Source organism: Dipodomys merriami, unplaced genomic scaffold (assembly GCF_024711535.1).
Source record: "Dipodomys merriami isolate MVZ:Mamm:240054 unplaced genomic scaffold, mDipMer1.0.p SCAF_90, whole genome shotgun sequence".
NCBI lineage: Eukaryota > Metazoa > Chordata > Mammalia > Rodentia > Heteromyidae > Dipodomys > Dipodomys merriami.
The window spans coordinates 844388-988566 of NW_027206513.1; the positions used below are offsets into that span (position 1 = coordinate 844388).

The 144179-nt window shown below is 43.0% G+C and overlaps 3 protein-coding genes, 1 non-coding gene and 1 pseudogene across 11 annotated transcripts in view; 2 read left to right on the forward strand and 3 right to left on the reverse strand.

The window, feature by feature from the left end:
* Positions 1-14431: 14431 nt before the first annotated feature.
* On the reverse strand, positions 14432-14538 carry LOC138821241 (U6 spliceosomal RNA). Its single transcript, XR_011370099.1, has one exon. It is a non-coding gene; the product is annotated as a U6 spliceosomal RNA (small nuclear RNA).
* An 11028-nt stretch (positions 14539-25566) lies between these two features.
* On the reverse strand, positions 25567-64148 carry LOC138821212 (zinc finger protein 892-like). 8 transcript variants are annotated; one of them, XM_070013321.1, is made up of 7 exons: positions 64091-64100; positions 61553-61751; positions 54179-54245; positions 52578-52704; positions 49477-49590; positions 47792-48752; positions 25567-26555 (listed from the first exon to the last, which is right to left on the reverse strand). In XM_070013321.1, the coding sequence occupies exons 2-7, from the start codon at positions 61711-61713 to the stop codon at positions 25625-25627; spliced, it is 2361 nt and encodes a 786-aa protein (XP_069869422.1). In that variant the 5' UTR covers positions 61714-61751; positions 64091-64100; the 3' UTR covers positions 25567-25624. The 8 variants fall into 8 exon arrangements, with proteins under 8 accessions (XP_069869422.1, XP_069869415.1, XP_069869420.1 ...); XM_070013319.1 differs by lacking the exon at positions 25567-26555 and having other exon boundaries at positions 47459-48752; positions 61553-61632; positions 64091-64148; XM_070013316.1 differs by lacking the exon at positions 25567-26555 and having other exon boundaries at positions 47459-48752; positions 61553-61729; positions 64091-64139.
* A 12434-nt stretch (positions 64149-76582) lies between these two features.
* Positions 76583-110887, forward strand: Mrps5 (mitochondrial ribosomal protein S5). Its single transcript, XM_070013247.1, has 12 exons — positions 76583-76679; positions 80318-80398; positions 83461-83598; positions 87535-87660; positions 90251-90484; positions 91308-91342; positions 93401-93491; positions 96492-96538; positions 98351-98408; positions 98698-98760; positions 100495-100631; positions 110536-110887. The coding sequence occupies exons 1-12, from the start codon at positions 76622-76624 to the stop codon at positions 110758-110760; spliced, it is 1293 nt and encodes a 430-aa protein (XP_069869348.1). The 5' UTR covers positions 76583-76621; the 3' UTR covers positions 110761-110887.
* On the forward strand, positions 84868-85566 carry LOC138821172 (multifunctional methyltransferase subunit TRM112-like protein pseudogene; annotated as a pseudogene).
* A 24693-nt stretch (positions 110888-135580) lies between the features above and the next one.
* Mal (mal, T cell differentiation protein) overlaps positions 135581-144179 on the reverse strand; it is a 26731-nt gene continuing 18132 nt past the window's right edge. The window contains exons 2-4 of the mRNA XM_070013371.1: positions 141792-141959; positions 140661-140786; positions 135581-137356 (exon numbers count right to left, since the gene is read on the reverse strand). Coding sequence (XP_069869472.1) covers positions 137282-137356; positions 140661-140786; positions 141792-141959 — 369 coding nt within the window. The 3' untranslated portion in view covers positions 135581-137281. The remainder of the gene's footprint in view (positions 137357-140660; positions 140787-141791; positions 141960-144179) is intronic.

Here is a 144179-nt window from a genome sequence, read left to right on the forward strand (position 1 = left end):
AGTACCTAGAAACTATCTCTTCAAAATGGCTGACTACATTGAACCATGGGGAAGGGTGCACAACCTGCCCTGCCGACAGAATAGGATCCAAAGGATCCTGGCTGACTGCAATGGTGGCCTCAAACCCACAGGCCAGCATGGAGGCTGAGAATTGTAATGGTTCACCCACAGGTTCCTAGATTGCTGTTTGTGGAGACAAAGAGACCCAAATGGGCTAGCTGACCACAAGTCAATAATGTGGTAAGACACCTAAGATGCCTTCATAATACTAGATGGTCAAGAGGTCAAAGATCTGGCAGTGGCTTGAGAGCCATTGTTCTGTGCCTCTCAGCAACCTGAAACTTGGACTCCCTAAAGAGACAGCTATGAACAGATTAACTGAGGCAGAGCACAGGCTGGCATCCAGGCAGGACCAAGGGTACCTCAGCCCTGTGCTGAGGATAGAGGCCACTCCAACAGCCAGTAGGGGGGACAAAGAAGTCAGAGAACAGACCACAGTAGAGGGACCAAGAAGTCTGACTCCACTCTGTGTTCTTCTGCCCCTTCCACACCCATATTCTATCCCTTTCAGACCTGGTAATCTCATCTGCTCATCCGCTTTCCAGAAGCATTTCCCTTTCCTAGCAGCTGGGAAGGGGGGGTCAAGTGTTAGGCTCCCCATGGGAAAGGACATAGGCGCCTGGCACCCCAGAGGCCCCTGACATTCCTGCACCCCTTGCAGCAGGACCCCTCATGGGCACATCTGCATGGTGCATGTCTCAGGAAGCAGGTGCCTTTTGCTGGAAGGAAGCAGACACTTGCTTTTCTGAGCTTCTTTGAGAGAGAAGGCTTTTCTTCCATTTCATGAGGGATGCTGTTTCACACAGGGGTCTCACTGTGTGCTTACCCCATACAGAATGCCTGTCCATTGAAAACATAAAATGCAGGCATGTTTCCCTGTGAGTGACAAGTTGGATGGATTATGTGATCCTCTGTGTCCCCCAAACACAAGGGAGTGACATTAAAGCTGTGGGAGGGGCTTCCGGGTTACATCCTCTTACCTAAAGAAATGCCAGCTATTGAGAACCAGAGACAGTAGCTTAGCTATTAACCACCACCCCCATTACCTTTTCTTCTTGATAATATGCATCTCCCCCATACCCTCAGTTTAGAGGACTATTTTTAGGGGCCTGAAAGGGAACTGTCACAGAAGTGAGACCTTGCTGCTCAGATAGCAAGACAGGAGGCAAGAGCAGAGAAGCACTTGCATAAAGGTAAGGGAGCAGCCTGGGCTAGTCATCAGAATCACAGATGCTGTGTTGCACTCTTAAAGCCTCAGATGAGAAACTCTATAGATGGGGTTTGGATGTTTGTGAGTTCTGGTGGGATAGGAAGACGGAGAGCCAGGGAACCTTGGGCCCTATGCCATATGAACAGCCCCAATCCTGGCAAGGTAGCCCTACTTTCCACAGTCCTGAAGTTTCTGTGCAGGGTGAGGAGGAGCTGTCACAACTCCATTCCTGCCAGTGGCCATCTGTGCCCCTGCCTTCTCCAGCCACCAATAGGTAGACAGCCCTGACCTTAAGATTAAGGCTAAGACTATAGGTGCTCAGACCCACAGTGTAGGGATGACACAGGAAGAAAGTATGTTCTGGGAGGAGTGCCCCTGTGCCCCAGCTGCTCTCAGAGAGAATACGGGGCATTAAGCAGTCAGATGGCAAAGGGATTCAGACTTAAGTAGCCCCAAACTCCTGGGTCACTTTCTCCCATTCTAATCTGGCCTTGGGGTCTTCCCCTACTGTATGTATGCATGTATGTGTGTATGTGTGTTGCTAGCGAAATGAGCTCCCTTCCCATAGCTTAGTATACTCCTTCCCCTCTCCACAGCTTAGCATGCTCCCTCCTAGGCAACACTAGGCCCATGTAGTAAAGGCAGTAAATAATCAGCCTCCAGCCCCCTTTACCTTGGGATGGCACTTCTCTGGGGAAGCTACCACCAAATAAGGCAACAGAAGCCCCGTAGAGTGACCTTCAGGTCTGGGCAGTGGCAGGACCCCTTACTGCTGTTCAGACAGCAGCTATAAATCCCAGTCGGTCATGATGAAGCCCCTGGCCCTCACGTCCACACCAGGGTCTCTGCCTCCTAGCCCCTTCTAGCCCCTCCTAAACCTTCGAGGTTCTATAGGTCACCCCAAACAATAGCTGGTGCTTCTTCTCACTTTTCCCTTGTGAGAAGGGGTCTTGCCGGCCCTTTTCCTGGCAATAAACCTTTCTTTTTTCTCTGTACCTGGTTATCTGCATGGTTCTCTGGCAAAGTCTAATAATCTATCATGTGTATATGTATGTATGTTGGTACTGGGGCTTAAAATCAGGGCCTTATGCTCTCGCTTGGCTTTTTCACTCAAGGCTGTTGCTCTACCACTTGCGCCACACTTCCACTTGCAGCTTTTTGATGGTTGATTGGTGATAGGAGTCCCATGGATTTTTCTTTCCCTGGCTGACTTTGAGCCCTGATCTTTACATCTCAGCCTCTATGAAACTAGGATTATAGATGTGAGCCACCAACACTCATCTCCTCTTAATCTGGCCATTAGGTTTCTAGTTTTGTAGCAGGAGTTCAGCCAGAGGCCCAACTCCAGGGGTTCCACGTCAGGTCTGGCCACTTGCCCCAATGCTTAAAATAAAAAGACAGGTAGTGGTGAAGGTCAGAGAAAAGAGACATGTCATTATATGACATGGGCACACAGCAGGAAGAGACAAAATAAACATTCTAGCCTATATTCCCTGTAAAGACATGCACTTGAGCTTTCTTCTTGAGCTTTCTTCTTTTCAATTCTTTTCTCTTCTTTTTTTTTTTTTATGGTACTGGTGTTAGAATTCAAAGCCCCATGCTTACTATGTAGCTCAAGTTATCTTAGAAGTATCTATGTGGTTTAGGCTAGCCTCAAACTCTCCATTCTCCTGCCTGCCTCAGCCTCCCAAGTGCTGGAGTTACAAGCCTTTGCTGCCTACTGGGTGCATCAGCTTAAGAGTTAAATAAAGGAAGAATTGGAGCAGGGGAAAAAGATATGCATAATTAGTCTCAAGCAAGGTTTGTCCCAGTTGATGATTGTCTCAGTTCTGGTTTACTGAGGGGTTCCAGATAAATTATCAGTTATCACTTCAGTGGAGATGACTGCTCTGGTGCCTGGGTGGCCCTCCTCCTTATAGGCAATTGTCCCCACTTGTGGGTGTGGTCTGTCCTGTGAGGATCTACTATTCTTTTCCTTGAGGGTACTTAGATTCCTGTCTTAAAGATGTCATCAGTTAGCCCTGTCCTTTCTGGAAACCAAGATACGAGAGGGGAAGACTAAGAATAAAGGGAACAACTAAAAATTGGAAGCAGAAAGGTCAAGCTTTTTATGCTGCTTCTGGTTAACTCATGGGCCTAAGTAAAGGAGGCAGTGCTTGATAGCAAGAGCAGTTTTTATAATTTGTTGTTATAATTTGTGATTATTTCATGAGGAAAAATGGCTCTTGGAAGTCCAGTCATCATATCCTTATACCAGGTTATAGAATGATTGGAAGAGGTTAGCATCCTCTCATGGCTCAGGTAACTTTCTTTAAACATTTTTCTTAGATGTTCCCAGACCTTGAACCTTTGATTTCCTCAACCAGCACTTGATCATCAGGCCATATGTAGTTACAGATGGTCTGAGACACATGGTCTCAGCAAGGCGGGGAGCATACACATTACAGGGACCCACACAATTCATGCCTTCTCTTTCCCTCTCGTTCTTTATTCTTCAGTGCTCAGGGTAGTACAACATGTCCTGCTTGAGTAGATAGATGATCTCAGTGTGGAGGAGTAGGAGCCCTGAGTTCCTGCCCTGGGATCTGCTGCTACCAGCCACAGTTCTGCACGTACATCCTTGCAAGGCCACTTCCTCCACACAGCCTGGGGTCAGGGCAGGCTTCTTTTGTGTCCCCTTGCTCTCATTCTTTGTTTCTGGTCATAATCTGAAATGTGGGAGCTGATATTTTTGCTTCCTGTATGAATTTCCACTAAAAGAACGGAGTGAGAATCCTTTCCTTCCTTCCCTTCCTCCTTCCTTCCTTCCTCTCTTTTCTTTCTTTCTCATCCTCACTCCCTCCTTCCTTCCTTCTTTCCTTCCTTCCTTCCTTTCTTTTTTTTTGGGGGGGGGGGGTCTGGTCTTGGGGCCTGAACTCTGGGCCTGGGCGCTCAAGGTTAGTGCTCTACCACTTGAGCCACAGCGCCACTTCCGGCTTTTTTCTTTTTACTTATGTGGTGCTGAGGAATTGAACCCAGGGCCTCAGGCATGCAAGGCAAGCACTCTACCACTGAGCCACCTTCCCAGCCCAGCCTTCCTTCCTTTCTTCCGTCCTTCCTCCCTCTGTCCCTCCCTTCCTCCCCCCTTCTTTCCTGGTACTATGGCTTGAATATAGGGCCTCGTACTCTCACTCAGTCTTTCTCTCGAGGTTGTCACTCTACCACTTGAGCCACAGCTCCACTTCCAGCCTTTTTTTTTTTTTTTTTGGTCAGTTGTGAGGCTTGAACTCTGGGCCTGAGCACTGCCCCTCAGCTCTTCAGCTCAAGGCGAGCACTCTACCACTTGAGCCACACACCACTTCCAGTTTTCTGGTGGTTAATTGGATATAAGAGTCTCACAGACTTTCCCCCCTGGGCTGGCTTTGAACCCTGATCCTCAGATATCAGCCTCCTGAGTAGCTAGGATTACAAGCGTGAGCCACCAACGCCCGGCCACTCCAGCTTTTTGTTGGGTGATGGGAGATAAGAGTCTCATGGACTTTTCTTTGCAGGCAAATCATGATCCTCAGGTCTGTCTCCTGAGTAGCTAGGAATATAGGTATGAGCGATAGTACCCAGCTCTATCTCCTCCCTTCATCCCACCTACTCTGTCTCTCTCTCTCTCTCTCTCTCTCTCTCTCTCTCTCTCTCTCTCTCTCTCTCCCTCTCTCTCCCACACACACACACAAACACACACACAAACACACACACACACACACACACACCACACACACACATACATACACACATATCGAGGATTGAACACAAATCTTATGCTTGCTAGGCAAGTGGTCTAACAATTGATCTATATCCCAGCCCTGTATGAGAGTCTCTGACTAGTAGTTTGGGGGTGAGAGGGGGTAATTGCCACAGAGGAAGGGGAGGCTCCATGCTAAATATCAATATGAATCATCACAGTTCTCAACCCCCTCCCCCCATCTTCTGTGGAGGAGACTTTCTCCTGGCTCTGTCCCTCAGTCATAACAAAACAGCTGAGAGTAGAATCTTTATAAACACAGAAATGTATTTCACAGAATTCTGGAAGCTGGGATTTCAAGGGGAGGTGTTGCCATATATGAGCTTTCTTACTGGACCTCACACTGGAAAGTGGAGAACAATAAATCTTTACTCAAAAACCTTTACTCATTATTATTGTTTGCAGTAGTATTTTACTGATTGAAATTTAAACTCTCTTTTGAGAAGGGCCTCCATCCACAAGAGAGAAGCCCTTCTAGCCTAATCACCTCTTTTCTTTTCTTTTCTTTCCTTTTCTTTCTCTTTCTTTCTCTCTCTCTCTCTTTCTTTCTCTCTCTCTCTCTTTCTTTCTTTCTTTCTTTCTTTCTTTCTTTCTTTCTTTCTTTCTTTCTTTCTTTCTTTCTTTCTTTCTTTCTTTCTTTCTTTCTTTCCTTTCTTTCTTTCTTTCCTTTCTTTCTTCCAGTTGTAGAACTTAAAATCAGGGCCTGGGTACTGTCCCTGAGCTGCTTCTGCTCAAGGCTAACACTTGAGCCACAGTGCCACTTCCAGCATTTTCTGTGTATGTGGTGCTGAGGAATTGAACCCAGGGCTTCATGCATGCTTGGCAAGTACTAAGCCACATTCCTAGCCCCCATTCTTTTGTTTTCTTTTGCTTTTGTGCGATGGCTGTATTTGAACCTAGGACCTTGAGTTCTTACCCTTCACTCATGGCTAGCGCTCTACCACTTGAGCCACGTCTCCAGTTACAACGTTTTGCCACTTAATTGGAAATAAGCCTTTCAGATTTGTCTGCCAGAGCTGGCTCTGAACATTGATCCTCTAATTTTAACCTCTTGTGTAGCTAGGATTATACGCATAAACCATCAGTGTCAGACTCCAATCACCATTTAAAAAGCCCCCCCTCTCCCTCACTTTCACGTTGGCCATTAGGGATTGCAGCCAAACCACAGTAATTGTTGAGTCTTCTTCCTGTTTCAGAGTCCAACCTTGCAACTTGCTGATAACATGCTATAGGGCTCTATTTGGGGCTAGAGTTCAAGAGCCTCTGTGTGCCTTTGCTTGCCAACTCTGGGTACTCCAAGGATGTAAGACACAGAGAGAATCAGCTTGGATCCAGATTGATCTCATGAGCAAGGTCTTTAACTGCCTCAGATGCAAAAGGAAGGTTTAGCTTTGCTAAACCTTCTGAGGTTGATGCCTGCCTCCACCAATTCGCTGCTGACTATCATGGATAAAATAGAAAGGGGAGCCACCTGCACATTGGAAGTATGAGTACTGGCCAGAAAGCGTCATCCTCGCTGATGAGGTGGGGCCTGGACCACCAAGGCAGAGATATGGATTTGCTACTGACAAGCTCTATGTTCTAACAGGAGGGGGTCCTCCTGGCTCTGGAGGAAGATGAGAAATCAAGAGATTGGTTTCAAAATCAAGACCATGTGGACTAATGCCAGTGCAATAGAACTGTGGTGTGATCTTCTGCAGCCTTGTAGATCAATTTCAGGATGGCCACTCTGGCCTTGGGTGAGAAAGGCATGGGCCCAAATGAAGATCAGACTGGGCATTGATGGCTCACACTTGTCATCCTAGCTACTCAGGAGGCTGAGATCTAAGGATCGCAGTTCAAAGCCTGACTAGGCAGGAAAGTCTGTAAGGCTCTTATCTCCAATTAATCACCAAAAAGCTCCAAGTGGAGCTGTAGCTCAAGTGGTAGAGAGCTAGCATTGAGGGGGGAAAAAAGCTAAGGCCCTGAACTCAAGCCCCAGGACTAGTGCACATGCACACACATGCACACACACACACACACACACACACACACATACACACACACACACACACACACACACAGAAATGAAGATTGTGCCTTTGACAAGGAGATGTGAAAAAATAGGGACTATAGATGTCAGCCTAGCAGAGCCTGGAGAGGAAGAGATATGGAATATGCTAGAATTAAAGGTCTAGGCTCAGTCAGGGAGGGGGGCTGGGACTGTTGGCCAATGTGAAGCAATGGGATGGAATTTGGTGGAAAGGGATGACAGCAATCTGAGCACAACAGGAACTAGATAAGCAGGTGAGTGCAGATACCAAAGCACCAGGTGAATGCAAGTCTCAGCAGGCAGCCGGCAGCCCAGAGAAGCACAGGCAGCAGGGGCAGCAATGTAGAATCAAAGCAGGAAGAAGGAGGCCTGGGCACTGGGGCATGTTGGGAGCTCAGAGCCTCAGATCGTGGCATCAACCATGGAGGTAGAGGCTTCCAGCATCAGTTAATGATCCAGGTTCCACCAAACTCATTTCCTTACACTATGATCCAACAGGGCTCTTCCTGGGTGAGAAGACATCAGGCTCCCTAGGGGTTCCCCTTTCAAAGTGGCTTGGGCTTCCCATCGGGGTACCACTGGGACCTACTTTGTGGCAGAAAATTCTCCAGACTCACAGCTTCTTCTACACTGGGGACCACCCTTGGATCTCTGCACTTTCTAGTGAGCCCAAGGCAGTGTCATGATTGTCCTGAAGCTCAAAGGCTCACATTTTGCCCGTACTATCATGAATAGCTCATAGGTGAACCTACCTGATCATAATACTCCCCTACTTAAAATACTATACGGTTACTCAATGCTCTCGCAATAAATTTCTGTGTTGGCTGTTTATGGTAGTATATGCCTATAATCCTACCACTTGGGAGGTTGAGGCGGAAGGATTGTGAGTTCCAGGATAACCTGGGCAACACTTTGAGACCCTGTCTGAAAATACCAAGGGTCAAGGACATAGCTTAGTGATAGAATACTTACCTTGAATTTACAATGGGCTTGATATTCAACACTGCCAAAATAAGTAAGTTAAAAGTAAATATAGAAGGCCAGGCTAATGCCTATAATCCTAATTACTGAAGGGGCTGAGATCTGAGGATTGCATATCCAAGCCGGCACAGGCAGAAAAGCCCATGAGACTCTCATCTTCAAGTAGGCACTTAAAAGCTAGAAGTGGAGCTGTGGCTCAAGTGATAGAGTGCTAACCTTGAGCAAAAAAAGCTCAGAGACAGTTTCCAAACCCTAAGGTCAAATCTCAGGACACATACACACACACACACACACACACACACACACACACACACACACACACTACATATATATATATATTTGGTGACCACTGCAGCCAAGACAATGCTCCGTGCTCATCAAGCCCATTTCATCTCTTTTCCCCAGATCGCTGGGGAAGATTGCACATCACAGCCTCCATTGTAGATGGGTTGGGGCCACATTAATTCTATGAAGAAGCTATAAGCAGAAGTGCTTACTACTTAGCTGAAGCATAGAAAAGCTGGTGTGAGGCCTGCATTAGTCCACTTTCCAATACTGGAATAAAATACCTGAGGCTAGATCAGCTTGGAAGCTAAGTTTGGTTCAAACAGCACAGCTCTGGCTGTGCTAAGGGTCCCCTTGGTTATGTTGATTCATGGGAGATGGCATCATAGAGTGTGGGAGTACCTGTGAGAGGAATCAACAGCAAAACAGGGAGTCAGAAAATGGAAGGGGCCAATAACAACCTAGCCCTGAGCCCTATCTCTTAAGGGTCCAAATATATCTTAACATGGCCATACTAGGGACCTGTTTCTAGAACATGAACCTTTGGGGCCAAACCATGTTTAAACCCTTACAAGGTCCCAGCTTCCTGTGCCTGCGGTGGGAACCTTGGAGTTACATGGTGAGATGGTGATGTGACAAGCTTGGGGTATCCCCATCAGCTGAACCCCTGTATCTTGATAGAGCTGCCAAACCAACTCCTTTCCTGATACACAGCAAACAAATACACTTCAACTCCGGTGAAGGGTAGCAGTATACACCATTCCAAATTTGGGACTAGGATATAAAGATCATCTCAAGCTAAAGGCAACTTGAAGAATAACAGATACCAGAAGGAATTCTAATCTCCCCTATTTGCTCCTGAAACAACAGATAAAACTTGCCAGTGAAAGATGTCCTCTTCATACCAGAGAAAAGGAACATTCTTCAAGAAGGGATTAGAGCCAGAAGAATTCTTCACAAACAGACCTTGTTAAAATGCTTCTTATCTTCCTTTGCCTCTCCACATAACTTAGTCTATTTTCTACAATTGCCTCTTTCTGTTCAAGGTAATACAAAACATGGACATTTTGGTGGTTCTTTGTCTCCTTTCAAAGGCTCTCGTGTCATGTAAAACATTCAATTCACATGCTTTACTCCTGCTCAGCTATCCTATATCAACCTAATTCTTCAGACAATTTGAGGAGTCTAATTCTTAAGACCCTACACAGGGAGGAAGATTTTCCTCTTCTGCACCTGCTAGCATCAGAGGTTGACCAGAGAGAAAAATGAATCCTTACTGGATTAAGGCACTGAGGCCTGGAGTTAACTTATTGAAACATTATCCACACTATACTAACCACAGACACTATTAGGAGCATTCTAGGTTTCTTTACAGGCTAGTCAGAATCTGGCATCAGCTGTGTCCAGTGAACCCTGTCACACCTCTTCAACCCCTCAACATAGGCACATGGCGGACGTCTCTGTCCCCAGTGTGCCACAGGCCTTCTCCACAGAGGGACATGTTCTTCTAATCTGACCTAAGTGCCCTCCCATAGTTTTCCACCAGCTAAGCCACCAGCTGCTTAACCAAGGCTTGGGCCCCCAGGGCACCTGAATACCTATCTGCTTGGCTGCATCTCTCCTTGGCTGGTATACTTATGTTTCTGCCCATTGTTCTAGTTGACCATGTGTTTCTGGGCAGCTCACATTCGCAGAGCAGGCTGGACAGGATGTGGCTCAGGCCAGGTGCTACATATGAAGACCTTGCTTGAGACAGGACCATCAGGGGGGGTATATGTATGTATGTAATGCCTGAGATAAATCAACTTACAAAGAAGAAAGGTTTGTTTTGGCCCTAAATTTGGAAGGTTTTAGTCCACTAGCATCTGATCATGTTGCTTTTGGTTATGTGGCTGCACATCTGAGTACTAGTATGAAGTAGAAGCTGCCACTCACATTATGGTGGCCAGAAAGCAAAGACAGAGAAAGAGGAGGGACTGGCGTATCAATATCCCCTTCTGAGGCATGCCCTCCTCCCCTAATTCCCACCTCTTATAACTTCTACCACTTCCCAATGAACTGGAGAACAAACCTTCAACATGTAGTCTCCAGTCTTATCTTCAGACAAAGCCAAAAAGCTCTAGTGCAAAACCTCTCATTTCAGGATCCCAAGAGACTTCCTCAGCCTCTTCCCCAGGGCACCTCCTATGAGCTGATCTTTCTCCCCTCTGACAAACAGGGAAGAGTCAGTAGTATCTCTCTACCTTAGGCTCTGATCTGCCTCCCCCATTCTAAGGCCTCAGTTGTTTCTATGCCAACAACTTTATGGACCTGCTACATTGGGAAACTAGGTGATAAGCTGGGATGCTCACCTCTCCTATCCAGTCTCAGACTAAGGGATGCAGGAAAGGAAGCAGCAGCCTATGTCTGGAAAATTACTGAAAAGGGAAAGGAATAGATTGTGGTGTGTGTGTGTGTGTGTGTGTGTGTGTGTGTGTGTGTGTGTGTGTGTGTGTGTGTGTGTGTGTGTGTGTGTGTGAAATAAGCTGGAAGCTAGTGACTCATGCCTGTAATTCTAGTTACTTAGGAAGATGAGATCTAAGGATCAAGATGTGGAGTCAGCTTGGGCAGAGAAGTCCCTGAAACCATTTCCAATTAACCAGCAAAAAGCAAAGGTGGAGCTACAACTCAAGTGGTAGAGCACCAGCTATGAGTGAAAAAGCTAAGGGACAGTGCCCAAGCCCTGAGGTCAAGGCCCAGTACAGGTACAAAAACAAACAAACAAACAAAAAACCCCAAAGAACAAAAACACAGACACCAAAAACCTGAGCCTGGCACATGACACATACTCGGTACGTGTTGGTAATTATCAAGGGAGCTCAGGGCTCTCCAATACAGTGGGAGTGAGAAAGCCACAGAAATGCTCTGCTAAAGGAACCACTGAGAGGAAATCTTTCCATTTTTCCTCCACAGGATTCCATGCTGTCACACACCATGCATTTTAGCAGGTTAGATTTTAGAAGCATCTGATAACTCTTCTTTCAGTAGCCTACAGCAAGGTCTTCGGGCTGCCATAGATGCAACCTACATATGGTTTTGGAACACATAAAAGTTGTTTTCCAGCTGGGCAACGATGACTCACGTCTGTAATCCCTGATGCTCAGGAAGCTGAGATTTGAGGACTGAGGTTTGAAGCCAGTCCAGTCAGGGCTTGTGAGACTCTTTATCTCCAATTAACTACCAAAAGACTGGAAGTAGAGCTGTGGCTCAAGTGGTAGAGCACAGGCTTAGGAATAGCGCCTGTGTCCTGAGTTCAAGCCCCAGGGTAGGCATACATACACAATTCGAATTAAATAAGTCTACTGAAACGGGACTGACAATGACAATGACAATGAAGTCAGTCCTCCCCGGCTGCTCAGACCTTACAGGTCTCTTGCTCTCTTAGAGCGGACTGGGGCCTGATTGATCAATCAACACTGCCACCTGGTGACAATAACAGAACTACAGAGAAGTACTTAATAGGCAAATGAATTAAACAATACCAAAACCAAGGTTGAGCCCCAGGGCTCAGGATTTCACACACACACACACACACACACACACACACACACACACACACACACACACACACACACACACACAAATCCCTTGAAGTTAAGCAAATTCTATATAGTCAGCTAACTCTAAGCTTTTGCTAGGCTGTTAATATTTCCTTATTTGCTATTATTTTATAGTACTGAGGTTTGAATTCAGGCCTTGTGCTTGCTAAGTAGGAATTCTACCACTTCAGCAATGCCCTCTGACCTCTCCTGTTATTTTTGAGATAAGGTCTCATTTTATGCCTGGTGAGCCTGAACAGCAATCTTTCTGCTTATGCTTCCCAACATTACAGGTCCCTCAGCAACCTGGGACAAGACAGTAACAGACACCAGACCATGGAACTGAATCTTTCTGCTTATGCTTCCCAACATTACAGGTCCCTCAGCAACCTGGGACAAGACAGTAACAGACACCAGACCATGGAACTGAGGTTTGGAGTACCAGGGGCCTGAAGTCTTCCACCAACTTCAGGTGTCCACGGTCCATTTTACAAGATATTTATTGAGTAGGGTACAAGGGGTTACATGCAGAAAGCGAGGTCACAATCTCCTTGAAGTCACAAGCACCAATCATGTGATACAATCTTAATCCTTGAAGTCACAAGCACCAATCATGTGATACAATCTTAATCCTTGAAGTCACAAGCACCAATCATGTGGTATAATTTTACTCAAGTGATAAATAACTTTTTTTATCTGAAGAAGCAGGTATAAGCAGTAAATGTCTTACAGTTAGCATAGATTTTTGACTAGCCCCAAGGTTCCAGAAAATTTGGTGTGGAATTAGCCTACACCCAGGATAGAAATCTGAATTCTCTTCAAGGCAGGACTGATTGAGCATTTGGGGAAACTCTTAGCATTCTGAGTGTTCTTGTTGGGAGGAGGCATTCCAACATCCCAATCCTTTTGGGTCTCATAGATCGGCTTTTGGGGCTCACACAGTGTGTGTGTGTGTGTTGGTCCTGGGACCTTAGGGCCTGAGCGCTGTCCCTAAGCTTTTTTACTCAGGGCTAGCACTCTACCACTTGAACCACAGCTCCACTTCTGTTTTTCTGTTTGTTTGTTTTGTTTTTGTTTCTTGGGGTGATTAATTGGAGGTAAGAGTCTCATGGGACTTTCCTGCCCAGGCTGGCTTTGAAGCTTAACCCTCAGACCTCAACCTCCTGAATAGCTATGACTACAGGTGTAAGCCAATGACACATGGCCATGCTAGGTTTTAAAAATACTTAATTTTAAACTCAGAGTCACAAATCACACACACACATTCACATAGGTTTATATGAATTTTAGAAAAATTTTATATATTACATACCTGAGTCAGATACATGTTCATGCAATCTACATCCCAAGCAAAATAATATTCTCATTACCTAGAAAAATCCCTGTGTCCCTCCCAGTCTATCTTCCCTAAGGATATTGTTATTATCACTATTGCTAAGTTTTACTTCTTTTGTTTTACTTTTATATATTTTTTATTGTAAAGACACTGTACAGAGGGGTTGAGGAACCTAAGCAACTCCATTTCACTTAAGACCCCCATCTCAGTTCTGCAACTTAACCCTTGATCCACTTCAGCCCCAATGCTAGGAATTAGGACAGCAAACCTTGCACAAACAATTCTCAGAACCACAGATGGTGTTTTCTCAAGTCAGTATGTCAAGGTACCTGAAATTCCAGAACTGCCCCTCCTGGGGTCTGGTGACCATGATCTAAACCAGACACCCTGCAGTTTAGCACCTATCCTCTTGAGACTCCCCTGTGGTGCAAGCCAACCAGTTTAAAGTACATCAGCCCCCTTGATCTAACCAACAACTTGTTTCTGGTCCTTTCCTGCTTTGTAGTGCGCCAATCATACTATAGAGTTGTTTTATGATTTTCCCGCGGTTTGTAGTCATTTGTTACAAGAAGTTATGATGTATGCAAAGCCCCTACCTTCCCTAAAAAATGTATAAAAAGTGCTGTAACCCTGGGCTCGGGGCCTCTCAGCGTCATGGGCTGCTACCATGTACGTTGGGGTACCAAGCTCGAGCTTGCAAAATGGACTCCTTTGCTTTTACATTGGTGACAGTCTCTGGTGGTCTTTTGGGTAAGGATTTCCGAATTCAGCTTTACAGGGTTATAGTTACATGAGTACATTTCCTACTGAGCATTGTTACCCCCTCCTTTGTTTTTCCCCTACCATCTCTTCCCTCCCCACCTCACCTGATCCTCCCCCCCTCTCCCCCCTGCCCCCAAGCGCGGGCCTGAAGTTGTAAAGTTTGTTTTCAACATAGTGTCTAAAAATATGGAATGCTGGGGCTGGGAAGGTGGCTCAGTGGTAGAGTGCTTGCCTTGAATGCATGAGGCCCTGGGTTCAATTCCTCAGCACCACATAAGCAAAAAGAAAAAAGCCGGAAGTGGTGCTGTGGCTCAAGTGGTAGAGCACTAGCCTTGAGCTGTAGAGCTGAGGGACAGTGCCCAGGCCCAGAGTTCAGGCCCCACAACCGGACCCAAAAAAATAAAAATCAAAAAAAAATATGGAATGCTTCACAAATTTGTGTGTCATCCTTGCGCAGGGGCCATGCTAATCTTCTCTGTATCATTCCAATTTTAGTATATGTGTTACCAAAACGAGCACTGTTTTACTTTTCTAGAGTATCATAAGAAAGGAAACATAACAGGAGACTGTAGTGCTCTGATTTCTTTCACTCAGCTGATGTTTGTGCAATTCGCCTGTGTAGTAGTATCTTATTCTTTTTATTGTCAAGTAGTTGTTCATTGTGTGAACATTCTATAATTTGTTTTCCTCTTATACTGTTGATGGACATTGGGCTATTTCCAGTTTGAGCTACTATGAATAGCATGACTAAGATCATGTTTGAAAATGTATGTTTTCCTTTCTCTTGGGCAGACATCCAGGAGTCAGACTGCTGGGTCAATAGTTATCTTTATAAGAGAATGCCAAACCACTTTCCAAAGTGTCTGTAACAGTTTTACATTTCCACCAGTAGTGTTTGAAAGCTTCCTTTCATTTTGAAAGTTGGGCAGCATCCAATTCTACACAAACCACAGAAGAAGGATAATAAGTGTTAACACAGAGGATCATGTCAGTGTTAGATGAAGGAAATATTCTCTAAAAGTCACCGCACTAAAAATAGGAATGCTGGAGGAAAACATAATGAACAAGTTCACAAACAGGATGTCTGATTCCAGATTTGGTATAAGGAAGGTGGGTTAAGCTCTGGTCACTCAAGCCTATAATCCTAGCTACTTAGGAAGCTGAAATCTGAGGATCGCAGTTCAAAGCCAGCCCGGGCAGGAAAGTCCATGAGACTTATCTCCAATTAACCATCAGAAAACCAGATGTGGAGCTGTGGCTCAATGGTAGAGTACGATCCTTGAGTAAAAGAGCTCAGAGACAGTGCCCAAGCTGAGTTCAAACCCTAAGACCTACAAAAAAAGAAAGAAAGAAAAAAAAGTGATTTGTGCATCTGAGAATACAAGGAGAAAGTAGGTACCAGTGGGCTCACACCTGTAATCTTAGCTTCTCAGGAGACTGAGATCTGAGGATCATGGTTCAATCCTGGGAAGGAAAGTCTGTGAAACTCATATCCATTAACCACCAAAAAGCTGTTGTGCAGAGCACCAGCCAGCTTTGAATGAAATAGCTAAGGTACAGTATCCAGGCTCTAAGTTCAAGCCCTAGTACCAAGAGAGAGAAAAGAGAGGAGAAAAGAGGAGAGAAGGGAAAGGAGACAGAAGAGTGAAGAGGAAGAGAGAGACAGAGAGAGACAGAGACAGAGACAGAGAAACAGAGACAGAGAGAGACAGAGACAGAGAGACAGAGAGAAAGCATGCCAAAGTAAAGCCCAGAGGAGCCAGCATAAAGGGCTCTTGTGGGGCTGGGAAGTTGGCTCAGTGGTAGAGCACTTACCTTGCATGCATGAGGCCCTGTGTTTGATTCCTCAGCACCACATAAGCAAAAAGAAAAAAGCCAGAAGTGGTGCTGTGGCTCAAGTGGTAGAGCGCTAGCCTTGAGCTGAAGAGCCTGAAGGCTGAGGGACAGCACCTAGACCCAGAGTTCAGGCCCCATGACCAGACCCCAAAAAATAAAAAATAAAAAATAAAGGGTTCTTGCTCTCCACAATTTGTTACTGTTGGATAATGGGAAAAATTATTCTCAGTACAGAAAGACAAGTTCAGACTCTCTTAGCTGTGAGTTTACTTTCTGTAGTTTTGGCTACCCATACTCAACAATGACCTGGAAGTATTAAATGGAAAATTCCAGAAATAAACAATTCATGTTTTTACTTGAATACTGATCAGAGCTGCGTGATGAAGGTCTGTACCATCCCGTCCATTCCAGCCCACCCTAGAATGTGAAGCACCCCTTAGTTCAGTGTATACACACTGTATACACTATCTGCTCATCGGTCACCTAGTAACCTTGTTGGTTGTCAGATTATGCCTAATTAACACGTATTTTACTTAATCATAGCTCTAAAGCACAGGATTAGGGACACTTGTAACATATATACCAGAAAGAAGCTATAAAAAACACAAAGTTTGATATTACCTAAGTTTTCAAGCATCCATGGGGGGGGGGGATCTGAAACATATCCCTGTGGATAAGGAAAGAGTACTGTATCTAAGAACTTGTTTCAAGTCCATAAAATCTCCAAAAATAATCCTAGCTAGTAATCCTAGCTACTCAGGAGGCTAAGATCTGAGGATCATAGTTCAAAGCCAGCCTAGGAAGGAAATCCTGTGAGACTCCTATCTCTAATAAACTACACAAAAAAAGCAAGAAGTGGTGTTGTAGCTCAAGTAATAGAGTGCTCACCTTGAGAAGAAGCTCAGGGACAGTGCCCAGACTCAGAGTTCAGCCCCAGGACTGGGAGGAAAAAAAGAACTCAAACACTGGAGGTATAACTTAATCATAGATGCCCTCGATTCAATTCTCAGTACCCCTTCAAAAACTCAACCATTAAAAAAATTAAGATATCAAAATATTCAGTAAGGGTCTGGGAAGGTGGCTCAGTGGTAGAGCGCTTGCCTTGCATGCCTGAGGCCCTGGGTTCGATTCCTCAGCACCACATAAGCAGAAAAAGCCAGAAGTGGCGCTGTGGCTTAAGTAGTAGAGTGCTAGCCTTGAGCTGAAGAGCTGAGGGACAGCACCCAGGCCCAGAGTTCAGGCCCCAGGACCAACAAAAAAAATTCAATAAACATCCAAAAAAGTGATGATGCCAGTGGCTTACATCCATAATCTTAACTACTTGGGAGGCTGAGATGTTGCTTGAGCAACAAGCTCACAAGACTCCTTCCTAACCTACAACTGGATGCAGTGATTATCATCCCAGCTATGATGGATCACATAAGACAGGAAGACTGAGGTCCAGGTGAACACAGGGCAGGAAGCAAAAACTCTCTCTCAAAAAGCACCAGTTCAAAAAAGTGTTGGATATGTGCTTCAGTGTGAAAGCATCTGCCCAATGAGTGCAAGGCTCTGAGTTCAAGCTCCTGTACTGCATTAAAACATGGAGCAACAGAATTAGTTGTCAGAAGAATGAGGGGTGGGTACATAGATGAACTAGTAGAGAGCTAGGAAGTATGAGATAAGTCCTGGGTTCAATCTCCAACACCAGAAAAGAACATTGCAGTCACGATAAAATACCATTGCACATGAACTATATGGTTAAAAAATTTAAAGATAAAAAACAAAGTGTTGAGAAATTAGAACTTTTGTCCTTGTTGAAATTGTTGTGTTGTAAAGGGGTATCATCATTGGGAAAACCACTTGATTTTGTGTGTGTGTGTGTGTGTGTGTGTGTGTGTGTGTGTGTGTGTGTGTGTGTGTGTGTGTGTGTGTGTGTGTGTGTGTGTGTGTGTGTGTGTGTGTGTGTGTGCTGGTCCTGGGTTTGAAATCAAGGCACTGTCCCTGAGTTTTTTTTTATTTTTGCTCAAAGCTAGTGCTCTGCCTCTTGACCCACAGATCTATTTTTGACTTTTTTATGGTTAATTGGAGATAAGAATCTCACAGACTTTCCTTCCCAGTATGGCTTCACACTATGATTCTCAGATCTCAGCCTCCTGAGTAGCTAGGATTATAGGCACGAGCCACCAGTGCATGGCTGGATATTTCTTTTAAGTTAAATATATGCATTCTTTGTACCTCACAGAGTCTCCTTTTAGGTATCTACAGAACAAGAGAAATACAAATACATAGGCCCACCAGGAATGACTTGCCAAAACACAGGAAACTCAATTATTCATCAACAGTAGAATGCATAAACAACATATGGCAATGAAAAAGAATAGCCTATATATAACCTATACATTCAAAATGGTGAATTACACAAATAGTGGAGTAAGGAAACTGGTTGTCAAAAAGTATACATTATATAATCTTACTTTAATGCTACAAGAGCAAGGCAAACGGGGGAGTAGAGAGCTACCAAATACGGAAGGATATGCTAAACCCACTTAAGTGTATGTTTTAAAATGTGTGACTTTTTTTGCCAGCCCTGGGGCTTGAACTTAGGGCCTGAGCACTGCCTCTGAGCTTCTTTTGCTCAAGGCTAGCACTCTGATCCACAGTGACACTTCTGGCCTTTTCTACTTATGTGGTCCTGAGGAATTGAACTTAGGGCTTCATGTATGAAAGGCACTCTACCACTAAGCCACATTCCCAGCCCAAATATGTGACTTTTGTGTTATGGAATTACATCTTGTAAGAATATACAAAAATACCATTACATACAAACATACAAACATGATACTAAACAAACATATAGTGGTGGTAGAAACAAGTAAATTAGAGTATAAATAAATTTGGAAGAGTTCCATCACCTGATTGTTGGTCTTCCTGTAAAGCTATAGTGAGCAGGATGATTATAGTTTTGGCAACAATATGGACTCATAGGTCAATGGAATAGAACAGAAGACTCAGATCCACACAAATATGACTGGTTAATTGCTGACAAAGGTGAAATGGTAACACAAGGGAGAGAGAATATGTGTTTGGATAAATAATGCTAGAACAATTGGATAAGCACATGCAAGAAAATGAACTTGGATCTCTATTTTACAGCTTTTACAAAAAATAACTTTACAAAGATAGATATAAATAAAAACTAATATTGTTATTAAGCTACTAAAGTAACAACATCCTCAACTTTTTTTTTTTTGGTGGGTCATGGGGCTTGAACTCTGGGCTTGAGCACTGTCCCTCAGCTCTTCAGCTCAAGGCTAGCACTCTACCATTTGAGCCACAGTGCCACTTGCAGTTTTCTGGTAGTTTATTGGAGATAAGTCTCATGGACTTTCCTGCCCAAACTGGCTTTGAACTGTCAGCATACTCAGCCTTCTGAGTAGCTAGGATTACAGGTCTAAGCCACCAGTACCCGGCAACATCCTCAACTTTAGGGAGAGTTTTTGCATATAATACCAAAAGTACGGCCCAGAAAAAGGAGAAATTTATAGACTAGACTTCATTTAAATGTAAAAGCTCATTCTAGTAATTTAATTCATAATCACCAAAACTCAGAAACAACCTAAATGTCCTTTAATAGATGAATGTATAGCCATATTGTCATATATAAACTGGAAAACTATATAATGATATAAAAGGATCAATGATACCATGTGAATGAATCTCAAAGCCATTTGTCTGAGGGTGGGGGAGGGAAATTAGTCAGCCCAAAAGAATTTTTGATGTGTTCGCCTGGCACCGGTGGCTCATGCCTGTAATCCTACCTACTCAGGAGGTTGAGATCTGAGGATCCAGGTCCGAAGACAGAAAAGTCACAAAATAGTTACAAAAATAGTATATATACAATGTACTATTGAATAGTGAACTTATACAATAATGCTAAAAGTACTTAATATAATAATACTAAGCTGGGTGCCGGTGGCTCATGCCTGTAATCCTAGCTACTCAGGAGGCTGAGATCTGAAGATCTCGGTTCAAAGCCAGCCCGGGCAGGAAAGTCCAGGAGACTCTTATCTCCAATAAACCACTAGAAAACCAGAAGTGGCACTGTGGCTCAAGTGGTAGAGTGCTGCCTTGAGCTGAAGAGCACAGGGACAGCACCCAAGCCCAGAGTTCAAGCCCCACAACGGACCAAAAAAAAAAAAAAGAATTTTTGATGTGATGGAATTGTTCTGTATCTTTATTGTCATGATGAGCATACAAGTCTACACAGATCTTCCAACTCACAGATCTGTAGAAGAAAGAAGAGATGGAGAGAGGAGAGGAAGAGAAAGGGAGAAAAATAGGATGCAAAGAAGCAATGACAGGTAAGAAGAAAGGGACATGGTACAGACAAAACAAGAACAAGAGGATTGAGGGTTTAGCTCAGTGGAAGAGCGCCTGCCTGGCAAGTGCAAGGCCCTGAGTTCAGTCCTCAGATCTAGGAGAAAAAAGAAGAAGAAGAAGAAAGAAGAAGAAGAAAGAAGAAGAAGAAGAAGAAGAAGAAGAAGAAGAAGAAGAAGAAGAAGAAGAAGAAGAAGAAGAAGAAGAAGAAGAAGAAGAAGAAGAAGAAGAAGAAGAAGAAGAAGAAGAAGAAGAAGAAGAAGAAGAAGAAGAAGAAGAAGAAGAAGAAGAAGAAGAAGAAGAAGAAGAAGAAGAAGAAGAAGAAGAAGAAGAAGAAGAAGAAGAAGAAGAAGAAGAAGAAGAAGAAGAAGAAGAAGAAGAAGAAGAAGAAGAAGAAGAAGAAGAAGAAGAAGGAAGAAGAAGAAGAAGAAGAAGAAGAAGAAGAAGAAGAAGAAGAAGAAGAAGAAGAAGAAGAAGAAGAAGAAGAAGAAGAAGAAGAACTGAAGGAAAACAAAGTATACTCAACAGCTTAATAAAATGAAAGATTCAAAAACAAATAACAAATTCAGATGGACACTAGAGGCTCACATCCATAATTCTATATACTCAGAAGGCTCAGATCAGAGAACTGAGGATTGAAGCCAGTCTGGGTAGAAAAGCTGAAGACTCTCATCTCCAAAATAACCAGCAAAAACTTGAGGTATGGCTCGGGGTGTCAGATGAGCAAGCAGAGTAGGTAAGTGGGAGTCCTCAGTACCAGCTAGAAAACAAACAATTCTGACTACTACTTAAAACCAATCAAACACACTCCACAAATACAATCCCAGTTTAACAAGTAAATGCAATAAAACCCTCAATGAATACAAATTCCTTCAGATAAGGGAAAAATCACTACATTTGGCAAACCTATGAATAAGTGTCTCTCATTAATATTAAAAAAATACCTCTATGTAGAACCAGACATGATACATGACTGTAAACTCAGGGAACAGAAGCAGGAAAACATCAAGTTAGAGGCCAGCCTGGGCTACATAGCAAGAGCTTATCTCATAAACAAAACAAAAATATTATCAATATAATATACCAAATTAATAGATCAAAGAAAATTGGGCACTGGTGGCTTACCATATAATCCTAGCTGCTCAGGAGGGTAAGAGCTGAGGATCACAGTTTAAAGCCCAGAAAGATTCAGGGAAACCAAGGAAGTGTTACAAAAGATGTATATTTTTCTACAGTTCAAGAAAATGTATTCAAAAGATAGAGACTTATTTGTTATATTCAATATTTTATATAGCTATAGTATCATAAAGCATACATGATGAATATATAAATGTCTCCATCAATGATACCTAGTAGTTATATAGAACTTGGTAGCTTATAAATCACTTTCACATCTATTTCCGACCTAATTCTAACCCCTCTCAAGTGAATATTGCAGTTTGAAAGAAAATAATTATATATGATATAGTATATACATATTTATGAGAAAATAGATTTGAATGGATAAAGAAGATTCTCCAAATCCCAATATTTTCATTCTTTATTTTCTTGATTCTCTACAGTATATGCTGCATATGAAATTTAAATGAACAGATAATTCAAAATTGAAAAAATTCAAAATTATAACATATATTTAGCATGTGATTTTCACATGCTTAGAATAGATAAAAATAATTTAACACTACAGTTTTATCTTTAATAACATATCTATCTTTCTTTCACAAATCTGTAATCTACATTTACCACCCCCCAGTTTAAAAAGTGTAGCTCATTGAAAGCTAAATGAAGCAGTCTGTAGTATCAACCTATTCAGTAAGTATTCCTTTTGGTAATCGTTTCTAACTGGCTACAAATGACCTCTGTGTACAAACCTTTGACTTGTACATGATACAACCCAATCTGCCATTTCAGTGTCAAATACAAAATGTTGGGAAAGATAAAGCAGTACTTTCAGACCTAAGAGAGTCTTACGACAATGCCCCATAGTAATCCTTTGAGCACAGCTAAAAGCCCTGGATTTTATATACTACAAAACAAACCTACAAAGGTTCTAAAAGGTGGAGACTAGATGGCCCTGGCCTAGGACCCTGAAATACACTACAGCAGTATTTCTTGGTGCTCCTTTTTGGCTTTTGTATTCTAGATTGCAATCTGGAGAAGATGGCAACCCAGAAATGCCAGATTTGTTTAAGGTACAAGAAAATAGTACTCTTTCTAGAAAAAGGATCAATGGCAGTGACTGAGGCAAGAGTCCTTTGTGAACCTGAAGCTAGAAAAATAGAAAACACCCAAGTGAATGACAGATAAAACTACAACAGACTGAATTGTGATCCCCCTCCTCCCCTAAATTCATTATGTTGACTTCTAATCCCCAATGTGACTATATTTGGAGATAAGATTGTAGGAGGTAATTATTTTAAAAGAGTTCATAAATGTGGGGTTCTAATTCAATAAGATTGATTCCCTTATAGGAGACAGCAGTCCACATATACCTAGTCAAAGCCGTGAGGACACAATAAGAGTCAACCATCTTTAAGAAGATAGCCCTCAACAGGAACCAAACCCTACTGGACCCTAACTTGGACTTCCAGCTTCCACAACTGTGAGAAATAAGGCCATACACCTAGTGTATGGCCTTTTGTTATAGCAGTGTGAGTATACTAAGATTTTGGTACTAAAAAGTGGATGTTGCTGTATTAAATACTTATTATACATACACAAGCAGCTTGGAATTGGGTAATTGTTAGAAGCTACAGGAGTTTTGAGGTGCCTGCTGGTTTGGCTTCCCAGGTTCACGACTGGGGAAGAATTTTACTTCATGTCTCACTATATCTTGATTTGAGTGATATTTAGGCAAAATTCTGAGCTTTAAAAGAGTTTGCTGGAATAGTTGGGATGGAATAAATATAGTTTTCACACATGGACACCAATATGGTGGAAAGGTACAGAACACAACAATATGTATCAAGTTGTCTTTCTAAAATTTGAATGGGGGGCTGGGAATGTGGCTTAGTGGTACAGTGCTTGCCTAGCATGCATGACATGCTGGGTTCAATTCCTTAGTAACACATAAACAGAAAAAGCCAGAAGTAGTGCAGTGGCTCAAGTTAATAGAGTGCTAGCCTTGAGCAAAAGCAGCTCAGGGTTGGGGCCCAGCCCCTGAGTTCAAGCCTTAGAACTGGCAAAAAAAAAAGTTGTATGCTGAAGGCCTACCCATTTATGTGACTTTACTCAGAGATGGGGCTTTTAGGAGGCAATTAAGAAGTGAGGTCTAAGTGAGGGCTGTTCCAATAGAACTGGTAGCCTTATAAGGTCTCTTTCTTCTTTCATGTGTACTATAGAAAGTCCATGTGAAGACACACCCAGAAAGCATCCATCTGTGAGGCAGGAAAGAGAAGTCTGATTTTAGATGCTCCATATTTTTGGATTGTACTAGGGTTTGAACTTAAGAAGCCTCACCCTTGCTAGGCAGATGTTCTAATACTTGAGCCATGCCTCTGGTCCTTTTTTATGCTACTGGGACTTGAATTCAGGGCTTCATGTTCTCAATTGGCTTTTTCTCCTAGGGCTGGCACTCTACTACTTGAGCTATACTTCCACTTGCCCATGATCCCTTTATGCTTTCATTACTTTTTGAATAGCATATCCCTTTTGCCTGGGCTAGAATGGACCACAATCCTTCTATGTATGTTTCCCCTGTAGCTGGGGTCACAGGCAGGTATGTATATACTGAGCTTGTTTATTGAGAGGGGATATCTTGAATTTTTTCCCAGGCTGTCTTCAAACCACAATCCTTTCAGTCTCTATCCCTGGAGCAGCTAAGAGTACAGACACGAGTCAGCTACCATGCCTAGCTGACTCCATATTTCTTGAGCCATACAGTCTATGAAGTTTTATTAGAATTGATAAAACAAAGATTAAAAATAGACTGGGAGGAACGGTCTCAGAAACTGAAGGGCTACAATCAAAGATCTAATAGTTCTGCCATCAGAATCCAGAGGGAGAAAAGAGATGACACATGGGATGAAATTTTATTTGGAAAAACCCATGGCTGAAATTGGCAACAGCCCAAAACATACATGGATTTAAGAAGCCCAACCAACTCCAAACAGAAATTCACTCAGAGAGCCACACCAAGAAACACCATAGACAACGAAACCTCAATGTGAAAAATACTAACTCAAAATGTTCCCAACAATAACTCTGAAAGTTTCAACTTAAAAAAAACATACACAAGGAAGTTATCTGCCTCTCTCCAAGAGTAAAATGGTGAAAGGCAAGTTTTTCACAATGTAATACACAATGTCAGTACAACTCTATGATTACATTTTACTATGGCATGTAAAAAACCCCAAAGGTATAATTGACATACCACTGAAGTAATTGTTTAAATAAATACTTTCCAGTAACTCAGATAGCTTACGAGATTGAATATATCAAAGGCCTCTTCCGTATCAGAACTTTCTAAGCTGCACTGGAATTAACATGACTGTTAGTAGGCCACATAAGCAAGACTTGTAAGACAGAGTGCAGAAGCAAGCCCCAGGCCAATATTCTTCACCTTCAGAGCAAAGATTACCGCATAGGAACTTTACAACTGACAAACTAACAAGTCTAAAATGTTTCCTGCTTGTTAATATTCACTAGTTATCTCAACCAACATTTCCTGGGCTCATCCCACTCCCCCCAACTCTTTTTCTATCATTTCCATTTACCTACTTTGTGTCCTGTACTTAAGGCCAAAAGACAAGTCTTATCCTTCCACCATTCCTGATGCTGGACAAACTGTAAGTTTTCAATCTCTTATTGCTATCCTACAATTTCCCTAAATGGACCTCACCTATACAAATCTGACCTCTTGGCATAAAGAATCTACCTACCCTAGCCAAGATGTTTTCTTTCCCTCATGGCATATGTACCCTACTTCTCTCTTAAGAACTCGGAAATTTGCATACATGTCAGGATATTAGAATCAATTCCCTCTTTCCCAAGAGAAAATTTAAATGTCCACTAGGACATTTCTATAAATGTAAAACTTTTTTTTGTTATTGCTATAAATGTAAAACTTTTTTTTGTTATTGGCACTTGAACACTGGGCCTGGGCACTGCTGTCCCTGAGCTCTTCAGCTCAAGGCAAGCACTCTACCACTTAAGCCACAGCACCACTTCCAGGTTTCTGGTGGTTTATTGGAGATAAAGTGTTTCATGGCCTTTCCTGCCTGGACTGGCTTTGAACCATGATCCTCAGATCTCAGCCTCCTTAGTAGCTAGGATTACAGGTGTGAGCCACCAGCGCCCAGCTTAAAACTACTTTTTCATAGTCTCAATGAGCTACTCTGACATGACTTCTTTGTAACCCTCATAGAATGTATAGTGAATGCTAAACAAATATTCTCTGAATATATGACATTTATCCAGTATGGATTCTCTTCTGGTGGCCAAAGGCTGGATGCTCACTAAAGGTTTGTCCAGATTCCTTGGTTTTCCCTCCAGAATGAGTTTTCTGATGCTGAGAAAGGGATGAACTCTGGCTGAAGGCTTTCCCACATTCTTTACACTTATAGGGTTTTTCTCCAGTGTGAGTTTTCTGATGCTTTGTAAGAGATGAGCTCTGGCTAAAAGCTTTTCCACAATCCTTACACTTGTAAGGTTTCTCTCCAGTGTGTGTTCTTCGATGACGAATAAGGGCTGAGCGGTCACTGAAGGCTTTGGCACAATCACTGCATTTATACGGTCTCTCCCCAGTGTGAGTTCTCTGGTGCTGAGTCAGGGCTGAACAGTAGCCAAAGGCTTTCCCACATTCATTACATTCATAAGGCCTCTCCCCAGTATGAGTTCTCTGGTGCTGAATAAGGCCTGAACGATCACTAAAGGCTTTGCCACATTCATTACACTTGTACGGTTTCTCTCCAGTGTGAATAACCTGATGCTGGGTAAGGAAAGTGCTTTGGCTGAAAGCCTTCCCACATTCATTACACTCATAAGGTTTTTCTCCAGTATGGATTCGCTGATGTTGAGTAAGGTATGAACTTTGATTGAAAGCCTTCCCACATTCATTGCACTCATAGGGTTTCTCTCCAGTGTGAATTATATGATGCCGAATAAGGGCTGAGCGATGGCTGAAGGCTTTCCCACATTCATGACATTTGTAGGGCTTCTCTCCAGTATGAATTCTCTGGTGCAGAGTAAGGTGTATGCTCTGGCTAAAAGTTTTGCCACATTCATTACATTCATAGGGTTTTTCTCCTGTGTGAGTTCTCTTATGCAACACAAAAGCTGAGTAGTAACTGAAGGCTTTTTCACATTCACTACACTTCCAAGGTTTCTTTTCAATACAAATTCTCTCATGCCTAATTATATCTGAATTCTGTTTTAAGTTTTTTTTCAACGAATCACAATTATGGAGTCTCTTTCCTTGCTGTTGAACAAATAATGACCGTCTGCTAAAATTTCCTCTGTATTCATCACACTGGTAATTTCTCTCCCCAGGAAGTGTGTTCTGAGAGACAACCTCTTGTATTACGTGTTTCTCATGGTTTTCTGGCTGACTTTCTAAAGCATTTTCACATTCACTGGAACATTCCTCTGAAAATCTTTCTATTAACACCCCAGGGGCTGCTTCTTCTTTAGGAAAGTCTTTCTCTGGAATTAGCTCTTTGCTTTCTGGTATTTTTTCCCAGTCTGAAAGAAGAAAAAAACACACAAGGTATCATTTCCTACATCTCCTACCTATTGTGGTAGAGAAACAGTAAAAACAAACAAAAATTAACTTCAAAGCTCTCAAAAACAGCCTTGAGAGGACATAGGAAAGACAGGTGACTAGACAAAGTACAGTTGTATAAAGGCACTCAACATTCCTCTGTGCAGTAGGACAGCAGATTTTAAAAAGAGTGTAACAGGACAAGACTAAGCCAAGGTGATTTGGAAATGAAAAACAAAAGACAGAGTCTGAAGAAGAAAGAGTTGGACTCAGAAATAGATGTCTCCCAGGATTATCCACTGTACCCATCTCACCAAAGCCTCTCAATGCATAAATCAAAAAAGGCCCACATTAGCTAATTGTATTACCAATCTTCTTAACTCCATTATGTTCCAATCTCTACTAGCAAACTAATCTTTCAGAACTATCCTTCTCAAAACAAAAGTCTCTGTTACTACTGGGTCAAGATAAGACAAATTCTTGAAGTTGAAAATCCATGTGCCCTAAATCTATAACTTCAAATTAACATCTATAACTTCAAGCTTAGAAGTTAGGAAGCAAATGATCATCTGTTGTCCCACACCCAGCAAAATAGAGTATGGGAACCAAATTTCTTTTCTTTTCTTTTTTTCTTTTCTTTTTTCTTTTTTTCTTTTTCTTCTATTTTTATTTTTTTGTCGGTTTTGGGGCTTCAACTCCAGGCCTGGGCACTGTCCCTCAACTCTTCTGCTCATGGTGAGCACTCTACCACTTGAGCCACAGTGCCACTTCCGGTTTTTTGGTGGTTTATTGGAGATAAGAGTCTCACAAACTTTCTTGCCCGGGCTGGCTTTGAATCTTGATCCTCAGATCTCAGCCTCCTTAAGTAGCTAGGATGACAGGCATGAGCCACCAGCACCTGGCAGAACCAAATTTTAAAAGAAAAAAAAGAGCAGTATGTGTAATTGAAGGCAAGGTTACAGCTCCACTGCTCAGACTGGCCCTTAATCTGCTAAAGTACTTCTCTAAAACTCTAGGTTTACTAATAAGACTTTAGGGAGAAAAGCTTCATTATTAAAAATATTTAACTGTTCAGGTTTAGATGAGGCTGTGGTTTGAGTATGGATGAATATATCCCCCAAGGGTAAATATACTGGTAGCTTGATCCTTAGTTTGGCAGTGTTGTGATAGTGGAGACTTTAAGAGGTGGGACCTAGGGATGATAATATGGTTGAGCAATAGAGCCAGTGCCTAGCAGGTATGAGGTTCTGGATTAGATCTCTCCCACCCCTACCAGACACATATACAAAAGAAAAAAGAAGAGATAGGATTTAATGGGAGGTAATTAGGTCATAGAGTGTCACTATCAGAAGGGATTAATGCTGGTCTAAAGGAATGAATTAGTTCTTGCAAAAATTTGTTGTTACAAAGTGAGGTCGCTCCATATGCTTGGTTCTTTCTGTCCATCAGTGTTGTCTTTCTGTGATACAGCCAAGAAGGCTCCAATGAGGGCTGAACCACCATGCTCTCAATTCTCCAGAACTATGGGCTAAATAAACCTCTTTATAAAGTACTTAGCCTGGGGTATTTTTTTATATAGAAACACAAACAGACTAATACAGATGATATTTAATATCTAATCATGTGTCTAAATGAGGTGAAATCAATACAATATTATAAACTGTACACCAGACTTAGGAAGTACTTGCGATTTTAAAGGACCAATAGAAAAATGTCTGAGAGCTGAGTGAGGTGGCTCACATCTATAATATCAGCTATTCAGAAAATAGAGATCAGAAGAATTATGGTTCAAGGTCACCCTGGGAAAAAAGAGAACCTATCCCAACAAAATAAGCTGAGAGTAACACCTGTGATCCCAGTTTCAAGAGAGGCTACCAGTAGGAAGATCATGGTCTGAGGCAAAATGTGAGACCCTATCTTAAAAACAACTAAAACAAAACGGTGCTAAGGGTAAAGCTCAAGTGATAGAACACCTGCCAAGGAAGTTCGAGGTCCTGAGTTCAAATCATAATACCATACCCTTACACACACACAAAATAAGGTCAAAGGCAAATAGATGTACTCCCAAATATCTGTGAACACATGGTTAGTGGAGGATTCTAAGGGACTTGAGGATTTGTGTAAAGGGTTCAAATTGGAGAACAGAGAAAGCAAGAAGTTTGAACAGGTAGATTAAAAAAGGCCTTGAAAGTAAGCAGAAAAATGGGCAGTGTAAACAATTCACTAGGGGAATCTAGCAATATGACACTTTGATTACTCTTACTAAGATTAGAGAAAGTATAGTTAACTGGTAGTCTATTGCAATAATCCAGTTTGAAAGAAGTAATAAAGTCAACTCCATTACAGATTTCAAAATAAAATACCACTGGGAGCCAGTAATCTTGGCTAGTCAGGAGGCTGGGATATAAGGATAATGGTTGGAAGCCAACTGAGGTGGGGAAGTCAGTGAGACTTTTTTTTTTTTTTTTTGCTGGTCCCGGGGTGTAAACTCAGGGGCGCTGTCCTTGAGCCTCCTTTTGCTTAAGGCTAGCACTCTACAATTTAAGCTGAAGTACCACCTCTGGCTTTTTTTGAGTAGTTTTATTGGAGATAAGAATCTTACAGACTTTCCATTCCAGGATGGCTTTGAACTGTGATCCTCAGATGTCAGCCTACTGAGTAGCCAGAATTACAGGCACGAACTACTAGTACCTGGTTTGAGAGACTCTTATCTCCAATTAACTGCAAAAAAGCCACAGGCAGAGATGTAACTGAAGTTAAAGAGCACTAGCCTTGAGCAGAAAAAGCTCAGTGACAGTGCCCAGGCCCTGAGTTCAATCTCCAGGACTGGTATACACACACACACACACACACACACACACACACACACACACACACACACGCACACGCACACACACACACACACACACACTAAAAAGAATGCATCTATGAATAGCTTTAATTGATAGCTCACATTTGCTGAACATTCTAAACACATATCTTGGATTACTTCACTTGCTCCTCTCCACAAATCTAAGTGCTAACATTATCATCTTCTTAATCCTAGAAAACCTGAATCACAGAGTATAAGTAACTTGTTAAAAGATCAGAGCCTGTAATCCTAGCTACTTAGGAGGCTGGGACCTTAGGATCATGGTTCAAAGCCAGCCCAGGCAGGAAAGTCTATGAGACTCTTATCTCCAATTAACCACCAGAAAACCAGAAGTGGTGCTGTGGCTCAAAGTGGTAAAGCATTAGACTTGAGCAAAGAGAGCTCAGGGATAGTGCCTAGGCCACAAGTTTAGGCCCCATGACTGACAAAAAAAAAAAAAAAAAAGATCGAATCTACTGAATAGTTAAGATTGGCTCTGAACCTAGGATGACTAGTTCCCAAAAGTCTATACCATGCCACATTGCCTCTGGTTGGATACAGAGCAGAAATCAATTTACGGAAATCAAAGTATAGTCATTAATCAGAGAGTCGGACAATAGCATCATTGTACAGAGATATAATAGTGTATGTAAAGAAGCCTGGTTTAGAGTCTTATATCCAAGCAAGTTATTAACATGGAAAGGTTGGTTTCATTCCACTTTATTTTTGGAAAAGCAATTGATTTGAAAACGGTAGAAAGGGGCTGGGAAGGTGGCTCAGTGGTAGAGCGCTTGCCTTGCATGCTGAGGCCCTGGGTTTGATTCCTCAGCACCACATGAGCAAAAAGAAAAAAGCCGGAAGTGGCGCTGTGGCTCAAGTGGTAGAGCGCTAGCCTTGAGCTGAAGAGCTGAGGGACAGCGCCCAGGCCCAGAGTTCAGGCCCCACGACCGGACCAAAAAAAAAAAGAAAGAAAGAAAGAAAGAAAACGGTAGAAAGTATTAAAACAAATTCTACAGAGAGACTGAGACTCCAGTTCCATATTTCCACAGGTCTAGTGAATTCTGAAGGCTATTGCACAAGCAATTCTGGGTTATCTAGGTTGTATTTTCACTGTTTCCAATAATCACTCACCTGAACTGGCTGTTTTTGAGACTTCTCTCTCCAGTTCCTCCCTGTGCTCCAACTGAGAGATTACACTGGGTTTGGAAATTGGAAGCCCTGTTCATGGGGAGAAAGAAAAGAGTCTGATACATAGCTCAGTGCTAGTTCCTTGGGCTATAGGGAGAACAGAATAAAAGAGAGGTCAGTTCTGGACTTCCTCAGCAGTGCTCAGAAGGCAGGAAAATTGATATTGGTTTATCTGAGTTCAGAATAATTAGTCACTTGCAGTTAGCTCTTCCTCGTAAAAGAATAAGCACTTGTGTTCTTTAGAGTTTTCCCTAGAACTTTGTGTTGGCCTCCTTGCTTAATGAGTAGAAAAAATGTTACATGCCCATATGATAGAGGTGCCCATGTCTAATTCCAGGAGCATTGAAACAATATCCAGAAATAGCAGACACTGCCTGTGTCAGGCCTTACAGAAATGAAGAATTAAGACTTCACAGAGTTAAGTATATCAAAGATCCTAAAAACTGAGGAACCAAAGATATAACACCTGGTAAATTTTCAGGGACTAGAATGCCATCCTTACCCAGAAGGACCAGATTCCTGTGCTTCTCAGGTACATCTCCCTGGGAAGGCTTCAACTGCCCCCACTGGGTGAGAGCCTCAGCCATATCCCTGATCAGCAATCCCTGGAAAACCAAACACATCAGTGCTCACCAACAGGTCTCCTTCTAGAGGCCTCAGAGGACCCAAACTGACAGTATAGGAGGATGACAGGAAATTCAGGAAGGCTAGACAATATGACACTGCACCTCTCTATTCTAAGATCTGCAGATTCACTCTGCCTCCATTCATCAGAGCTACATGGCACCTGCAGGTAGGATGCAAAGCTCCTTCAATGTAAAACCTTAGTGGGCACTGGTGGCTCACACCTGTAATTTTATCTACTTAAGAGGCTGAGATCTGAGGATTAAGGTTCAAAGCCAGACCAGGCAAGAAAGTCCATGTAACCCTCATCTCCAATTAATCACCAGAGAACCAGAAGTGTCACTGTGGCTCAAAATGGGGAGAGCACTTGCCTTGAACAAAATAGCTCAGGGACAGCACCCAGGCACTGATTTCAAGCCCTAAGATGGACAAAAAACAACAAAACCATATCTGGAGGTATCAAGTTCTTAGTTTATGTGCCAAGAGTTAAATTACGGAACTGTAGAACGTTTTACTATTTATGCAAAGGACAGAAAATGTAATCATAAATTAAGTTGTTTTTCTATTTTTTTTGGGGGGGGGGAGGTGGTGTTGGCAGTAAAAGAGTTTGAACTGCTAGCCTCAGGCTTGCTAAGCATGTATTCTGCTAATTCTGTTGCTCAAGCCACACCCTTAGACCTTACCTGCTTTAGTTATGTTTTTTTAAAAATAGATTTTATTCCTTTTAGAAATCTATCCAATATATGTAAAAATCAAGATATTTGTTGTGCCACATGAGTTTATTCAAGCCCAAATTATAATGGAAGCTCTAGAAGTGCTCTTGTCATTTCTCCCCATGGCCTCAATGTAACTGCCCCCCCTCCAACCATCTACTCTATTTCTCAAACAAGAATCCTTCTACATTCTCTGACCTGTGTGCTACTTTATATATGTGGTCTCTGATTCCTGAATGTTCTCTCCCTGCTCTATGGTTTCAGCTATTTGGGTACTACTCACCTCAGATCTCCTCATGGGCTATCCCCCTCAGGGCTCCTTCCTTGACTCTGAGGTTGTAGCATCTGTTCCTAACCCTTCCTTGGAGTCACACACATGAAGGGGACTTTGAGATTAATGTGGCCCTAAGGTCCAAAATAGAGGTTTTGCTGACTTAAGCAGTCCTAGTACTAGCACAGAACAGGAGCCAATGAAATATTTGTTGAATTGTCAAAGGAAGGAAGAAAAAACAAGAATTCTACAAATAGCATGGGTGTGATAGACATGTGCCTATAATACCAGCACTCAGAAGGCTGAAGCAGGATTGTGAGTTTAAGAACAGCATGTGCTCCATAGAAAGTTACAGGCTAGCCTGGGCTCAAAAGCAACAAAACAAACAAAAAAATTAGTAGGAACAGATCTAAACAGAGTGCTCCAAAAAGTGCACAGATCAGGAATGGGGAGGGGACAGAAATGTATAAAACACTAAAAATATTGTAGAAATATTTACTCTATCCTAACTTGATCTAGATGACAGGTATGTTTAGTTTGTCTATTAAAATGTGAGAGGAGGGGCTGGGAAGGTGGCTCAGTGGTAGAGCACTTGGCTTGCACGCATGAGGCCCTGGGTTCGATTCCTCAGCACCACATAAGCAAAAAGAAAAAAGCTGGAAAGTGGCGCTGTGGCTCAAGTGGTAGAGTGCTAGCCTTGAGCTGAAGAGCTGAGGGACAGTGCCCAGGCCCAGAGTTCAGGCCCCACGACTGGACCCCCCCCCAAAAAAAAATTTTTATATGTGAGAGGAAGGAAGCCAGTAAAATGCTCCTTTGAAACTGTCCACTATTGATAAAACAAATGTCTAATCATTTTTCTAATTCATAAAAATATTTTTTTCTTGGGGCTGGGAAGGTGGCTCAGTGGTAGAGCACTTGCCTTGCATGCCCGAGGCCCTGGGTTCCATTCCTCAGCACCACATAAGCAAAAAGAAAAAAGCCGGAAGTGGCGCTGTGGCTCAAGTGGTAGAGCACTAGCCTTGAGCTGAAGAGCTGAGGGACAGGGTCCAGGCCCAGAGTTCAGGCCCCACGACCGAACCAAAAAAAAAAAAAAAAGAATTTTTTCTTGAAAGTCCTGGGGCTTGAACTCAGGGCCTGAGCACTGGCCCTGAGCTTCTTTTGCTCAAGGCTAGCACTCTGCCACTTGAGCCACAGTGCCACTTCTAGCTTTTTCTGTATATGTGATACTGAGGAATCGAACCCAGGACCTCATGCATGCCAGGCAAACACGCTACCACTAAGCCACATTTCCATCCCCAATAAAAAAATTTTTATATAACTACAATTTAACTGAGATACACTAAAACCAATAACATAATGTCTTTTTTCTTTTTGAACTGCTACATCACTACATAAGACAATCCCGTTTATGTGGTCTCCTGTTGCTGATATGTCATGTGGCCCATGACTTGAGTATAAGGATGTTTTGTTTATATTCAACATTCTATGTGGCTAGGATTACTGGTGTGAACCACTGGTATCTGGCTTCTATTAGTCAATCCTACATTATAAAATATATACATATTTCTTTGTGCTGCTTTATTTTCCTTATTACTACATCAAGAAATTCCATCAGTAGGGCAATTCCATCTGTAGTTATTATTTTGCATTTCATGAGGCCAATTAGAGTACTGAGTGGCTAGAAAGCATGCTCTAAAAACTTGGGAGAGAAGAGGCAATGATGCGAAAGAAGGTTCTGTGCAAGTGAGAAACATTTTTGGTAAGGTTTTAGATGAACCCGGTGGTCTAACAATCAGGGTGCAGTGATTTCTAAGCAATGGAGAAAAACATGTCCATGCTGAGAAAAAAAAAATCTAAACTTACCTGAGATCCAGGGATCAGCAACACATAAGTCATGCCATTTTCTTTTGGGTTTCCAGTAACAGGAAATTCTGATTCTTCAAAAAGTGAACCTAGAAGTAGAGACCAGTGCTACGACAATCATTCTGGATGTGCAGAAAACCAGTAGAAACTTCCATGCACCATCTATTTCATCTAAGAGGGAAGTGACTGACAACCTCACATCCCTGACTCAGAGTGAGACCTTTGCTGACTTAGGCCTCTCTCGTCCTCTGCTGCCCTTAACCTCCAGCAGAAGACATCTCCTATGGTAATCTGGGCACACAAGCTAAGCACATATCTCTAGCTCTCGTCTGTTGGGTATTCAAAACAACCAAGTATCTATGTGTCCACCCATGTCTCAATGAACGATTCATTTTGGTTGTATTCCAGGCTCAAAGGATGAATGGAGAGTACATTCATTCTGAGCACTGGCCTCGATATAAAGTATTTACTGTCGCAGAAGAGCAATGGGTGTTATATGAAAACAGACCCTCAAAGTCTCAACTCACCAACAAACAAAAAACAGGAGTCTAAACAAATCCTCATGACATCCCAAATCCTTGCTTTTCCCATCTGCTAAATCACTTAAATGCTCCTTCCTGCTATCTTACGGGGTTCCTGTGAGGATGCATGGAACTCGTTACCAAAAGCCAAATGGCCAGATCTGTTGTTTTGCGGGGAGCAAATCCATCCTTGCACAGAACACCAGGGCAATCAATGGATTTAGCAGCGGATGCTCAAAACCCCGTGAGCTGCTTCCTCCTGCGCCTGCTCAGCCAGAGGGCAGCCTTCCTCCAGGTCCCCCGAGGTGGCTCCTCCGGCTCGGAGCAGCACCTCCGCCCGCAGGCTTCACGCCGCCTCCCGCCCCCCGCCCCCGCCGGGGGTGTCGTGGGGGCTCGGGTCTGGGCCAGGTGCGACGCTCGGGTTCAGCCAGAAGCCGAGAACGCGTGGGACCCTCGCTGCAGCGCAGCCTCCCGCCTCGCTCCTTCCGGACACTTAGATTCTGAAGGACGGGCGTCCAGCTTTCCTCTTCCCAACGCCTCACGCACCACACCGAGGGAGCCCGGCCAGGCGACCGTGGCATAGGAGAACCCGGGAGGTCACGCTCGCCAGCTAGCTGCGAGATGAACTACAAGTTCCAGAATCCTCCGCGGGGTGCGGTTCGTGTCCCGGATGCCGCTTCCCAGAAGACCCCGCGGCGCAGCTTGCTCCTCGGCGCCCCGCAGAGGTGACTTAGGAATGGAGGTGGGTGGGCAGTCCCGTGGTGTTCTCTTCCTCGACGCCAGCGCTGGTTTCTAGGTGCTGCGAACGCTGCCATACGTGAGGTATTCACTCCCCTTGATGTATACAGCCTGTGGCATCTCTCCCGCCAGCGGCTTCCGGCCGTGGGCTCCCTGGGGAAGGTGCGGTGGCTTCCCCCCTTACCTCTTTGTCTCCACCGTGCCTCCACGTTTTGGGCTGAAGATGACCCCACGTTCGTTGGACGCCCGTGAGTCTAACATAAATTATTGGAACAATGAAAGAGATTTACTTGGAAAGCTACCGAACTATTAAGAAGATGGAGAGCCGGGCGCCTGCGGCTCATGCCTGTAATCCTAGCTACACATCCTAGCTACTCTCTGGCGCTGTGGCTCAAGTGGTAGAGCGCCCTCCTTGAGCTGAAGAGCCGAGAGACAGCGCCCAGGCCCAGAGTTCAAGCCCCACGACCACCACCACCAACGACAACGAAGATGTAGGCAGACTTGCCAACAAAGACTGTCCTACCTAACTAGAGGCTGTAGGTTCACGACTTACATGTAGTTGCTGGCGGGGGGGGGGGGGGGGGGGGGGGGGAAGGGGGGGAGTGTCAGATATTGGGCACCAAAATAGTTACAAAATTTTGGTAGTCGTCTACTTAAAATGAACTAAAGTCAAGTGGAGTTATCAGGGGTTTTGCTTAAGTCCTCCCACAATAACAGACCCTTTGTAGCTGTGAGGCATGATTACAGGTGTCAGTGGAGATGGACCCGTAAATCCTTGTTCTCACCAAAGAAAGAATTCAGGGATGGACACACAGGGGAATCTTCAAGAGAGCAGGTTTGTGTAAGCTAAAAGCTATAATGTATTAAAGCAGATATTATTACAATAGTCCACCCCCAAAGGAAGTTGAGGGGAGGCAACTTGACCAAGCAGTCAAGTGCCTTGGTCCCCTTAGTCTTGGACTAAGGGAACCCCACCCCCGTTTTGGGGGCTTGAACTCTGAGCCTGGACACTGTCCCTGAGCTTTTGTGCTCAAAAGCTAGTACTTTACCACTTGAGCCCAGGTCTACTTCTGGCTTTTTTGGTGGTTAATTGGAAATAATAGTCTCATGGACTGTCCTGTCTGGGCTGGCTTCAAACCACAATCTTCAGATCTCAGCCTCCTGAGTAGCTGGGATTACAGGCTTGAGCCACCAGTGCCTGGCAGTCTTGGCACTTTTATAGATAGAAATATTACTAAAGTCAGCCTAGAAGGGGACTAACTTTGGAGACTCCTAACAAACCAGGTTACAGCCACTCATGCCAGGAAAGAAATGAAAAAGATAAATTTATTTTCAGTGTAGCTATAGTGTTAAGACAGATCTAAAAGCAGTCTTTAGTATCAGTGGTAGTGTTAGGGGAAAGAACAAAGTCAAGAATTAAAGGAGTCTGCCTAGCTGTTGATCCTGGACAGCTGGTGAAAGATTAAATGAAAGATTATTAGACTTTGCCAGAGAACCACGCAGAAATCCAGGCACAGAGAACAAAGAAAGGTTTATTGCCGGGAAAGGGGGCTGGCAAGACTCCTTCTCACAAGGGAGAAGTGAGAAGAAGCACTGGCTATTGTCTGAGGTGACCTATAGAACCTAGGAGGTTTAGGAGAGGGTAAAAGGGGCTAAGAGGCAGAGACCCTGCTGTGGACGTGTGGGCAGGGGCATCATCATGGTAGAATAGGATTTAAAGCTGCTATCCAAATAGTAGATAAGGGGTCCTGCAGCTCTCCAGACCTGAAGATCACTCTAAAGAGCTCTTGTTGCCTTATATGGTGGTAGCTGCCCCCAGAAAAGTGCCATCCCAAGGTAAAGGGGGCTGTAGGTTGATTATTTACTGTCTTTACTACATGGGCCTAGTGTTGCCTAGGAAGGGAGCATGCTAAGCTGTGGGGAAGGGAAGGTGTGGACTTAAGCTATGGGAAGGGAGCTCATTTTGCTAACAGCTGGTAATGAGTCTGGTCACACAAAGTGTTTTGGGCACCAAGGAGCTAGTTCTTGCTGCTAGGGAGGTGAGAGGGAATGGTGGTTTGGCTTCCATTTCTTTCACAAGATGTTAATCTTCCACACCTGTGATCCTGGGATTCAAGATAAGGTGAGGGGAAGAATAACTCAGAAAAAAGACAGGTCGGTGAAAAATAGAATGCAGAATAGATTCAGTTGGGTTAATAATTAGATTACTCTACAGACGTTGCTGAACCCAAAAAGTTTGTTGAAGCAGAGCTTAGGCTTTAATGCAAACTTCTCTTACACAGAGCCAACTCCTAACTGATCTTATAAATATTGATATAATAAAGTCTGGGGGAGAAGGGACCTGGTAAGGAGACACAGCATTGCTAACTCACACAGCAGCTAGAGAGTCTCCTCACCGGTCTACAAGCAGGAGGTAAGGTATGGGAATTTCCTTCCAAAGATGTTGTATCCAAAGAGTACATTCAGCTGACCCAATAGGAACAATTGCAAATAGCTCCCTGTTACTTACTATCCCTGCCACAGACATTTTCTTTCTTTTGTTATTATACCAATGGTCTGTCTGTTATACTAGTGGTCAGTCCACCTGTCAACAATGGACAGGCAAACTTGACTTGCTCCTGGAAACAGGTTTTAGTTGTCCCTCAACACATACCACTCTATATACATGTATAAATTGGTACATAAGTTGAAATTCCATGAATTAAAACCAATGGATCCCCAGTGAATCCCTGTTGTCTCTTGCAGATGAATTGTCTTTTAATTTTTCTAAATTTAGTGAGGATCTCTTATTCCACTGTCTGTGGAAAAGCATCCTTGTCATTCTTAAGCAGCTGTAGTGATATAAAGTTCATTTACTTAGATGTGAAAACTGATGTTAAGAGAAATGGATAATGAATTTGTCAGTACTGAGTAGAACAAAAATCAAACATGTAAAGAAAAAAATAGTGGCAAACAGGTTAAAGATGGGGGGGGACACAGTATAACCCCTGTTTTCACTGTATTTGATGTAGGTACCATTTGTGGCGGGGAAGGGAAAAACAAATTGTTTAAATAGGGATACAGGTTGACCCATTGCAACAATGAGATGTACAAGACACTAGGTCAAAAAACGAACTTTATAATTTAGGTGAGGTGGCAGGGGAGTACAGTTGAGGAGGTAAGAGGGAAGGGATGGTAGGGGAAAAACAAAGAGAAGCCAACAATGCTGGATAGGAAATGTACTCATTGCCTTGCTCATGTAACTGTAACCCCTCTGTACAGTATTTTCACAATAAAAAACTTATTTTTAAAAAAAGTTGTAGAGGTAGGCTTCATACCAGAGATGCAGGGATGGTTTAACATACGTAAGTCAATAAATGTAATCCAGCACATCAACAGAGCCAAGGTCAAGAACCACATGATTATCGCCACAGATGCAGAAAAGGCCTTTGATAAAATTCAACATTCATTCATGCTAAAAGCTCTGGAGAAAATAGGAATAGAAGGAACATTTCTTAAAACAATAAAAGGCATTTATGACAGACCAATAGCCAATATTATACTTAATGGGGAAAACCTACAACCAATTCTCCTAAAATCAGGAACAAGGCAAGGATGCCCACTGTCTCCACTCCTCTTCAATATAGTCCTGGAACCCTTAGCCAGGGCAATAAGGCAAGAAAAAGACATTAAAGGGATCCGCATAGGGAAAGAAGTTAACTATCCCTTTTTGCAGACGACATGATACTGTACCTTCATGATCCCAAAAACTCCATCCCCAAACTCTTAGAAATCATAAATCACTTCGGCAAAATAGCAGGATACAAAATAAACCCACAAAAATCAGTTGCCTTCCTGTACACTAACAAGAAGAGAGGGAAATAAAGGGAGCAACCCCATTCACAATAACCTCCCCAAAAATAAAATATTTAGGAATTAACCTAACCAAAGATGTAAAAGAACTATTTAATGAAAACTATAAAAATTAAAGAAAGAAATTGCAGAAGACACTAGGAAATGGAAAGACCTCTCATGCTCTTGGATAGGCAGACTTAATATAGTGAAGATGGTAATGCTTCCAAAATTAATATACAAATTCAATGCAATTCCTATTAAAATCCCAATGACGTACATCACTGAAATAGAGAAAACAGTCCAAAAATTCATATGGAACAACAAAAGACCTAGAATAGCCAAAGCAATTCTAGGGAATAAAGACAACATGAGAGGGATATCCATGCCGAACTTCAAACTCTACTATAGAGCTATAATAACAAAGACAGCATGGTACTGGCACAAAAACAGACCCGAAGACCAATGGAACAGAATAGAAGATCCAGAAATAAATCCACAGGCCTACAGCCAGCTGATATTTGACAAAGGAGCCAAAGACATACAATGGAAGAAACAGCCTCTTCAACTGCTGGTGTTGGGAAAACTGGGCGGCCATATGCAGAAAACTAAAAGTGGACCCCAGCCTATCACCATGCACCAACATCAACTCAAAATGGATTAAAGACCTTAACATTAAACCTGAATCTCTGAAACTACTGCAGGAAAGAGTAGGAGAGACACTTGAACTAATAGGCACAGGAAGGAACTTCCTGAACAGAGTCCCAGGGTCACAACAAATTGGAGAGAGACTCGACAAATGGGACTACCTTAAAATAAAAACTTCTGCACAGCTAAATCTATTGCAACCAAGCTAGAAAGACAACCAACTAATTGGGGAAAAATATACCAGCAATATATCAGACAAGGGGTTAACATCTACTATATACAGGGAACTCAAGAAACTAATCCCTCCCAAACCTAACAAACCAATTACTAAATGGGCAAGAGAACTAAAGAGGGACTTCTCAGATGAAGAAATAAAAATGGCAAAGAAACACATGAGGAAATGTTCATCATCCCTGGTGGTGAAGGAAATGCAAATAAAGACAACCCTGAGATACCACCTTACTCCAGTCAGAATGGCCCACATCCTCAAGTCAGCCAACGACAAATATTGGAGGAGATGTGGAGAAAGAGGAACTCTATTACACTGCTGGTGGGAATGTACACTTATACAACCACTTTGGAAAGCAGTCTGGAGGGTCCTTAGAAAGCTAAAGATTGATCTCCCTTATGACCCAGTCATACCACTCCTAGGCATCTACACTGAACAACAGGAACCAATATACAAGGACACATGCACCTCCATGTTTATTGCAGCACTGCTCACAAATAGCTAGGATATGGAAACAACCCAGATGCCCCACCACAGATGAATAGATCCAAAAATTGTGGTACCTATACACAATGGAATACTATGCAGCCATTAGAAATGACAAAATAATGGCATTTGCAGGGAAATATCTGGAGCTAGAAGAAATCATGTTGAGCGAGGTAAGCCAAGAGCAAAGAGACAAATGGTACATGGTCTCTCTGATAAGTGGATGTTAAATCCAAAATGTTAGGTGATACGACAAAATTAACAGGACTTAAGAAACAAAGAACTTACACTCATCTGGTTGAACCACTACTAAATATCCCCATGCTGCTGATCACATGTATGGTGTATATGTGTACACCGTTATATGTTATAGACTGTGATAGACAATTTGCTCCAGGAAAGTTAGAATGAGCTTGTGACTTTAAATGAGCATCATTATTCCACAATACTGTGAAATTTGGGAAATTAGGTAATCACTTAATCATAATAAAAAAAAGTTGTAGAGCTCATCCCATTAATAAAACCAAATATAGGTTAAGAAACATAAAGCTTCATCTCACCAAGAGCAAGAACAAGACGGTATTGGAATTTTCCACATTCAGGAAGAGCAGAGCAGGCCACCAATGACTGAGGAAAGCAAGCTTGCTAATCAGCAAATACTGTTGTTGTTGTTGTTGTTTTCTAATCATGGCAGACCCTCAATAACCAGGCACACAGAAAGGTCACTGTGAGCCAGGATACCGGGTTCTAGTCCTGAGTTAGCAGCTCCTGCTGGCTCCACACTGGGCTGCTAAGACTCCACGCATGTCATAAAATGAGAAGGCTGTGCTGCCCAGTGGTTCTTGAACTTTCAAAGATTATCCAAAGCAAAGACTAAGAATTTATCAAAATGAAATAGAATTTCATAACATCATTCGAGAAATGAACTTTTAGCTTGTATATTGAGGTAGCAATGATGATTTGGAAGACCCCTCAAGAGGTTTTGTTGTTGTTGTTGACCTTGTTGTCAATGCACTGTATCAAATTCTTTCTTTTTATTTATTTTTATTGTTCCCTTTAGTTTATCCCCAGTAGTCACTGTTTTTGATTCTGGTACTCTGCATCATATATATATATATATATATATATATATATATATATATATACACACACACACACACACACACATATATGTATATGTATATATGTGTGTGTGTGTGTGTGTGTGTGTGTGTGTGTGTGTGTTTGATTTGGGGAAGGAAAAGGAAGGGGAATAACAAAATGGTGAAACAAGGATAAAGGGTGAACCAAGGCAACAGTGATACTTACAAGACAATAGGTTGGAAATGAACTTTACAACTTGGGATGGGGGAGAAGTGGGAGGGAGAGGATAGTAGAACACCAAAGAAGAAGGTAACAATGCTTGTTAAGAAATGTACTCATTACTTACTCATGTAACTGTAACCCCTCTATACAGCATATTTACAATAAAATAAAACTTTTAAAATGTAAATAAAAGAAGAAAGAAAGATTGGAGGAGACATGAATTTTAACTGAAGGAAGAGATGCTAAAGTTTCAGTAAGAGAAGTCAGACTTGGGACAGCAAGTTGAGCTTGGTGTGAAACCACAGGGACTATATCAAACACATGTTGGTGGCAAGTCACAGACCCTCAGCCATTTTGCTCCAGCCACTTCCTGCCAGAGCCCAGGAACCACCTCAGCCTGCACCACCTACGCAGGATGGTTACCTGCATGGGAGTGTCAGGCTCTCCCCCTGGACAGCCATAGGCCGAGCAGGTGCATACCTCAGGATTTTGGCTCCTTGTACCATTTTTGTTTGCCACACAATGGGTTGTAGAACCTATTTTCCATAAGACACTAGGCTGGATGGTATAATTTGAAGCTGAGGGAGCTGATTAGATAAGTTCCTTCTCTTCCCTGAGATCATCAGATGTTCTACAGTATGGTTATTCCACACAGACTATTGGGAGACTTCTGATAGAACCACACAGATGTGCCTGCTACATGATCTTTCTCTTCAGCTTAGGAAGTAGAGGCCAATGGGTAATGGGTCAACTTGCTTTTCTTACATTTCTCCTTACTTTATTTCATTTTTCTCCTTTTAGCTGCTCTGGATTTATACCTCATAAACAGGCAGCTCTTAATCCTTGCCTTAGCCTCTATTTCCTATGGAATTTGGACTACCAGCTTTGCTACTCCCCTTGCATTCATAAAACAGCTCTCCAATGCAAGTGACTTCATAGTAAGCAGAATACATTTCTTGCTAAAAAGAAAGAAAACTGCCCGCATTCTATACATTAACAAAGATTTTCTCCAGTATGAATCTCTGAGGTTGAGTAAAAGATGAATAAACTTGGAAGGTTTTACCACGCTCACTAAGCTGAAAAAGCATATGAGTTCACTGAGGCTCAGTAAGGGTTAAGCCATTGCTCATGGAAAGGTTTTCCACATTCACTGCATTCAAGTGTGAGACTCAGGCTTTCCTTAAAACCATTCCTGTTAACTGAAGGCTATCCCTGTATGGAAGGAAGGCAGAAGCAACTAGAAAATCTGAAACAGATCTGTTTGAAGAGGTTAATTTATTCATTCCCTGATAAATATCTGGAACAGCCCCAAGGAGCAACTAGTGTTCTTCTGGGTTGAGGGAAAGTATTGGCCTAGGAGAGCAGAACGTGAAGAAGGTTCTGTACCTTCCAGACAATACCATGCTGTCATTTTCTATTTTTTCGTGATAAATTTCCAGCTCTTAATTTTCTTTGTGATGAAACTAAAAGTCCAACTAGAAGAGCATTAAAAATTTGATATAAAGTATTAATATTTGTAAATGTCAATGTCCATTTTTTAAAAACCTTTAAAAAATAAATTATGATGCCTTCAGCTTTAAACAGTTTAAAGTAGTGGCATTTTTAAAGCCTTTTTCTATATTTTTATATTTAGTGTTATTTGTTGTTTTGTTTTGGGAAATACTAGGGTTGGAACTCAGGGCCTCATACTTGCTGGGCTGGTGTTCTCCCAACTGAGCCATGTCTCCAATCCTACTTTTTGCTGGTTGTTTTGTAGATGGAATCTAGCAAACTTTTCTGCATACACTGGCCTCGAACTGCTATACTTCAGATTTTAGCCTCCTGAGTAGCCAGGAATGTAGTTATCAGCCACTAGCTCCTCTCCATATATTAATTAATTAATGCATTAGGATGCCTACATGGCATGAGGCCCTGGCTTTGACATCTAGCACAAGCCCCGCAGCACCACACACACACACACACACACGCACGCACATGTACACGCACAAAACTAAAACACCAAGAACTCACCACCTAATATCCAAAGTGAACATTAACATTGAGACTGAATCCCCTCCTTCTTCCACTTGGTTAATCTAAGGCAGTCTAAGAAGGTCTATCATTGTCTCATGGATTCCTCTCATTTTAAAAATTGTCTAAATTGATATCTTAATTATTCAAGAGGCAGAAATGTCTGTGAGACTCTTATTTCCAATTAACCACCCAAAAGCTAGACGTGGAGCTGTGGCTCAAGTGGTAGGGAGCTAGTCTTGAGCAAAAGAGTTCAGGAGCAGTGGCCAGGCCTTGAATTCAAGCCCCAGGACTGATACATACCTACACACAAAATTGTCAGCCAGCACCAGTGGCTCACACCTGCATTCCTAGCTACCCAGGAGGCTGATACCTGGGGATTGAAGTTTGAATTCAGCTGTGGCAGGAAAGTCCTTGAGATTCTTAGCTCCAATTAACCAGCAAAAATTTGGAAGTGGAGCTGTCGCTCAAGGGATAGAGCATTAGCCTTGAGCAAAAAAAGCTCAGGGATTGTGACCAGGCCCTGATTTCAAGGCTGAAGACACCAACACACACACACACACACACACACACACACACACACACACACACACACACACACACACACACACACACACTGTTGCCTCTGTTAAAAAAATATTGTTAAAGATGATGTACAAAGGGGTTAATAAGTCAATTATAATGAGTACACTTTTTGACAGTGTTACCCCTTCCCTCACTCTCCATTTGCCCTCCCATCCTTACCCACAAGTTGTATAGTTCATTTTCACCAATGTATCTAGTACCATTGCCACTCTTTTTCACCCTTTTCCCCTCAAGTTCTGTGCCCTCACTACCCTCCCTAAGACAGATAAATCAACAAACCAGACAGAAAGAAAACAGAAATAACACCAAAGAAACAAAGCTCATTTCGCCAGGTGCCGGTGGCTCATGCCTGCAATCCTAGCTACTTAGGAGGCTGAGATCTGAAGATCACAGTTCAAAGCCAGCCCAGGCAAGAAAAGTCCATGAGACTCTTATCTCCAATAAACCACTAGAAAACCCGAAGTGGTGCTGTGGCTCAAGCGGTAGAGTGCTCGCTTTGAGCTGAAGAGCACAGGGACAGCGCCCAAGCCCAGCATTCAAGTCCCAAGACTGACAAAACAACAACAAAACACCCACCTCATTTCCATTTCTTGGAGTTCATTTCAACAAATACTATTTTCTATGCTCAGAGGCACATGGGCATTGCACCTTCATGTTCCTCCCCTAAGAGTATCCTTTGATCTCACTTGAGTGACTAGAGTCTTGTATAAGTTATCATGTCCTGGGGTATTTTCAAAGCCACCCCAAGCAGGAAAGTCCATGAGACTATCTCCAATAAACAACTCAAAAAAGCTGGAAGTGGCGCTGTGGCTCAAGTGGTAGAGTACTAGCCTTGAGCAAAAGCTCAGGAACAGTGCCCAGGCCCAGAGTTCAAGCCCCAGGACTGGCAAAAAATTAAAAACTAAAAAAAAAAAGCTTTACATAAAATTTAAATAGAACAAAGGAAAATTATGGAATTTATATCCCCAGTTGGTTTCAATTATGACTATAAAGTCCATTCAAATTCTGAATTTGTTTTGATCTCATCTTGCTGATAATCATAGAATATCTTACGAGAAATACTTGACCCTCTATTGCTCCTGCTGAGGCTTGACCTCAGGACCTGGGCACTGTACCTGAGCTAGTTTTGCTCAAGGTTAGCACTCTACCACTTTTGCCACAGCTCCAGTTCTAGCTTTTTTGGTAGTTTAGTGGAGATAAGCATCTCACAGACTGTCCTGCTAGGGCTGGCTTCAAACCATAATCCTTCAAATTTGTTTTTGTTTTTTGGTCGGTTACAACACCACTTGCGCTTTTCTGGTGGTTCCTGACTGGGCTGGCTTTGAACCTTGATCCTCAGCTCTCAGCTTCCTGAGTAGCTAGGATTACAAACATGAACCCCTGGTGCCCAGCTGATCCCTCTATTTTTAACAAAGCAATAAATTAAAGGTTATAAACATCAGAGATAGTCAAGAGCCAAGTTTGTCAAGTCTTTTATTTTCTACTTGATATTATTAAACAATATATTATCTACACCCATATATTCTATGACATTTTTTTCTCCAAGCTGCTACAAAAGTCCACACATGAAAAGTATTCCCTGCCATTCATGTGCTCTAAGGCAGACTTAAGATTTGTAGGCTTGCTGGGTGCTAGTAGCTCCCACCTATAATCCTAGCTACTCAGGAGGCTGAAACCTGAGAAAGTTCAAAGCCAGCCAGAGCAGACAAATCCATGAGACTGTTAACCCATTTAACCAGCATAAAGCTGGAAGTAGAGATGTGGCTCAAATGGTAGAGCACCAGCCTTCAGCAGAAAAGCTGAGGGCATGAGCCCCAGAAAAAACTGAGCAAGAGTGTAAAGCCTGGAGTTCAACTCTCTCTCTCTCTCTTGCTGTCTCTCTCTCACACACACACACAAACACACACACACACATATACAATGACTTAGATGTGTTAGGTTGTGAGGGATCTGTTTGGCAAATCAACTTCCTGGATCTTTCACTTCTGGGAAAAATCTACTTTAATATCCATCAGGATTCATGGAATTTAATTCCAGAGTTTTAAAAAACACATGTTTTTTTTTTTTTAATGTTTCACCTTATGTGACTAGAAAAAGAATACAGATACCTAGAGTAAAGATTGCTTAGTGCCTGAGTCAATAAAATAAAAATGTAGAGCTGGGCTGAGGTACCACAAGAATTCTGAGTCAGGATGTCAAGTGTGGTGTGTGTGGGGGGGGCACATTAAGGCAGACTGTAAATAATGAGCACCTACTATTTACAAGGTACTCTATGAGATATAGACCTGTAAGTCATACCTCCAAGTGCTTACAATCTAGTTGGAAGCAACACATGTATGTAGATTATAAAACTAGAGCATAGTGGCAAAGAGAAAAAGACTTTCTCTGATGGCTTATGCTTGCACCCCTTCTCAGGAGGCGGATATCTGAGGATGGGGTTTGAAGCCAGCCCACGCAGGCAAAGTCTATGAGACTCCTCTCTCCAATTAACTACCAAAACGCTAGCAGTGGAGTTGTGAATATCTCTCTGGAAGAAATACTGCTGCCATCTATTAATTGTGCCTTTCTCTTCCTGTAGGAGTTTCTAGTTATTTAAAGTGCAGGGATTCCCAGGGCTAAGGTTCTGACAGGAGGTATGTGTGAGGATCCACTGCTAACATCTATCCTATTGTTTGATAATGTTTCCTTTTTTTTTTTTCAGTGCTAGAGATGAAACGCAGGGCTTCCCACAAGCTACACAATGTTCTACCATTGAGAAACACTCCAGTCCCTTTCCCAATTTTGGAATGTAGAGTCATTTCCTCACTTGCACACCTCATGCTTGTTCTGCAACATAGTAGGTACAGGATGTCTGCTCTAACACTCATGATGCACAGGCAGTGGCCAGAATGAGCAGCTGTCAGGTTTGTTTACAACAGGAAGACCTATCTTAAGTTTATGGAGAGGTTTTTTTTTTTTTTTGGTCTGACTGGAGCTTCAACCCAACTCAGTCTATTCCCTGTTTGGCATAACGCCTCTGGTGTTGAATCACAGATGATTTTGAGCTGAAAACTTTCCCACACACACTGCACTCAAAGGGCTTCTCTCCTGTATGTACTCTCTGATGTCGCGTAAGCCGGCACCTCTGGCTGAAGGCTTTCCCACACTGGCTGCATTCATATGGCTTGTCTCCGGTGTGGATCTTCTGATGTTGTGTGAGGGAAGAGCGTTCAAAGAATGCTTTGCCACACTCATTACACTGATAGCGTGGCTCCCCAGCATGAGCTTTCTGGTGTCTGTTCAGCGAGGAGACACCATAGAAGGCTCTCCCACACTCATTGCACTCATACGGCTTCCTGCCAGTGTGGATCAGCTGATGGCGAGTGAGAATGCTCTTCTGGCTAAAGGCTTTCCCACACTGATGACATTCATAAGGACTTTCTCCAGTATGAATTCTCTGGTGTCGAGTAAGGGATGACCGGTCAAAGAAGGCTTTACCACACTCGCTGCACTTAAAGGGCTTCTCTCCTGTGTGAATCCGCTGATGTACAGTTAAGGATGACCGGTCAAAGAAGGCCTTGCCACACACACTGCACTCATAGGGGCTCTCCCCAGTGTGGGACATCAAATGTCTGCTGAGACTGCTTCGGTGACTGAAGGCCTTCCTGCACTCGGGACAGTTATAAGGCTTCTCTCCAGTGTGAGTCCTCTGGTGGCGGATGAGTGATGAGTGGTCAAAGAAAGTCTTCCCACAATCACTGCATTCCTGATCTCGATCTTTAGTGAGGACTTTCTTGGGTGATCCTCTCTTCAAGCTTTTGTCCTGGGAATAGGATTTCTTGCAAAGTTCCACTGAGAGGCTTTTCTTCTTTGTTTTCAACCCACCCTCTGGTGCTTGAACTTCAATTTTAGGACACAGAGGACTTTGTCTTTCAAGACTTTCCCTCAGTTTTCCTTCTTCTGAAGCATCTTGAAGGTCAGGCTTAGTCTTCCATACTAGAACAAAGAGAAAACAAAAAGGCACTATCTCTGGGCTAGAAAATATTGTAGGGGAAAGAAGAGATACCCTAATGGATCTGAAAATAATGCCTGGTCCTGGCACTACTTGTTCCTACATTCTAGGGAAAGCCTGAGGTTCAGGAAAGAGGAAGAGGAAAGGAAGAGACTACAGAATAGGACAATGTCTATAGGAAGCAGGACAGGATAATTAGATGTAGGTGAGGTGAAGAGGTTGAGGGACAATATCAAAATATGAGTGGGAAATGGGAAATACTTAAGAACATACACAATTGGTGAATATAGACAAATAATACTTTCCCCTTAAGGTGTAGAGGGGAAAGAGAAAGTTGATGGACAATACAAAAGAAATACTTAAGCCAGACACTGGTAGTGCTGAGATCTGAGGATCTCTATTCAAAGCCATCTATTCAAAGAAAGTCCTTGAGACCTTTATCTCTAATTATGCACCCCCCCCCACCAAAAAATGGTGGGAGTAGAGCTGTGGGTCAAGTGGTAGAGCACTAGCCTTGAGCAAAAAAGCTCAGGGATGGCATCCAGCCTCTGAGTTCAAGCCTCATAACTAGCACAAAAAAATAGTAAACAAATAATAAATTAAAAACACTCAGATAACACTTTGAGGAAACAAAAGGTGATATGCAATATTCTGGGTTTCCTCTGAAGTCACAAACATAAACCAAAACTACTTCATCCTGTTCATTACCTAGAGTGAGACTCTCTGGACACTCTTTCTCCTCAGATCCATGAAGACCCTCCTTCCATGACATGTCCCCTTTCTTCAACTGAAAAATCACATCAGGTTGAAGAACTGGAAGTCCTGCTCAGGGGGAAAGAAACAAACCAGGTGACTACTTGTGATGAAAATATATAACTATTCCAAGCTTGATCCTGGAACCTATGTCTTTCAGAGAGACGATGCAAAGGCAGACAGTGCAGGCCAGTAGGGGAAGCTCTGAGTGGAGGAAAAGTCTGAGGCTCTAGAGGGGGGGAAAATAGCACTTGGTTTGAGTGTAGAATACATTCACTAGAATGCACATGAAGTAGAAGGGAAGCTTTGCTCCTGGGCCAAGGTACAATGAAGGTAGGCCCTGGCTCAGGGGAAATGAGTATACACAAAGCCCATCTTGAGATAAAAAAAAAAGCTTAAGAAAGTTACTTACTTTTATTTGTGTATACTTAGTATTATGCTTAAAAAAACAAATCAATTGTAGGAAAATCAAAGGTCTGTACACATTAAAAGAAAAATCATCTTGCCGGGCGCTGGTGGCTCACGCCTGTAATCCTAGCTACTCAGGAGGCTGAGATCTGAGGATCACGGTTCAAAGCCAGCCCAGGCAGGAGAGACTGTGAGACTCCTATCTCCAATAAGCCACCAGAAAACCGGAAGTGGCGCTGTAGCTCAAGTGGTAGAGCGCTCGCCTTGAGCTGAAGAGCTGAGGGACAGCGCCCAGGCCCAGAGTTCAAGCCCCACGACCGACAAAAAAAAAAAAAAATCATCTTTCCTACTTTGTATTAATTCATTTCTTTCTTTCTACTCATTTTAATACTAAAAGATACTTTCAGATGTAGTCCCGTTAAAAATGGATAATGAAATAATGTGGACCTAAAACTGTATTTTTCATGTAATAATTAAAAATAATTTCAATGAACACTAACCTACCTCAACACTTTAATGATGTTTTAACTGTTTTGCAAATAACACACAATGGTATGATAAACATTGAAATGCCCAGGGCCTGATACACTTATTCTTTACTAGAAACAAATCTATCCATTTTTAGTTTTATATATTTTCTCTCATATGTGGAAGTTAGACCTAAAATGTAAGCATATGTGAAAACATATGGGACCATATGCATATATACATGAAACTGACCAAAGGACAGTATATGCAGGAGGGAGAGTCCGCAGTGTAACATCTTTAAACAACTGACAGGCAGTTCAACAATATGAACACCAGGAAGCTGAAACGTATCTTGACTGGGAGGGGTGAGGAGCTAAGGGAAGGGGAAAGATGAATAAAAAAGGAGGAAGGGTAGGTGGAGACAGCAATGTACATGTGTGAAAACTGAACTAGGAAATGAGATGGGTGGGAAGGGATAAATAGGATAGGGAGAATGATGGAAGGGATGACTCAGATCAAAGTGTGTTGTACACCTAAATGGACATATTAAACTGAAACCATTTTGTACTCCAGAAAACACAGATCCTCTCTAGGAAATGGCTTGAGTGATAAGCTTCCCTTGCTCTGTGGGAAAGAGAGGCATATCTATCATTTCCCTGTTGCTTTTCGTCTCTGATCTTAAGTGTTCCATGTTCCCTAATATTCTACCCTGCTAGAGCTTGTGACAAAGGCTTAGTAGTTTCCTTAAATATTCTATTCTGCCTGTTTAGGCTTGCTTTTTAAAAATCCTCCTTACTGTTATCGGCTACGCATCTCAGCCTGCTTCTTTCTGAATCCGTGCACTCTCAGACTTTTCTTAAAAAAGAGATTCCCACTATTTTGTCCAGATGGTCTCTAGTTCCTGGGCTTTAGATAACCTCTTGCTTGAGCTAGGACAACAGGTGTTCCCCACTATGCCTCTTACTTTTGAAGTTCCTGAGAGGCTCTCACTACTACTGAAGCCCAACTTTTCATTAACCTGACATTAGCAATAGCTCTTATTATTCCCTTATCATACATATCTCTATAATTGAAATGTGACTACTGTGTATCTCTAAGATTGTTCTCAAGACAAATTCTCCAAATTAAACACATCTTTGGTGACCTAAGCAGACATAAAGTTGTGTTCCCTGCTCTTCATATCTCCCTTTTTAGAAGACATTTCTTCTTTAAAAATATATTTTTATTATCTTTAAGTAGTTGTACAAAGGGGATATTATTCAACATGTTACATTGTTAGTTTATGAGTACAATACATCCTTTTTTTTTTTTTTTTTTTTTTTTTTTTTGCCAGTCCTGGTGCTTGAATTCAGGGCCTGGGCACTGTCCCTGAGCTTCTTTTGCTCAAGGCTAAAACTCTACCATTTGAGCCACAGGGCCACTTTTGGCTTTTTCTGTTTATGTGATACTGAGGAATCAAACCCAAGGCTTCATGCATTCTAGGCAAGCACACTACAACTAAGCCACATTCCCAACCCTACAATGCCTCTTGAAGAGACATTTCTTATCTCTTTTCTAGCTTCCATAAGGGGAAATTTCCCCTGAGCAAAACATACCAGATGGAGCAGAGAATACTGCCTGACTGGCAAGCTAGGAGAAGACCCAGGCATATGTGACTTGTGCTTGCTGCATCTCCTGCCTCTAGCAGACATTCTACCTTGTCTCCAGCCCTTCCTGCTTTGACAAGCCAGGCTGCTAGGTCAGGAGGCCTGTGGTGGTCCAGCATTCCTAACATCTCAGGGAGCACAACTGTCCAGTGCTTGGATTCAGTATTAAGATAGCTAATGCTGGGCTGGGAATGTGGTTTAGTGGTAGAGTGCTTGCCTAGCATGTTTGATTCCTTAGTACCAATAAACAGAAAAAAAAAAATATATATATATATATATACTCTTTTGTCCCAATACAATAAGTGGTAAGGTACTAGCCTTCAGCAAAAGAAGCTCAGGGACAGTGCCCAGGCTTTGAGTTCAAGCTCCAGGACTGGCAAAAAAAAAAAAGCCATTGCATACCTAAACTATATCCTTTGGCTCTTTTATTTGCAGGTGGCTCAGAAAACAAGCTGGGGAAGAAAACAATTTCTCAGTCTCCCAGGACCACACTAGCACAGTATAGGTCCAAACTCCTCATAGGAAGCTCCTTACCCAGAGAGACAATGTTCTGGTAGTTCTCTAGCATCACCACCTTGTAAAGGGCCTTCTGCACAGGAACCAGATACTCCCACTCTTCATCCGTGAAAATCACACATACATCCTCGAATGTCACTGATTCCTGAAAATATAATGACAGCTTCCCTTACTCATAGCTCTTTTGTTGTTGTTGTTGTTGGTCATAGGGCCTAAACTCTGGGCCTGGATGCTCTCCCTCAGCTCTTCAGCTCAAGGCTAACGCTCTACCACTTGAGCCACAGTGCCACTTCTGCCTTTTTCTGCTTATGTGGTGCTAAGGAATTGAACCCAGGGCTTCATGCATGAGAGGTAAGCACTCTACCACTGAGACACCTTCCCAGCCCTTTAGCTCTTCTTTTTATTTGGGCCACACTGAGCTGTCATAAAGGTGACAGCCCTGGAGAATGTGGAGAAGGCAGGAGCGGGGAATGATTCTGACGGAGTAGGGCTTTGAGGAATTGGGGAAAGTGGCTCAATCATGAAGGCCTGAAGTTTGTGGTCATGATCCCATCACCCTTCAGAGGAGTGTGGGCCATATCCTACACCACTACCTATAGCTGACATCCAGAAGCTCTTCTTCAGATTACAGAAAATTGGAAAGACTAGGACAAAACTTCCCACATACCATTCACCCAGGTTTTGAAATGTTATTATGTTCAACATTTGCTTTGTCTTTCTGTCCTTTTTATATACATTCTCCTATTTCTTTCCCTGAACTTCTTGAGAAACTTATAAACATCACTTTCTTTTACTCCTAAACATTCAAGTGTATATTTTGTAAAAACAAGGAATTTTCAGTGTAATCGCAGTATAATTATAAAAATGAAAAAACAGCACTGATATTAAACTACTATCTAATCTATGACCTTATTTAAATATCAACAATTGTCCATTTTATATACATGTGATGATTTTATATAACATGGATCATATTGATTAGGTGCTCTTTAGGGCCAACGTCATTTCACTCAAATGCTCTGGGATTCTGTAAGCCTGCATCTTTAACACCCCCCCCCCCACGCCCCTGCTCAAGAACCCCAGATGAGCCTTCAGAAGCTCTGGTATAGAAGCAGGGAATTCAAGACTGTGTCCTAGATGGAACTAGCTGCTAGCTGAATTTCTTTCTCTATCCACTGAGACTCTTCAGGCTCTGGCCAGCCTCATTGAGGGGCTCTATAACATGTACCACTTCCCTGGCCTAGCCTAGCCCTGGAACACTGGGGCTCTCCGTCCAGATATTAATGTACTAAAGGGAAAGAGAGTACCACAACCAGCCTACTGCTCCCCACCCCCAACAAAAACAAAAAAAAATTGTTCCAGTCAGACCTGTATTGTCAGCTTTTAGTCAAAGTAATTTCAGAACAAAGACTGTGGGTATTTTGTACCTGGTGACAGACTAGAGGCTATATGCTCAAGGCAAAAGAAGGTCACTGAAGGACACCTCAAGTCAAATAGGAAAGTATTCCCTTTGGAACCCTTCATCTGCCTGCTGGGGTCTGATCAAAGAAGCTCCAAGAGAAAGAAAGGTGACATTTAGGTGTCTAAAAGTATTTCAGAAACACAAAAGTCCACCTTACCTGGCAATGGGCAGGTGCAGACACAGCAGCCATTCCCTCGTGTGCTCCACAGGCAAAGGACCAAGTCCTAGTGAGGCAGAGGTGTGGGATGGAAAGGCCTGGTCTGTAGCCTTTAAAGCCTTTAAACCAGTAAAACAAGGATTCTCAATATACTCAGCGGGCTACAAAACCCCCTCCCCCTTCTCAACACCTTACAAAAGAGTAGACACAGTAAAATAAGGCTAGGAGCAACTCTAGCTCATCCCAGAGCTTAGAAAGCAAGCTGGATCAAAACATGGAGCTTGTTTGACCAGGATCCTTAGGGAAGCATTCTATTCCTGGTAGTGAGAAGATTTATCTTTATATATTCATATTCAACCTTGACCTGGATGTTTATTGGACAAAATCATACACAATTAACACATCAAAAGAAACACTGAGCTTCTTCAAGGAAAAAAATGCTTCATTCAATAGCTCTTGCTAAAATAGTAGCCCTTGACTAAAATAAACAAACGAACCTGGGACATGATATTATATAGGACACTAGTCATTAACATACAGAGGCCAAAGGTTAAGCATAGGGGTGGACAAAGGCTCAATAGCTATGGAAAGATGATCATACAAAATAATATTTTGTGAAATAAACGCCAAGAAAAGGAAACAAGAGACATTCTTTAGTTGCTGTGGTTTTTGTTTTCTTTTCCTTTTGTCTAGTTTGTTAGCTTGCATGTATTTGGGAGGGTAAGGGAGGGCACATAAAAGGTATAACAAGGATTAACAAATACAACAGTGATACTAGACATTATGTGGAAAATGAACTGGATATCCGTGGGTGGGGACAGGAGGAAAAGATTGAGAAATAGCAATAGAAAGGGAGACATGGTTCAAAAAGAATTGTACTGATTATCCCTGATTCATGTAAGTATAACCCCTCTGTATATCAACTATACAAATACAATGATAAAATGAAACAGTAGTCATTGGGTAGCCATGTATTTACATGGCACTGACTCTGTGTCTCAGTTCTGGAGCTGCACTGACTAGGTCACAGCTGGGCGATGTACCAGTAACCAGGAGACTGGGGGTTAGCCGGCATGAAAATATGGCATCCTTCCTCAGGAACATAAACTAAAATATGTCAAGACAATACATGGGTAATAAGCTGAGAAGATTATCAGGAGGTACTGATGACCTGCTCACAGTCAAGATTACCAGAGGAACCAAAGTGCTAGGAAGCACGAATTCATGGATGAGTGACATTATGAGCCAAGACCATAGAACCTCTGGCCCTCGGACCTCTCAACTCCCCTAGAACCACTTGCAGGCTCCAATTTCCATGCAGACCAGATTTATTTATCTTTGAATTTTTAAACTCTAACTCTCTTAGGCTAAATATGAGTTACCTAAATTTGTCTCAAGAGCCTAATTAAAATGTCATAGATTCCTGGGATTTCTGGGGATGGGGGAGATAATGTAGTCCTGGGAAGGAGAAATGGATATGTTTGTGTCTTGCTGACTGCTTTCCTACATTCAGGGAAATACGATCACTGTTCCTTGTGTTTCATTCATCCATGTGCTCAGTCAGCATGTATTCACCATGTTTATTACAAGTGTTTATACCAAGTACCCATGACAGGATAATTAAGCGCCAATGGCTCATGCCTGTAATCCTAGCTACTCAGAAGGCTGAGATCTGAGGATCGAGGTTCAAAGCCAGCCCAGGCAGGAAAGTTTGTAAGACTCTTATCTCCAGTTAACCACCAGAAAACTGGCAAAACTGAGACCTAAAGAAATTTTCTTGTCAGGGAGAAGGTAGAATATTTCAGGCAGGAAGAAGTTAAGTTTTTCAAAATAAGGAGGTCAGTCTTTATGTGGAAAGAGTTAGTGCAAAAGCCAGTAGAAGTGCAAAGGTCAGGCTGTAAGTAGTGCTGGGGAAAACACAGGCTAGAAAAGCAGGCAGAGATGAGGGTGGGAGTTGGGGAAGGTGGAACTTGCAGCCTGGATGTTCTTACATTAGACTTGTACTTTAGAAAGACTGCTATGACCTGTCACAAAGACCTGGAACATATATACTTTCTGGCCCACCTGTACTTCCTATGAATTTATGCAAGGAAATATGTAAGAATATATACAAGGCTTTCAGTTAATCATCATGAATGTCAACCTTTTTTAAGGTTATATACAACTTCCTATGTGCTTCACATATTATCATCTCAATCTCTATAATAATAATAATAATGAAGCAAATTTTGAAACACCATCAACATCTAAAGCAGGAAATTCGTTCCACCCATACAGTGGAACTCAATTCAACACACATTCATAACAACTAACACATTCAATATTTATTCTTTACCAGGCACTGTGCTAAGTACTTTCAGTAAAGATAATTTATTTCCATCCTCATAAATCAGTAAGGTATGTGCTATTTATAGAAATTAAGACACTTAGTCTTTGTAAGAGATTGAGGTAGGATTTGAACTCAAATTTGTCTGGAAACTTAACTTTATACTATAATGATTTACTTTCTTGGAAAGATAACCACAAAGCTAATATACCAATAGACTAGAATAAAAAATCCCAAAATGCATCTAATCATTTAAGGAAACTTGATAAGTGACTGGAGTATCATGAAAAAAATCACAAGGGAAAATATGCCTAGTGATAAAATGCAGATAGCTTCCGTGCTCATCAATGATATATAATATTTTATATAATATAAATTGTCATTATATATCTATATATGTAAATAGTACAGATTGTCCTGACTTGTGATATTTTGACTATAATTTTCTAACTTTATGATAAGAAGAATGCAGTAAGAATTCAGCAACAATCAGACTTTGGAGAATTTCAAGTTCTGACCTTTTCCCAGGTTAGCCACATGCTGTATACTCTTGGGATACAGAGAAGGCAAGAGCTATAGCTCCCTTCCAGGCAGCCATGATACTTTTGGGCAGGGGAGATGGTGGCAACAACTAGTCTGCAGTACACCCAGTCAGTGAACTATGATGCTCAGTAAGTCAGGTATATTAAATGCATTTTGACCTATATTTTCAACTTATGACAAGTTTAGCAGAATATAATGCCATCCTAAGTCTTGAAACATGGATTAAAATGAGCTAGATACATATGTGAAAATAGAACAAGAAATATAAGATAGATGGGGATGGGATAGATGGGAGGAGAGAGGGAGAATGATAGAAAAGGGATCAAGATGTACTGTACATATAAATGGACATGTTAAATTGAAACCCCTTTGTACAATGATTTGAATAAAAAGAAAAATCAAGGGATAACACCTAGGCCCTATATTCAAACCCCAGTACTGGCACAAAAAGAGTAAAACATGGAAAATGTTGCCTTTTTATGAGCAAAGCTGAGTTGTTACCAGCTTAAAATAGCCTGTTTAAAGGCTCTGTTGAGTGTGTTGGGGTGAGGACCAGCCAGAGAGGGAAGGACCATAGAGAGGGTGAATATGTAAAAGTGATCTCTATAAGCATGCATAAAAATAAAACAATGACGGTGGGGGGTGGGGGGGGAGGAGATGGGAAGGAATGGGAAGGGGAAACAAAGGAGGAGGCAACAATTGATAAGAAATGTACTCATTACCTTGCCCATGTAATTGTAACCCCTCTGTATGGTATTTTCATAATAAAAATAAAACAATAAAACAATGAAACATGTTGGAATTGTTTTGAGAAGAGAGGAGAGGGATGAGGTGATAATGAAGGAGGTGAGTTTGATGTGGGGTATATCATATGCATGTATGGAAATGACAAAATGAAAACTCCTTTGTACAACTATATGCTAATGAAAAATCCTTAAAAAATAAAAAAACAAAACTATATTTATTCCCCCCAAAGATTATCTAGAGTCTCCAGTTAACAACAGAGAGAAATTTAAAAAAAAAACATAATCACTGAACAAAAAAGTTGAAGTTATAGACTTTTTTGTACATATTCATATAAAAATTTTAAACCATAAATGCCTCAAAAATCTTTATGAGACAATAACTGCTTTTAGAAACTGTAAAGTAGTTACAAGAGAACAGTTGCCCAAGATTCAGAAATTTTTTTTTTTAATGGAACATGTGTATTATGTGGCCGATATCTTCACTCTTAACTTGGTTATAAAACTAAACCAAACCTCACTGCTCTAATATGCTGAAGAAGCCATCTGAGGGGGAGGGAGATGGATGCTCAGTTGTCACATCAAAGGAAACAACATTCTTGAAGCATCCATTCTTGTTTAAGCCTTCCACTGTTAGAGATTTGAGATTACATGATATACATTATGCTCATAACTGATGTGGCTGGAGAATTGGTATTGAATTTATAGCATCAGCAGAACAGAAAAATGTGATGTATTTTATGCATGTCAATAAAGGAATGACCTGTTCTTGTTCTACAGAGAATGGAAATTGGAAGTCAAACACCCTTTGAATTCCAAAATAGGGTCTCAAACATTTTGCAATTTTCATTTAAATTGTTAGGAGGCTTGGAGCTATTAGTTAATCTACCTTCCAATACACTGTTTAATATAGCACTGAATAAATGATGCAAGTTGTTAATAGATGAGTGATCAACTAATAGCCCTGCTAGTAATTGATTTATTTCTCTTCAATAAAGTTGCATAAACCAAAAAAAAATTTAAACCATAAATAATGCCTCAAAAATATTTGAGACAATAGCCACCAAAAATTGTGAGTGTATCTGAGAAAGAACAAAAATAAAACCTGGGAAGGAGACAAACTTTATCTGTAATGGTTTGTTGGTTTAAAAAAAAAAAAGTCAGAGCTGGGCACCAGTGGCTTATGTCTGTAATCCTAGGATTACAGACTACGATCTGAGGATTGAAGTTTGAAGCCAGCCAAAGTGGGAAAGTCCACGAGACTCTTATCTCCAATTAACCACAAAAAAAGCAGGAAGTGGAGCTGTGGCTCGAGTGGTAGAATGCTAGCCTTGAGCAAAACAGCTGAGGGACAAGGTCCAGGCCCTGAGTTCAAGCCCTAGGACTGAAACACACACAGGCATGCACACACATACACAGTCAGAGGGAGAGGGTTCTGAGGAGAGTGATGGAGGGGGTGAGTATGAATAAAGTATATGATAGGCATACATAGACATGTCAAAATGAAACTCCTTGCACAAATAATTTTAATAAAAGTGTAGAAAAAAATCAGAATACTAAAAATAATTTCTCCAAATATCAAATGACGGATGTAGAATCTGAAAATTGCACATTTACACATGCACAAGGCACCGAAAAAGGAAAAAAAATATATTTAAAGTGCAAATTGAATTTGAATGATGGAATACAAGTGTTTTTTATTTCCTAATTTTTTTTTTTGGCCAGTCCTGGGGCTTGAACTCAGGGCCTGGGCACTGTCCCTGAGCTTCTTTTGCTCCAGGATAGTGCTCTACCACTTGAGCCACAGCGTCATTTCTGCTTTTTCTGTTTCTGTGTCACTGAGGAAGTGAACCCAGGAGTTCATGCATGCTAGGCAAGCACTCTTACCACTAAGCCATATCCCCAGCCCTCTCTAACATTTTTTTAAAATACTGAGTTTTTAAAACAGCGTATGCATTTGTTTCCATGTACAGCAAAAACAACAGGAAAGGTAGTGTGCAGACAGGTTACAACAAACCTGAGACTGCTGTTCATAAAAAAAAGTTCTGCTTTCCTGATTGATCTTTGTATCAGGAACCTTCAATTTTGAGTGTGTCCTCCCTCCTTCCCCAAGAGATAAGGGTAATCTACCATGTCTAAACTACATACATTTGCTTTGTTGTGAACTCAGAGTAGACATCTGCATTTCTGCAGAAGGGTCTGTAATTCAGTATGTTTTTGCCTTGCAATGAAAACTAAGATGCTGAGTCTCTAATGAACTTTCTTTAGCAGAAACATCACACATGTTGGTGTGTTTCTGTGGCTGGGAGGTCACATGACAGGTCACTCAGTAAGCCGATACATGTTCTTCCAGACTCCACATGTCTTTTCTTTTATGTGAAGAAAGGATACTTAGCTATGTATCCTTGTATTCTTGTCACATTATTAGCTGTGAGTAAAATTACTCATTCCCTATTTCTCCCTACTTTGTCATGTTACACTAATAAAAATCCTTGCTAACATGGTGTGAGACTCTCCTTATTGTAAGAGACTTAAAACCGTTTTCATGTTTGAATTGCAGTGATCTGTGATTCTGCCCGAACACCGCAAAGCTGAGGGAACTCTCTCATCCCTCATCTGGTGACAGACAATGATAAGCCAGATAGGTAAATATCACAAGGTTTAGAAAGTGTTTAGCTTTGGAACTTGTTTCTCTTTAAATCTGTCTCTTAGCCATGGTAGAAGCTTTCTTTCACCTCTCCTCCAAAACCTGCCTTGGCTACTGGGCATCCCTGCAAGTCAAAGATGGATGAGGAGGAATGGGAAGAAGGCGAGGACGGGAGATAGAAAATCCTATTCAAGCTATTACATGGCACTAGTGGGGGTTTTTTTTAGCCTTCAAGTAACTCAGATGTGGTCCTATGACTGTGTTCACAGAATCACTTGGTACTGTAAGTGGTGTTTGACTGGGAACTAGAGCTGCTCCTCTGTCCTGACTTCCCTGGATTTGTTCCAACTAATGCTAAGCTTGCCTAAACTATATTTACAATTCTTCTCTTTAAGTCTTGCCTTTCCTTAGATATGTTAGGGCCAGGGGAGGGCACAGGTCATGTCCATGTTCATCCCCTCTTGGCCAAGACACCATGTGGCATGTGAACCCATGCCTTCCATCTTCCAATGCCAATCAGTACTTAGTTCACACAGGTCGCAGTGCACCTGAGCGCTGCATATGTGCCTCAGTGTATGCACTGGCTGGAACATGACCATCTTCCTGTCAAATGTGTATCTCCTACCAATCCCTCTAGTTCTAAACTTCATTTTGTTTTGTTGATCGTGGTACTTGAACTCAAGGTCTAGGTGCTGTCCCTGAGCTCTTTTTGCTCAAGATTAACACTCTACCACTTTGAGCCACAGCACCACTTCTGATTTTCTGGTGGTTAATTGGAGACAAGAGCCTCACAGAGACTTTTCTCCCTGAGCTGGCTTCAAACCCTGATCCTCAGATCTCAGCCTCCTGAGTAACTACATTTGCAGGTTACCAGCTCCTAAACTTCTAAACTTCTAAGATTGTCTAAACTTTATCTAACAGTCCTCCCCTTTAAGCCTTGCTTTGGAGATGGGCTGTTTTTTTCCATTCTGGACATATCAAGACCAGGGGAGAGAATGAATCATACACAGGCCCCTTCATCAAATCCCCACCCTGGGCTAAGGTGGCATATGGTCAGGAGGTATGGACCCATGCTTTTCATACCCCACTCCCAAGATTTAGCTCATGTAACTCACCTGTGCAGTTGTATGCATCTAGGTGGTCCCTGGGCCCCAGTCAATGGGCCTGGGTAGTGGTCTTCAGGCATGTACAGGGTCTGGAGGAACAGACCATCATTGTGAGTATTTAACTTCTGTTTCCTGAATGGGGAGCAGAAAATGTTTATCCTTTTTTCCATTTCTTCCTTCTTCGTCCTGTTACACAAATAACTTTTTGCTAAAATTGGAGAAAAAAACCAGAAGGGTTGGAGGTATGGGCTCAGTGGAAGAGTGCTTGCCTAACAACCATGAGGTCCTGAATTCAAATCGCAATAATGCCACAAAATTTGGTGTAATTATATATACACCTATGTTTTATATGTGTGTGTGTATATATATGTATTTGTGTGTGTATATATATATATATATATATATATATATATATATATATATATTCTTTTTTTTTTTTTTTTTTGGGGTCCGGTAGTGGGGCCTGAACTCTGGGCCTGGGCACTGTCCCTCAGCTCTTCAGCTCAAGGCTAGTGCTCTACCACTTGAGCTACAGCGCCACTTCCGGCTTTTTTCTTTTTGCTTATGTGGTGCTGAGGAATCGAACCCAGGGCCTCGAGCATGCAAGGCAAGTGCTCTACCACTGAGCCACCTTCCCAGCCCCTACATATATATTCTTAACATAAGTAGGACAGATTAGGGTTTGAGTCCCCTTGGGAGGAATAGAGAGTGATAGCTAAGTCTCAGTTGGTCATTGGAGCCTGTTAACTGGCATTTTCTGACAGTATTCTTTTCTTCCCACACATCTGACATTATACACTTGAAACTTACTAACATATTTCAAATGTAATTACAATTTTTATTTCTTCACAGCTTTAGACTGTTTTGACAAGATCTGCCTCCTCAACGGTTTACAGGCACTATGATACTGCATTTAGCCCAACTTCGTGTGTGTGTGTGTGTGTGTGTGTATGTGTGTGTGTGTGTCTGTGCACCAGTTCTGGGGTTTGAATTTAAGGCCTAGGCACTGTCCCTGACCTTTTAGCTCAAGGCTAGTGCTCTATCACTGGAGCCACAGCTCCACTTCCAGTATTTTTTAGCACTTACTTGTAGAGTCTCAAAGACTTTCTTGCCCTCCCTGGCTGGCTTTGAACCTCAATCTTCAGATCTCAGACTCCTGCGTAGATAAGATTATAAGCCACTGGCACCCACTAGCCCAATTTGCCCTCCTAACACTACAACTGCAATCTCTCTGGCTCTTCCCCACTTTGCCCTACAAACATGAATGCTGCCCATAACTCAGTCTTTATTCAATGTTTTTCTTTCTGTGCCTGAGCAAGTCCATCCACATTCAGCATGCCTTTCCCACCTCTACAATGATGGTCCCCAAATCTAATCCCAACTCATCCCAAATTCACTTATCTTTGCAAAGGACTACAATTAATGTTGTTGTTGTTGGTTGTGAGGTTTGAACTCTGAGCCTGGGCACTGCCCATGTGCACTTCAGTTCAAGGTGAGTGATCTACCATTTGAGCCACAGTGCCACTCCGGTTTTCTGATGGTTAATTGGAGGTAAGAGTCTCACGGACTTTCCTGTCCAGGCTGGCTTTGAACCGTGATCCTCAGATCTCAGTCTCCTGAGTAGCAAGGATTACAGGGGTGAGCCATGGGCGCCCAGCATGACTACAATTTTTGAACTGTGCATTTTTGCCATCAGCTCCAGACCTCCTCTGCACAACTCCCCCTGTAATTCCTCTCCCTGGCTATATATTTTTATCCGATGTTCTAGTATTCGACCAAATATTCCAAATTCAAATGCGTTTATCACACTCTCCTTCTCTGCAAATCTAGATACCAGGTCCTTTGACTCTTCTTATGCAATGTCATTTGTATCCATTCCTCACCACAAACACCATCAAGATTCAGGTCCATCACAGCTTGCTTCGGAACTACCTCCACACATCCCAGACTGCCACTGGTCCTCGTTCTAGAATAGCTGTCTTTCTCACATTAGAACAATCCAACCTGCTTCCTGGTTATCAGTGTGACACTGTGCCGGGGCTGACTTCAGTGAACCTTTTAGACCCTTCTAGTCACTTCTCCAAGGCGTTGCTATTTCCTTCATGAGAGTGTTTTTTGCCACAGCGGTTCTATCTCCTCCACGACCCCACCCCACCCCACCCCACGCGCTGGGGCGCAGGCCAAGGAGACAATGTAGGGTGCTTCTGGGGGACGAGGAGCGATTGGATTTAGGGTCAGTTCCACCAAGCACCCATTATGGGAGGATGGGACCGCAGGAAAGGAGGGAGACACCCCCCCCCCCCAGTGCCAACTTGCACTGCAGGATCTGATACGCTGCAGGTGGACAGCGGGAGACCACACCCACCACATGCGCACCGCGGGCGCAACTTCGGGGCAGCACCTCGGCGAGCCAAGATGCCAGCACTCAGTCAGCTCCGCCCGCGCCACCCCGTCCCGCCCCTCCAGCTCCCCCAAGTCCCCAGCGTCCCCTTCTCTCTGACGCTGAGCCAACTCGGCTCGGCGAAGACACGGACACGCAGCCCTCACCTCCGGCGGCACAGAGTCCTCGGGACCCCGGAAGACTGGGCCGCTTCGGGTCGGGAAACAGTGCGCAGGCGCAGAGATCCTTGGCAGCAGCGCTTGAGATCAATGCGTTGCCTTTGCACGGACTACGCTTCCCAGAGTTCTCAGGGGCTGGCGCGCGTTAATGTGACGTTCAAAGAATGGGCATTTGTCTCTGCTCCTGTGAAAGAGGCTGGAGGTGCTGAATTTCGGTGGACGTGGTAGGGTGGTCTCCTAAGTGGCCGCGCTTGCACTCACCCGAAGTAGTACCCTGCATGTGATGGCACGTTCTTTTACTTCTTCTACTCTAGGGCTGTCCTAGGAAATGCATGTCGATCTCTGCTTCCGTCTTGACTATTCTGAAATTTATACCAAAGAGGCCGAGTTTGGTTCAGTGTTCGGGGTTGCAGCCCCCAAGGAGGGCTCAGCACAAATTTGCTCCTGAAAGAAGAGCCGAGTCCAGAATACCTGTGCGCGTACTTAAAACTAGGCAGTGGGGTTGTCTACTAACAATTGAACATACACCAGCCAACTTTCCTGGGTGCTGCTGCATAGGCTCTGGCTGGAGACGTGGCAGAAATGCTCAGCCATGAATGCAGCTGGAATTACCTGGCGAGCTGTAGACATAGTGTTGTCTGGGGCCCACTTTTTGGAACAAGAGTTTGGAAAGATCCATAGGTAATCCAACATTGCAGCTAAAGCTATGAGCTAGAGCTTCAGGGAAGATTGAAGATTGCTCGAAAAATGTGATGAAATCTTCAGAAATCTTCTACACTTTCACCCCCAAAGCCTTAATTGTCTAAGTAAATACATTACAAATGTGAATGACACAGCACTTTAAATGAGCTCATAAGCCAATGGAAAAAAAACAGAATGTAAAATTATTATGCTACAAGTGCAGTATGTTCAGTAACTATAGGGATACATGGAGGAAGTGACTGACTATGGCTGGCAAAAGTGGGAAACACTTTCTATATCTGGCACATTTGAAGAAGAAAAAAAGTGCAGTCTATGCAGAGAGAATAGCACATGCAAAGTAGAGACTAGAGAATAAAAATGAAATGAACTGGTAATAACATGATGGCTGTTGAGTGTGATTTGTTAAGATGATAACTGTGCCTTGGGGCTAGTTTATGGCAAACTTTGTGGTGTGTTAGGTTTGGGTTTTCCTAGGTTAGAACCTAAAGTCAGCACATAAGACATGTATCTTCATGCTCTTTGTTTCTGTCTAGTGGTTTTTATTTGTTTTGCTTTATACTGAGAGAAGAAATTTTGAAGTTACAAAATGGCTGTAGTCAAACCAAAATTGGTTTCCTTCTAGAATTGGCCCCTCCTTTTCCAGGTCTTCCACTCTAAGCTTTATTGCCCCATGTACCTGTCAAATTGGAAATTTATGTTCTTCATAATTTATCAGTGTAAAACCAAGTTTTGTTGCTCACCCCTCAGGATCTAGCTCTCACTTTATTTAAAAATCTTACCAATTTCTTCACTTCCATAATTTTTTAGCAATTTTATTCTTTTAAGAAGAATTGTTCAGGGCTGAGAAGGTGGCTCAGTGGTAGAGCACTTGCCTTGTGTGCCTGAGGCCCTGGGTTTGATTCCTCAGCACCACATAAGCAAAAAGAAAAAAAGCCAGAAGTGGCACTGTGGCTCAAGTGGTAGAATGGTAGCCTTGAGCTGAAGAGCTGAGGGACAGCGCCCAGGCCCAGTTCAGGCCCCACGACAGGACCCCCCTCACCCCCCCCAAAAAAAAAGAACATGGAGAAGAATTGTTGAGGCTATTTAATCAGCCAAGTTACTGGGAAGAGTAAGAAGCGTGTAGCAGCCAAGAAGTCATAGGCACTTGTTTCAAATAAAACATGTCTCCTGGGCCTACTAGTTTCTGAGCTCTGCTGAACTGCAGCTGTTAGCGTGCCCTCCATCTCAGGTCCTCAGCAGGAAACAGCTCCAGAAGAAACAACCTCCGCCCATACTCCTGGCCCAGTATTCATATTTATTAAACAGCAAAGGAGGGCTGGGAAGGTGGCTCAGTGGTAGAGCACTTGCCTTGCATGCCTGAGGTCCTGGGTTCGATTCCTCAGCACCACATAAGCAAAAAGAAAAAAGCTGGAAGTGGCACTATGGCTCAAGTGGTAGAGGGCTAGCCTTGAGCTGAAGAGCTGAGGGACAGCACCCAGGCCCAGAGTTCAGGCCCCACGACCGGACCCCCCAAAAAATAAACAGCAAAGGGAAGAATATTAACATACCCTCCATTTCAGACCCTCAGCCCCTCCCACAAAACCAGTTGATCTGGACAGGACCTAATTACAGCTGGCTTTCAGCCATGGCCCTTTCTCCCACTTTACTTCCTGGAGCCATGTTTTACCCCTATCCCCCAGCTGCATCAGGGGAATGCTGCCTAACTGTAACTGATACAATCAGATAGTGTTCAGCTGCACACACACACACACAGAGGACTTCCCATACTTCCCAGCCCTAGCCCCTTGACCATAAATTTGGCCCTGAACAAAGGATGGTGCCATTTCTCCCTCTCCCATGGAGGAGGTGGCCTTGTCAGCCTCAGCTGGCAATAAACTCCTTTTCCCTTATGTGACTGTGTGTCGGATTCTCTGGGCTAGTGCTACACCAAATCCCTCCAAATTTATTGGCTTAAAGAATCAGTTTTAGAAGGCCAATGGATTTTGTGGGTCAGAAACATGGACAAGATGTAGTAAGGATGGCTTCATTTGGGAGGATTTTTTATATTTTTATTATTATAAAGGTGATATACAGAAGGCTTACCATTACATAAGTAATGAGTACATTTCTTTTTTAACAATATCACCTTTTCCCTCATTTCCAGTTTTTCCCTCCCATCCCTATCCACAAGTTGTATAGTTTCTTTTCAATGTATGTCTACATTGAACAAATACACTGCTATATTTGTTCATCCTTTGTCCCTCCATTTCTGTGCTCCCTGTTACCCTCAAAGACAGATAAACCAACAAACAAGATAGAAGGAAAACAAAAAAAAGAAAAAAGAAAAACCTCTTGTTTCCATTTCCTGGAATTCATTTTGGTAAATATTATTTTATGTGACCAGAGGCACATGGGCATTGTGCCTTTGTGTTCCTCCCATAAAATCCTTTAGGAGGATTTTTTTTCTGGCACCTGCACTAGCCTTCATGGCTGGTCTTAGCTAGGGCTGTTGGCCTGAGTTCCTACCTATAGCTTCTCTTTGTGCTCTGACTTGCTCATAATATAATAGCCTTTGGGCAATCAGACTCTGTTCAGAACTCCAGGAGTATCCCAGTGAACCTACCTAGCCTTTTTTTTTTTTTTTTTTTTTTTTTTTTTGTCGGTCGTGGGGCTTGAACTCTGGGCCTGGGCGCTGTCCCTCAGCTCTTCAGCTCAAGGCGAGCGCTCTACCACTTGAGCTACAGCGCCACTTCCGGTTTTCTGGTGGTTTATTGGAGATAGGAGTCTCACGGTCTCTCCTGCCCGGGCTGGCTTTGAACCGCGATCCTCAGATCTCAGCCTCCTGAGTAGCTAGGATTACAGGCGTGAGCCACCAGCGCCCGGCTCCTACCTGGCCTTTTATGACCTAGCCTCAAAAATAAATAGTGTCAATTTGCATTATTTCAAAGTGGGTCTAAAGTAACCTGTCTTGTCCTTGCAGCCATCCTAGTGTCTTGCTGGGGGGCAGGGGGGGGGGCCTTTCCACTCAACTCTGAAAAGCCTACAGGTGAGAGGGGCCATTCTTAGAATTGTAGGTGTCATGCTGTTTATCCCCAGAAAAGCTTTGCTACAGCGAAAGCTGGTCCTTGATTAGCTCCTTAGATGGTTTGATTTGCTCAACTCTGACTATTTTCCTATATGCAAAGTTTTGCGTACCTGAGTATTTCCTGAAATGGTCTGCTTTTGTTGGGTTGGGTCTCTACCCCCAGCATATGTTTTTTTTTTCTTTAAAAGCTTTGTGCAATTTACATTCTGGTGCAATTTACATGCTGCTCTTTGAGACTGGAGTCTATTTACAGTAGCAGGCTCTCCAATAAGGACTCCCAATTCAACCTCTCAAAATGTGGTTTCTCTGTTTTTCATGATCAAATTTCTGTATAACAACTTCTGCTGTACTTTATTGGATCTCACTTAATTGGTGTGATGTGGTCTTGGCCCTCAAAGCACCTTTTCTTTTTGCTGCTTGTACTTGATAGTCTATCTAGATCTCCAAACTCTCCATTATCTTTAGGGCCCTAAAGAAAATTTGTTTCTGGTAGAAAGGGGAGTTCAAAGTCTTTCTCCATTACTCTCTGCTGAACTCAAAGCTGAAGACTGGAAGAAAAGCAAAGAAGTCAGGACAGCCTATAGAACAGTGATATCTATCATTACTCCATCAGATTGGGCAGCTTGTAAGGCCTGGAAAACCTGTGAGAAACCTCATTCAGCAGTTCCAAGGTGAGACCAGATTTCTGTCTTTTTTTTTTTTTTTTTTGGTCGGCTGTGGGGCTTGAACTCTGGGCCTGGGCACTGTCCCTCAGCTCTTCAGCTCAAGGCAAGCGCTCTACCACTTGAGCTACAGCGCCACTTCCAGTTTTCTGGTGGTTTATTGGAGATAGGAGTCTCACGGTCTCTCCTGCCCGGGCTGGCTTTGAACTGTGATCCTCAGCTCTCAGCCTCCTGAGTAAGCTAGGATTACAGGCGTGAGCCACCAGCGCCTGGCTAGATTTCTGTCTTAAAAAGGAAAAAAGAAAAGAAATCCAGCCAGGCACGAGTGGCTCGTGCCTGCAATCCTAATTACTTAGGAAGCTGAGATCTGAGGACCCCCAGCAATTCGGAGCCAACCCTGGCAGGAAAGTATGTCTCCCATTAAGCAATCCCTTCAAAAGTACACGGGAGGGGGCTGGGAAGGTGGCTCAGTGGTAGAGCGCTTGCCTTGCATGCATGAGGCCCTGGATTCTATTCCTTAGCACCACATAGCAGAAAAAAGCTGGAAGTGGCGCTGTGGCTCAAGGGCGTTAGCCTTGAGCTGAAGAGCTGAGGGACAGCGCCCGGGCCCAGAGTTCAGGCCCCAGGACCGAAAAAGAAAAAAGTACAGGGGGAAATAACAACAACACTGAGTTCAAGCCCCAGTGCAGTGTGTGCACGTGCACAGGCATCTGTTGTAACAGAGACCTAAGTTAGGCTATGGGAGCCCAGCTACCAAAGGCATTTACAAGAAGGGAGGGACTTGGGTTTCTAGTTCCAGGGGGAGAGGCGAGGGAGCGCATCTCTGGACCTTACAGGGACTCTCGGCGCACTTGTACCCAGGTTCGGGGTCTCTCACACACCCTGGTGCCTGGCTAATAGTGTGCAGGCACTACTGGCAATCCAACGCCACCACCCGCGCCCCCTCCTCCCCTTGGACACTTCTGCGTGTGCTCAGTTAGCCTCCAGAGGCCAGGCGGGCCTGGAAACCAGCTGTGCCCTTTGCCACTCCTGCTTCCCCTGTTGTGCCGGCTTGTAGTGGGCCTGACACCCGGGATTTGTTCGGGACCAGTCCCGAGGTCTCTGCAGATGGAGGAGCGCTGGTCACCCAGGTCAAAGGTGTGACACGGCTGTGGCCGTGGATCTGCGTGGGATTTTCGTTCCAGAGCCTGTCCCCGAGGTGCCAGTGGAGCCAGTGGGAGGTGGCCTGGCTTCTGAGGGGTCTGAGGCTTCAGGCATTTCTGAGCGCCATCCAGGTTTGCTCTGGGCCTTGCAGATCCTGCCACTTCTGGTGGAAATACCCTGTGTCACCCAGGCTGCCCCAACCCTCTCTGGGCTCTCCGATCCCTCTGGAGGACCGCAGGGCTCCCCCTGAAAGGCAAAGATTTGGACCTAGCGAGAGGACACGCCTTTTAGTCTTAGCTATGGACTCCACAGCATCAGATTTGGCTCTGAGCATGCGGAGGACCGGGAGCCCTCCTGGGGGCTTGGGAGTATCAGGCCTAGGTGGAAGAGAGCCCTCAGAAGAGGGGGGGATCTCATTGAAGGAGCACAGTCTGCAGCTGCCACCCCTGGGCAGCTCCTAATTCCAGACCTAGGAGGCTGAAATCCCAACCTTGCAAGACTGTAGCAGAAACGGCCACGGAAAACTTGTCCCAAAGGCCAGTGCAGAATGGGTAGGCTGGAGAGAATCTGTTATCTTCCTGCAGTATCTGGGAGAGAGCAAACAAAACAGAGGGATCAGGGGAACACAGGGTCATGTGGAAGCAGTCACTTACCTCCTTGCTTCACATTGTAAAGTTCTTCTAGATGACCTGTGTATAAAGTCAGCAGTCTATCTGATTTTGAGTTGCCTCCTCACACAATGTTGGGGCCAAAAGGTTCTGGAGATTTTAAGGTCTGGTTTGTGTGTGTGTTTTCTTTTTCCTTCCTTCCTTCCTTCCTTCCTTCCTTCCTTCCTTCCTTCCTTCCTTCCTTCCTTCCTTCCTTCCTTCCTCTATCCCTCCCTCAAGCCCTCCCCCTCTCTCTTTCTCTTTCTTTTTTGCTATTCTTTTTATAATTTTTAAAATTATTTATTTTTTAATTGTGAGAATACCATACAGAGGAGTTACAATTACATGAGCAAGATAACGAGTACATTTCTTATCAAGCATTGTTGCCTCCTCATTGTTTCCCCTTCCCATCCCATCCCATACTCCCCCCCCATCCTCCCCCCACCCCTATAATTTTTATTATTATTATTAAGGTGTTGTATAGAGGGGTTATCATTTCTTTTTTTATGGGGGGGGGTCCAGTCGTGGGGCCTGAACTCTGGGCCTGGGCGCTGTCCCTCAGCTTCTCAGCTCAAGGCTAGCGCTCTACCAGTTGAGCCACAGCGCCACTTCTGGCTTTTTTTTTTTTTTTTGCTTATGTGGTGCTGAGGAATCGAACCCAGGGCCTCATGCATGCAAGGCAAGTGCTCTACCACTGAGCCACCTTCCCAGCCCAGGGGTTATCATTTCTTAAGTCAGATAATGAGTGCATTTCCTTTTGGATAATGTCACCCCTTCCTTCACTTTCCCCCAGTATTCCCAGTCCCTGTCCACAAATTGCATAGTTCATTTTCCACATAGTGTATACTGAATACCACAACTGCATTTTTTCACCCTTCCTCCATTTCTATACCTCCTCCTAGCCTTCTCCCACCAAAAAAGAGAAAAAACCCTAAAAGCAAAAACAAACATAATCACCACCAATAATAACAAGAAGCTATTCTTTTTATTTTAGTTGTCTTCACCAGGTAGGCATTTAGACTTCCTTATTTTTTATCACACATCCTCAAGGTCACAGAAATGGCCAGTGCAGGAGTTGGATTAGATTCCCGGACCCTCCACTCCCTTATATTCCTGTATGTGTTTGTTTCTCAGTGTGTCCCATAGTAAATAGTCAACTGGAAGTACTCTAGAAGTAAAGACTTTTGGGCCCTATCCTTCATTCTTATCCTTTATGTAGTGAGATTTCTCTCCCTTCCCTCAGGTACTAGGGCTTGAACTCAGAGTCCTTAATTTTTTTTTTAATTTTTTATTGTACAGATACTATATAGAAGGTTACAGTTACATGAGTAAGGTAATGAGTACACTTCCTATTGAGCATTGTTACCCCCTCCATTGTTTTCCCCCTACTATCCCTTCCCTCCCTACCTTCCCCGAGGTTCTTTTTTTTTAAATTGTGATTAAGTGATTATATAATTTCCCAAATTTCACAGTATTGTAGAATAATGATGCTCATTTAAAGTCACAAGCTCATTCTAACTTTCCTGGAGCAAATTGTCTATCACAGTCTATAACATATAATGGTGTACACATATACACCATACATGTGATCAGCAGCATGGGGATATTTAGTAATGGTTCGACCAGATGAGTGGAAGTTCTTTGTTTCTTAAGTCTCTTTGCTCTTGGCTTACCTTGCTCAACATGATTTCTTCTAGCTCCATCCATTTCCCTGCAAATGCCATTATTTTGTCATTTCTAATGGCTGCATAGTATTCCATTGTGTATAGATACCACAATTTTTGGATCCATTCATCTGTGGTGGGGCATCTGGGTTGTTTCCATATCCTAGCTATTGTGAACAGTGCTGCAATAAACATGGAGGTGCATGTGTCCTTGTATATTGGTTCCTGTTGTTCAGGGTAGATGCCTAGAAGTGAGTCCTTAGTTTTTGCTCAAAAAACTAAGTTAATTGGAGATAAGAGTCTGACAGACTTTCCTGCCTCAGCTGACTTTGAGCAGAAATCCTCAGATCTCAGATTCTGAGAAGCTAGGATTATAGTGTGAGCCACTGGCATTTGAACAAGATCTGTAGGGATATTGCATGGAAAATGCTGATCTATAGTATATTGTGGCACTTGCTACTTTCATGTTGTAGTTTTGCCTTTTACTACTTCTGGAATAATTTGAGTTTTATTTGCTTTTTTTTTTCAGTCCTGGGGCTTGAACTTAGGGCTTGGGTGCTGTCCCAGAGTTATTTTGCTCAAGGCTAGTGCTCTACCACTTGAGCCACAGCTTTGTGGTGGTTAATAGGAAGCAAAAGTCTCAGACTTTCCTGCCCAGGCTGGCTTTGAAACGTGATCCTCAGATCCTCAGTAGCTAGGATTATATATGTGAGCCACCAGTGCACAGCTTATTTTTTGTTTTAAAAATTTTAAAACAGTTTGATAGATAGCTCTATAATAAGAGCTGTTGCAGACCTAACAATGCTTGGGAACACTGAGATGAGTTCCCAAGGATAAAGGGCAAGTCATTTTTCCCTCTCAAAACCTTATCTCTTCCATGGCCTTGTGTGATAGTTGCTAACCTGCATTATTCTTGTCAGCTAGATTTAAAGTTCCTCAAAAGTCTTCTGTATGGTTATATTGCCAAAAGGCCCAACAGAGGACCTGCATACAAAAGGCCCAGTAAGTAACTCCAACAGAGCAGCAAGACTGTGGTCACACTCCAACTGTTTGTAACTTACTGTGGGCCCCTGGACAGGTGGACATCTCACACAGCTGCATACAAGGGCATTCCTTATTGATGTGGGTAATCTAGTGGCTGCTTTTTGGCTCCCCTTGCCCTACCTGTGTCCCCAGATCTACGGAAGTGACCCTAAAAGCTGTATAGGATCTCCAGCTAGAAGAGTTTGGGAGCAGCTGTATATGCCATAAGCCTCTTATGGCTGATTTTACTTTCCCAACTCTTGCTTCTCAGGATTCTTCTCTTCCTCCAGAGAGGAAGAAAATGGTGCAACCAGTTTTTTTTTTCCTGAAAGCCAGGGCCCTGATGAATTGAGCTTTTCTTAATTTATCTTTAAGTGCTTGAATTGCAGATAACTTTGCCTCCTCTTTCTCTAGAACCTCTGTACCAAAGGTAATTGAGCTGGGCACTGGTGGCTTATGCCTGTGCCAAGGCCCAGAGTTCAAACCCCATGATAGACAAAAAAAAAAGGTAATTGACCCATTAGGTGACTGCCCGAGATAGCCTTCCTTCCTTGGAACCTTTGGGCTTATTCTGGCCTGTTTCAGTAATGGACACTGTGGCGACAACTAATGTGACAGATCCCTAGTCAAGTCATGTGGAGAGTGGACAGTCATAACCATACCATTTGTTTTCTTACTCATGGATATGTGCAATTCCCTCTCTACTGCACATAAAATGCCTCTCCAAGAAACTCAAAAGCTTGCAAAGATGTAGAGTCTATACCTAGGTGATTATAACCCTAAGTTTCCCCCATCACTCTTCATCCTCATCTTTTATGCTTTCCTTGTCATCTTCCTTTGAAACACAACATGCAGATTTATCAAATATTGCTAAACTAATTTCCCATCATTTCTGTTACTTCAAGCTTTCTGTGTATTTGTGTCATCACTTGCTATTTTCTGTGGTAGTTACATTTAAACTTACTGGGTCAGGTTATTTTAAATTCAGATTCTTTGCCTTGCAACTTAGGTGAAGAAATTAAGACCAGGTGTGTCTTGACAATTTGTATTAGCTCATTATAAAACAATCATTTAAGCATTTGAAATCTAAATGAAGCTGAGCACTGGTGGCTCATGCCTGTAATCATAGCTACTCAAGAGACTGAGATTTGAGGAGTATGGTTTTTGAAGCTAGCCCACACAGGAAAGGCTATGAGACTCGTATCTCCAATTAACCACCAAAAGCTGAAAGTGGAGCTGTAGCTCAAGTGAAAAGCTCAGCTTTAAGTGGAAAAAAAGCTAAGAGAAAGCTCTCAGATCCTGTGTTCTAGTTCTAGACTTATGACCTCCAGAGAGTGAGACAATCCATCGAGGCACAGTCAAAGGTGGATGGACAAAAGAAGTTTATTTACACTTTTAACACCAGAAAAGGGTCTTGAGACTACCTTGTCCTGGGATAGATACCTAGAATCAAGAGCAGCCTCGACTACCAAACCTCCAAGCCTCCATTAGGCAGTCCTGACCCCCTGACCTTTATTAGTCGGTCTCCAAACCTCAGACCTCCAAACCTCCTAAGGGGAAGGCTTTTCCCTTTCTTCCCTTCCTCCTCCACTGCAGGCCTCTCCACTCTCCACAGGCCTGCCCTGCTCTGCTCCAGGAGGCACCTCTCCACAGGCCTCTCTAGAGGAAGGCCCCAAATGGCCTCCAGAGGAGGCCGCAAATGACCTCCAAAGGAGGCCCCAAACGGCCCCTTGAGGAGGCCCCAAATGGCCTCTCAAGGTTTGCCCTGTCCTCCACAGGCCTGCCCTGCTCTGGCAGACTTTCCCCTCCTGCCATCTCTCCTCCACTCCTACTCCTCTCCTTCCTCCACGCTTTTTTTTTCTAAAGGTTTTTCCCCCCCCTAACAGTTTTCCAACTGCCATTCATGCTCCTCCCCAAGCTGCCCACTGTCCAGTCATTTCCTGACAGCTCACCACGTGGGGCTTGACGCCTCACCCTCCTGTAGCACGCCCCACCCCTTTCTGCAGGTTGCCCAGTGGGATGGTGTCCTCAGCCTCTCAAAGCCCTGCCCTGTCTGGTGGCCCTGTCTGTGGAGCGGTGAGGCTCACCTCTTGATGCCCCACCCCCTCCAGCAGGCCGGCCACGGGGCCATGCCTGATTACCCAGCCCCATGGGTTATATTACACTGGCACACATCCTAACCCCCCAAAAGCCAAATGCAGGTGGGCACTGGTGGCTCATGCCTGTAGTCCTAGCTACTCAGGAGGCTGAGATCTGAGGATCCCGGTTCAAAGCCAGCCCCTGCAAGAAAGACTCTTATCTCCAATAAACCACTGGGAAACCGGAGGTGGCGCCATGGCTCAAGTGGTAGAGCGCTAACCTTGAGCTGAAGAGCTGAGGGACAGTGCCCAGGCCCAGAGTTCAAGCCTCATGACCAACATCTTATTATGTAGCTTACGCTGGCCTTGAACTCATGATTTTCCTGCCGCAGGCTTTATGCTGAAATTTGAAATTCAAATCTAGATTAGCACTGTTCTATCTGTGTATGTGCACCAGTACTAAGACTTGAGTGCAGGGGCTGGGAGTTGTTCCTTAGCTTTTTTGCTCAAGGATGATGCTCTGCCACTTGAGCCACAGTTCCACTGCTGGCTTTTTGGTGGTTAATTGGCAAAAAGAACCTCACAGAGTTTCCTACCAAGGCTGGCTTCTAATCACAATCCTCAAACGTCAGCCTCCTGAGTAGCTGAGATTACAGCCATGAACCCACCAGTACAGGACTGCAAAGTTTCATCATTTAAGGTAAGTTGGTATACATACAAATTTAGTGGTTTAAAAAAACTTTGTAGCACCATAATAACTTCTGCTACTAACTACCCAAAGTTAGGCCAAATTTCACAGGTCAAGGACAAAGTAGCACACAAGTCTGTCCTCACTTTAGACAGAAATAGTGAACTTAAGGGTCACCTACATTTCTGAGAGCTGACTCTACATTCAGAGGCTCTACCCCTGCTTCATTCAGTGAATGACTAGAGAACTCAGGAAAGTACTGCCTTTATGATCACAATTTTATTGTAGCTAAAAGATACATACCCAAAAGCCCTCTGTACACCACCTGTATAATAACAATAAAAATTAAAGAAAAACAGATGGACGGTCAAAACAGCCTCAAGAAGGTCCGGAAATATCCCAAATGCAAAGCTTCTGTTGTCCTCAAGATTGCAGAGGACTGCCAAAGAGGATTTCGTGTCCTAGGCAGTGTGTGTGTGTGATAACACTGGGGCTTGAACTCAGAGATAGCCACCATCCCGAAGCTTTTTCCCTTAAGGATCGGGCTTTGACCTCCGTGCCCCCGCCGGCCCCGCCCCTCCGGCCCCGCCCCCGAAGGCCCCGCCCCCGCCAGCCCCGTCCTGGGTCCTAGCGTGAGGACCCTTATGAGCTGCCCGCAGCTTCGCCTGACTCAGCCTCCTCCATGACCCTCTTGGACAATCTCCCACCTATGGCCCGTATAGCAGTGTAACCCTCACGTCTTGGGCGTCCAGACGCTGGCCGAGACCAGCCATTTGAGGAGGAGCGGTCGCGTCAGGCGGTGGGGAAGGCTTCCCTGGGGAAGGCGCCGGTGCTGCTACAGCTCAGCAATGGCTGCGGCCGTGCGCGCGGCGGGCTGTCTTCCTGCACGGTGCGGCGTTCGCGCGGGTGAGAGCGGGAAGCTGGACGCGCTGTGCGGGGGCTGTGCGGGGTCTGCCGGAGCCTGGGCGGTGGGAAGCGAGGTGCCTCGGTCTCTGGCTCTCGTGCGGGTCTCCTGACATGCCCGGGCCCGCCGTGTGATGTTGGGCGCGTCCGCTCCCTCTCTGGTTGCTGGGGCCCGGTGACCTGGACGCCGGTCAGGAAGGTTGGTGTCAGTTCAGGCCACCGCTTCTGCTTGCACGGCGAAGAGGAGCGGGAACCGGCAAGCGTCGCTGTCCTCGGGAGCGCGACCCTCAGGCTTGTAAGGTGACGGCGGCCCTGGTGGGTTCTAGGCTAAGGGCCGCCGGGGAAAGCTGGGGAAGGCTTACGGTTCGGACCCCTGTCCACGACGCCCTTGTCCCTCCCTGGTGACGGTCAGAACGTGCTCTCCCCTACCCCGTGTTGGTCGCGTGCAGCCCCAGGGAGGGACCTCTTCGCGACTGACGTTGCCTATTCCTAGTTGCAAAACGTAGAGACGCCCCGAAGCCTGAAAAGCTCGGATTTTTGTTTTTGTTCCTTTGTGCCGGTACTGGGGCTTGAACTCTGGACCAGGGGGCTGCCCTTCTGCTTTTTCGCTCTAGGCTGCCTTTCCTGTCACCCGAGCCGCAGCTCCACACTTCTGTTTTTTGTTGTTGTTGTTGGTTAATTGGAGATAAGAGTCTTCAGATCTCAGCCTCCTAAGTAGGTTGGGGTCACTGGTGTGAACCACCGATGTCCGGCTGAAAAGTTTGTTTTCATTACCCATTTTGCTGCAAAAGTTTGGCCTGGACATTCTTTTATCTGTCTCCCCCCCCCCCCCCCCCCCCGCCCCTGTCCATCTCCTTTTTTGTCGAGGCCTCTTTCAAATAACTAGCTTTCCTTTAGGACTATTTAACTAGTTGCCAGGACTCTCTTCAGCTGTTTATATTTTTCCCCCCTTCACTATGCCTTCGTGGAGTCTATAGTCATTCTCTTTTTTACAGATGAGGGGTAAAGGCTCAGGGGTGTGAAACTTATTCATGGACTAGGAGGTCATAAGATTTTTGCACCCACAATGCCTAGCTTCCTGTACCTAGCTTTTTTTTTTTTTTAAACAGACTTATTAAAATAAAAACATGTAACATATAGTTCTACCTTTTTTGGGTGGGGGCAGTCCTGGGGCTTGAACTCAAGGCCTGGGCACTGCCCCTGAGCTTCTTTTGTTCAAGGCTAGCACTCTACCACTTGAGCCACAACACTTCTGGCTTTGTCAGTTTATGTAGTACTGAGGAATAGAACCCAGGTCTTCCTGCATGCTAGGCAGGCACTCTACTGCTAAGCCACAATCCCAGTCTAGTTCTATCCATTTTAAAGTATACAATTCAATGTAGCATTGTGCCGAGAACTGTACAGCCATTATGACAATTAGAACATTTTCATCACTCCAAAGATAACCTGTAACTTGTAGCAATTATCCCCAGCTTCCCTTTGGACCCTGTCCCTAAGCAATCACTGATCCATTTCTGTCCTCTGTCATTGTCATTGTTTGTCCTGGAGATTTCATATAAATAGAATCAAAACTTTTCTGACTGGCTTCGTTCATTTAGTATAAAGTCAGGATTCATCTATGGATTCCTCAGTATCTCTTATGGCTGAATGATGCTGTTGTTTCCATGCACATTTTATTCATCCAATCATCAGTTGATGGACGGTTGGATCATTTCCACTTTTTAGCTATTAGGCCTGAGGTTACTATATGTACATATGCACACAACATGTTTTTGTGTATATGTCTACTTTTCTTTCCTTCTGTATATGTAACTGGGATGGAGTTGCTAATGAAATGACAACTCCATATCTAACTTTTTGAGGCTCTGCTGGGCTTTTCTGAAGTATCTACTATTTTATACTCCCACCAGCAGAGTCTGAGGGTTCTGGTTGCTCTTTGCCAACACTTGTTTATCATACGTGGTTTTGATTCTAGCCATCTTACTAGCTATGAAGTAGTTTCAGTCTGTAGTTTTGTTCTACATTTCCCTGATGGATAATGAATATATTTTCATGTGTTTACTAGCCATTTGTGTATGTTCTTTGAATAAATGTCCAGATCTTTGTTCATTTTAAAGCAAGGTTGTCTTTAGTTGTAAGAGTTAACATTTTCTAGATATGTAATCTTGTCAGATATATGATTTACAATCTTTTTTTTTTTTTTTTTTTGTCAGTCGTGGGGCTTGAACTCTGGGCCTGGGTGTTGTCCCTCAGCCATTCAGCTCAAGACTGGCTCTCTACCATTTGAGCCCAGAGCCACTTCTGGCTTTTTCTGCTTATGTGGTGCTAAGGAATTAAACTCAGGGCCTCATGCTTGCCAGGCAAGCACTCTACCACTGAGCCACCTTCCCAGCCCCTTACAAAATTTTTATATCATTCTGTATGGTGTCTTAAGTTTCTTGATGGCATTTCATTTTCTCCCTCTTTTGAGAATCAAACCCAGGGCCTGGCAAATAGTAGGCAAGTATTCTGTACTGAGCCACAACTTGCTTTTGTTTTTTGTGATGCTAGAGATGGAACCCAGGGTTTTGTGCATACTGAACAAGTGCTTTTACTGCTTAATTATATCCCAGCTTTGAAATAAACAAATTTGAAATTTTGATCAAGTCTGTTTTTTTTTTTTTTTTGTCACTCTAGCTTTTGGTATGTCTTTAAAAAAACTGCCAAATCCAAGGACATAGTATGTCCTTTATTTTAAGGGTTTTATAGTTTGGATTCGTACTTTTAGGTTTTTTGACCCATTTTGACCTAATTTTTATATATTTTGTGAGGTAGGACTCCATCTTCATTCTTCTGGATGTTGATATTCATTTGCTCTAGTGCTATTTGTTCAAAACATTATTTTTTCCCCCATCTACTGGTCTTGGCATTCTTGCCAACAATGAGTTGCTCAGAGCCTATACTTGTACCTGTGTGAGGGGTTACACAGGATGGTACAATTAGAACCTGGTGCAATAAGACCCTGGTGCTCTGGAGGGAACAGGGCTCACTGTGGAACAGGGAGGCTTCACTACAAATGGGTGTGGCAAAAAAACCTGGAGAATCTCATGGAGGCACAAAATTATCAGAGCAGAGTGAGTTCAACACCGACTATGACTCTGGCATGGCAGTGTGAGACTGATGTGCAGGCTTGGGACCATGCAGTAGCCCTTCAGGCTGAATTGAGGACTTTTGACTCTTACATGCATTATGGAGCCAAAGATAAATCAGGGAAGTGAAATAATCAAACCTACTATTTTAGATAAGGGTTAAATTAGGCAAAGAGAAATAAGAAACTTGTTAAGAGATTACCCTGTGACTGAGTGATCAAGAGGCCTTAACAAAGAAGGGCCAGCAAGACTAGAGCAAAGGTACAGCTGGACAGGGGTTCCATTTTTAAGGAGACTCTGTGAGGCTTGGTAACTAGGTGGATGTGAGGGTGAAGGGAGGGGGAGCTATGATATCAGCTACTTGGCAGCTGGTCATAGAGCCCAGAAATCACTGGCCTTAGTTCTTTTATTTTATAGATATTAATTTCCTATGGCTATTACCAATTTCCTTTTCTCTAGAAATATATCTTTAGTTTTAAATTTTTAAATTTTGACTTGTTTCTTTTTTTGCAGGTCACATCTGGTCTAGGCAGCTCTCCCTAAAAACCTTTCCAGCAGCTTCCATTTTGGCATTGAAGACTACTCTCAGCAATGGTGAGATTCTTCTACCAAGTACCTCTTTTCATAAAATTTAGTGTTAAAGTAGTTTCTGTAATTTTGGAAAGTATAAATTAATGAAATACATTTTTACAATGAAAATGTGTGGAATCTTGAGTACTTTTCAGACTTTTTGTGTTTCCAGTCATAGTATGAAGTAGCCTTAAAAGACTTGCTGTTTAGGCTAATCCACACACCAGGTATTGTTTTGGGGGTGGGGATAGGGATGAGTGGTTGAGACAGGGTCTTGCTATGCAGCCCAGAGTCACCTCCTCTGCCTTAGTTTCTTAAATAGTAGTCTTACAGGCCACCTCACACTAGGTTTTATGTGGATAGTATCATTCTATTAAAATATAAAGTACATCTGAGAGGCTGAGTGACTTATTTAGTATGACAGAGTTAACAATGGCAGGACTATGAGTTTTCTGGATACTTGATACTTCCTTGCATGCAACACAGGCCTTCCAATGATAACGGTGCAAGGCCCTCTCTTCAGTTACTCTGCAGGAAGGGCAGAAGCTAACCCTTGCTGGACCCATGCTGTGTCAGCCAACCATTTAATTTTGCCTCTTCATGTGGTACTACATAGAATGAAATTGTAATCTCCTTGTGTCCTTAATGTTGCTGAACTCTGGAGTGCTGGTTCTTGTTTTGGTTATTCCCTTTGCTGTTGTTAGCCCTGCCTGTGAGATGCCTTGCTGTATAGGCCTTACGGAGGAGTGTGGCAGAGCTGGGCTCTTCCCTTTATCTATTAATTTGCTGGTTGGTCTAGTGATTCATTCCTAAGGGATTTATTGTGCCCTTTACTATCACACTGACAGCATCTCCATCCTGAGCTAGTGTGGGGCCTGGAGAAAGCTCTGCATGGAAGCACATTGGCTGTTGCAGTGACACAAGAGTCTGCTCCACCTCTTCCTACATCTAAGCCAAGTGTAAACGTCACTCACCAGAGCCAGCCTTCACTTCCTCATCTATACAATTCTTTTCTTTTCTTTTCTTTTCTTTTCTCTCTCTCTCTCTCTCTCTTTCTTTCTTTCTTTCTTTCTTTCTTTCTTTCTTTCTTTCTTTCTTTCTTTTTCTTTTTTTTTTTTTTTTTTGCTGGTCCTGGGGCTTAAACTCAGGGCCTGGGTTCTGAGCCTCTCTGTGCTCAAGGCTAGCTTTCTACCACTTGAGCCACAATGCCACTTCCAGCTTTTTCTGTTTATGTAGTACTGAGGAATTGAACCCAGGGCTTCATGCATGCTGGGCAAGCACTCTACCACTAAGCCACATTCCCAGCCCTAAAGTTATTTTCTAAAATATTAAACTTCCAAGGATACTAAAAGGCTTATAGTTTAAAGTTAGTTCCCCAATTTATTTATTTTTTCTTTTTTTTGGGTCTGGTCCTGGGGCCTGAACTCTGGGCCTGGGTGCTGTCCTTCAGCTCTTCAGCTCAAGGCTAGCGCTCTACCACTTGAGCCACAGTGCCACTTCCAGCTTTTTTCTTGTTGCTTATGTGGTGCTAAGGAATCGAACCTAGGGCCTCAGGCATGCAAGGCAAGCGCTCTACCACTGAGCCACCTTCCCAGCCCCCCTACCCCCCCCCATTTCTTTATTTGTATGCCATTAACTGGGGTTTGAATTCAGGACCTTGAGCTCTCACTTTACTTGCTTGTTCACAACTGGTACTCTACCATTTGAATTATCCTTCCAGTCAGGATTTTTAAAAATTGGGAATGGAGTCTTTTTTTCCTCCTAGGCTGGCTTTGAACCTTAATCCCTTAGATCTTAGCCTTCTAAAGCTAGGATTATAGGTGTGAGCCACTGGTACCCTCCTTAATTCCCTTTCTTACTTCTTCCCATTGTCCAGTGACACTTTGAATTATTTTGCTTTCATCTGGTTGTATTTTTCAATAAGTTGTGGCTATTGTTCTTTTATATGTTGTTTTGCTCATTGAAGATTTTGCTCATGTTCAAAAACATAAGGATACAAGGAGATTTCAGTTACATTCTGTATAGTCCACATGGAGAGCCACTATCACATGCTTTTCCCTACTTTCTCCCAACATACTTATAAGCATAGTTTGATTGAGTCTTTGAATCTTTGGGCATTGTATAATACATACATACATACATATATATATATATATATATATATATATGTATATATATAAAATGGAGCTTGAACTCAGCATGGGTACTGTCTCTTAGCTTTTGTGTTCAAGGTTGGCACTCTGCCACTTGAACAACACTTCCATTTACAGTCTTTTGGTGGTTAATTGGATATAAACTGCTCATGAACTTTCCTGCTCAGGCTGGCTTTGAACTGCTATCCTCATGTCTCAGCCTCCTGAGTAGCTACGATCACAGATTTGAGCCACCAGCACCCAGCAGTTTCCTTGTGCTTTGAAAAAAGGGTACTGAACGTGTTACTGCACCTCTCTTTCCCAAGCAACTTATTCACATATCCTTCCACATCAACATATTGCTTTGCTACATGCAACTGGGGGCAATGTTTGGCAGAGAAGACTGTTGAACTTGGGTAATACAAGGCAGAAAACATGTATGGATAGATGTGTTCTTCCTCCTCCTCCACTACCCCCCACCCTTCTTTTGTGTCAGTCCAGGAGCTTGAACTTGGGGTGTGGGTGCTGTCCTTGAGCTTTTTTGCCAAGACTAGCACTCTACCACTTGAGCTACAACTCCACTTCCAGCTTTTTGGTGGTTAATTGGATATGTGTCTCATGAACTTTCCTGCCTAGTTGGCTTCAAGCCAAGATCCTTAGTTCTCAGCCTCCCGAGTAGCTAGAATCATAGGAGTGAGCCACCAGTACCTGTCCCTCTGCTTCTTTCTTTAAAGAACTACATCTGTTGTGTGGATGAACTGTACTTTTTCTAATTAGATGGGCATTGAAGTAGTTACTAGTTAAGCTTTTTTTTTAAAAGAAGACTTTCTAAAGTATTCTTAAAAAGTCAGGATTTTAGTGACTCGTGTTTATTAACAATGATTTTGTGGTGCTGACAGTGCTTCTCTATGGTCATGGAGGAGCTAACGCAGTTTTATTCTATCTGCTTTATAGGCCCTTGGTCATCATGGGGAACCAGAGACAACCATCAGTTCAGCAGCTTGAGCTATGCGCTGCAGACACAATGTTGTATTTCTTCTCGCAGTAACTCCATCGGCTACCAGTATAGACCCTACAGTTTCTTCACTAAGTGTATGTAACAAAGTTACCAATTTCTTACCTCATGTAACTGGAAAAATGAAGGGTGTATTTGTGTCACAGTTTTTTTTTAAATGAATTAGCATTTTAGTGACTAGAATATGATATATTGTAAAAGAACTTAATTCAAATGGCAGTCATTAAAAAATGTTCATTAATAATATTTGAAATATGGAGAAAAGTTTGCAATGTATCAAGCAAACAAAACAAGCAAACAAAATTGTGCATATAGTATCTCAATTAAAAATAAAACACTACACTCAGATGATCTAACAGTGATAGGATAATGATTCCTTTTTTTGGTCAGTCATGGGGCTTGAATTCTGAGCCTGGGTGCTGTCTGTCCCTCAGTTCTTTAGCCCAATGCTAGCATTCTGCCACTTGGACCACAGTGCCACTTCCAGTTTTCTGGTGGTTAATTGGAGATAAGAGTCTCACAGACTTTCCTGCCTGGGCTGGCTTTGAACTACAATCCTCAGATCTCAGTCTCCTGAGTAGCTAAGGATTACAGGCATGAGCCACTGGTGCCCACCAATGATTACTTTTTATGTTGTCTATTTTTCATATTAAAAAAAGAATCTGAAAACAGATTAAACAATTTCAGTAGTATAATGGCATCCAGAAGTGTATAAATTGCAATCTTTCAAAACGTGGTTAGGAATTCTATTTTTTTCTTTCAATATGTATAAATAGAGCTAAATTCTTTTGTTGTTGTTTGTTGTTGAGCTTGAATGCAGGGACTGGGTGCTGTCCCTGAGCTCTTTTGCTTAAGGCTATTGTTTTTGTACCTTGAGTCAGAGCTCTACTTCTGGTTTTTGGTGGTTAATGGGAGATGAGAATCTCACAGATTTTTTTTTGCTTCCAAGGCTGGCTTTGAACAGTGATCCTCAGATCTCAGCCTCCTAAGTAGCTAGGATTATAGGCGTGAGCCACCAGAGCCTGGCTAGAGCTAAATTCTTAATTCTGTCTTCTACTTTTTTGGCTTAGTGTGAGATTCCTTTTAAAACTGAATCCTACTTTTAGTCTTACTAGATGATTTATTGATTCTTATTCTGTGTGAAGGAAAACTAGTTGACTGACCTCCTAGTGTGTGTGCCTCATTTTAAGGGGACTTCAGTGGTGAAGGGCAACAGTCAAGTCCTAGAGTTCACTTTGAAGTTGTGCTTTATTTTGAACTTGTAGGTCTTCCATGTGAATTAGTGACATATATCAGCCTCAGGTTTGAGGTTCAGCTTTTCTTCTCAGCCTTACTTCTCATCAGGAATGTGCAAAGCATTCTATGATGTGGAGCTCACATTTTCAGCTTCACTCATGAAGATTTGTGGTAATGTATGTGAATATCTTGAAAAGGAGTATTAGATACATATAAATTGTACACATTTATATACATTTAAAAATATTACAAATCCAAGTCATTTTTCCTTCTCCGTTTTCTCTTCTCTTTGAAGAATCAAGGATGAGGCCTTTTAGGAAGCAAGCAGATAGAACTTTTAAACCAGAAAGTTCATAAAAGGTGAATACAAATATTCATTTGTCTTCTAGAATGTTTAGTATTTCAGGTATGTAATATGTAATAGGTTTTTGACTAGGACCACATTTGTGTGGCTCTGACTGTTTATTAAATAAGTTAGCAGTGTACCCATAATCTCCTGACCTCACATGTGCAAGGGTGGGGCCCTGTGGCTTCCTCCTGCGCCTCAGGCCACTGAGGTCCGCATCAATCCTGTAGAGTTCAACCCCGACTTACCTAAGGTGGATTGGGGGCTTCTGGAGGCGGCCAATATGTTACAGCTGGATGAGGTCCCCACTAAGCTGGTTGAGGGTATTAATGCGATGAGGTGTTTCTAAGGAAGATGCACTGTGTGTTGCTGGAAGTGGACATTCTGGAGGGCACCCTGCAATGCCCAGAGTCTGGCGCAGGATCCCAACATGCTGCTGAATGATGAAGATACTGAGAAGTAAACATGCCAGCCACATAGTATGACATTCTGTGGCCATGTGTATCTTTTTTTTCTTTTCTTCTTTCTTTCTTTCCTTCCTTCCTTCCCTCTCTCTCTCTCTCTCTGTCTCTCTCTCTCCCTTCCTTCCTTCCTTCCTTCCTTCCTTCCTTCCTTCCTTCCTTCCTTCCTTCCTTCCTTCCTTCCTTCCTTTCTTTCTTTCTTTCTTTCTTTCTTTCTTTAATGTATATTGTATTTTTACTAGTTGAGCCCCAATCTTGACCCATTAACACATGGGACACACACTTCTATAAGTATACACACACACACACACACACACACACACACACACACACATACACATATACTATATATATGTATGTATGTATATACTATATGTATACTATATATGCTATATATACATAGTATATATATATACTATATGTATACTATATATGCTTTATATACATAGTATATATATATACTATATATATATTTCTCATTAAGGTTCAAAGCAACAAAAAAAAGTTGGCAATGGAATAAATCTGGTAGTAAAATACTTGGTGACATTATAAAAGGCTGGAAATCTGAAGGAATGCAGAATTTTAAGTCTCATAAGTAATGTGACTGCACTGAAATCCAGTAATAATAGTAAAGAATTTAAATATTCTACAAGAGTGGAGAGGATAAAATATTGGTTGAAATGTGTGATGGAAATAGGTTTCTTGCTCCTAAAAATGAATGGATGGAAATAAATCAGTGTTAATCTGTTAATAGATTAAAAGGAGAAGACCTGTTTGCCATTTTCTCTTTAGCTCCACTGAAGAAGACTTGGTAGCTTTCCCAGGTTTTCATCCTGAATAAAACCTGTTGGTCTCTTGAAAAAAACAAAAAGATAGGACCTCTCTCATTTCCCTCTCTGTCTCTGTCTCTCTGTCTCTCTCTGCCTCTCTCTGTTTCTGTCTCTGTCTCTCTGTCTGTCTATCTCTCTCAATCACACACACACACATAAATGTTAGCTATGAAACACCCAAATATTCATTCTTTCCTAGGTATTGGTTAGACTTTAGCTGGAGTTAAAGATAAAGTGGAACATCTCATTTTCAAAACAGATGGTCAGGGGCCAATTTGAAGATTTATGAGTTTACACTGAAATGTTTATTCTTGTTTACACTAAAAATCTTGAATTTAAGAAGGATAACTAAGTTGGGTGCTGGTGGTTTATAACTGTAATGCTAGCTACTCAGGAGGCTGAAATCTGAGGATTGCAGTTCAAAGCAACCTGGGCAAGAAAATCTGGAGACATCTCCAATTAACCAGCAAAAAGCCAGAAATGGAGGTAGGGCTGAAATGGTAGAGAACCAGCCTTGAGCAAAGGGACAAGGCCCAGATTTGAATTCAAACATTAATTACTGGTACACATACAAAAAAGTATATTGTTTATTTCAGTGATTATCATAGAAGCAAGAGGACAGGAGAAGGCCTAAATCATAGTTGATGAAATGTCCTGATAAGTAAAGGAGATTTAAATGTTACTTGTGGGGGAAAGTAATAGGCCTGTCTTTTTTTTTTTTTGTCGGTCATAGGCTTGAACTCTGGGTTTAGGTGCTGTCCCTGTGCTCTTCATCTCAAGGTGAGCGCTCTACCACTTGAGCCACAGCACCACTTCCAGTTTTCTAGTGGTTTTGGAGATAAGAGTCTCACGGACTTTCCTGCCCAGGCTGGCTTTAAATCACGATCCTCAGATCTCAGCCTCCTGAGTAGCTAGGATTACAGGCGTGAGTCACTGGTGCCTGGCTTAGGTCTGTCTTTTCTTGGGCTTTCCACATGTAATTATGTGCCAAGGATGATTTTATTTTGCTCTCACTACCTTGGTGCAGGAGCTGACCTCTCTGGCCTTTTTAAGCTCAGTAGGAGACAATAGTACTGTAATTGCTCAAAAAACACATAATTAAAAGCAACAGACAAACTCAGGACACCTGTTTAATTTCAGTAACGGCAGATGAGCTATGGAAGGGTGCTTTAGCAGAGACCGGTGCTGGAGCAAGAAAAGGAAGAGGCAAAAGAACTAAGAGAAAGAGAAGAAAGGATTTGAACAGGGGTCAGATCATCGGAGAAGGTAAACTTATTTATGAAGACAGCGAATATGGTTATAAAGTGTTTTTCCCCCAGATTTTGTATGAACTAGGAACATTAAAACATTTCTCATGGAGGGCAGGATCTCACTAATGATCCATGGTTTTAGAGGCATTTCCCCAGGTCTTCAGGGAAATTCTAGAGGAAATTCTAGAGAAAGAGATACATTCAACCAGTTGCTTATTCAAGAAGCATTAGGTATCCTTGCATGGCAGTCCTTGCACTCTAAGAACTTAAAACTCAGTGGTAGGAGAATGGAGTAAGTGGAGAACTGGCAAATTATTTCTGCAAAGAAAAGATGGTGGTTATTTTCAGCTTTGAGAGCTACACGATTTGTTGTAAGAGCTCAGTCCTGTTCTTGTAACATATATACAGTGCATAATTGAATGGGCATACCTGTATTTTTCTATTCTTTGTAAGTTATTATTTTTGTTTGTGTTTGTACTGGTGCTTGAGCTCAGGGCCTTTGCTCTTGCTTGGCTTTCTTGCTCAAGGCTGATGCTCTACCATTGAGTCATGCCTCTAGCCCTATAATTGTTTTAATCAAACCTCATTACAAAAGTAAGTAGTAGGCTGTATTTGGTCTCTGGGCCTTTCTTTGCTGATTCCTAGAATATATATTGTTTGTATTTGTGCATTTTTTTGTCTCTTTTTTTTTTTTGGATCCGGTCGTGGGGCCTGAACTCTGGGCCTGGGGCGCTGTCCCTCAGCTCTTGAGCTCAAGGCTAGTGCTCTACCACTTGAGCCACAGTGCCACTTCTGGCTTTTTTTTTTGTTTTGCTTATGTGGTGCTGAGGAATCGAACCCAGAGCCTCATGTATGCAAGACAAGCGTTCTACCATTGAGCCACCTTCCCAGTCCTTTTTTGTTGTTTTTTACTGGAGTTTAAACTCAGGGCTTTATACTTGCTAAACTGGTGTTCTACTACTTGAATCATGCTTTTAGCTCTGGTTTTTACTGGTTATTTTGGAGATGGCGTCTAACAGACTTTTCTGCCTGGGCTGGTCTTGTATTATCTTCAGAACTCAGCCTCCTGGGAAGCTAGGATTATTGATGTGAATCACTGATGCCTGGCTATGTGTGCTTTTTATCAAGAATGAAAATTGTGTGCTTGTATCAGCTCATTTCAGAAATAAAACATCTTGTACTATATCTTGTACTATATAGTCTTTTTTTTCAGTACTTAACTTGCTAGATATGTATTTTGCTGCTTGAGCATCTCTATTAGCCCTTTTTCTGTTGATTATTTTCAAGATAGGTTTCACTTTATAACCAGGCTTAGACTATGATCCCTCTATTTGTGATTCTCTATGTTGCTGAAATGAATGATGTACCACTGTGCCAACCATTGTGCTTCTACCCAAGTTGGGATGACAAGTGGCACCACATGTCCAGCCAACCCTCCCCCTCCCCCAGACTGGCTCTAACTGTGATCCTAAGATCGTTGCCTCTCAAGTAGCTAGGTTTTAAGTAGCTTTCTTGTATCTTATATTTTGTTTATTTGTGTTTTTCTTTTTTGAGATGGCCTTTGCTATATTACCCAAGCTGGTCTTTCATATTTGTAAACTCAAATGATCCTTCTGCCCTAGCCTCCCTCATAGCTGGGACTACAGGAATGAATCACCATGCCTTGCTAACATTTACTTTCTATTTCTTTAAGTTCATATATATATACACATATATCTATGTGTATATACATATATATACATATATATATATAGTTAAAAATGTAAGAATTATAGAGAAAGCTGAAATCCACTTTATGCTTTTTTTTTTTTTTTTGGTCAGTCATGGGTCCTGAACTCCGCCTGGGTACTGTTCTTCAGCTCCTTAGCTCAAGGCTAGCGCTCTACCACTTGAGCCATAGCGCCACTTCTGGCTTTTTCTGCTTATGTGGTGCTGAGGAACCGAACCCAGGACCTCATGCATGTAAGGCAAGCACTCTACCACTGAGCCACCTTCCCAGCCCCAACTTTGTACATTTTTTTATTACCCCCAGGCCCATTGTCTTCCCTGGGAAAACCACTACTCTCATTTTGGTATGTTTCTTTTAGTGTTTTTAAAAATGCCTTTATATGAATGCCTTAAAAAACATACATTTTATTTTATCTAAAGATAATTATACCATATGGTGTATTTTTCTTACAACTTAGTTTGTCAGTCAATAAGAGGTCTTGGAAATTAGTTCATATCAGAACTGTAGGAGGTGACCTGTTTTGATTCCAGGCAGACTATTACATATATTGAATGTGAGCCATTCTACTTATTGCTGGTCATTGAGACTGCTAGCACTGTTTGCTTTTGTTGATAACATTTTAGTGGACTTCTTGTCCAGGCATGCTTATGCCTTGTACCTATATGGGAGTCACAGGTAATAATGTGAACTGGAATTACTAGCTTGTAGGTAAATATATTTGCAATTTTGATAGTATTAGGTGATCTATAAGTGACCATTTTAGCTTATGTTCCCACTAAAAGCATGTTGATATCTGTACATGCATTTACTGGGAATTCTAATACTTGAAAATGAATGCTTTTTAAAGATTGTATTACTTATATTTTTAAACCTTCAGGACATTATGGTTTCCTCTGGCCTGGTCTGAATGTTCCTCTTATGAAAAATGGAGCAGTACAGACCATTACCCAAAGAAGCAAGGAAGAACAGGAGAAGGTAGAAGCTAACATGTTTCAACAGAGAGAAGAGTGGGACCGGAAGAGGAAGATGAAAGTAAAACGGGATCGAGGCTGGAGTGGAAACACGTGGGGAGGCGTCAGTCTTGGTCCCCCTGATCCTGGTCCTGAAGGAGGTAGCAGAGTACTGGTTCTATTTGTCTGTGGAAAAGGGGGATTTTAGTTCTAGAATGTGTTTTGAAATTATTCTATTTGCTTGTTTAGATGGCTTCTTCAAAAAAAGGATTTGTGCATTTTTTCTAACATCACATTATTACCCAAATTATATTCTATGGAACAACAGAGGCATATTAAAACAAAAAAAAGTGTCTCTCTAACAAGATAAAAATTTTATATAAGAAATTAAAAAAAATATGAAAAGTATTTGAAAAATGGCTCCTTGAGCCAAGAGACAGTGAACTAAAAGTATGTAGAAGGCCATGAAGCAGCCGAGAGGACGTGATGGAATTGGAAACTGGACTTTGAGTGGCTTGAGTATGAATTGTGCTTTGACTTAAGTCCAGCAGCACCCAGTGTGAACAGGTAGTTGTACAGATTCAGGCTTGGGAATGGGAGGGAGAGAAAAGGGTGAGGGAATTTGGGACATTCCCAAGATCTTGTAGCAATGATGGGCTTGAGTATCTTGGTCAATAGGGAGAATCTGTGAAGATGGGAGGGGATCAGGTGGGACAACAGTGATTGGGGGCCTGGTAGTGCTGGGGAGCTTCAGGATCCTTGTGCTGGGGTTTGATGAGTGAGGGAGCTGGTGAGGGGAAGGATGAGTGACCCAGCCATGGATTCAGAACACTCTCTGTTCAAGATGTTAGAGTGGACATGTCCTTGAGAGTGGCCCCAAAGACCTTTCTAATTTAAAAGTCTTGGACACCACCTGTGTTGAAAAATGCTTTCATACATTTAGTACAGACATGTTTATCTGTGTGCTTGTTTCTTTCCTTCTAGAAACGTATGATGATTTTGAAACCAGGGTACTTGAGGTAGGCATGCTGAGTTAAATACCCAGTTAATCTTTGGAGTGGGTGGAGTTGGGGCAGAACAACAGGACCTGGGAGGAAAAGTCTTTATGATAATTTCTCTGATGCTGAACTACATAAGGAAATAATGAAACTTTAACTTCATTTACTTGAGAGCATGCTTTTAATTCTAGCACTCAGGAAGATAGGAGGATTGGAAGTTCAAGGTCAGCCTGAGCTATATACAGAGACAGTGTCACCAAAAAAAAAAAAAAAAAAGGAAAAGAGAAAAATTTACTAACTCTCCTAACTGCTACTATTTTTTTTTTTTTAGGACTACCAAATTGAATTTTAAACAAGGCAACTTCTGTGGCATAGTTAATAAAATATGGAGATTGTGTTTAAATTTTCTTCCTCCTGAAACCAAAGGAGCATTAACAATCTGTCATTGAGTTATATACAGCTGAATCTAACACTGAAGTCAGAGCAGAGATGGGGCAGAGCAGGGGCCAGGGGTGGATAGCTTAGGGTTGAGTGGCTATCCAGTTTTGCTGAAGAGATGGCCTCTGGGCTGCTCACACAAGCCCTTGAAACTGAATCCTGTATGAAGTAAACTTCAGGTCCCCTTTCTAGGACATCCTCTAAAATAGTCAATATCCCTTTTATTTGACACTACCTATCTAATCTATTAGCATGTAGAATAATGGTTGGTTGAATTTGTGATGAAGCCTCTTTGAGCATGTGTATTATTTCTTCTGTCAGTTGCTGTATAGATTTTAGAGTATGTTCACAAGTATTTTAGGTTAAGTTCTTAGTTTATAGTTGTTTTTTGTTTGTTTGTTTGTTTTTTGTTGGTTGTGGGACTTGAACTCTGGGCCTGGGCACTGTCCCTCAGCTTTTCAGCTCAAGGCGAGTGCTCTACCACTTGAGCCACAGCACCCACTTCTGGCTTTTCTGTGTATGTTGTGCTGAGGAATTGAACCCGGGCCTCATGCATGCGAGGCAAGCATTCTACCACAGAGACACTTTCCCAGCCCAGCTTACAGTTTTTGAAAGCTAATCTGTTTGAAAAGTTCTTGTGCATGTAGGTAGTTTTCTGTAAGATTATTCACCAGAGTGGACTCATTTCCCTTTTTCTTTCACATATATTCTTTTTAATTAATTTTTTATTCTGGTCCTGAGGCTTGAACTCTAGGCCTTGGCACTATCCCTGAGCTTTTGTGCTCAAGGCTAGCACTCTACCACTTGAACCACAGCTCCTCTTCTGGCTTTTTCAGGTAAATTAGAGATAAGAGTCACAGACTATTCTGCCCGGGCTGGCCCTTTTCCTTTTATAGGAAAGGGATACCATGGTCAAAGAAGCAACTGCCGCATAAACCATTTAGTTATCAGTTCATAGTTTTGGCCTTTAAAATGGGCTCCAAACAAAAATCTACAGGTTTTCTTGAAGTTCATAAAAAGCAGATGTTTGCAGATTTTCTGTTTTCTATTAAGTAGTCCTCAGCATAAGAGATCAGTCCTGTACAGTTATTTCTATATGCTGTATTTCATCTTTTCTAAGTTATTGTAGCATCGCTGGTATTGGAATGTATCTTGTAACCATTCCAGTGTAATCCCTTACTTCTTCCTTTCCTGTGGTATATTTATTAAGATAGGCTATATAGCATTGTATAGTGTCACATTCCTTTAACTATTATCACAGGATTGGAGGTATGACTCAGGTGATAGAATAGTAGCCATGAGCAAGCAAGTCCAGCAAGTACATGGACTTGAGTTGAAGCCCTCATTCCGTCTAAAACTTTCCCCACCAACCCCCCCCCATTATTATAGTTGAATCCTGTAATAACTTTGACACAGAATAGGGAAGCCGTATTTCCATTCTCTTCCTGAGAAAACAGTGAAGGTGGTAGTTGTATTGGAAGGAAGTTGTTTATGCCTGAAGAATAAGAGAGGGAGCATGCCTAGGAGGGGAGCATGCCATGCATCATGTACACGTGTGAGGGAGATAGGCAGGTCCTACTTAGACCTCTACTTTGGAATTATCTTGAGGAATATTACTGATAAGATGTTTTTGTCTTTTAGGTAAAAAATGTCTTCAATATGACAGCGAAGGAAGGCAGAAAGAAATCAGTCCGTGTCCTGGTTGTTGTAGGGAATGGAAAAGGAGCTGCAGGTAAATGGGGTGTGGAACCACACATGGTGGTGGTGGAGCCAAAGCCTGGCCTGCTGCTTAAATCCATAGTAGTTGGGCCCTTCAGATAGAAAGACTAGTACTGCCTTTATTTTTCCTCTGAGGACAGTGGAGACTTTGAAAAGCTTAAGATGTATAATCAGAGTTTAGAGGGAAAAACATTATGTGCATGTGCAGTAGGGTCACAAAATAGTTACAAAAATAGTATATATACAATGTACTATTGAATAGTGAACTTATACAATAATGCTAAAAGTACTTAATATAATAATACTAAGCTGGGTGCTGGTGGCTCACACCTGTAATCCTAGCTACTCAGGAGGCTGAGATCTGAGGTTCAAAGCCAGCCTGAGCAGGAAAAGGCTGTGAGACTCTTATCTCCAATAAACCACTAGAAAAACCGGAAGTGGCACTGTGGCTCAAGTGGTAGAGAGCTGGCCTTGAGCTGAAGAGCACAGGGACAGCGCCCAGGCCCAGAGTTCAAGCCTCGCTACCGACAAAATAAATAAAATAAAATAAAATAAAAAACATATATAATACTGATAAAATTTTTAGGGAGGAGTGTTATTTACTTACTTATTGGGGTTTGAAGTTAGGGTCTTGTGCTTGTTAAGAAGGCACTCTACCACTTAAAACATCTTCATCCCATTTTTGTCCTAGTGGATAAGATTTTGAATTTTTGCCTTGGGATTGCTTTGGACTGTGATTTACCTACCTCTGTGCCCCATACCTGGCTTGTATGAGATGAGGTTTCACTAAATTTTTATCTAGGCTGTCTTCAAATTACAAGGCTTCCCAGTAGCTGGCATTAGAGATATGTGTTGCCATACCTGGCCCAATTAGTTTTGCTTATTATTTAAACGTTATTCTTTATGCTATTCTGTAAAACTTCCATAGTAAACATTTGTTTTTGAAATGCCTTCCATAAATGTTGAAGGAAAAGAAAAGTAGAAAGCTGCTAGCTAGTCCTAAATAAAAATGATACATATAGTACATTGCTGTAACAAATCACATTTAACAGTAACGTTTGTATCTTTTCAAAAATTTACATTCATATTATCACAAAAGGATCATATTACAGTCATGAGTTTGTACTAGTTTTTCTTGTTTAGTGTTTTACTCAGGTTTTATATTTACATAGATTTCTCTTCATTCTTTATACTGGTTACGTAGTGTTTCATTATATGGATAAACATGATTTTTATTATCTTTTCCTTATTGCTAAATATGTTGAAGCCAAAGTTTTATTGCTAATAAAAAACTGAGCTTCTCAGAGTTCAAGCCCCACGACCGACAAAAGAGCCATAGGGGAAATTTATGTTTTATTTTGTTTTTTTGACCACAAGTATGTTTGAACCCAGGGCCTAGTGCTTGCCCAGTAGATTCCATACCACATTAGACACACCCCCAGATACAACAAGGGGCGTTCCTTGCAGTGCATTTGAAATTGCTGCCCCAGTACATTTACATGTTCATCAGTTTTTCCTGGGTTCATGTTCCTCTACACCATCATCTCCTTGCTCAGGATAGTATATAAATTTTTCTAATCATTAATATGATATGCAAAACTTAGCTCTTAATTTTGATTTGTGTTTCTGTAATTATGAGGGTGTGGACACTATTTTATATGCTATTAGCCATTGTTATTTCCTCTTTGAGAGCTGTTACTCAGCAAAGTTTTTGGGTTTTTTTTGATGTGATCCTGAGACTTGAACTCGGGTTCTGGGCACTGTCCCTGTTGTACTCAAGTCTGCCAATCTACCACTTTCCACTTCTTGCTTTTTGGCAGTTAATTGGAGATTAGCGTCTCAAAGACTTTCCTGCCTGGGCTGTCTTCAAACTTCAGTCCTCAGATTTCAGCTTCCTGAGTAGCTAGGATTTAGGTGTGAGCCACTTAGAATATTGTTAAGTGGCATGAGCCTTTTCTAAGTTAAAGACATGTTAGCTCTTGTCTAGCAGACATTTTGACTTCATTTTTAATGTTCTTTACCTAGAAGTTTCAGTCATTTATGTAGCAAATTAATTCTGATTTTATGTTTAACTTAGCCTCCAGTTGATGATTATTAATTAGCTCATTTACATTTTCCCTAGTGCTAGCATGATTTAAACTAGGGTGGAATTCAATCTCTTGCATATGTCATGTTTACACTTGATACATTCCTGTGTAGAATTTAAAAACTAAGTGTAATCATCAAATTCAGTATTAAATGATGACAAGTGATGTGCTTATTTCTGTATCTTGTAGTGAGCCTCATTTCCAGCACTCACCACTCACAGAGCTATTATCTTTTATTTCCTGGTTAGACTCCACTTCAAATTTCTAGTGAAATCATGACTTTAAAGCAATGTACTTTTGTTGTTGGTGGTGGTAGTGGTTGTAAGGCTTGAACTTAGGGCCTGGGTGCTATCACTGAGCTCTTTTGCTCAAGGCTAGCACTCTTACACTTTGAGCCACAGCTCCACTTCCATTTTTCTGCCTGGGGTGACTTTGAACTTCGATTCTCAGATCTCAGCCTCCTGAGTAGCCAGGGTTATAGGCATGAGTCACCAGTTCCCAACTTAAAATCATGTATTTTAATCTGTTTCACAAAGTGTCTAAAACATTTGCCTTATTGATTTGATCATATGTAATTTTTAAAGGTGAGTGTATTTCACTAGAGATATATAAAAGATAATGTTAAGAGTATAACTTTGAATCTCATAAATACATCCACATGTAAAATTTTTCAGAATGCTTTCAATTGACACACAAATCTCATCTTAACATTTGGCATTGGCTTGGACAGTGAGCTCTGTGGGCAAGAGAAATATAGAGGAATTACTGTAAGGGGAATACTGGGAATATAAGTTAAGGCTTATTATTTGAAATCAACATAAATAGCAATAAGGGAAAGGTTACAAGAATGTTTATCCATTCTATAGAACACTGTGTAACTGGTACAAAGAATTCCCCTTTTCATATTTTTGTCTTTTCTTCTCAAGGTTTTGCTGTTGGGAAAGCTGCTGATCGGACAGATGCTTTCAGGAAGGTATATACTTTGTTCACTTAGTAAAGAGATAATATGTGTGTTAGACACCATGGGAACCACCAAAAGAAAAAAGAAAAGAATATGTCCCAGAACCTTCTCATGACTCTTACTTGTCTCACACAAAGCCATTCTAAAGTGCCTCTGTTGTTACATCACTGATATCACACTAATGATTGCTTATCAAAATTACTGTTTTTTTCAGATTTTTTTGAATATTTTGTTATCTTTAAGTAATTGTACAAAGGAGTTGTCATTCACCAAAGTAGTTTATTAATGCAGTGCATCTTGATCAGCATTACCCCTTTCAACATTCTCACCCACCCCACCCAACCCACCCTTTCTGTCCCTCACTTACCTTTTTTTTAATTTATTTTTTTTCTTTGTAAGTTGTGAGGCTTGAACTCTGGGCCTGGGCGCTGTCCCTCAGCTCTTCAGCTCAAGGCAAGCACTCTACCACTTGGTTAATTGGAAATAAGAATTTCATGGACTTTCCTTCCTGGGCTGGCTTTGAACCATGATCTTCAGATCTCAGCCTCTTGAGTAGCTAGGATTACAGACATGAGCCACCAGAGCCTAGCCCTCACTGATCTTAATTTTAGCTTATGTATTGATTTTTTTTTTTGCCATTTAGCAAAGGTACAACACACAGGCCCTGATGAGTTCAAGCCCCATGATGGGCAAAAAAAAAAGTAGTTTATGTATGCAGTGCATCTTGATCTGTGTCATCCCTTCAACATCTATACCTCCCTTTGTTTGACCCACTCCTTCCCTTACATTTCTCAATTTGGTGTTATATACAATGAATTCTTGCTTGCTCCCCCTCCCCACCCCTTAGTTCTTCTACACTTCTCCCCTTGGCCCCATTTTTCCATCTGTTACACATTGGTTAACTCATTTGTAAACCCTTGCTTACAACCCAGTGTGTTTCCTTGTATATTATAGGCACATTCTAGCTACCACAAAGGAGGGGAACCATGCAACTTATGTTTCTCTGAGTCTGTCTTACTTCACTTAATATAATTTTTCTGTCATTCCATTTCCTTACAGATGGTACAGTATCATTCTTTCTGATGAATGAGTAGAATGAACTACAATTTTTTATAGGTGAAACTTTTTTTTAAAATAAGTTTTTATTGTGAAAATACTGTACAGAGGGGTTACAGTTACATGAGCAAGTTAATGAGTACATTTTTTATCAAGCATTGTTGCTTCCTCCTTTGTTTTTCCCCTACCATCCTTTCCATCTCCACAACAACACTCCCCCACCCGCGCTTAAATTGTAAAGTTTGTTTTTCAACATAGTGTCTTGTACATCTCATTGTTGCAGTGGGTCAACCTGTGTCCCTTTTTAAACAATTTGTTTTTTTTCCTTCCCCTCCCCAAATTATACCATAGGTGAAATTTTTTTTTATAAGAAAATATTTTGTAAAAGGTACTTTTGAAATCCAACAAGAAGCCAAGCATGATTACACACAACACAACTGTAATCGCAGTAGGCAGGAAGATTGTGAATTAAATGCCAGCCTGAGCTATTATAACAAATTTCAGTGAGCCTGCTATACATAATAAGGCCCTGTCTCAAAGACAAAACAAACTTGAAGGGTTGGGTGAGGTTAGGATAGATGAGAGGATGGAGATCATAGAAGGTATGACATGGATTGAATGCATTGTATCATAAATTCATGTGTTAAATTGAAACCCCTTTGTATAACTATTTAAAGAAAAAAAAATCCAACAGATTTTTTTTAATGTAGTAAGACATAACTAGCTCAACAGGAGATTTAAGAAAGTATGTTTCCTTCTTTTCTTTAGGCAAAGAACAGAGCAGTTCACTATTTGCATTTTGTAGAACGATATGAAGACCACACAAGTGAGTGTTGGGCTTTTCTTCTAAAATTTGCAGGATCATCCCCTTATAGTATGTCTGGCAATATATCTATCTCTGAGTATGTTAATGTTTCTCTGTTACTACATTCTTAAAAATGTATAAAGTGTAGGAACAAACAATCTGAGGAGGTTAGTACAATGAGGGAGATCAGAGTTTGTTGATCTTTGGCCAGTGTGTGTTGCTGTGCAGGGTGGTATGCACTGCTTTATGACTTTGCAAAGACATTAAAGCCACACACCTAATCCTGTTTGTGTTTGTTTTCATCCTCCAGTATTTCATGATATTTCACTAAGATTTAAAAGAACACACATCAAGATGAAGAAACAACCTAGAGGTAACACTTAGTATTTTTGTTCCCCTCCACAATTTTTGTTCCCCTTTACCTGAACTTACCTTGAAAACACTAGAACAGAAAGGCATAAGTTAGGTGTAAGAACAATGAGGCTTTTGCAGAAATAAATAATAGTCAAGCTGTACAAGCTTCTGTGAACACTGTATGTTCTAGAATAATTCTGGACAGGAAGAGCATGTTGGAAGTTGAGCACAGCAACTGAGAGGGTGGTTGAGTTTGGATGAGTGGGAATAATATTAGTTTCCCCTAGAGAATCCACATTGCCAGTATTTTCTGTTTTGATGGCATGTTGAGTTCCAGTTATTTTCTTTAATTTGGTGCTTGGATCAAACCAAGTTTTCCTGCATGCTAAGCACATGCTCTCTATCATTGAGCTTCATCCAAAGCCTCTTCATTGTAGTCTTGATTGACCAGGTTATGAGATATGAATGGATCAAGGCAGTGGGATGAAGAAATGTCGTTCCTGTCTTGTGGATGAGCAGACAGGCAGAGTTGGAGATGGAGCTGTGATAGCATAACCAGTGGACTCTGGGTGTAGGACTCTTACATATTTGGATCACATTTGGATTTACATTTCACCTGTTTTGTTTTTGTTTTTAAACCAGTCCTGGGGCTTGAACTCAGGGCCTGGGTACTGTCCCTGAGTTTCTTTTGCTCACAGCGAGCACTCGACCACTTGAGCCACAGCGTTACTTAGCTTTTTCTGTGTATGTGGTACCGAGGAATCGAACCCAGGGCCTCAGGCATGCTAGGCAAGCACTCTACCACTGAGCCACCTGTTTTATGTAAAACGTTAGAGTGTAAACTCAGGTCTTTTACTCTCCCTCATGCCCATTTGCATTGGATGGGTGCTGATCTAAGCTCTGGGGATACAGTATTGTGGTCATCACAGAATCTACCACATTCTATTGAAGGGGTATCCTTGAGTGCCTGAATTGCCATCTCAGCATTAGAGCTGGTGGGAGAGAGTGATGTTGTCAGAGAAGGACTCAGAAAAGGAACAATTTGAGTGAGACCTTGAAGGGGAGAATGAGTGAAGGTGGCAGGACTAGGCTATGGAAAATCCCAACTGTAAAATCCCCAAGATGGAAAAGCCAGTGGGAAAGAGAACATGTGTTTTCATGAGGGCAGCCAGATATGTAGGGTTCAGGGATGGAGGCCTTTGTAGGCTATGGAGTTTTTTATTTTATATTTTTTCATTTCAATTCAGAGAACAATTGGAAGTAAGGAGCTTTAACAGGGAACAAAGTGTTGGGTCTATGTGGAGAAGGGATTGCAGATTTACAGATGGATAAGAGTAGGGCAGATAGGAAGACACCCAAGACTTGGGTAGATGAATGAAGTGAGTAGCCAGGCCAAAAACCAGGCAAGAGTGGAAGGAAATGGACATCTCTGCTCAGTGTTCCTAAGCACAGGTTGCAGATATGTCCTTCTACTCTTGGTTAGCATGGGCATGGCATGTTGAGAGCCTTCAGGCAATGCCTGAAATTTTCATTAATAGCCTTGGTGTAGATATATCTACTCTGCCCTATAGGATTCCACTGACATAAGCATCATCTTGGAATTAAGCACATTAAGGGTCACCTGGTTGGGAAGTGGTGAAGCCAGAATGTTAATCCCTAAACCCAGGACCCTCATATTTATGAAAGCTAGGCGGTGAGTGATGCTTGTTGCAGGTGAGAAGGTGGGTGTTTTACTCAGTCTTCTTTTTACTAGGTTATGGCCTCCGCTGCCACAGGGCCATCATCACCATCTGCCGGCTCATTGGCATCAAGGACATGTATGCTAAGGTGTCTGGGTCCCTCAACATGCTCAACCTCACCCGAGGCCTCTTCCATGGGCTCACCCACCAGGTAACCCCTTCCCCGAGTCCAGAAGTGAGTGTGTGTGTGTGTGTGTGTGTGTGTGTGTGTGTGTGAGTGAGTGTGTGTGTGTGTGTGTGTGTGTGTCTGTCTGTCTGTCTGTCTGTCTGTCTGTCTGTCTGTCTGTATGTGTGTTTTAGTCCACAGTGTTCAGGGGCTACTTGAGGTAATGGCCATTATTTGCTGTCTGTGGCTGCATTAGATCAATCAGATCCATTGAGGAATTAATGAAAACCTTTGAACAAATACTTCAAGAGCTTTTGAAGTTAAAAGTCAGTATTTACTGTTTATATTTTAGTCTGAAAATAACATACTTCAGCTATACAGAAAGTAAGCTTTACAGAAAGTAAGGCAAAAGGAGAGAAAGTCCCTTTCTTAACAGTCCTTTCAGTGAGACCTGGGTAAGCAAGAGATGTACAGTCAGACTTGCTGTTTCCTGCATGGGAAACTTGTGCTTGCCCAATGAGTGGGGTCTGTGAACATGTAAGTGACTTTTCCTGGGGTTGCTGTCCATTTTGGCCCAGGCCTGGTACACTTACTCCACTCCACTCAAGGGAAGGGCTGTGATTGCAGGGCTTCTCCTGGCAGCCCTGAAACTTGATAGCAGGGAAGTCTTGCCCCTTAAGTGGATAGAGAGACATTGGAGATAGATGAGCAGAAAGGACAGCAGTTTCACTAGGCTTCAAGTGGCCGAATTCTGCTAGCTGAATAATCTGAAACAGGAAAATTATTTAAAAGAAAAAGAAGGCTTTAGATAAAAAATGTTTTTAAACAACTTATGTGTATGTTCATACTACCTAAAAAGAGCACTTTTACAATCACACCTACTGTTGGAGGATTCATTGTTTGATGTAACTAAACTGTTGGTTTTTTTTTTTTTTTTTAATTTTTTTTATTGTGGAGATACTATACAGAGGGTTACAGTTACATGAGTGAGGTAATGAGTACACTTCCACTTCCTCTTGAACATTGTTACCCCCTCCATTGTTTTCCCCCTACCATCCCCTCCCTCCCTCCCTTCCCCAAGGTTCTTTTTTTTTTTTTTTTTTTTGATCGTGATTAAGTGATTACTTAATTTCCGGAAATTCACAGTATTGTGGAATAATGATGCTCATTTAAAGTCACAAGCTCATTCTAACTTTCCTGGAGCAAATTGTCTATCACAGTCTGTAATATATAACGGTGCTCATATGTTATATACCATATATGTGATCAGCAGCATGGGGATATTTAGTAGTGGTTCAACCAGATGAGTGGGAGTTCTTTGTTTCTTAAGTCCTGTTAGTTTTGTCATATCACCTAACATTTTGGATTCATCATCCACTTATCAGGGAGACCATGTACTGTTTGTCTCTTCGTTCTTGGCTTACCTCGCTCAACATGATTCCTTCTAGCTCCATCCATTTCCCTGCAAATGCCATTATTTTGTCATTTCTAATGGCTGCATAATATTCCATTGTGTATAGATACCACAATTTTTGGATCCATTCATCTGTGGTGGGGCATCTAGGTTGTTTCCATATCCTAGCTATTGCGAACAGTGCTGCAATAAACATGGAGGTGCACGTGTCCTTGTATATTGGTTCCTGTTGTTCAGGGTAGATGCCTAGAAGTGGTATGACTGGGTCGTAAGGGAGGTCAATCTTTAGCTTTCTAAGGGCCCTCCAGACTGCTTTCCAAAGTGGTTGTATGAGTGTACATTCCCACCAGCAGTGTAATAGCGTTCCTCGTTCTCCACATCCCCTCCAGCATTTGTCGTTGGCTGATTTGTGGATGTGGGACATTCTGACTGGGGTAAGGTGGTATCTCAGGGTTGTCTTTATTTGCATTTCCTTCACCACCAGGGATGATGAACATTTCCTCATGTGTTTCTTTGCCATTTTTATTTCTTCATTTGAGAAGTCCCTCTTTAGTTCCCTTGCCCATTTAGTAATTGGTTTGTTGGGTTTGGGAGGGATTAGTTTCTTGAGTTCCCTGTATATACAGGATGTTAACCCCTTGTCTGATATATTGCTGGTAAATATTTTTTCCCAATTAGTTGGTTGTCTTTCTAGCTTGGTTGCGATAGCTTTATCTGTGCAGAAGTTTTTATTTTAAGGTAGTCCCATTTGTCGAGTCTCTCTCCAATTTGTTGTGACCCTGGGACTCTGTTCAGGAAGTTCCTTCCTGTGCCTATTAGTTCAAGTGTCTCTCCTACTCTGTCCTGCAGTAGTTTCAGAGATTCAGGTTTAATGTTAAGGTCTTTAATCCATTTTGAGTTGATGTTGGTGCATGGTGATAGGCTGGGGTCCACTTTTAGTTTTCTGCATGTGGCTGCCCAGTTTTCCCAGCACCAGCGGTTGAAGAGGCTGTGTTTCTTCCATTGTATGTCTTTGGCTCCTTTGTCGAATATCAGCTGGCTGTAGGCCTGTGGATTTATTTCTGGATCTTCTATTCTGTTCCATTGGTCTTTGGGTCTGTTTTTGTGCCAGTACCATGCTGTCTTTGTTATTATAGCTCTGTAGTAGAGTTTGAAGTTCGGCATGGATAGCCCTCCCATATTGTCTTTATCCCCTAGAATTGTTTTGGCTATTCTAGGTCTTTTGTTGTTCCATATGAATTTTTGGACTGTTTTCTGTATTTCAGTGATGTACGTCATTGGGATTTTAATAGGAATTGCGTTGAATTTGTATATTAGTTTTGGAAGTATTACCATCTTTACTATATTAAGTCGGCCTATCCAGGAGCATGGGAGGTCTTTCCATTTCCTAGTGTCTTCTGCAATTTCTTTCTTTAACTTTTTATAGTTCTCATTAAATAGTTCTTTTACATCTTTGGTTAGGTTAATTCCTAAATATTTTATTTTTCGGGAGGTTATTGTGAATGGGGTTGCTCCCTTTATTTCCCTCTCTTCCTGTACATTATCAGTGTATAGGAAGGCAACTGATTTTTGTGGGTTTATTTTGTATCCTGCTATTTTGCCAAAGTGATTTATGATTTCTAAGAGTTTGGGGATGGAGTTTTTGGGATCGTGGAGGTATAGTATCATGTCGTCTGCAAAAAGGGATAGTTTAACTTCTTCTTTTCCTATGCGGATCCCTTTAATGTCTTTTTCTTGCCTTATTGCCCTGGCTAAGGGTTCTAGGACTATATTGAAGAGGAGCGGAGACAGTAGGCATCCTTGCCTTGTTCCTGATTTTAGGTGAATTGGTTGTAGCTTTTCCCCATTAAGTATAATATTGGCTATTGGTCTGTCATAAATGGCTTTTATTGTTTTTAGAAATGTTCCTTCTATTCCTATTTTCTCCAGAGCTTTTAGCATGAATGAATGTTGAATTTTGTCAAAGGCCTTTTCTGCATCTGTAGCGATAATCATGTGATTCTTGACCTTGGCTCTGTTGATATGTTGGATTACATTTATTGACTTACGTATGTTAAACCATCCCTGTGTCTCTGGGATGAAGCCTACCTGGTCATAGTGAATTATTTTTTTTATGTGTTTCTGGATTCTGTTAGCTAGAATCTTGTTAAGGATCTTTGCATCTGTGTTCATCAAGGAGATTGGCCTGTAATTCTCCTTTTTGGTTGGGTCTTTGCCTGGTTTGGGGATGAGTGTGATATTGGCTTCGTAGAATGAGTTTGGGATAGCTCCTTCCTTCTCTGTTTCTCTGAAGAGCTTGAGGAGTATGGGTATTAGTTCTTGTTTAAAGGTCTTATAGAATTCTGCTGTGAATCCATCTGGTCCTGGGCTTTTTTTTGTTGGAAGACTTTTGATAGCTTCCTGTATCTCATTATAGGATATTGGCTTATTTAATTGGTTAACTTCTTCTTTGCTCAGTTTGGGCAACTTGTATTTCTCTAAAAATGCATCCATTTCTGCCCGATTTTCTTCCTTTAGAGAGTATAGCTTTTGAAAGTAGTCTGTTAGGATTGTTTGGATATCTTGGGTACGTGTGGTGATGTTTCCCGTGGCATCCCTAATCCTATTAATATGGGTTTCCTCTCTTCTTTTTTTAATTAATCTAGCCAATGGGCCATCAATTTTGTTTATTTTTTCAAAGAACCAGCTTTTTGTTTGGTTTATTTTGGTTATGGTTTTCTGATTTTCTAATTGGTTAATCTCTGCTTTTAATTTGGTTATCTGGCTTCTTCTAGTAGCTTTAGGTCCCATTTTTTCCTGTTTTTCTAGCTGTTTTAATTGCAACATGAGATTATTTACTTGGTCTGTCTCCATTCTCTTGATGTGGGCACTGAGGGCAATAAATTTGCCCCTCAGGACTGCTTTTGCTGTGTCCCACAAGTTTCTTTGTGAGGTGTTTTCATTTTCATTGAGTTGTAGGAAATGCTTTATTTCTTCTCTGATCTCTTCTGTTATCCAGGCATTGTTAAGGAGTGTGCTGTTCAATTTCCATGTATTGGAGAAATTTCTGCGGTATGCTTTGTTATTGAGAGCTAGCTTGATTCCACTGTGGTCAGATAGGATACAGGGGATTATGTCGATCCCTTTGTATTTGCTTAAGTTCCTTGCATGAACTATGATATGGTCTATTTTGGAGAAAGTTCCGTGAGCTGCTGAGAAGAATGTGTACTGTGTTGTTTTAGGGTGAAATACTCGGTAGATGTCAGTTAATTCCGCTTGCAGTATGGCCTCTCTTAATTCGGTAGCTTCTTTGCCAATCCTCTGGTTGGTAGACCTGTCCTTTGGTGAGAGTGGTGTGTTAAAGTCTCCTAGTATTATCGTATTGGGATCTATTTTATTCTGTAAGTTTGAGAGCATTTGTTTGACATATCTGGGTGCACCAATATTTGGGGCATATAAGTTGATGATGGTTATATCCTCCTCTTGGATTGTTCCCTTTATTAATATGTAGTGTCCGTCCTTGTCTTTCTGTACTGATTTTAATGAAAAGTTTATTTTGTCAGATATCAGGATAGCTACACCTGCTTTCTTACTGGGGGCGTTTGATTGGTAGATCCTTTTCCACCCCTTCACTCTGAGTTTGTTTGTATGTTTGGCTGAGAGGTGGGTCTCCTGAAGGCAACAGATGGATGGGTCTTGTTTTCTTATCCAGTCCTCAGTTCGTTTTCTTTTAATTGGCGAATTCAGCCCATTTATATTAAGAGAAAGTATAGAGAGATGCATTGTTGTCCCTGCCATTCCGTTTTCCTAAGTTTTTCTTTTTTCCTTTCCTCCTGTGCTTGCTCAGTTAGACTTTGAGTAACGCCTGTTTGGGGCAGGCCCCAGTTCCTGGCTGCTTTCTTCAGGTTGTGTCTCCCCTCTTAGAATTCTTTGTAATGCTGGCTTAATGTTTATGTATTCATTTAGTTTTTCTTTGCTATTAAAAGTTTTCAGTTCTCCATCAAATGTGAATGCTAGCTTTGCCGGGTAGATCAGTCTGGGTTGGCAGTTATTGGCTCTCAGGGCTCGTATGGTGCTTTCCCAGGCTTTTCTTGCATTCATTGTTTGTGTGGAGAGATCTGCAGTAATTCTTATTTTTTTCCCATTGTAGTATAGCTCCTTCTTCATTTTTGCTGCATGCAGGATTGTTTCCTTATTATTCAGATCTATCATTTTTACTATAATGTGTCTAGAAGTGTTTCTCCTGGGGTCTTGCTTGTTGGGTGTTCGATAAGCTTTTGTGATGTAGTTAGGATGGTCGTTTTTGAGGTGGGGAAAATTTTCATTGATTATATTGTTAAATAGGTGTTGCATTCCCTTGCTCTGGAATTCCTCACCTTCGTCCACTCCAATTATGCAAAGGTTAAATTTTTTAGCATTATCTGCTTGCTCTTGAATATCCCTTTGGTTTAATTTGAGTGATTTTTCCATATCTGTCACTTTTTGGTCCAGTTGGTATATTCTGTCTTCTGTATCTGACACTCGACCTTCCATTTCATTCACTCTGTTGACAGTGGCTTCTATTGTGGTTTGCATGGAGGAAATGGATCCCTTTATGGATTCAATGTTGGTTCTCAGAGTACTGATCTCACCTCTCAATGAGGTATGCATTACCTCTAATTTGGCGTTTATCTCACTTCTTACTGAGGTTTGTGCAGCTTCTATTTTTGCATGCATCTCTTGTTTGATACCCTGTATCTCTTTGGATAGTTCATCCTTGTGCTCTTTCAATTTCTGATCAATTTCTCGCTTTATTTCTTGAGTCATTGCCTCCAGCAACCCTTGGAAGTAGCCTTTGTCTTCCATTCCTGCTTTGCTCCCACTGGGGCTCTCCCCTGTGTGGCTGCTGGCTTTTGAGGTGAGCTTGCTGTCCTGGGTGGTAGTAAACCTTGTGATTTTTCTCTGTGATTTTCGCATGGAGGTTCAGGAGACTGCTCTTCAATTTTGTTTTGGTGTGTCTGTCTTTGCTTGGTTGCTGATTCTGTATTGGTAGAGAGAGTCTGTGCCTGATCTGGGTTCTGTTGGGAGCCTATTTCCAGCTGCTATTCTGACTTACTTAGGATTCTCAGCTCTCTGCTGTAGATTGCTGGCAGTTCCCGCCTTTGGAAGGGTTGAGCAGCCTAGACTGCTTGTGTTTGCTCCTACGGGTGCTCTTGTGAAGAACAGATGCTCTGGATGCACTCTCCCAAATGCTGGAGTCTGCTATGGGCTCCTGATGTGTTTTTGTTTATTTGTTTTGGGCTGGTTGTGGGCTTGAACTCTAGGTTTGGGTGCTGTCCCTCAGCTTTTCAGCTCAAGGCTGGCACCCTACCGTTTGAGCCACAGCACCACTTCTGACCCTTTTTGCTTTTGTGATGCTGAGGAATCAGATCCAGGGCCTCATACATCCAAGACTATCACTCTATTGCTGAGCCGCCTTAACAGTCTAAGCTCCTGCTTACTATCAGGTGCTGGCAGCCTGTGTTGCCCAATTCCCAGTCTAGGGTATATGGGTAGAGTTTTGGTGGGGTTTGGGCTTCTCTTGTCCTGGGTCTCCAGGTCTTTTGTTGTCACAGGCGTGCTTCCCGGGGGAGTGTTGTTTCCTGGTTTTCTCCCCTCTGTTGAGGCGTATGCTCAGCTTTTTACTTCAATTGGGAGGAGTTGGTTGTGTTGTTCAGGCGCCGGATCCCCGGGCCTGGTTCCGGGCCCAGCCTGGAGCGCGCTTGTTAGGCCTGTGCTGATGTGTATACCACCTAGTTTATGCAGCCTGGAGCGCACTCGTTAGGCCTGTGCTGATGTGTATACCACCTAGGTTATACAGCCTGGGGGACACAGTTCAAATTTCTTCTACTGTTGGTAGTCTTGACCCAGGGGCGCTGTTCCTGGCTTGGGCATTTAAGCTCCCTTCCAGGGGTGCTCTTGCTCTAGCCTGGCCAGCTGAGTGTGCTCCACGGGCTGGTGGAGTGGTCCGGGTGCTGGGATAGGGAGTCTAGGTCAGGGTCTGGGGATTCCCTCCAGCTCTGGTCTCCCTTGAGGGATACACTTCCCCTGTGGGGTACTCACCCTGGAGCTGGTTGTTTCTGTGTGGTGTAGGTCGTCAGTTGTTGTTGCAATCCGGGCTGGGTTGGGCGGTGGTGGCTCTGTGTGATTCTTTTCTGTCTCTGCCTCTGTGGAAGCTGTTGGGTCAAGAGTGTCCACGCTCAGGCAGCTTCTTCTTGGTACCTCTGGGGCCCAAGTGACCCCGCCGGGTTGTTGCGATCGTGATCGGGCGGGCGGGTGGTCTGCAGACAGGACCCTTTGTCGCGCCGAGCGGCTTTGGCGGGATGGAACCTCTCTGCTCGGGTGGAGAGTGCTGGATCGTTGCGATCGCGATCAGGCGGGCCGGGTGGTCTGCCGCAGGTCCTTTTGTCACTCTGCTGATGCCGAGCGGCTTTGGCGGGATGGAGCCTCTCTGCTCGGGTGGAGAGTGAGGGGTGGGGGTGGGATCCTCGTGGAGACTCCCGGCTGGTAGGTTTCTCTGTTCCTGGCGATCTGCTGTTCTGCAAACCAGTACCTGATGTTCTGAAAGTGGCCCCCTGTGTCTCTGCTGTTTCTCTGGGGCTCCCACAGCCCCCGCCGGGCCGGCTGGCCGGCGGCTTGGCGCACTGCCGCGCGGCCAGTAAAGGTTGGGGGAGGGGTCTTCGCTTTTCTCTGTTTTGAAATTCTTTTCCTCTCTTTCTTTTTTTGTTATTCTCCGCCTCTGGTTTTTCTCTGAGTGTTCGTCTTTTTGTTGTTGTCGGTCTCTTGGGGAGATTAAGCGTTGGAACTCGAACTCTCTTTTTGGTTGGAGAGAGCTGTGGCGTTTCCCTACTGCCCCGTCACCATCTTGGTCCCCCCTTCTAAACTGTTGGTTTTAAATAGGTCAAATTTATGATTCTATATCTTGTTCTTTTGTGTAATATTCTTGTTTTCTGTTAGCATTTTGAAACTTCTTACATAATTACCATGTGTCATCTCTTTTAAAAGGCCATCAGTTATAGCATTATAAAGTGCTACTCAAGCCAGATGCTAGTACCTCCAAACACCAGTAGCTCATGCTCCTAGCTAATCAGGAGGGTTAGATCTGAGGATCTTAACTATAAGACTTAGCTCTAATTAACCACCAAAAAGCTGGTAAATGGAGTGGTGGCTGAAGTGGTAAGATTGTTAGCCTTGAGCAAAAAAGCTCAGGGACAGTGCCCATGCCCTGAGTTTAAGCCTAGGACCAGCACAAAATTTTTTTTTTAAAAAAAGAATGAGCCACTCAGTAAAAAATGCTACTAGTTAAAGTGGTATCCTTTTGATTTATGACAACAAATTAAAATATTTAATTTTACTATGAAAACAGCTCATCTTTTTTCTAATTTTACTTACAGAATTAGAGTAGTATAAAATGGCTATAATGTCTGAAAACACAGAGTTGAACATAGCAGGTATTTTAAAGTACTCTCTCACCCAGCTCATGACTAGTCTTTTTTCTCACTACCATCCTACCTAGCTTTGATTATTCAGAACCAACTTTCAGACATACATTTTATTTCATCTATGAATATTTCACTCTATTTCTAAAAAATGAAGACTATCACATACTTCACAGTACTAAAATTCAATAATGACAGTATTGTACAGATTCTGAGTTTTAGGTAAGTAAATGAAACCAGGATTTAGACAGATGTCAAGGTAGAAATGATGGTCATGCTTTATTCAAAGCTGTCTGTCTACAGAGCCATCATTAGCAATAGCAGCAGTAGCCTAATAGCAGGGCATGCTTTATATTCCTACCAGACAAAAGTTGCCATGTGGTTTACTATGGTTACTTAAGATTGAGCATGCATACCTAGTCTCAAGGTGGTAGTATGCAATATTACCTAAGGTAGGGAATGCATACATGACTCATAGTTACATAAACATGCTAAACCAGCTGAATCATAGGCCTTGGGAAAGTGCAGACCAGAAGTCCTCCAGAAGCTACAGGGAGGGAGCCTAATTTCCTCCATTTATTTTTCACTTGGTCGAATCAAATATCCTGTCTTCATAAAGGTATATCCAGTTGTGAGAGTTAAATTTTTTTTTTTTCACACAATTTGAGTTAGATTGCAGAAAGGCCAATACAGCAATTGGGTTGTTTTGTAGTATTTCCCAGTCTGGTGCTACTTAAACCTGTGGAGACTTTAATGTTTTCTCTGCCTTGTATTTTCTGTAAATGGGTTGTTAGATGTAGAGGCTTGAGAGATTCAGATTCAGGTTTTGGCACAGCAGTATACCTAATGAGGGATTTTGATGGGTAAGATCCCTGCTCCATCCCAGGTGGAGGAAGGTTGAGAGAATACCATCCATGACAGATTACTTTAGTTTGGCACAGAATGCACTGCTCAGAATCAAATAAAATGGTATGTAAGTTCTTACAAGTCCACAGGTTTCCTGCCACGGCTTTCCTCTGTCTGGTGGAAGTGCTTGCTCTTTAAGTTACAGGTGTATTTCATAGACCTAACTTGCTCTTCTTAATCTGATCTCACCTAGGAAACTCATCAACAGCTGGCTGACAAGAAGAGTCTCCACGTGGTGGAATTTCGGGAGGAATGTGGCCCATTGCCCATTGTGGTTGCCTCCCCGAAGGGGGCCTTGAGAACAGACCCAGAGCCAGAGATTGAGGTTCCTGACACCAAACTCGACTGGGAAGATGTAAAGGCCATGCAGGGAATGAAGCGGTCTGCATGGTCAGCTTTAAAGAGATCAGCCACATAGCCTTCCTGCAGCCACTGTCCACAGACTCTTCACTCTTTAGCATGCCTCCCCTCCACCTTTTTTTTTTTTAAGGAAAGTTCAATCTTTATTTACAAATAAATAATTATAGCTTTGGTTTACTGAATAATTACAGCTTTGATTTACTAAACACACTACACATTGTTTGGTGTGGTAGGAACTTTTATATTTCTGATCAAGACAGTTTAAATATTGATAACTAGAAAAAAGCAAATAGGGAGACAGAACTAATCAATAACAATGCACAATAATAATTGCTATAATAATTATAGGTCATATAAATTCTAATTTATCCAAAATGAATTGTATTCACTTCATTATACAGAATGGTTAAAAAGTCTGCCAGGCACTTGGGGCTTATGCCTGTAATCCTGGCTACTGAGAAGGCTGAGATCTGAGGTCACCATTCAAAACCAACCAAGGCTGTAGGTTAGGTGGTAAGTAAATGCTAGCCTTGAGCAAAAACACTCACAGATAGTACCTGGACCCTGAGTTCAAGTCTCAGGACTAGCATAAAAGTAACCTGATTCGATTCCCTTAAGGGATTGTCATTTTACATCCTGCTGCTCTGTGCCAGGATTTGTCCACCTCCTTACCCACTTACACTTGTCTATCTTTCAACGAATTATCCTCTAGGGAATGAAGTGGCGCCTTGCACAGCCATATCCCTAACCGCTAAGGAAGTTGAACATCTTTTTCTGGGCTTATTGGCCATTTTTATTTGTTTATAGAAAACATCTATTTGGATCCTTTGCCCATTTAAAACAATTTGATTATTTGTGGTTTTTAATTATTGAGTTGTAATAGTCCTTTATATTCTCCCATCAGATACATGATTTACCATAAGATATGTTTTGTTTTGGCTGTACTGGGATTTGAACTTGCTAGGCAGACAGTCTACTACCTGAATGTGGTGGAAATCCAGGTTTCCTGCTGTCACTCCCTCTAGGCCTCTGCTGAGACCATGCTGCCCAGGTATGGAAGGAGCATAATGAGAAGCCCTATTAGCCTGGATGTTGGTGAAAGTTCTCAACCTTTGATGTCATTAGGTGAAGGGTTACTTATTTTCTTTTTCTTCCTGTAATATTTGGCTGAAGTAAGGTAGCCATTTCTCAAAGTTTTCTGTCTTGCTAGTTTACTCTCCTTTCTTAAGTGCCTAACAAATACAAAGCAGTAGGGCCAGGCATTGTGTATTTTTGTAATGCCAGCTACTCAAGAGGCAATGGAGGAGACAGGATTGTTGTTCTATTCCTTCTCAAACTTCTCAAAACAAGGTTGGCATGGTGGCTCATCTCTAATCACAGCTGCTCAGGAGCAGAGATAGGAAGATTGTGGTCTAAAGCCTGCTCAGGAAAAAGTACAAGACTTTCAAAGAAAGAAAAAAGGACTGGGGGTGTGAGTCAAGTGGTAGAGCACTTGCCTCAAAAAGTTTGAGGTCCTGAGTTGATTCTATAGTACTGCTGGAAAAAAGAAAAAGCACAAAACACCTTGAGGCGACGAAGGACAATTATCCTTTAGAGATGAGAAATACAATTTTCCCTCGAGAGTATGTCGAGAAAGTTTATGGCCTTATAGAGGATTATACGATCAGGACCTTGTAACTTCCTTGTGGTGAGCGGATGGAATTGGTATGGAGGACAGTCCAGAGGAGGATTTCCTAGGGGAGAGGTCTGTACCAGTAAGAACAAGACAGTGTGCATCGGAAGGTTCCACCACTCCGAACAGTGCTGTAGGCTGACGACGAAGCTTTTAGTGTGTGCATCTTTCGGGGGCACTGAAGATCTAGACCCTAACAATGTCCATATATAAAAGTTGATTGTGATTGTGATTGTGATTGTGTGTGTGTGGGGGGGGGTCTGTTGTAGGGCTTGAACTTGGGGCCTGGGTACTGTTCCTGAGCTCTTTGGCTCAAGGCTAGCACTCTACGACTTTGAGCCATAGCACCACTCCTGGTTTTCTGGTGGCTAATTAGAGGTAAAAGTCTCATGGACTTTCCTGCCCAGGCTGGCTTTGAACTGTGATCCTCAGATCTCAGCCTCCTGAGTAGTTAGGATTTCAGGTCTGAGTCACCAACACCGGGCTTTGATTGTTCTTGAGTTCAATTTTGTTTTCAATTTCCTCACAGAGGTGTCCATTTCTGACAGGGATGTTAAAGTCTCCACCTGCCATGTGGAGTCATGTGTTTTTTCTTGCAGTTCTACCACTTTTTGCCTTATGTATTTTAATGTCTTGTTCAGTACATACACATTAGGATTTTTCATATCTTCTTGGAGTACTGACCTGCTTAGCATTATTAATGCCCCTCTTTCTAATTGGTAATTTTCATTACCCTGAAGTCTAAAATAATACAAGAGTATTATTGTTAACATGGTATGTGTTTCTCCTCTTTACTTTGAATGTATAGTAATCCTTCACACGCATGCTATAGCTTTGCATGACTTCAGTTACCTGCAGTTAATGAGGAAATCAAACCATCCCTGTGTTCACGATCAACATGGGATATGCCACCTGCCTCTTAGTCACTTAGCAGTCACCTTAGTTAACAGTGGACTTGCATTATCAGAGCTTGTGTTCAGATAACCTTTATTTGGCTTAATATTGGCCCCAAAGCACAAGAGGGATCCTATTTGATTACTAGTTATTAGTAATCTCTTATTGTGCCAGATTCATCAGTTAAAGTCTATCATAGGTCATGTAGGAAAAATTGAGTGTCTGTAGGGCTCAGAACTTATTACTTGCAGTTCCCGTATCCACTGAAGTGTCTTGGAACTTAGCCTCTGTTGCTAAGGAATGGCTACTATATCTGAATACTTTTTTTTTTTCTACCAGTACTGGGGCTTGTCTTCAGGGACTAGCCTCCTTTAGCTTTTTCTCTCAAGGCTGGTACTCTACCACTTTAGCCATACATCTACTTCCAACTTCTTGCTGGTTTATTGGAAGTAAGAGTCTCAGAGATTTCCTACCATGGCTAGCTTCAAACCATGATCCTCAGATTTCAGCTTCCTTAATAGCTAGAATTACAGGTGTAAACCACCAGTACCTGGCCTATATGTGATATTTAAGGTGCGATTCTTTTAGATGACATATAGCTGGATCTCATTGTTTGATCCCCTCTTAATTGGTATACTTACATCACTGAAAAAATGTAGTTATTGATAGAGCTACTTTAATACCTGCCATATTGTTACTGTTTTCTACTTTGTTCTTTGTTCCTATTTTTATCTCGCTTTTTCCCTTGCCTTCTGGTTTTCTCGACTAACCATGTCACTTATATTAGACTTTGTAATATACATTTACAACTATTTACTTTTCAAATATAAGCAGCTCTTTCAAGTACCTGATGGCTACAAAGCCTCCATTGCCACTGCCCTGAGCCATTCTGCAGCTTAGAATATTGTTGCTATTAGGGTATTGAACAAACATCTGATAAGTCAAATAAGAATGTTTTCTTTCACATTCCTTCTTTTCCTTATGTAAATCTGCATTCTACCTTGTATCATGCCCTTTTCTGGAAAGAACTTTAACCATTTTTTGAAAGGCTTAGTCACTTGCCATATTCTTTGAGAAAGACTATAGTTTTTCCAAAACAAAAACTATGGTTTTGTAGGGTACAGAATTCTACATTGGTTTATTTTATGTTTCCTCCTAGCACTTCAACTTTTCACTCTGATCTTGCTGGTATGGTTTCTGAGAATCTGAATGAAATTTTTATCTTTTCCTCTGTCATCTTTTAAGATTTTTTTCCTTTATTTTGGTTTTCTGCAGTTTAAACATTAAATGCTTAGTTGTTTTCTATTCTTTCTTGTGCTTGTTTTCCGAGCTTCTTAGACCCACAGTTCTTAAATATTCTGCTCTTTCTCCCTCTCTTTCCTCTCCCCTTCTTCCTTCTCCTCTCTTCTCTTCTTGCTCTTCAGTTTTGGAGTCTTTTGACTTATCCTCAAGCTCAGAGATTCCTTCCTCAGTTATATCTAGCCTGTAACAAGTCCATCAAATGCATTTAATGCTGTTACAGTGTTTTTGATCTCCAGCATGTTTCCTTCTTTCTTAGAAGTTCCATTTCTCCACTTCTACCTTCTGTTCTTGCATGTTGTCTGTCTACTTTTGTTCTGCTTGAGCCATTAGCACATTTGTCTTAGTTGTTTTAGACATTGCTGGTCAGATCATTCCAACATCTCTGCTATCTTGGAATTTCAGCTTGCTCAGCCTCTTCAGACTGTCTGCTTTTAGTGTGCCTTGTCATTTGTTGAAAGCCAGATCTCAGGAACTGAGTTACAAGTAGGCCTTTGGGAGTGGTGGTGGTGGTGGTGGTGGTGGTGGTATGTGTGTGTGTGTGTGTGTGTGTGTGTGTGCTCGCATGTGTGCGTGTGCACACGCATGTGTAAGGTAGGGTAGCATTCTTTGGTAGTATGTCTGAGTCTTCTTGTAAACCTGTGTCCTTCAGCTGTGACCTCAGTTGCTCCTCAGTTTTCCCCCAGTAGAGGGATCAGGATGGAGAAGCTTCCTCTGGGCTATATTGTCTCAAACAGATGTTAGTAGTTTAGGCTCTGATAAAAGTTTCTTTTGAGGGCAACCTTTGTCAAGAACAGAATGCTCTGGTGGTGTATTTCAAAATGCTTCTGTTTCTGTCTTCTCCCCCCAGAAGCATAGAGAACTTGTTAGAAGTCACTGGAAACCTGGTAGCTCCTGGAGGTAAAACTCAGAAGTATAAGGCTATGCTCATGATTGCATCTGCCCTCCCAAGACTATATAAATATCCACAGCAACTTCATCTGTAATAAACAGAAACAATGCAAATGGCTTTCAACTTGTGAATGGACATATGGATTCCCTCGGGCCTTAGGAAGTGGAGACTTGTGCTGTATCCATCCAGTTGATTACTCAGCAAAAAAAAAAGAAAGATTTTGATCCTTAATGTGGATAAATCTCAAAACAATCGTTTGAGTGAATGAAATTCCATTTATGTAAAATGCCAGAGAGTTCAAACTAGAATATGCATCAAAGCAGGTCTTTGGCACCCTGGGGGATGGGATAAACATGAAGAGATTACAGAGGGGCAGGAGGCAACGTTGGGGCATGTATATATGATATATTGGTTGTAATGGGTTTATCCTAGTCACCTATGTCAAAACAAAAGCGCTAAACATGTACCTTGCTTAAGCATTCAAACGTTAGTTAGTTACAACCACTAGGGGGCAGAGTAAGTTCCCCAAATAGTCTCTATTCAGTTTCTGAAGCCAGGTAGAAATTGCTTCTGGTAGAAACCACTGTTTCTCCCCATCTGTGAACTGTTTGTAATTAGTAATGCTGGCCTGCTGTGTGGGTAAATCAATTCTGTTGAGTCTTTAGTACCCATTAGCAACACCTTTACGCTTATGTGTCCAACTTTGTGCTACAAATAAGACAGTACTAAACAAAAATCATGTGTTTCCCATCCTCAAAGTAGAATGACGTGCAGATCCCAGCGTTCAGTCTAGCTGGCCCACAAGCTGAAAGCAAAGTCAGGAAGCACAAACCACCTGAGGACAGCTCTAGATCCTGCTGTGTGAGAGCAGCTGAGTTGCTTAACAATTCTCCATCCCACGCCAAGTCCAGCTTTCTAAAAGTAAGCGTGTGGGTGTGACATATAAATCCTGTAGTGCTACAACAGGCTGAGAAGTGCCTCTGGCTGTGAGTTTTAGTGTGTACAAAGTGCTGACTGGTGGGTCATGGGGACAAGTGACAGACAGTCCAAGGAGGAAAGCTTTCTGGGTTCTGGGTTAGGGGCTCCTGTCTTGTGGCAAGTAGCCAGCACCTCACCAGCACAGTGCTGCTTTGTGTTTTAAGAGGCCTATCTTTTCACACAAAGCAAATGCTGAAATGAGTTCTGAGCACTTAGCCCAGACAGAAAGTACACACTCTGGGAATACTTGGGAGCAATTAAGAGTGTCTTCTATTTAACAATTCACTGGCCACTAACTGTAGCCTGTACCAGGTAGATCTACACCTGCCTTTTCCTCTTTTCATTTTTGTGCTATTGAGGATTGAACCTAGAGCCTTGTTCTTGTTAGGGAGGTGCTCTACCACTGGACCTACACTGCCAGCCCTTTTAAAAAAATTTATGCGTTTGTAACTGGGTCTTGCTAACATTCCTTAGGCTGGCCTCAAACTTTGTGATCCTCCCCCCCCCCCCCCCCCGTCTTTACCAATGAGTCCAGATCCATAGAGATTTGCTCATTTTTTTTGATGTTGATTGAGAATCTCATCGGAATCAAGAATACTATTTGGGATAGGTTCTGGTGGCTATCTGAGCCTGTAATCCTAGCCACTCGAGGCTGAGATCTGAGGACCAAGGTTTGAAGGCATTCTGGGTAGCAGACTCCAGGCTGATATCTCTAATAAACTACCACAATGCCATAATTGGAGCTGTGGTTCAAGTGGTAGAGTGCTAGCCTTGAGCAGGAAAAGCTCAGGGACAACTCCCAGGCCCTGAGTTTAAGCTCTAGGACGGACACACACACACACACACACACACACACACACACACACACACACACACACACACACACACACACACACACACACACACACACACACACACACACACACACACACACACACACACACACACACACACACACACACGGACAACTCCCAGGCCCTGAGTTTAAGCTCTAGGATGGGGACACACACACACACACACACACACACACACACACACACACACACACACACACACACACACACACACACACACACACACACACACACACACACACACAGAAGAAAGAGTATTACTTGGTGTCTATACCTAGCTTGAAATGTTTCTGCAAAGAGCAAGGTTAAGTGTTGACATTTACTGGGCACTTAACAGGTGCTAGAGAGTGTTGTAATCCACTTAACATATGTAAAATAAGTAAACTAATAACCCTTGAGCGCTTAGATTCCCAGATCAAATAACAGCTGGTGAGAGGTGAGGCCTCAGTCAAGGAAATTCCTTTACATCTGGGGAATCCTTTTGCAAGGTGAAAGGATCCATCAGCTCCAACAAGGGGAGGCCACCAGGTTCCCACAAGGCCTTTGGAAAGGAAGGTCTTGGGTGGTGTAATGTGGGCTTTGCTTAGGGTCTCCATTGGTGAGTGAAAGCACCAGCCCAGAAAATCGTGGACATGTACAGCAAAGTTTAATGTCAGCAAGCTGACAAGCTGTCCTTCAAGAGCAGGGTGCATCAGCCTGTTTGTGCCAGAGGGCTTATGTGGTTCATACTGGTTCATGTGAGACGTGGAGTGTTCCTTTGTGGTACCATCAGGAAGCTACTTTAAGGGGCTAGTTGTTGCCTTCTATGGATATAGCTGCCCGTGGGGGACGTTAACTTAAGGGAGCTCCCTGCTCCAGATGCATCGGCCACATCCAGAGAAGAGCCATCCTTTATTATCAGGCTGGAGTTGGAGTGTTGGGTTAACAGTGAGTAGGTGGTGGCACGTGGGTGGAAGGGGCACTCGGAGCATATCTACAGGCACACATCCACTACTGCCCGGTAGGTGGAGCCCCTGTGGAGGCCCCCCTCCCGCCGTGAAGGACAGGACCTGCTAGCCCGGGCAACGCTGGATGTCTGCTGGAGTCTTTCCCTGGGCCCCTGCCTGGGAACTGCGCCCCTGGGGGACAGCGCCTGAGCACAGGAAGCCCCAAGTGGCCTGCACAGCAGCATGCTCACGTGCTGGATGAGGCTGTAACTGGCCTGTGGGACTCTTCTTCTCAGGCCGGCTCCGCCCTGCCAGGACCAAATGGCCATGTAGGGTTTGCTAACTCCATCCTCTGCTGCGCTGCTGTGGGCTAATGTGGCCAGGTGGAGCGAATGAGCCACCACGGTCACCCCACAGATCCCAAAGCTGGGAACCAGGAAGGCCCCTGCATCAAGCACACTACCTGGACGCGAGGGCGCTGACCAAGAGGCCAGGAGCAGTTCTTGGGCCACATCACAGAGGGCTGTGATGCTTGTGGTTTTCATACAATCGGAAGCTGACATAAACACACGGGTTTTACTTTCAACTACAAAGCAAAGAACAGTGATTGTGTAGTATTGCAAACCTTGAAAGGCCAGGCCTGGTGGTGACAGTCTGTATTCCCAGCTCACTCAGGCGGCTGAGGTGACAGGATGGTGAGTTTGAGGCCAGCCTGGATTTAACAAGCAAGACCTTGCCTCAAACAAACAAACAAAACATAACTTGTGAAAGGTTTGTAACAGAACTACAGACTAAGGAACAGAAAGAAAACACATTAAACAAAGTCAAAATCTAATGAAATATGGGGTCCCCTTCACAAGAACCCCTCCAGAGAGATCAGCTTGAGAAAACACCTGAACCCTTAAGCTGCAGGTTCATCTTTGATGATGCAGTTTCTTGGAAAGCTGTCTCCTATCCCAGGGAACACCCATGGGGTGCCCAGGCAGCTAGGCCACATTATATTGGTCTTATCCCTAAACAGCAGTTCAATGCATGCACTCAGTAGACAACTCCAAAGGCTCTCTGGTTCAGAAGAGTACAGACAGAATTTTAAAAAATCAAGCTAAGATCTGCATCTGTCAAAGGTGGCTGCAGTTTCACACTATGGGTTTCAACTCATCAAAACTCATGTTAGCAAAAACTCTTAAAATATATCATTCTCCTTTGGGGATCACAGTCTTCTGGGCCTGGGAGAAGTCGCTGTTCTGAGGCAGATACCAGAGACCTTACACCTCATTGCGGGAGGAACACTGCCATCAAGGTCAAAACAGAAACCTGTGAGTCATGTATTTTGTGGCTCTTAGGAAACCTTTCTGTGTATTTGTCCTTAAACAGGGGAGCTGAGTGTCACCCTGGCCCTTTGCTAATAATACTGGGACTGTAGTGATCTTCAGAGCAGATCCCATTGTTGCTCCTGGGCCACCTCTACCTGACATCCCCTTGGGAGGAGATCCACAGCCCTCCACATGTTCTTGTCTGAATACTGTCCAGGCCCAGCTGAGATTCTGGACCATAACCAGAATCCCTGGGGAGCAAAACCACCTGTTACCTCCTGTTGTCCTCACTCATCTGCCCTATGGGCTTTATTCCTGTCAAGTAGGTAGGAGTAGGCTATGAATCAGGACTAGAACAAGCCTCCCTCCATTAACCCTCACCCTTGGCTCCCAGGGTTGGGTAGGATCCTCAACTCTATCCTGAACTCTCAGCCTCAGGCTGGAGCTGCCCCCCCTTAGCTGGCACTTTGGTATCTCCAGCAGATCAAAAAATGACTCCTACCTTTACATCTACCATGGGTTCCCTCCAGTCCCTTCCTTCCTCCTATTGAAATAAACAGATCTGAAAAATGGCTTGTTTCCACCCCTGTGTATAGCTGCTTTCAAATAAATTTCTTCAAAGTTCTGGGGCAGGGAAGGGTTTGGTGATGGAGGCCGCCTAAGAACCAATGGCAGAACTTCAGACGAGATCGGACGTGTTCAGGGTGGTATGGCCGTAGACAGTGGCAGAACTTCAGAGAAGTGAAAGGAGCAGAGTTTGAAGCATTCTGTCAAGCAAGTTTTGGCAAAACAGGATGTTGGTTCACAAGAGCCAAAACAAATGTACTACTGACATGTTCTCCAGAGGGTAGCATGGTTCTTTGTTAAAAGCTCATTTACTCAAGACCAAATAACATTTTTCCAGCTGGGGAGAATGGGGCTTGAGGGAAATGCTGTGAGAACAGGGGCTTCAGGATAGTTGAGGAAAATCCAGTTCCCCCCACCACACACACACACACACACACACACACACACACACACACACACACACACACACACACACACACACACACACACACACACAGGGGTCCCATTGTGGGCAAGACCAGGGCTTCTTATTGATGCCTTTGGGATCCATGGAAACAAAGTCTACCCTTTTCTCATCAGCTAGACATGGGAGATTTGCAGAACCTGTGTTGATCATTAAGCCTTTGAATCTGACCCTCACCAGATAAACCCAAATGCATAGCTCCTGCTCCTGCTGAGGGTGGGCTGCATGAGGTTCATTAGGTATTGAGGCTTTATTTACAGTGTCTTTATTGTTAGACTGAGAAATTCCCTATGAACCTGAGTCAGCCTGAGTATTGGGGTGATGGTGGCCATGGGGACTCCTCCCCACCCTGGGCTGGTCTATGGCCCAAGGACACACCATGTTCCCTCCTCACTGACACAGACTGAGATGATACAAGTCCTGGACAGCACCTGGACCAGTGGGTCACTCAAGTGGGCATGGTGGCAGGGGAGGAGGGGTAAGGAAAGCAACCAACCAGCTGTTCCTTTACTCCAAGGCAGCTGCTGGCTTCAGGGAAGCCCTCAGCCCTGAGTTTCCCAGAGTCTCCATATATGAAAATCTCTGCCTAACACACACACACACACACACACACACACACACACACACACACACACACACACACACACACACACACACACACACACACACACACTGTCATTTAGTTCTTATTTATTTTGCTGGTACTGGAACTTGAACTCAGAGCCTTAAGCTTTTGCTTGGCTTTTTCACTCAAAAATGGCATTCTACCAGTTGAGCTCTTTGCTGGTTAAATGGAAATGAGTTTCATGAACTTTTCTGCCCAGCCTGGCATTGAACCAGGATTCTCAGATCTCAGCCTCTGAATAACTAAGATTATAGCTAGAAGACACCAGTGCACAGCCCTACTTAATTTTTAAAAAACAATTCACAGCTTGCCCACTGCCTGACACACATTTTAATAGTAGGCTCACTTCTAGTAACCATTGATAGGAATAAAACAAAAAAAACTTGTAGTGGGACACAAAGCTATTCTGAGCTCAGTAATGTTTCTCATGTAGCATCACATGAAAAAACATTTGTACATATTTATTTTTTGCCAGTTCTGGGGCTTGAACTCAGGGCCTAGGCACAAGTCCTGTTCAAGGGTAGCACTCTACCACTTGAGCCATAGCTTCACTTCTGGCTTTTTCTGTTTATGTGGTACTGAGGAATTGAGCCCAGGGTTTCATTCATGCTAGGCAAGCACTGTACCCACTAAGCCACATTCCCAGTCCCTGCACATATTTGAATAGCACTTAAGGTGTCTCTAGATACCTGGACTGCAGACAATGCTCAGATCCTGTCTCATGGGCCCTCAGGGTGAACGTCATAGGATTTACAATCAATCAGTGTCCCTCACAGTGTCTCTCAGTGAGTCCTGGAAGGAGACCCATACATATATCCCTGTTTAACTTTAGTGCCAGAACATCTGGCACTAGAAGCCTATGGTCCCTATGCCATCTTGGAGACCTTCCAGGAACTTCTATTGCAAGGATGATAAGGCTGCAGCCAACATCTCTTGTACCTTCTTCATCAGTGATTCCAAGACTGGGCTGTCCTAAAAAGCCTTTTAGCATCTTAAAAATGAAGGTTTCTATGACTACTCCTGGGCAACCAGATCTCTGGAGCTTGCATTTTTCTTTTTTTTAATTTATTGTTATTATAAAGGTGATTTACAGAGGGATTACAGTTACGTAAGCCAGGTAATAAGAACCACTTCCTTTCATACAGTGTCGTCCCTTCTCTCCCTCTCTCCCAGTCCCTTCCTCCCCTCCCCACCCACACGTTGTATAGATCATTTTCTCTGAGTTTGGCTTGCCTCACTTAACATGATTTATTCTAGGTTCATCCATATCCCTGCAGATGACATAATATTATTCTTTCTAATGGCTGTATAAAATTCCATTGTGTATAGCTACCCCATTTTATGGATTGACTCATCTATTGTAGGGCCTCTGGGCTGTTTCCATAGCTTGGCTATTGTGAATAGTGCAGCAATGAATATGGATATGCAAGTGTCTTTATGGTATCCTGGCTTGTGAGATTCTGAGTAGATGCTCCAGAGTAGTATGGCAGGGTAGCAGGGAAGATCTGTGTTTTGTTTTCTCAGGAAACTGCAGAACAGGAACCTGCAGTCCAGAATGGTTGTACTAGTTTACAGTCCCACCAATAGTGCAATAGGGTTCCTTTCTCCCCATATCCTCGCCAACATTTGTTGTTGTTTGAAATTATAACGTTGGCCAGGCTAACTGGAGTGAGATGGAATCTCAGAGTTGTTTTGATTTGTATTTCCTTTGTGGCCAAGGATGATGGGCATTTATTTCCTCATGTGTTTCTTTGTCATAATTAACTTCTTCTGAGAAATCTTTGCTTAACTTGGCCCATTTAGTGATTGGCTTATTAGCTTTGAGAGGGGCTAGTTTCCTGAGCTCCTTGTATATGTTGGATATTAGGCCTTTGTCCTATATGTTGCTGGTAAAGATCTTCTCCTGGTCTGTTGTCTGTCTTTCTACTTTAGTAACTATGTCTGTAGATGTGCAGAAACTCTTTATTTTGATGTAATCCTACTTATCAAATCTTCCTGTTTGCTGTGCCTCTGAGAGTCTTTTGAAAAAGTTTTTACCTATACCTCTGAGTTCTAGTGCTTCTCCTATTCTCTCCTGCAGTAGTTTCAAAGTTTTGGGTCTGATGTTGAGGTCTTTGATTCACTTTGAAATGATATTAGTGCATGGTAACAAACAGAGATCCACTTTTAGTTTCTGCATATGGATGCCTAGTTTCCCAACACCAATTATTGAACAGGCTGTCTTTCTACCACTGTACATCTGTGGCTTCCTTATCAAATATCAGATAACTGTAAGTATATGGATTTATTTCTAGGTCTTCTAGTCTGTTCTGTGGATCTTTGAGTCTATTTTTGTGCCAATGCTAAGCTGTTTCTGTTATAGTAGCTCTGTAGTATAGCTTGAGGTCTGGGATTATGATACTACCAGCATTGCTTTTTTTTTAAGCCTAGAATAGCTTTGGCTTTTTGAGGTCTTTTATTGTAACATATGAATTTTTGGATTGTTTTCTCTATCTTGGTAAAAAAAAATGCCAGTGAGATTTTGATGGGGATTGTGGTGAATTTGTTAGTATTTTTCTATACTAGCTCTGGGGCTTGAATCCAAGGTCTCATGTTCTTACTCAGTGTTTTTCACTCTCAGCTGGTGCTCTACCACTTGAACCATCCCTCCAGTCTAGCTTTTTTGTCAGTTGTGGGGCCTGGGTACTGTCTCTGAGCTCTTTTGCTCAAGGCTAGTTCATCCAAGGGTCAAAACTTTGAGGAAGCTGTAATCCTACCTACTCAGGAGGTTGAGATCTGAGGATCGCAGGTCAAAGCCAGCCTGGGCAGAAAAGTCCCTTTGAGACTCTTATCTCTAATTAACCACTCAAAAACCAGAAGTGGCACTGTGGCTCAAAGTGGTAGAGCACTAGCCTTGAGCAAAAGAGCTCAGGGACAGTGCTTAGGCCCTAAGTTCAAGCTCCATGACCCCCCGCCCCCCACCAAAAAAATCCAAAAATCAAAAATCTGAGGAATTATGGCACATTTAAAGGATATTGCAGCATTACTGTTTTGAAAAGTGCTGTAGTTAGGTAGTTAGCCTTTTCTAGGTAAAGGTTTTTTTTTTCTTTGCAAGTACTGAAGTTTAAACTTAGGACCTCACACTCCTGCTTAGAGTTTTTTACTTAAAACTGGTGTTCTACTACTTGTGCCATACCTCCATTTCTAGTTTTTTGCAGTTAGATAAGAATCAGATTTGTCTGCCTAGGATAGCTTTGAACTATGACTCTCAGATCTCAGCCTCTTTAGTATCTAGAATTGCAGGTGTGAACCACTGGTGCAGCTTTACTTTAATTTCTTTATTATTTAAAAGATGAAGTTGTAAGATATCAAGGAATGGAGACTAGCCAGAGAGCTACTATGGCTGGTCATCCATCTGCCTGTGTGGAGTTTCTTTCGAGCCTGAATGTTCTAGACTCCAAGGCTGATGGATTTCTGATTCCAGAGGTGGTTACGGAGGAGTCTGGCTGCAATGCATAGCCAAGACCTGAAGGTCTGACCAGGTGGATGTGGAGGTGTGCTTGAGGCCATGGGTTTGAACCATAGCCTGGCCATGCATCTTCTTTCTTTAGGACCTGAAAATATGTGTGTACTTACTGATTGATTAGCAAACAGAGTCTCCCAAGACTTACACAACAGGGAAAGTTACTTATACAACTGTAGAGTTCTGTCTTCAGCCCCAGGTTTTCTAGGGAATGGAGCTCCTGGCCAGTGAAACTTGTCTGAGCTACTGGGTTCTGGTTTATTCTTTTTATCTTTCTCCCTGAGAAGGGAGAACCATGGGGTTGGGGATGGGGGGCAAAGGACTTCTAAAACAATGGGCCCAGACTGTGGTAATGGTTATCAAGGTAGCTAACTATAGATCAGCTTAAGAGAGCAGAGTGCTGGAATCTCTCTCTGAAAAAAAAAATGGGTAAAAAGTCATACCCATGCCAAGTGCCAGTGGCTGTAATCTTAGCTGCTCAGGAGGCTGAGATCTGAGGGTCATGGTTCAAAGCCAGCCTGAGCAGGAAAGTCTGATCTCCAATTAAGCACTAGAAAACTAGAAGTGGCTCTGTGGCTCAAAGTGGTAAAACACTAGCCTTAAGCTGAAAAAGCTCAGGGACAGCATCCAGTCCCTGAGTTCAAGCCCCATGACTAAAAACAAAAAGTCATACCTGCCTATTATTGATAAAAAAAAATCTCTTAGGAATAGAAAGAAACTTACTCAGTGTAATAACTGGTACTTACTAGTATGAAGAGACTGAATGGTAAAAACTTAGACATGGGACCTCCTCACCCACCATTCAGTTCTGTTTAGGGGTTGGGGGATTGATTCTGTGCAGCAAGGCAAGAGAAGGGACAGGAATTAATAAAGCAAACTTCATTTCTGGGGACAAGAATTTCCACCTTGGTTATCCAAGAAGACCAATGACAGACTTGGATAGCAAATGCAAGGAAGGCTCAGATGGCCCAATCCAGATGATCTTATAAACTCTTGCAATTAGTTGGCCAGTGTTCCAGGTTAGAAAAAGCATGAAAGACCTTTGGAACACTGGAGAACTCTGTCCCAAGTGAAATAAGCCAGGCTCACAAAGACAAATATGTCATGATCTCACTCCAATGTGTGATCTTAAACTGTCACACATGTAGAAATAAGAAGTAGAATGGTAGAGTCTGGGTATGGAGATACACACCAGTTATCCTTATTACTCAGAAAGTGGAGATCACATGAATCATGGTTCAAGGTCAGCCCAGGCAAAAGAATGCATGAAACTCCATCTCATTCAATAAAAAGCTAGGTGTGAAGGCCTGTGCTTACCAAACCAACTACTTAGAAAGTATAAGTAGGAGGACTATAGTCTAGGCTAGATTAGGCAAAATGATCTTATTTGAAAAATAATGAAAGCCCAAAGGGTTGGAAGTTTGGCTTAAGTGGTAGAACAACTATCTGGCAAGCACAAATTCCTGAATTCAAATCCTAGAACCCAAAGAAATAATAATAGTAAATTTAGAAGTAATATTGGTCAAGTATTCTGTGATAGCCAGGCCATGTGTTTACCACATCACGTGTCTAACCTCATCAGATCATCACAACAGCCCTAAGAAGTGAATGTAACAGACCAGAACTGAGGAGCTTGTCAACCCACCAGATAAGGTCACCAGCTAGAAAGTGTAGGAGCCTTGGGTTTAGACCCAGATCACATGACTAGTAGAATACATATACAGTATTTATTACAGTGTTGGTAAAAAAAAATCAAGAAGAGTGTGTTTGGGATGTGGAGATTGGGAAGATTTGCTTACAATAAAGAAGCCAAAGCTGCACAGGAGACTGGTCATTTGACTACAACTGAAAGACCCCCTCCCTAACCAACCAGGCCCTGAGCCTCCTTTTTTTAGGGGAACAGAGTTTTGTATCTAACCACGCTATTTCTGGCTTCTGTAACATGCTTTGCTAAGAAAATTATATTACCCCCATATTCCCCCTTTTGATAACTAACCTCACCAGTTAATCAATAAGCCCACACCCTACTAACTAATCCCACCCCGCAGTCAGCCCCCTGGTGTGAGCGAAGGACAGGCGCTGACAAAGGTCACTTCCTCATACCAAGGGCGGGAGACACACAACTCGGCACGTACACCGAGGGACCCCCTCGAACAGTGATTGGCCAAATCAGATGATTTGTTTTAAAAGGATTGGCTGCCTGCGTGCAGACCAGGTTGTAACACTTTAAACTTACTGGCTGAAAAAAGCGCGGGCTCTACTGTAACGGACAGAGGGGTCCCATAAAAGGACCATCCCCGGGACTGCTCGGGGTTCCCAGCCACTGACCCGAACCTTGCGGATCTCGAGGTCACGTGCACCTGGGAACCTGGGCATGCCCAAATAAAACCCTCTTGCCTTTTGCATCTGGTGTCGTCTGACTGGTGCTTGGGGCAGGGAGGTCCTGATATGGGGGACACCCGAAGTCGGGGGTCTTTCACAACTACTTTTAAAAAATGTCTTTATATATCACGTACTAGAGGCTGAGATCTAAGGATCATGGTTCAAAGCCAGCCCAGGCAAGAAAATCAGTGAGACTCTTACCTTCCAATTAGCTACTGAAAACAAAAAAGCTGGAAATAGAGCTATGGCTCAAGTGGTAGAGCACTAGCCTTGAGCAAGAATTCAAGATTGGTGCCCAAGCCCTGAGTTCAAGCCCCTGACAAACAACAAAAAACAAAACAAACAAAGCCACCATCAGAGATACTGTCTCTTAGAATCTTTAGAGTGTAATGCTGGAGTCTCATTTCACTCCCAGGCCAAACAGCACAAATTCATTGCTTCCTTATAGACCTCTCTAGCTCTATTTAGGTAAAAGGTTAGCACTGCTCCTGTTTGGGGTATATGCTGTAGGAAATAGCATACAAATGTTCTCTTTTCCAAATCTCCCAATACTCATCTGCTGCCCCATATACCACCATGAGAGCCTTCCTTGCCAAATTTCAAGGATGTCTGGCTAAAATGCAAGTGTTTTTGTTTTTGTTTTTGGAGGTGGGGGGAAGTGGGATGAAGAGCAATGGAGGAGTAGTAGCCCTTTTCAGACTCAAAGGGGAACTAAAGCCACTGAGAATGTATCCCCTCTGGCCTGGAGACTGAAGTTAGGATGGGGGAACACAGGATTCTGTAGTCTGGCACTTCTGGTTGGCTGAACTGCCCCAGGACAAGACCTTTGGCGGGGAATCGGCTGGGCATGATTCAGCCCCTAGGAACCCACTTTGTTTTCCACTTTGTTTGGGAGAGGCATCACCATCTACCTAGTAGGAGTGTCGCAAGGTGACAGCAGAAAATGTGGGTGGTGCTCTTAGCTTCTCTGCTGTGGGGATTATCCATGGGTCACTTGGAACCTCATATTTCATACAAGAAGAGATAAATGCAGCCCATGGAAAGAGAAGTAAGGGTCTGACATTCATCAAATGTTCCTCCAGAATCCCATTCTCTTTACTTACTGCTGAACAGGGCCTGAATCCCTATCTCTTCTGATCTGATACTGGGCCAGAGTATGGGATGATGCCTTGTGTAGGGGAGGAGGAGGAGTCAGTGTCCTTCCATTGTCAGGGCCAGAACACTGCCCAGCTTGAGGAAGTAGGGTGAAAGGCAGGGCATTCCTATCACAGCATCTGGCCCGGAGGCCAGCAGGGCTGGGCATGCTGTTTCTCGGTGCACATTCCTGTCATTGTTTGCCAGGTGAGGCACAGGCTGAGACCAGAGGCCCCAACCCTGAGTTTAGATGTGAGAAGTTGGTGAAAATATGCTGTCTATCCACCTATACCTCCCCTTCAGACCATCCTCTACAGGAATGAGTCACAGAATACGCCCTTGAGCCAGTTCACTAATGCCGCGGACCGGGTTCTGTCGGGACAACGGAGGATACCTAGGGGAGGAACCTGGAATAGGACGGGGAGATGGCAAACAGACAACTCACACACATTAGGAGTGGATGCTGAGTGCTGAGTGCTGAGTGCGATTTAATGCAGAGGATAACAAACTTTTATAGCAAAAGTCTCCATAAGAAAGGGCAAAAGGTTACATAATCTTGCTGCAGGGCTTCATTCTTGGGCAGTCACCAGCTGGTCGCCTGAAAGGGCAAAAGGTTACACAACCTTGCTGCAGGGCTTCGTCCTTGGGTGGTCACCAACTGGTCGCCTGATAGGCACTTGTTTCCAGCTTTACCTCTATTTTTAAGAAATACAATGGGTTTCGATGATTGTCACCAATTAACCACTACTTTTTTCTATAGAGGCCTTAACTGTCCCATTAAGATCTTTCCTGTTCCTTCTTTAATAGTAAGCACCAAGGAGACTTAGATTTAGCAAGTCTCTTAGTAAATGAGGAAGTTCTTTCTCCTAAGTAGTTATCTCAGCAATTGCCATACATTCTTTCTGTTCTAGCCGCGCCTACAACTTTTTGTAAATCTCTTACAATTCCTTCTGGAGTGACTTTGTGAAACCCCCAATACTTTTATATTTACTTATAACTTGTCTACTAGCCTCCATAAGAGGGGTTTCAGGGTAGCACTTAACTCTGGTGAGTTAGTCATATTTTTAAGACACTCATCAGATATTGGAGTCGTCAACACTCTTAAGAAAGAGCTTTGAATAAGGGAACGTTGACAATGAGTAAGTACAATGAGCAGTAGAAACAGTAAAAGATTAATAGGCACTCTTATGAGGAAAAGATAGGCAGAAACACATCTTTTCCAGGGGTTTTTGCCAGCCTTTTCCCAGGAGTAGGCCTCTTAGAAGCCCTATTCTCCGAGGTAGACTTCAGTGAAGTCCCAAAACTTGGAGATAGGTTTCTGTAAAGCCCCATTCTCTGAGGTAGACTTCGGTGAAGTCCCAAAACTCAGAGATAGGTCTCGAGGCCCCTATCATGGTCTGATAGATGGTTTCCCATGCTAAGCAGACTCTACTGGGGTCGGCGTGGCACACTAACTCTTCCCTCTGCTACAACCACCTGGGGGCTGGTGGAGCCTCTGAATCCTTCAGCCTCCCACTGTCCCCTGAGGGTGGCAATTGGTAAGGAAGGTCAGGGACCTGGCAAGAGTATTTGCCTGGAGGTGATGGGACAGAGAGGGACATGATCCTGGGAATGGGGGGGTTGCAAGTTTAAGGAAAGAGGTGTGTGGGGAGCCAAGGCACCCTGGAGCAGCACAGTTCCCTGGAGGAGGTGACATATGAGCTGGGTGGGGTACAAGCTGGGGAGCTCACCACCACCACCACCATCATCATCAAATTCATGTATCTAGGATGTATATGACATTTATGTATATACTATGTATATGACATTTAGGGACAGCCATGCTCCCTGTGTCAGCCACCACTGGATGGATGTTGTATGTGAACCGCAAGATCATCCTCAGCTATGGCTCAAAAATTGGAGTTCATGAGGACCAGATTCCTTGTGGGAATAGACATTGAAGTTGTACCCTGGCTCTTTTCACCTCTTGTCCTATCATTAGTGAAAGTCTCTACCTGTTCTAATTTAGTCCTGTCACTCTCTTCCACCTCAGTGCAGAAAGCTGTGGGATGTCTTAAGAGAAAAGGGTGGCAGGGGCTAGGAGATGTGGAGTGGCTGGCAGAGGAAGGTGCCTGGGGCCTGAGGTGGACTGCCAGCTCTGATGTTATGTTTCTGGTGGCTCAGAGAGACTCTGGCCCCTCAGGTTTTTGGTTCTATAAATTCCCCAGGCACTCTCAACAACATTGTCCTCTGATGAGGGAAACTGCTCTGGCTTGGCTCCTCATGACAACGCACTGAGGGACCTTGGGGTTTGGTCCAGTGAACTTGGCCGTTTCCAGCTTTCATTGTCTACTTCTGTAGGTGATCAGAGGGCTTCAGCAGGAATGGTCTACTTCCCATAGGACTGGAGTTTGGTTCACTATGTGGGGCTCATTTTGATGATGTCAGGGTTGACTTAATTTCATTCAGTAAGGAAAAGCAAAAGTTAGGACAGGATGCCAGGACCATGGTGAATGGGCAAATATAAGCCAAGTAACTATTACTTGCGCAGGCTAGAAACTTTGGGATTATTCTAGACTCTTCTTTCCATCATTCCCATCATGGTAACTGCAGCTGGGACTTCCTGAGTCTTTCCTGGTCTAGGGCTGTTACTGAACCAAGTTCTCAAGTCCTCTCAATAACCTGTGAAGTAGAATTAATGTTCCTACTCTGCAGACAAGGAAACTAGCAGAGAGGGACCACCTTCCTCTGGCTCTCAGTTCTTGAAGTCCTGTCAAGCCTGTCCTACCTCCAAATCCAGTCAACCTTCTGCCTCTGCCACCACGCCAACGCCCTCTGTATCTCTCAGCTGGACAATGTCTAGTAGGTAGCACTCAGGGTTGGCTTACCAGGTGAGAACCAAGCTATAGCTCTATCTTTAGGATCCCAGGACCTCAGAAGCTTCCAAGACACCCTCTAACCGTGACACAAACCTGGGTCAGAGACTGTCCTCAGAGACCCTTCTTGACTCCTTTACTAGGCCAAGTCTCCCTCATCTGAGACATATCTCCTGGGCAGGTTGGGCTTCCGGCTGGGCATCCCTGGTACTCCTTGTGTGCAGATACAGCCTTCAGTATTGGTGAAGTCAGAATTGTGAGTGTGACCTGTTTGTGTTCCTTGCTCCCAGAAAAACGGGGACCTTTTTGGGGTGAGACAAGGGTATGGCATACCATTGGAACTGCTGTGTGGTCCTGGGAAAATCACTTAAATACTCTGCCTTGGATTCCTCATCTAATTAGTACAGACATGCTATAGTTTGAGTTATGAATGTATCCCGAAGGCCATTGATATGAAATTTGGCCACTATCCTGTGAATTTTGGAGAAGCAGGGGAATCCTTAGGAAGTACATTGTGGAAGGGAGTTAGGTCATGAAGTGGATCCTGGAACATTGGCTTCTTCCTGTCTTGTTCTTTGCCTCCTGGCTGCCATGAGGTAAACAGATCTCCTCTTCTACACACTCCCATGATAACCTGTACATTGCTGCCAGAGGCCCAAGGCAACAGGACCAAATGACCACACTTTGAAACATCTAACCCTGTGAATCAAAACAACTCTTGTTAGGTTGATTGTCATAGTGATGGAAAGCTAGCATAGGACTGCACAGGGTGGCCCTGATGATTCAGTGAAGAGGAAAAGTGTCTCTATCAGTGCTGGATCTGGCGCTCTCTCTCTCTCTCTCTCTCTCTCTCTCTCTCTCTCTCTCTCTCTCAAGCCTCAAGTCTCTCCCAGAATATGTGCTACTGGCATAGGTCCTACAGCTCGGCTCCCTGTGTGTTGCCATCCAGCTAGCGACAGCATCGGCCTCTAGTGCCCAGCTTTTAGTAGCCACTATTGCTGGGCATGGTAGAGACAGAACAAAGACCCCTGGATCATTCAGAGTGGGAAAAATTGCTTTAAATCTGTTTTTCCAAATCACGTTATTTTTAATGTGCTGGGCAGATGCCCACGTGTGCAGGGACACTCAGCTGGGCCAGAGGCGCTTTGTCTCCCTGAAAGGCTCCATTGTGACCCCATACTAGCCTCAATTGATTCCAGAAACAACGGGTCCTTGTGTGGGCCGCAAAGACTGGCTCGCTCCAGCCCACGGCTGGCAGCATGAAGCTTTTGCTGCCTCTTTTAGGTCACCATTGGGAGGCCTTCAACCCTCCATTTGGGTGGCTTTGCAAACCAGGCCTGCCACCCGTGGGTTCTGATGAGAGACTCCTTCAGTTCTAGGCTGAAGCTCAATTCCTATGAAGTGTGTTTTCTCTCAACAGGAGTTCTGATGGCTCTGGGGCAGGATGGCCCCTGGGGCAAGTGGACTTTATGTGATGAAGCTTCCTCCCAGGCTATCTTACCCTGCATAAGGCTATGAGAAGCAAGTTCCCATCAGGTACCCCCAGAACCCCCTACAAAGCACATGGCCATGGCAGTGAGTTCTCAGGTGAGAGCTTCAAATGTTGGATTTGAACCACAGCTGCCCTTCACCATGTGACCCATGGTGGTCACATGTCCCTGCACAGTTGCTACACCTGTTCATCGCTCCCATAGTGCCACTCCCAAGGGAAATGGATAGCATGAGGGGGAGGATTGGCTCAAGTCAGTCAGTCTGTCATGCTGGAACACTCCTGATAGCCACCCCAATGCCTAGCTCTCCCCTCAGGGCCCCTGCTAACTGGTATCTGTCAACCAAGTTTCCTCACTTTCACTTCCTGAGAGGCTGGAGGGCAGACCTGCATAAGGACAGGCTGGATGGAACTGCCTGGTCACTCATGCAGTCCTGTTTACAGTGCACTGACTTGTGCTCTCCTGGCATCTGGCTTGGCACTGAGTGTTCACATGTGTCTATGTGCTAATAGAGGAGGAGGTGATCTGAGCAGCAACCTCTGGGCTTGGTGGCTCCAGTGATCCCTCATATAAGGTTGGGGGTGGGGGGGGGCTTTTCTCAGCTGGGACCATAAGTTGTTCAGCAGTGAATGGCTGACTCTGCCTTGATTTGTTCCATAGAGCTCAAACTTATGTTTATATTATAGATACCAGCTGCTTTAAAATCCTTTCTCAGGCTCATCGGAGGATTTAGCATTTTGTTCGAGTTTTACTTATTTTGTACACTTGTACTGAGGCTTGAACTCAGACCTAGGTCCTGTCTCTTAGCTTTTTAAACATGTTTTATTTTTTATTTATTTATTTTTGTCGGCTGTGGGGCTTGAACTCTGAGCCTGAGTGCTGGCCCTTAGCTTTTCAGCTCTTCAGCTCAAGGCAAGTGTTCTACCACTTGAACCACTGCGCCACTGATTTATTGGAGATAAGAGTCTCACGGACTTTCCTGCCCAGGCTGGCTTTGAACTGCGACCCTCAGATCTCAGCCTCCTGAGTAGCTAGGATTATAGGCGTGAGCCACCGACACCTGGCTCCCTTAGCTTTTTTGTTCAAGGCTGGCACTCTACCACTTGAGTTACAGTTTCATTTCTGGTTTTTTGTTTTTTGTTGTTTTTTTTTTCTGGTCAATTGGAGCCTTATATACTTTCCTTTCCATCCTGGCTTCAAACTGTGATCCTCAGATCTCAGCATCCTGAGTAGGATTACAGGCAGGAGCTTGCAGTGCTGGCTCTTCTATGAATTAATAACACCTAGTTATTCTTGTCCTTTGCAACCTATCTTCTGGACAGACGTTTGGCTTCAAAGTGGAATCCAGGAGCCACCTGAGCAGTCACTATGTGATGACAGAGCGGTCGAGAGCAGCCTATCCATCTTTCCAGGCTGTGCTAGCAGCCTGGGGCTGTCCCTTATGCCTGGCTTCAATCACAATTGCAGGCCTCAAATCTGACCCATCACCTCCATCAGAGCCTGCATAAGGACAGGCCTGGGCTCACTAAGGGAGAGTTCTTCAGAGCCACAATGACAAAGGAGCTGACTCAAAGTAGCTGCAAGATCTCACTGTCGAATGATAAGGAGGCCATCTCCTGAGGTCATGGGGAACATGAGAGGAGGCTGCACAAGGATGGCCAACAAGATGGCTACATGGTGATGATTAGTTATTAGTTATTGTTTTATTTTTTTGAGCATTTGGGTGCTGGTGTTACCTGATGTGTGTGTGTGTGTGTGTGTGTGTGTGTGTGTGTGTGTGTGTGTGTGTGTGTGTGTGTGTGTGTGTGTGTGTGTGTGTGTGTGTGTGTGTATGTGTGTGCCTGTACTGGCTTTTGAACTCAGGGTCTCATGCTCTTTCAAGTGGTGATGCTCTACCACTTGAGCCATACCTCTACTTCTGGCTTTTTTTCTGGCTAATTGGAGCTAAGAGTCTCATGAACTTTTCTGATGGGGCTGGCTTCAACTGTGATCCTCAAGGCCCAGTCTCCTGAGCAGCTAGGATTACAGGCTTGTGCTATCTGCTCCTGGCCTACCTGATATTTTTGATTCAAGTTAGGACCATGGAGAAAGCAGCATGTCGGGAATGTCCACATGCTCTTGTGGGTAACACCAGAGTATTCCTTAGAGGCAACTTCTTACCAGTACAACACAACTTCCTGGTGTACATGTATAAGATTTGTCAGAATCAAAAAACTTCGGGGGGAAGGGGTAGATCAACCTCCCATCTTCTTGAGGGGCCTCCAGTGGACACAGAGGTGCTTAGCCAGTGCCCACCACTGTGATCTGACTCCTCCCGACTGTTTCCCATCAGGCTTCTGACAAACCCCTCCTCCCTAGACATGGTGGGTTCCCCAAGGAGCAGTGCTCTAGATAAGCAGGGCTGCCTATCTGCCAAGCCCTTGTACCTGCCACCTTTGAATTCTGGATACAAATAGCTGAGCATTGAGCTGCGGGAGGAGGTGAAGTCACGCCCAGCCCCTTCAGGTGCAATTCAAATAGGATTTGATTCAAATGGGAAATGAAACTGCAAATTTTAAAAAGTGCCTCTGCATAGAAGAAATGAGTATGTCAGAGAATCAGCTGCAAAATCTCTGATTACAAAGAGTTTTAGAGTTAGAAAAATTTGCAAGTGAAAAACAAGAAAGATCATTTGAAAGTTCCTTTAAATAATTAAAAATTTAAGACATTGAGAAATTCTTCCTTCCTTCCTCCCTTCTTTCCTTCCTTCCACCCTCCCTCCCTCCCTCCCTCCCTTCCTTCCTTCCTTCCTTCCTTCCTTCTTTCCTCCCTCTCTTTCTCCTTTCTTCCTTCTTTCCCTCCCTTCCTCCCTTTTTTCTTCTGCCAAAATTGAGGCTCATTTGCATCAGGTTTCTAGGTTACTGTAATATGAGACAGTTTTATTGAAAAATTGAGACTTTCTTCAATCAACACTCAGTTTCAGTTTTGTTAAACATGACAAACTTCTCATTGTCTTAAAGTTATAGTTTAATTTTTAAGATAAAGCCCCGACCTTTTTTTTTTTTTTTTTAACTAAAGATTTACTATGACATTTTGGTTGTGTTAAATGAACCAGTGGGTTTTGGGTAACAATGGTCCTAGGACCACAAACGACCTCCTGAATGTGCCACAAAGGTCCAAAATACGGCTAGAGGGTGGGGTAGTAAGGGAGCACCTGTCTTCCATGCATAACACCCTGGATTCCACCCCCAGCACTAAAAAATAAAACAAATCTGAGATCCAGTTTAGTAGAGGGACCTATCTCCAAGTTGGTTGGAATAGCAAATGGACACTAATTAAATCCTCTGCCTAATTAAATCCTCTGCTTCAATTCTTATTCTCTAGTTGCTGACAGGAAGTCAGATATCTGCCACCTGCAAACTTTCATGGCAGGGAGCTGATGGCGTTTGAGGCTTCTGTTTTGGGTCCCATCTCCAGAATGTCATTCACTTATTTAACCATGGGATCAAGAGGAGCTGGGTTTTTCAGGCCCTAACTTAGAATCTCTTCCTAGTCAAAGGGTCTGCTTGTAGAAAAGATATCTCACATCCAAAATGTGGCATTTGTCACTTTTCACCTTACTTCCTTTCACATTGTAGTAGGTCCCCTTTCTCTTCCATGGAGTGGTTTCAGGCCATATGCCTATGCACATCAGTAATTGGAACAGAACACTGACCACATGGTCCAGAACATTTCAGTTTAGTTTTATAAAGAGTGAGAGTAAACATCTACACTTAATTTTTTTGGTGGGAAGGGGAGATTAAGAAAAATTCTCATGGAACACAGATGACTGCATCTGGTAGGGAAAAGTGGTAGCCTCCGGCTGGCACATGGCCAGGTTTTTTGGTTTGTTTTTTCTGGTCCTGGGCTTAAACTCAGGGCCTGGGTGCTGTTCCTGAGCCTTTGTGCTCAAGGCTAGTGCTCTATCACTTGAGCCGCAGCGCCAACTTCCATCCTTTTCTAAGTGGTATATTGGAGATAAGAGTCTCATAGACTTTTCTGCCTAGGCTGGCTTCAAATCATGATCCTCAGATCTCAGCCTCCTGAGAAGCTAGGACTCAGGTAAAATCAAGGGATTCCTCAGAAAGATCCAATAGTGAAGAATTAAAAACATTCCCCCACAAACAACCCCATAAAAATATTGAACATAAAAGACACTTTATGAAGGATTTCAAAGGGTATAATCTTCCACCACGGACATCTTGGAGATTTTTGTTGGGGGTTTCAGTCTCTTTGACACAGAATATTCATGAAGACTTAGAAACAGGCCAGAAGTTGAAGTACTCAAAGGTGCTTGTGGAAAATTCCAGTGGGTGGTTCTGAAGATCTGGTCAGTTGGGTGGTTATTGTTTCCTTCTTAGATCATGGTCTCCAATTCCATTACTAGCCCCACTCTCAGACAAAGTGGCCCTAAGAAGATCGCTCAGTAGATGGAAGTTAAACAAAGCCAGCCCCCCACCCCTGGAAGAAGGCCTATGGGAGCGTAAACATGACACCTGCAAGAGAAATAGAGGGTTGCTCTGTGTGTGTGTGTGTGTGTGTGTGTGTGTGTGTGTGTGTGTGTGTGTGTGTGTGTGTGTGTGTGTCTATGTCTGTGTCTGCGTCTGTGTGTGTCTGTGTGGTTGGTTTTTTTTCACCATCATGTCTGTGTTCAAGAAACTTGCACTGGTGGATGAGCTGACATCATCTGGGTTTCTAGCACATGTGCTGCTGCTTTAGGAAGACTTCCATCTGATTAGAGAAAACACTGCATGGACCACGTAGAGCAGAGTGGCTACATAGGAAAATACCTGCAACCAAAGGAAAAGCTATTAATGGGAGAGCAGAGGGAGTGGGGTTGTTCACATTGCATCACATGGTACTTCAGGGGCATGATGGACAAGCTGCTTTTGTCCCCCCCCCCCCGCCCACATACTTCCTTTCCTGCTCAGATGTTCACCCTGAGTCTTTCCAGTACAGAGTCCCAAGTGGGACTAACTAATGCTCACTTGGTCTTCATGTGTGAGGAAGAACTACCCACCAGTGCACAATGTCAGATTGGAGTTAGCTGACTTGACACATGGCTCTCAAAGACCCCTCTAATGAAAGCATCCCAGGAAAATACCAACATTCACTATTAGGCTGGAGAAGGGAGGTTAAGTGATAAAGTACCTGCCTAGCAAGCACTGACTTCAAACCTTAAAACTGCCTCCTCCCCCCAAAAAAGACTATGGATAATTTCTCTCCTTTATACCAATAAGACCAATGGCCCCCAGATGTGACCCATGGCTGGGCGAGGAGTTATGGAAACATAGGTTTTCTGTCTCTGGGCTACTTGGCCATCCTTAGACCCTATCAGAATCTCAATCTAGGATTTATTTATTTATTTATTTATTTATTTACTTTTTGTGCCAGTCCTTGGACTTGAATTCAGGGCCTGGGTGCCGCCCCTGAGCTTTTGCTCAAGGCAAGTGCCCTAACACTTGAGCCAGAAAAAACTTACTTTTTTTTTTGTAAATTAGTTTGTTGGAGATGAGAGTCTCAGAGACTTTGCTGCCTGGGCTGGCTTCAGATTATGATCCTCAGACCTCAGCCTCCCGTGTAGCTAGGATTACAGATGTGGGCTAGTACCTGGCTTAATCTAGGATTTTTAATTGCCCAGGGATAAGTGAGAGAGTCAGGCCTCCTGGGACATGAAGGATGATATAGGGAACACCCAGCTTCTGGCAAAACTTATTGAGAAGCTCTTGGGATGAATGGTGCTATTACTTTGGCACTGTGAACAAAAGTCCTGGGAATATGGCAAACAGTCACTAGTGACCTGTAGTGTGCATTAGGTTCTGTGTATTCCTGTTATCCTACTCCTGGTGACAGATCTCTTTAAAGGTTTACCTGCTCCCAAATTCAATATCTGCACCTGGTTTTGTGACCTTGGGTGGAGGTCAAGAGTTTCCATCCCAGACACAACATTTAGGATAGATACGCTTCTGTGACTCCTGAAAATGTCATTGCTCTGTTCACACTCCTCCTGTCCTTACGCATGGGTGAACTCTCCACCCTCATTGGCCCAAGGCGATGAGTAACTGAGTTACTTAATAACAAATTTTAGAGAACTCTGTTTGGGAACTCCCAAGTACCCTGTGGTAAAAGAGCGGTCACACTAGCATGAGCAGCACCCCAAAATCATCTGTCCCCATCTGGGGGACATGAGGCCCAGTGAGAATCTTTGGCAGGAACATCTCAGAAGTCCCCATAGGTGCAGAAAATGAGCTTGAGAAATGGCACATAGGGAGACATTCAGAGCTTAGGACCTGCACAGACATGTTTTGACCTTCAGAAACCCTTTTCTCTAAACCGACGCATTAATTGCCCAGTATGGTAAGACCTAAAAACTTCCAGATTGCTCCAGAAATCTCCAGCTCTCCTCAGTCAACCTCTCCCAGCACTAGAGACCTTCCTGGAAAAGAATCTCCTCCACCCATAAAGGAAAGAGAGAAGTTTAGCTTCTGAGACTTGTTCTAATTAGAAACCAGAGAGAGGGCCATAGGCATGTTGAGTGCTTCTAAAGGTTGAGGGTGTATGAGACAGATATTATGGTGCCTCCTATTTGCTAGAATGACCACCTCTAAGACACACTGTGGTTGGGCAAGATCTGGGTTAAGTTCTGAGTATTGATGACTTCTCTCCCCAGTATACTGGTGCAGTGGCTTGGACCTCATGCGTGGATTTCACCTTGTGATTTTGGCTCAGTATATGTGCCACCCCGGAGAACATTTTCAATCTTGATTCTAGCACTGTTGACTTTGTCTGGGCATACTCATATCTGTCAACTCCACTCATGATACATAGAAACATTATTAATGTGGGATGGAGAAATAGATGTTGCTATCATACTATGGTGGAATTCTATATAGCTATGAGGATAAGCAATCGACTTGAATGAATCTTACAATTTTTATGAGAGAAAGAAGCCATTGAAAAAATGCACCCTGTACAATCCCATTTATATGAAGTTCAAAGGCAGGTAAAATTGAACTGGAAGTTAGAAATAATTAGAAATTACAAAGTGCCAAGAGGGGGATTTCTGGGAGCTGTTTACTGTGTTCACTTCTCTGCCTGTTGATAAAAGTTCAGAGAGAAAAGTTAGAATGGAGTAGAAATCAGTGTTTCTCAATTACAGCCTATGCACGGAACCTGACTGACATTTAGAAATGCATTCTGTATCATGAGTTAGCACTCTGGTCTCAGAAGGGCACATACCCCCTACTCTGGAAAATGATCTTAGGAAACAATCGAGTCTCTTACCCCCTGACCTTCTGGTTCATTTCATTAAAAAGAAAATCCTTCCCTGACTAAAGTGTTCCTGCCTTGACTATCTCAGTGTGTGGGGGGTATGGTGCACGATGGCATATGATCTAGATGGCCAGACCCACTCTCTTTCTTTCTGTACCAGCATTGGCGTTTAAACTCAAGTCCTGGTGGTTCTGCTTAGCTTTTTCTCTCAAGGATGGTGCTGTACCTCTTGAGCCATACCTCTACTTCTGTTTTTTGCTGGCTAATTGGAGATCAGAGTCACCAGGACCATTCTGCCTTACCTGTCTTCAAACTGCAGTCCTCGGATCTCAGCTTCTTGAGTAGTTAGGATCTTAGGCATGAGGTACTAACTCCCCTAGACTCACTTGTTCAAACTGCTAAGGGCATAAATGGCAGAGCCCCTGCCCACTAAATACTGCTAATCTTGGCAACTTACCCAGGCTTTTTATGCCTGCATCTCCTCCTGTGAAATGGTATGGCAGTAGCACTGATGTCACAGGGTGGTTTCAGGGTTGGGTAATATTATCTGTGGAGTGCTTGATGATGCTGGGCACTCAGCAGCCATCATCTCCTCAAATGTCTGCCTGTGTCCAGTGTGCCCAGCATGAGTCTCTATGCCTACCCAGGCCCAGGTATACTGAGTCTTGGAGACATTGCTTCCCTTCCCAGGGGGCTTTGCTGCTTCAGAAATGAAGGGAAAGTTTGATTTCCTTCCAAAGTTAGTGAGCCATACATAGAAGGAGACAGCTGTGGGCTTTGGCTCAGAACCACAGTACAGGACAGGGCCAGCCAGGGACTCACCACAGCAGAAATGTTTTCATGGTAGTGCTTGAAGGTGAAGCCATCTTGCATGGAGATGGTAGCCAGGGCTTCCAGGACCGAGGCACTGAGGTAAAACATGGCAGCAACACATTGGTAGGCTGCATCCTGCAGATCAGAAAGGGCAAGTGTCAGAGAGATGGAGAAAAAACACATCCTGGCCCAGAACCACCTGTCCCCACCTGGCAAGGCTCAAGCCTCTTCCTCATCTCCTCACACTTCTTTTGAACCTAGCTTGTCACCTCCCAGAGGATTTGACCAGTGGGTTTCCCTCGTTTGGGTCCTGAGCGAGCAGTTTGGTAGAAAAGGACAGGGCTTTCCTTAGAGTCAGATCAGGTAAGAACTTGGAATGCTGAGCAAGGAGCCGGTTGGTTCCACACTAGAGATGGGGGATCCATGGTTGCCACATGACTTGGTAGAAGTGACCACCTTGCCCAGAGAAGGATGTGACAGGTCCAGGCCTTTCCATTGTTTTTGTTTTGTTTTGTTTTCTTGTGGTGGTTTTACTTATTCATTGATTTTTACTCTTGATAAATTTCAAAGCAAAAAGAAACTAAAAGAAGGTTTTGTGTGGTTGAAATGTGGAAGTGGTTTTAAAAGTCCAACTAGGAAGCCTTTTAAGAGAAAGAAGCCAGGCCAAATGGCCCTAACCAGCTTCTAGAAACAGCTTTCCCTCTTACTGTTTCCCAGGGCCTCCAAGCAGAACTTATACAGAAGGGAAACCATAGTCCATTTTGGCCCTCAAATCCTCTGGCATGCCTGCTTAGAAGGCAGTATCCAGGGAGTCAGGTAGGTAGCATGGCCCGACCACTGGGCAGCCTCTGGGACCCCACTCTCCCAAGATGAAAACAGTTCTGCTGGAGGACTGAGGTGCCAATGGAGGCCTGCCAGATGTGGGTGGGTGTGGTGATATTGCCCACCATCTTCTGACCACATTATTGCTGGGAGTCCTGGATTGCTACGCAGGAGTCTGAACTGAGGCTGGGTTGCTAAGCCATGGAATGTGCTAGAAGATGTCGTAAGGTAGCCTCCCCCTATCTCTGGAGAAGCTGGCCTCCCAAGACAGAGAGGTCAATGCTACCACCCCCACCAAATATCCTGTACTCAACTCACCAGGGTGACCCAGGAAGTCTCCCCACCATGGGCGCCAATTATGTACAGGACAAGCAGGGAAGTGGTGGCCACGAAGCAGAACACAGACACAAACATCACCCAGCCCTGGACCAGGGGGATTGGCACCAGAGAGGAGGCAATGAGGATCCATACCAGGCCCCCAAAGATCTGTAGGTGAGAAAACAAGGGGACTGTCAGACCAGATGGAAGGACAACTCCAAGGGCCCTAGTCCCAGATGTCACATGGGGATCGGCTGGAGGCAAAGAGAACAGGGTAGGCATGTTCCTCACCAAAAATGTCTCTTTTGTGTTCCCTCAAGGCGCTAGGATAGATACTCAAGTCACTGCTGTCTTGCTTTCCATCATTTCTTTCTTTCTTTTTCTTTTTTTGTTGGTCATGGGGCTTGAACTTGGGGCCTTGGCACTGTCTCTGAGCTTTTGAGCTCAAAGCTAGTGTTCTCCCACTTTGAGCTACAGGGCCACATCCAGTGGTTAATTGGAGATAAGAGTCTTATGGACTTTCCTACCAGAGCTGGCTTTGATCCAGCCCTATAGGATTATAGGCATGAGCTGCCAACACTCAGCTTCCATCATTTCTTAAATATGATTAAATTCCTTAAATTTGATGAACACTTATATTACACTGCTATGCTAGGCACTGTCTAAGTACATGACTCAGATAATTCTCTTAACAATGTCATGAGTCAAGGACTGACCCATTTGTCAAGAGGGGGAATTGAAGCACAACGTATCATTCCAAGAAAAAATTTACACAATCTAGTTTCATCCTAGTATTATCGTAACATTCTTTCCTTCCCACTTGCCTTACCATTAAAATATTCTTTCTTTTATGAAATGGTAGCAACAAGCCTAGCATGATGGCAGACGCCTATAATCGCGGCACTCAGGAGGCAAATGTAGGAGAATGGCAAGTTTCAATGAAAGCCTGGGCTGCAAAGTGAGTTCAGAGCTACATAGTGAGACTCTGTCTCAAAAAAGCAAGGACTTGGGGCTGGGAAGGTGGCTCAGTGGTAAAGCACTTGCCTTGCATGCATGAGGCCCTGGGTTCGATTCCTCAGCACCACATAAGCAGAAAAAGCTGGAAGTGGTGCTGTGGCTCAAGTGGTAGAGTGCTCACCTTGAGCTGAAGAGCTGAGGGATGCGCCCAGGCCCAGAGTTCAAGCCCCATGACAGACAAAAACAAAAAACAAAAAACCAAACCAAAACAAAACAAAAAAGCAAGGACTGAGTTGTAGTTCAGTGACAGAACACTTGCCTAGCAGGTTAAAAGGCCCAGGATGCCAGCACTGCAAAATGAAACAAACAAAAAGACAAAACAACCAGCAGAGCTGGGCCTAGTGGCTCATGCCTGTGATCCCAGTTACTTAGGAGGCTGAGACCTGAGGATTATCGTTCAAAGCCATCTGGGGTAGGAACATCCAAGAGACTTGTATCTCCATTAGCCATCCGAAAGTGGAAGAGAATCTGTGGCGCAAGTAGTAGAGCACTAGCTCTGAACCAAAAAAACAAATGGACAGAGCCAGTCTCTCAGTTCAAGCCTCAGTACTGGCACAAAAATCTCACTATATTCTTCTGGTTTTTACAGAACCAATCAAATTAGCCATACTACATTAGTAGCATTTTTTAAAAACACTTGACATTCTATGTCCCCATGTTCAGCAAGTGCTGGGTCAGAGTTGAAGTTGGGAATTGAGACCCAGGTGAGAAACTCAGCTTTCCCTGGGTGGCTGAGGACAAGTGTGTGAGACACACAGCCCAGGATTGGCTAAGTCACCCCAGGTGGTGTCCCTAGGGTAAGCGAGTTCCTGTTCAGAGAAGCAGCATAACACCCTCAGTGTCCTAGATGAAGTCACAGTCTAGCTGGGATTCTCTTTATTTCTTCTTGATCCCACTGGGAAATCAGCTCAACCTCATCTCCTTGTCCTCTATCCAGATAAGGATGGGGCTAGGACCTGAATGGAAACTTCTCTGCAATTACAGGTCTTGATAGTACTGTGGATCAGCTGGATGCTGGTGGCTCACAATTGTAATCCTAGTTATTCAGGAGGCTAAGATTTGAGGATTGCAGTTCAAAGCTAGCCAGAGCAGAAAATTCTATGAGACTCTTATATCCAATTAACCAGCAAAAAGCCAGAAGTGAATGATGTCTCAAGTGGTAGAGTGAAAAGGCCTTGAGTGAAAAAGCCAAGTGAGAGTGCAAAGCCCTGAATTCAAGATTCGGTATCAGCACATTAAAAAAAAAATCCGGGCACCAGTGGCTCACGCCTGTATTCTTAGCTACTCAGGAGGCTGAGATCTGAGGGTAGTGGTTCAAAACCAGCCCAGGCAGGAAAGTCTGTGGGACTCCAATAAACCACCAGAAAACCA

What these genes read in the sequence shown, in the direction of transcription:
- Mrps5 (XM_070013247.1), top strand. Translation starts at nt 76,622, where the DNA reads ATGGCTGCGGCCGTGCGCGCGGCGGGCTGTCTTCCTGCACGGTGCGGC. An exon ending in GAAGACTACTCTCAGCAATG is followed by an intron (nt 80,399 to 83,460) that starts GTGAGATTCTTC and finishes TCTGCTTTATAG; the next exon opens with GCCCTTGGTCATCATGGGGA. An exon ending in GGGTCAGATCATCGGAGAAG is followed by an intron (nt 87,661 to 90,250) that starts GTAAACTTATTT and finishes TTAAACCTTCAG; the next exon opens with GACATTATGGTTTCCTCTGG.
- LOC138821212 (XM_070013321.1), bottom strand. Translation starts at nt 61,713, where the DNA reads ATGGAAAAAAGGATAAACATTTTCTGCTCCCCATTCAGGAAACAGAAG. An exon ending in AGATGCATACAACTGCACAG is followed by an intron (nt 54,246 to 61,552) that starts GTGAGTTACATG and finishes CTGCCTCACTAG; the next exon opens with GACTTGGTCCTTTGCCTGTG. An exon ending in CCAGAACATTGTCTCTCTGG is followed by an intron (nt 49,591 to 52,577) that starts GTAAGGAGCTTC and finishes CCCCCTGAGCAG; the next exon opens with GACTTCCAGTTCTTCAACCT.